General features: G+C 40.0%; 2 protein-coding genes across 2 annotated transcripts; one reads left to right on the forward strand and one right to left on the reverse strand.

The window, feature by feature from the left end:
• Positions 1-5047: 5047 nt before the first annotated feature.
• RPGR (retinitis pigmentosa GTPase regulator) lies at positions 5048-65709 on the reverse strand. The gene is made up of 18 exons (XM_055802098.1): positions 65270-65709; positions 63029-63154; positions 56389-56481; positions 52696-52758; positions 50973-51131; positions 49406-49555; positions 40434-40592; positions 32689-32844; positions 31538-31662; positions 30212-30394; positions 29096-29261; positions 27659-27765; positions 25799-25864; positions 22924-24771; positions 10014-10220; positions 9761-9800; positions 8358-8443; positions 5048-7319 (listed from the first exon to the last, which is right to left on the reverse strand). Exons 1-18 carry the CDS (start codon positions 65703-65705, stop codon positions 7098-7100), a joined length of 4392 nt encoding a protein of 1463 aa, XP_055658073.1. The 5' UTR covers positions 65706-65709; the 3' UTR covers positions 5048-7097.
• Positions 65710-68489: 2780 nt separating this feature from the next.
• OTC (ornithine transcarbamylase) lies at positions 68490-99774 on the forward strand. Its single transcript, XM_027782560.2, has 11 exons — positions 68490-69198; positions 70095-70167; positions 73276-73418; positions 74008-74089; positions 81797-81884; positions 88083-88236; positions 95164-95286; positions 95988-96041; positions 96163-96312; positions 97351-97488; positions 99564-99774. The coding sequence occupies exons 1-11, from the start codon at positions 69121-69123 to the stop codon at positions 99621-99623; spliced, it is 1143 nt and encodes a 380-aa protein (XP_027638361.1). The 5' UTR covers positions 68490-69120; the 3' UTR covers positions 99624-99774.
• Positions 99775-141832: the final 42058 nt, after the last annotated feature.

Below are 141832 nucleotides of genomic sequence, written 5' to 3' on the forward strand. Positions count from 1 at the left end.
CATGAACTGTTTGAAACCAGCCTTGCAAACATGCCAGTACTGAGGTGTGCATTCATTCAGATGAAAGCTGGCTGTGGAGTTTCTCTGCGCAATGTAACCCATATTCAATGTCTTTGTTACAATGACACCTATGTGAAATTACCCAGAAGACTGGGGCTTGAAAAACAAGTTCAAGGGATCTTGAAAAAACTTTTTTAAATTTGTAATACATATTAGATTTTTATAAAGTAGTTTCCTTAAGGGACCTTTTAATAGGAGAAAGCATTTGGAACTAGGAATATATTGAACAAATGTCACATTTATTGCATTTGAAAGCATAGTCCTGGCCACTTTTTCTTCACAGTTCAGCTTTCTATTTTCATAGAAAAAATTCCAAATTTTTAAGCTTGTGGTTATTTGGAGTTCCAGGCACTACTGGCATTACACAAGAAATAACCAGCATGCTTTTCACAGAAGGTTCAGTTTTTGACTGTTCAAAGGTAAATAAAAAATTTCAAAACTGAAATTAAGCAATAGTACAGGATGAAAGTGTATGAGAATTTCTCAGTTGAATAAATAGTAAGACACAAAGCAAAGTTAAGTGCTTTTGGAGACTTAAAGATATGTTCTTATTATGCCAAGGGGTTTATTTAAGCACATAATTTCTCTTTCATGCTTTTTTTAATAGTGGTTCAGAAATTTAATTTTATTACTTTACCAGAATATCTGTAAGTTAACTACAGTTGCAGTGATAATAAAAATACAGCTTTTGATGGAGAGGAGAAATTCATTAAAGTACAATTTTTAATAATGTTTAGCAGTCTAATCATTTCTCTCCAAATAGCAAAAGAATGATGAGGGAAAAAAACCCAACCCAACAACCCAGCTGTGTGTAATTAAGTTTTGGAAGCTCCAGCTAAGATTCGATTAGCTGAGATAAGAGGATGACAAACTGGGGGCCCAATCCAAACTACACAGTGTTTTTAGCCCAGTGAGTGGCCTTACTGAATGAGAATGCTCTGGTACTTAATCATGTAATATCTGCAGAAACAGCTCTAAAATAACAACAACAATAATAATAATGCAATTCTTGTGTACAATTCTTAAAATTATTGAAGTTTATGAATTGCTTTCTGATGTTTAATGACAGCAACAGTATGAAATATGCATTTGTTGCTCGTTGTTTGGTATTACTAGACCCTCCTTACAACTGCTTGGAACTGCCATCTCCTAAGGCAGATTTTTCCCTCTGGATGTCTTCCTGTTGCATATGAAATTTGCTAGGATGCTGGTCCCTGTTAGCATCCCACTCCAGGGGCGTTTTGGGTGCTTGCAGGCTGGTTGGGTTTCACTTCAGTGTTGGAATGTTTCTGAAGCTCTGACAGTCTGGGAGAGGGAGACCGAAATGGGAGCAAAGAGTGGGATTGACCTGTGGAGGTAACGGGCAGGAAGAGAAGCTCTGCTGCAGGCACTGCTGTGGTGAGGAACAGGAGGCACTGCAGTGGTGAGGAACTGAGAGACAGAAAAATAGAAAAGAAAAAAAAAAAAAAGAGTCGGGGGAAAATGTGGTCAGAAAGAGGTAGGTAGATGTGCATCACGTAGAGCACAGTCTGGGAAAGGACAGACAAATTCCTCAGTCTTACCATGCTGCTGCTGTCAGCACATACCCATGAAACCCCACCGCCAGCATGTGTACTTTGGTTCATGCCGAGGTGCTTCCCCCAGTGACATTTTCAAAAGGCATCTCCACTGCAGACGGCATGTCTGTCAAACAGACTTTGCTCATTTTGCATTTTTAAGTGAAATATTCATGTTTTCCCTGTTTTCTATTAGAAAGCTGGTTTTCCCAAGATGATAACAGGAAAGAAACACTAGAGGCCAGCCTATAAGGCGGCATCACTGGCTAAAAATGTCAGGACATAGACCAATGGAAGTTCTTGTTTCACGAGCTTAAATAACAGAATTAATGATCAAATTGTTTCTTTTGTGAGATAATAACCTTAAGTTATATCCCAATAATTTTCTTTCTTCAGCAACACCTAAACATTAATGGCACACTCCTTGACAAAAATATAAAAGAATATACTGCCTTGGCTGTAGAAATAACATATTTTAGGGAAATAATATGTTCAGGGCAGCACTCTGTCTGTGTTCCATCCCTGAGGACTTATGTGGTCCCTACATCAGTGACCTGGAGAAGTCTTTGTGTCTTCCCACTTAATGGTGGCCTCGTGCCCTCCCTTCCAGCAATGGCATGAAGGAGATGGCTAGACTAACTTCCCCTCAATTTCTCCACTATCTTGTTATGGAAAATTTCAACCTGAAAGGCTGTGTCAGGCACATACATATCATATACATACTATACATACATAGCAAGTCTTCAGAATCACCAGTTGCCTCTTTCCCCTTCTATCTGGCAGAGGGTGCATGTGTCCTACTCACAGAAGTGTCTTAGGCAGCCAGCAAATCAGAAAACTTTGGTGAGGACACTATTGCATTCTTAGATACAGACTGATGCGTAAGTACGTGGTATATATCAGCAGATACATGGTTTAATGTTTAATAGATATATTTGAGAACAAAACCTCTGTATTTTTTTTTAAAGCTGTTAACATCTCTTAAAATTCTGTTAGTATCTCTTCAACTTTTGATGAATGTTATTGGAAACAGCTGCGTCTAAACTGTTTCGACATAAAGTAAGAATCGTCTTGAAAATGAAAGATTTCTTTGTGTACAAATAAAAGAACAACAGTTTAGCCAGATTGAGATTTTGCAAGGCTTCTGTTGAGTCATTACTATCTGGTCCTGAAAAAGAGACTGATAATTATATAGCATGATTAAAATGGAATTCCAGCACCGTCTTGAAAGGCCAATAGGTGTAAAGTTTGATACCTCATCAGTATGAGACACTGAGCAAAGCAGACCAACTACCAAAGCATCGATTTCTCCAGTTCTTACCATGACAGCAATCTCATCACACTTGACCAGGACAGTATTCATGTTCTTAAAGGAATTTAGATATAACAGGGTGTGAAAAATTTATAACCCCCTGTAAGTAGTGAGTAGGACAAATAATACAGTTCTTAAAAACACTCTGAGGGAATTTAGGGTAGTTTATTTATGTTTTAAAGAGACAAAATAGTCCAAGGATGAAGCAAATGGTTATAATTTTCCTATACAACGTTCAGGCATTTTTGAATGTGCTCAATATTGTATTTTAATATTTAACTCAAACAGATTTCCTTTCCACTGCTAATCCAGATATTTTAGGTATTTTGGAATATTTCTTTCTTCTGTGTTGTCACACATCCATGCTGCTAGGTACATGCCATAAATCTGAGTGAAGTGTTACTCCTTCACCAGGGGGGTATTATCATAGAATCACAGAACTGTTTGGGTTGGAAGGGACCTTAAAGATCACCTAGTTCCAACCCCTGCCACGGGCAGGGACACCTTCCACCAGACCAGGTTGCTGACAGCTCCATCCAGCCTGGCCTGGAGCACATCCAGGGACCGGGCATCCACAGGTTGTTCTCTAGGGAGCCTATTCCAGTGTCTCACCACCCTCACAGTGAAGCATTTCTTCCTAATATCTAATCTAAGTCTCCCCTCTTTCAGCTTAAAGCCATCTCCCCCTTGTTGTGTCGCTACATGCCCTTGTAAAAGGTCCCTCTCCAGCTTTCATTTAGATGTAGAGTAGTGATCGCAGTATCAGTAGCAGTAGTGTAACTGTTGCTTTAAGAACCACCCCTTTCTGGGTCAGCAAGGAGCCTGGCCAGCAATTTCAGCAGAAACTGAGTACAGAATGGGCTTTGTGTGCAAGAAAGCATTTCCGATACACTAAGTAAATGTCAAAAATGCTAGGTGTTAAAAGCTAGACAAGTGAATGTGTTATTCATAAGTACATTTTAAGTGAACCCATACTTAGTTTATCAATAGTCATGTAAAATTAACTTGTGTACATATGATTATCAGGACTTAAGAGTGGTTTAGCATTATGATATTAACTCAATTTACTTCAACTACCCTGGTGTCAACAGCATGAATTAAAAATCTTCCCTAAGAACAAAGACTGGATATAGTTTGCATATTATACAACTATTTCCTGGAAGAAAAAGGAAAAAGTTGCACAAAGTTCTTTTGATATACTATTATTATAATCTTCAGATATATAAAATACTGTCCAAACAGCACGCTCTCTCCTTTTATACTTCAATCGCCACAAACTTGCATAGGAACGGTAGCTGCCTAAATGAGTCCTGTGCTTCTGCAAATCAGTAAATATGCATATGTTAATATATGGATGAAATGGAAATTTCAAGAGGTCAGGTACACGTTTGATCATTCATATACATACACATGTCTACATAGACACGTATATTCATATATACATATACACATACATATTGGTGCATATACGTGTATATATATGTATGCAAGATGCACTAATAGCACTTCTTTTTAGATCAAACACATATACCTAGACTTACATTTATGTATCAGAATATGACCACTGAATATCTATGCATATATTGAGAACTAAATAATTGTATTTTTCTGTCTTTACATTTTTACAAATACACAGTTGAAAACTTTAAAAATACACTATATATACATGTCAAGGAACCATAGTACTTTAACGCCAAAGCAATATGCCAGCAACATAAAAGTTTTCAGAGATTTTTGAATGAGAAAATTTGATACAGAGTGAGTATTTTCAGGGGCCAGGGGAAGGAAAATTTCTGGCTCCAGAGGCTGGTTACACCTTCAAAGAGCACAAACTCCATCTAGGGGTAGATGGTGAAATTTTAGAAAACCAGCAGTTCTAAAGCACAACCTCTGTTGTACGACAGGGCTGTGCAATCTGTAAAGAGAGATTTAAGTTGATACAGTTATCTTTGGGAAAGTAAGAAAAAACTGAGAAAATGTACTGTAAATGTTCCTACAACTTTTTGCTAACTAGTTTCTGAAAGCCTTTCAATAATAAAACACCCTTACATTTTTAACATAAGGATTATGAATGTGTTAAAAAAAAAGCCCTTTAAATTAATACACATGTACATGTAACTTGTTTTATTTGTTTAATCTTTTTTATTACCGAGGAAGACATGTAAAAAAGACATCTGAATGGATTAATTTGTTCCTGCTTCTTAAGCAAAGTGTATGGACAAGATAAACGTACAAGTGCCTGAAACTGCTTGATGTACAGCAGTTTAGAATCCATTAAATACACTTCTATTACATTAGATTTAAGGGTAATTCCCCATTTAAAGCAATATTTTCCACTAAACTAGTTCACATTTTAAAGAAAGAAATTGTCCTTACGGTAACAGTTTCTGTGATTGCTCTCCCCTTAGAAAAATAATTTCAGCTTATTTAAATTAATGATGATACTAGTCACTTTATTTCTCCTTTTCCACTTCTTTACTGTTCACAGCAGTATCCAAGTAGGACATAAACCACATGTGCATTCAGGAAAACATGAAAATATGTAAATATAATGCACATTGGCAGAAAAAAAATAGGTTATGTAAGGTTCACTGCAGAACCAAAGAGTAGCCCAAATAAAAATAACAGAAACAGAAGGATCTTAATTAACTGTGGAAAACGATGACTCAAGCATCCAGGTTTTCAGTATGATGCTTACAGTAGCACTGAGGAGGCCCTGTGAAAAAATCTGGGCACCTGCCACACTTACAGGGACAAAGTGTTCAGCTGAATCAACTTCCAGGTTGAAAACAACTCCAGACATTTCTGACTGTATTATATAATATTTAAGCGACTCTGAAACTAGGAAAATCTGATAATCCAAAGGTGAAATACAGCCAAAGGCACGTTAAAATATATTAATATATCAGTGAATGTAAGTAACATTTTCCTAGGTTTTCTACAATGGTCATCTGTCCCATGTAAAGTATTCTGAAAAGTACTCACTTTAGAAATAATTCTTTATCTTTTATTTAAGCTAGAGCTTGTGTATATTCATAAAAACCTAAGCATATTTTAATAAAGGGCAAACACAGACCTTGGGTTAGATTCATCATGGTAAGGGTCACATTTCTTATTCACCTGGACTAAGTTTTCAGAAACCAAATTTCATTCAGAGGGAATGCTAGTAATTAGAATAGTCGGTTTGTCACTTCAGCTTCTTGGACTAATTAAAAACCCATGCATTCCACTCATCCATACCAGTAATGGGATTCATTATTCATGACTCTATGTGAAGAAAACCAGGTTGCCTGAGAAAACCATGAATATTTAGCCCATAACGATCTATTTGTCATACCAATAGATTCCATAGTAACTCTGATTACATTATTTTCCTGCAAGGAAAGCTTCACTAGAGACTCATTAAGGTACGAATGTTCGAAGAGTATAGGATTAGAATCCAACAGAAACAACAGTGAGGATGTTCAGTTTTTACGGGGCCCGATTCTGTGAGGAAAGAGTCCCATCAGCAGGAGCGAAGGTGTTCAGCATCTCTCAGAAATGAAAGGTTTCTCCAAGTCTCAGTTTGTCAGGAAACTTAACTTACACTACTCTTAGGTACTGTTTCCAATGGAACTGCTGCTGTAGATGACATCAGGCACATACTTAAGTAACTTCCTCAGTAATGGCCTATGTGTTACCTTGAAAGTTTATTGCTATTTTTCTAAGTCAAAACAGAAAGAGGCATATGTATTTCTAAGTAACTGAGTACCCTCTTTAAAATGTGAACTTCAATATTCTTACCTAGGTTGTTAAAAACAAATAATATCTTACATCAAATATAATTTTGCAAGAGTATCATAATGACAGTGGTACTCTGTAGATGAAACAGAATAAAATTATTTAGCAAAAACCATGAAATGCCTGTATCCAACTTTTCACGTAAAAAAATATATTTTGCTTTACAACACCAACATTAAAGGCCACAGAACTCCAGCAAGGTGCTGATAAGCATTGCAACTATTAAGATTACCAATAAATATCAAGAAAGTCCTCTGCATGTTTAAAATCACAGCAATCAATAATCAAAATAGCAACCATCAACAGCTCTAGTGAGTCGTAACTGTTTTCAAGTAAAAATTGCACTATTGTGCTTTAAGACTGTCACATTCTTACATACTCTAACAGTGTTAGAGTAATATGCAAGTAGAAGATTTCATCCGTCTGTCCTGGTTAGTCACAGTTTCCCTGGAATCCTCCAATGTATGATTCTGGTTTTCATCTTTACTGCCTTCACCAGATAAATCTTCCTTTTCTTTTTCTTCACTCTGTAGTGGCTTTCCAGATCTATCTTCCATTCTGCTACATACATTCTTCTGGCATGTCAGTGGCTTTCGCTTAAACAGGGAAAACTGAAGTAAAAAACAGGTAAATAATATGCCCCAAACAGCTGTGAAACTCAAAGTCAAAAAAACATGAAAAGCTTTCTGTATATACCAAGGTCAATTTAGGTCACAAATTTCTCCTTGGTAAAATAGATCATTTTTTCAAACCAAAAAGACTACTTGAAAAATGTTAATGAAAAACATTCTGCTCCAATATTTTAAATGTGACAAAACAGGATATATGAATCTGAGGAGTGAATGACTGTGTTTTGTCAAATTACACACTGTACAGTTTATACGAAATACTGCAAGTGGTGCAATTACTTGTGTTTCTTTCAGACAAGAGTCTGAGGCAAAATCCAAAAATAGCAGCTCAGATCTGCAAAGCCCCAGAGCAGTAAATGCTTAATCTGCTTCACTATAAACGTGTGTAGTCCCATTAAAGTTAATGGCAATGTGTTTTTATGTCAGTGAGACTACACACGTGCTTGAAGTTAATCGGTGCTTAAGGTCTTTGTTCAACAGGAAACACAGTAGCCAGTCTCTGCAGAAGCCTTTGGGTCCTAAACCTGTAAGAAATTCCATATAAGGTACTCCTCAACATGCATATATATATATATATATATATATATATAAAAAGCCCCACAGTCTTTAAATCAGTGCATGTTGGAAATTAATACAAGGTCAACCAGCTCAGCTGCTGCTTTCAGAGGGAAATATGGTTGGAAATATTTTTAGACAATGTCCCATAGGAATCAAGTCCTAAGTTTTCACCCCTGCCAAAATCCGATGTGATTAACAACCTGTCTTTTATGGGCATGCTGTATATGAACAGGTGGTAATAGGCTTTATCTCATTTCTACTGCCCGAAGTACTATGATTTACTTTAATAGAGCAATTATTTGTTTTAAGTTACCACAAAATCAAATCTTAAAAGGAACAGACTGCTCAGCAGTTGAATTGTTTATGCAGATCAGGTAAACTGGGGTATTTGCTTCAGCTTGGTAAATGCCCACTGCCTTTTTGGTCACTGATAAAACTAGAAGGAAAAATCAGACCACATACCTTTTTTCTCCCGATGCCTTCAGTTTTTTGGTCATAAGTGTTCTCCGAAGAGCTGTTCACAGTGTGATTGTCAGTGCTTTCTTTCTCTACAATAACATAAATGTTTACATAACTTCCTTCTGATTTTTGCAAATTAAGAGCAGAAAAAACTGTTCTTCAATTATTTTTGAAGTAAAAGTCACTAAAAATGTGGATCTTAAAGAAAAACAAAAGTAGTGGGGATATTCAGTTCAACTTGATGTCCAGCCTGACAAAGCTATTTTTATTTTTTAATCTCTCTCTATAATGCCCTTACATTATCCAGATGCTCAATTTTCAAGAACAGAATGCTTATGGCAGTGACATTATATAAAATGTTTTGACTTGACACTCATAGTTTCCTCTTGCTGACAGAAGACAATGCCTTGCACAATGATTTTGAATATATATTCTAATTTGGAAAAGCTGACTTTTAGGGCAGGAGTTATGGTTCACCATGAATTTTATTCCATAGAAACAATTCTGGGAAAGGAAAAACTTTCCATCTGAGTTGATGCTTCTGTGTTTAAATTTTCCTATACTCCTTGTATGAATGATATAAATTTAGAACTTAGTATCAAAACTTCCAGATCACTGGATGATGGAAAAATATTTAAGCATCTATTCTGGACAAACTATTTCCATTATAATATTGAAAATAAATGTCATAGCTTCTTCATTATTGAGGCAGTGGTCTTTTTTTATATTACGTTTGTTATTTACTTTCAAAAGAACAATTATAGATTATTCCAGAATTTCTAAAATAAGTATTTTTGACTTGTCTTGCATATAGGGCACCCAACTTCACGCTCCCCAGCTTTTCTAAAGGAATATGCATCTAAAAGATGACAGTTCACTCAAACTGCCATGAAAACTACAAGGGACTAGATCTAGAGTTACATCTTCAGCATCCCTGAACAGTATTCAGTAATTACCGTATTTCACCTAAAATAATCTTTTTGTGAACCTAATGAGGAAATGTCAATTGACAGAGATGAGACAGACTTTTGACAAGCATCTCTGTTGAAGTGAAGAAATATGGCATCTAAAGAAGTTCCTTGAGAGATAATACAATTACCATTACTTTGCCACCACACAATGAGAACTGCTTTTACCAAGTAAGATATAGTCCTGCTAAAAGAAAGTCCTTTGTGTGGACTTCCTCCAATACCCAACTAGGAAAAGAATTTTTTTGCTTTCAAGTAAAGATTTTTGCCTCTCAAATTTCATCCCCTCTCAAGAACTGCTTTATCAACTACTGGCAATAATTGTATTGTTCAGTATTTTTATAATAGAGATTGTTTAGAAGTTTCATCTTTTGGAATGTTTTATTTGTTTTTAGAATATCCGCAATGGTCCAGAGTTCTTAGGTATTGTATTCTTACCCTGTTGAACGATGGTCTCTTTCTGAGTAGTCTCTTCTGTCTATAGAGACAAAACAATGAAATCTCCGTCAAACTTGTTAAAAATCTAAATGTTTAACTATTAACACATAAATACATGTTCCTTCCTCTACCAAAACCACCCCAAACAACAACTTTGCATTTACAAGATAGCTACATATATATTCAAACTAATGTTAGTTATAGAACCAAATTATTTCAGAGACCAGTAACTTAATAGCGTAAAAGCTTTTACCTCTACACTTTCCACTGCACTATTACTGCTTTTCTCTCCATCAGGTGTTTCACTATGTTTCTCTTCTTTGCATTTTTCCTCTATTTCCTCCTCTTTCTCTGTGCCTCCTCCTCCTGCTTCTTCTCCTTCTGCTTCTTCTTTTTCTTCTGCTTCTTCTTCCTCCTCCTCCTCCTCATCTGTCTCTTCATCTCCAGAAAAGTTTTGTTCCTTTGACAAAATGGCCAAAACATCATTTTGAAACTCATGCTGCACAATTATATCATGGTCCTCATCCCACATCATAATCTAACTAAGAAAAGAAAATTCAATATAAAATGTTGCAAGGAGTAGACAGACTAAGGACAAAAACAGGAGACCTCACTCAAGGTTTGCTAACAGATTTTTTGTTTAACAGATTTTAAAAAAAACAAACAGACTTCCAGTGAACATTAGGAGTGCAGCTAACTTGTTTCCTTTCCTCCCTTCCCTTTGGATTTCATTCCTCTCCCCCTCTCCCTCCTTTTCATTATAACTGCTATTGTTATTATTATTATTGTTCTTGCATTTTAATTTTATTTCAATTATTAAATCGTCTTTATCTCAACCCTTGAGTTTTAATTCCTTTCCGATTCTCCTCCCCATCCCTCTGGCAGAGGGGGGCAGTGAGCGAGCGGCTGCGTGGGGCTTGGTTGCCGGCCGGGGTTAAACCATGGCAAAGGCATTCAACCCCACCATTTCACACTGGAGGAAATTTAAGATTAGTAAGGCACGTATGTATGTAACAGGCATCTACAAAACACAGCAAGAGTGTGAAGACAGCTAAATGTAAAAGAGTTTAGTCCAGTTTTGAACTACTGTTTATCCCACTCTACAAGCACATGTAAGTATCTCTGGCTCTGCTGATACAGAGGTACGGGTCAAGCAGTTAACCACAAAAATACCTATGTTCCATATAGTGTGGGCAAAAAAGGTAGTCACGATTTGAGTTCTGAGAGTGGAACTTCTAATTACATAGTAAAGATTGATGACACATTCACATGAAAGTCAGTCCCAAAGTCAAACTGACAGGAAAAAAAGCCTCTCCTTTCAATCCTCACCTTTTCAGTTACATAATGCAATCTCAGAATTGACCTTATTTCTAGCTTCACCTCTAAGTACAAATGATCTCCAGCTTTCTATCCACTGACAACTGTTTTCGTCTAAATATTCAAAACATCATTTAAGAGATGCAAAGCTTATTTTCTTTCAAAACCATTCCTCCTGCACAGATAATAAGGTCTCTAATGAGGAACAGCACTCTAATTCTCATTCAGCTGGCAACTAAATCTACTGAAAGGAAACAGAAAACCAGAACTTGCTGTTTATAAATACTTCCTAGAAGCACAGTCTAGTGCTAAATTAGAAAAGATAGGAAGAACACCGTTTTTTTCATAAATTTGGTGAAAATCTCATTAGAACTAAATGCTGCAAATGTCTAGGAAAGTTGTCATAGAATAACATTTAAGAAAGACCTTTTTTATGCTTCTTCATGAACCCAGCATTGATCAGTGGGACTTAGAATAGCTTTATTCTAAGAATAAAACAACATCTTAACAAAGTACAAAATAACTGCCAGCATTCTAGAATTTGCTGATCATGTGGTGAGAAGAATCAGGTGGATACGTATTTAGCATACTTGAATAAAACAGCAGAGCACAATCAGTATGGTATCATCCACATCAACTTAGTTACAGCATTTCAGAAACTGTACAACAAGATCCTACAATAGCCTTATAGAACTTACAAGACTTATGTATAACTCCTATGCCGACAAAAATCACTGCTCTTTTGCAGCCGCATAATGGCTGAACTTCCACTGTATGGCTGCTCAGGTTCTGCTCACAGTGAACTTGCGTATCAGGTTTGGATTCTATCATAAAGACTATGTTTCCTATTAGCCACCTCAATGAAGACATCTAAATGCAGGAGTCTACAAAGGAGATCAAATATAAGCTGCCATTGTAGTTACTGGAGATCTTTCGTGGAATTTATTTGACAAGCATCACTCAGACACCCTAGGAATCTGAGACATCCTTACACGGGGCTTACGGAGACCTGCATTATTCTGTACCCCAACTCACAGCCATGCAGGATACCCCCCAACACCTAAAATCACATCAGGTATGTTTGTTTAGGCAACTGAGCTATGGTCCTCATCAACAAAATTGATGGAACTGTGACACTTATTTCACTCCAAAGACACCTATTGTTGTTAAACTGAACAACTTTCCAGACTGACCACATTTCTATTTACTGTATTTGCGGTTTGCCACAGGTTTCTCTGGCTGCCACCTTATCTGTTCAACTTTTAAAACAACTTGTTCTAACTCTGACAGCCCAGTTTTATTACTGCCACTTCTGCTTGTCCATTTATAGGCATGTTTGGGAGAGTTTTTACCGATAGTATTGAAGGAGAGATGAGAATATCATATAACAGATACTCTTTACTTTAAAAGATGAGTCATCTGGCCACTAAAGAATAAGTCTCTGAATAATTTTAGGCTACTAATAAAAGCAAATATATATATGTATATGTATATAAGTATACATGTATTATACATATATGTACATATTATGTTATAGGTATATATTATATGTATGTATTGTCTCTGCATTACTCTCTTTCATAATACTTCAGGAGGTTTATGCTGTAAGACCTCTATAGTTTCACCTCTAAAGCTCAGATACAGAGAAGCTGGCTTGGCCAAGGTCTCACACACAGAAAGTCAAAAGTTGTAAAGAATATACAAGTAAAGTACTTGAAACTGTTTTCATTTAAGCCTCAGGTTCCAGTTTCTTCAAGGACAAAAAAAGTGGTTGGTACTATGAAACAATCTTAAACATTTTGTACCTCTAGTATGTTAAATCAGTACAGCCGAACATGAATCTTCAAAGTCTGGTAGACTTAACAGATTTTGTACAACTGCTTTACTTGCTTAATTTTTTGCATGCATTTACACTGGTTTCCCTGCAAACCTAGACCTTCAAATGAAGACATTCTTAAGGATAAAATTGCTTTATCCATGCGTTAGAGGATGAATGACCTCACTCCCTTACTGTTTTGGCAAATGTATTGCCTCAGTGGGTATAACTGTCTTCTGCTACAATGGCTGCAGCTAGCTTTCTTTGGGCAGGTTAATACATAATACAGACATTTCATTTATGAATGCTCTATGAAAATGGTCTTATGTCTACAGGACAGAGGGGGGGAAATTTCACTCTGTTCCATGCCGTATCCCACCTGGTATCATCCTCTAGCTGAAAGACAGTCTCACTGAAGACTGGAGACACATGTCTCATGGTAGACCTTGCTCAAAGGACAGCTGCAAACTAGGTTTCTCGATATTGTAGTAACTATTTCACTGGGGATCCCTCTTGCATACTTTGTGGAAACTGAGCTCTGGCAGACAGGCTGTTCATAGTTAGCATTTCAGAAGGGGAGTTTTATGGTATCTTTCCAGGCCTCCTCAAGAAGTCAAAATATTTTATGTCTGCCACCACCATTTTATGTTTCTAGGGAAGAAAGTCTCAAAACCACTGACGAGAAATTTAGTTGCAGATTTTAAAAAAATCTGGTGAAAACTCAGTGATGAAGAGGAATCTGTAATTACTAGGTGTACTACTCAGAAACAGAGAGTTCTGGGAAGCTGTGGTTTACAGAAAAGATATTTCTGTTTCTAGTTGCCCTGGAAACTGTTGAATATCCACAGAGAAGATTATTAAAGAGACCTGAGAATGAGGTAGTTAGCTACATGCTTCTTCCTTGGCGTTGTTCTGCCAAGCAGCTATAAACCAGCAATTGCTTAGCAGAGTTTTTAATCATTTAAGGAACAGATTTCTCCCATTACCTGTCCAACCCATTACCTTTAAATGCCCCAAAGCATGCCATGACTCTCTTACATGCCTATACGACAACTGAATGGAATACATACCTAGTAGGAGTTGCACTACAAAGTAGAAGACTCTTAGTAGATGGGTATCAGGCCTAAGGAGGTTGGTCAATGGGCATAATGCTGTCATATGGGACTGAACAATGCTCCCCTTGTACAGCATCAGTAAAAACAACTACAAAATACATTTCTACAGACCATCCGTCTTTTTTGATGCAGGACTGAAAAGAAATAGGTAGAGGAATCACATCCTCCACTAGCTATCACTTTGCTCTCCAAAATACTAGTGCACATCAGCATCACCCCTGAATTGTCCACGCTGGGAAAATACACTGTGTTAACATTGGACTAAAACAGCATTTAAAGTAACAATATTAACCATGACTTTACATGCAGATGAGAGAAAAATAAAAATCGCTCTGTCTACCCTTCGTGGGCTGGAGATGTATGGGGATGGGCAGGCACGTCACATTTTGCCGATACCAGTCTTGTCATGATGTCAAGTTATCAGATATGAAATGACTGGAAATACTGCCTGACGAAACTCTTAGTAAGGCTAAGAAACATACCTTGTAGTTTCCTACTTAGCAGTTACAGTGAAAGCTTAACACCTTACAGTCCACATAGTGCTAGCCATTTGTGGTCAGGAATTTGAACTGGGCTTTCATTTTGTAGCTATTAATATAGAGAAGCTATTAGCTCAGCTACTCTAAACCTTAGAGAATTATCTTTCATTTTAATGATTACTAAAGAAAGAGCTGTCCAGTTTGATGACTGACAAAATTCAAAGACATAAGTACTCAAATGAGAGATTTAACAGCTTATTCTTTTAATTACAAGCAGTAAGGCAGTCCACAAGCCAAACTAGGCTTTCCTTATATATTGTCATGTAGTCAAACAGAAGAGCTCAGCTGAATAAACTTAAAAGAATTTTCAGTAAAAAGCTGAGCCTGTTGCCATAACTTGTCTAAAAGTTAACACCTAGACTTCCACTAGGTTACACTAGCTTCCTAATTGTACAATTCTACGTCAAGAGCACTTGACATGGATTACCTGATACAACAGTCCCTTAATGCTTCTGTCATGCGTGTATCTTGGAATACTAATGCAATGCTGAACTTAGAATTTCAGGCACGCTGTGCAGACAGTGAAACAATTGGAAATAATTTTTATGTCAGGCGTGAGTTTCCATTGCTACATGTCAAGCAGACACTGAACTTTAAATTAGAGTTACGTCACCTTCTAAATATGACAGAAGAAAATGTTTCAAAGTAGCAGATGCCCACATAGTGATACACTGATTACCCTGATAATGTGATGACTAATTACCACACTAATACTTGTGATACTTCAATTGCATCCTCCAACAGGATGGTGTCACCCTGAGAAAAATGGAATAAAATAGTGAATATATAGCTGTAAATAACGTTGTTAGAAACTGACTGAGCAGACTCATTTTTCATGTTGTTCTCCTGTCTTTTTCTGCCAATACTTTGCTACACAATATATTTTATTTACTAAAAGTCCAATACAAGGACCTACAAGTTTCCACAGATCTGTGCACTTTTGCCACAGACTGACAGTACACATACCTTGCATTAGGAGAGTTAATCTGATTACATTTATTATTCAGGACTTCAGGTGTCATTCTGCAATTGTACACTGACAATTATTACAAAGTAGTAGACATGCCTTTTTTTGATGGCATTATGTTAAAGGTTATTTCAGTTGGCTTTCGTGTCATTATTCTGTGGCTTGCCAGCTTGCTGCTGTCAGTGTACATGGAGAAAGATTACTCTGCATTCTTGTTTGAGTAAAAATAACTAATTAACAATGTATACAATTTTAATGTAAATCTACATTCTAAAAAAGATAGTATTTGTACTTTCAGGTTTGTTTTAGGGTTTGACTATTCACTACAAAACCAATATAAATAGTTATTGAAAGGATTCTCCTTTCCCAGCAATTCAGAACAAATTTTTATTACTTATTCCCCAAGATAAATCAGCATGTGAAATAGCTCAGACGTACTACAGCTTTCATATACAAAACTGCTATCTTCTCAAAAATGTTGGCTTTCTTTGGAGAACAAATAAATTTAATACCAATTTCCAGGGTGAAAAGGAAAGAAAACATCTCTATAGAACTATAAAGGATTTTTAAGGTGTTTTGTGAAGAATCATAAAACAAGCTGGAGACTGTTTACATCACGTATAATCTCTTATGAGCTATTTTACATAGTAATATAAATACCTTTTAATATTCAGTCACTTGGAAATAGCATACCAAAATAACTCCTGGGTACTTAAGCAAAACATATGAAATATAATAAGCAAATCCAAATGAGAATTTGTTGATGTTACCTCAAAAACTTAGCAAGTCTCTGGAAGATACTATGCTGCATAAAATGACTTCTTCATGCTAACAGACACAGAGAAAAACTAGCTTGGGAATATTAGTGCACACTTGGATGCAGTTTGTGCACTTTTTCCGAATTCTTAGAAAAAAAGTTTTAGTGTCTGGAGTTTGTCATGCAGCTCCCACATATTTGCAAGTGAATGAGGACAGTCACTACTTCCCGCTTTTACTGTGCCACAAAGCTTTGAGTACTACATACCTCTCCAAAACCCTGTGCTTTTCATTGAAATCCTGCCTTAATCATGCTGATTATTATTCAGTGCTCAGATAAAAATACCGGCAAAGGCAAATTTTCATCAATAACATCACAGCATGCAGGAAGGTTCTTCAAGATTCTTTGGTCTCTGTACGTTCCTGAACAGGATGCCACACAAGGCACTGCTAAAATCTCCACACCCTGCAAGAGTGGGTCTCTCAGGGAAGATCCCCCATTTCAAAATGCTTTGACGGTACAACTGTCAATAATCTTTGAATGCATTCTCATCTTTTACAGGTTGATTTTTCAAGGCACACCCAACTTACTGACACAACTCTCCAGCTATTTGAAGGCTGGCTTTAAAGCACAGCTCAACTTCTTTCTGTACTCTTGATACAGGACACATTCAGGTTTCCTTTGTTCTCTTCCTCAATGAAGTGCCTAGTAAAAGAGATTAAATTTTGCAGCAGTTGTGCTGCTGTGTTTCTAATTACGAGAGTTGTTTTGTGCCTTGGCTAGAATGAAAGTAAGTATTTTAAACTTCCTGTAAGAATACCAGCCTCTGCCAGGGTGGCCCACAATCCCAAACTCTTATTAGACTGGTCATTATTGTTGACTTTCCAGTTGAAAAGCACAGCCCGGGCTCTTGTATTATCACTGGTATACAGGGAGTGGGAAATATTACTCTTCAATACTGCTGTAATCTATATCCTTACAGGTATAGGTGCATATAAAGGCTTTGCTTAATATAAAATTCTGCTTAGAGCTACCTTTTGTTTAGCACTCTCTCAGGCTCTCAGTATGAAACCACAAATACTTTACATTTCACAGAAACCACGAATGCAACTCTGTGTGAAAGGTGGGGTACGCATGACAAATTATAAATCTCTAAACCCGTAACACTGAACCTGGGACATTCCAGCAGACTGCCCTGCAAACTACCTCAAACAGAAAAAAAGTCATGTCTGATTTTCAGTGCTGGGACTTATATGAAAGCCAGAATGGTAAATATCTTTACATTTGACATTTCAGGGCCCTGATAATAAATATTTTCATAACTAAGTATAGGGTTTTGAGATAATTATATTAATATTTGTTTAAATTATTATAGCATGAGATTGTCAAGCAAATAAGCAATGGGCATTATCACAAATCCTTAGAAAGGACAGCAATTAAGTGTACTTGCTTTTTCTTTTGGCAATAGATAAAGCCTCTGTAGCTCTCAGCAGTGCAATTTTCAAATGCCAAATCTATCTCTCCAAAATCTTTTCAATATGCAAAAGTTAACCTCTCCTCTCTACATTAAAGCATGAAAAAGTGTATAAAAATACTACAACTTAGTGAGTGACTTCAGATCACGAACATGCTCAGAACTTCACAGAGGACACAACTATAGCTTTGCCATTTGTACAAGCAAAATATTTGCTCAGTTGCTCACAGAATGCCACAGTACTAAACACTGTTGTTTATTTGAATTGCACATTTAGAAATGAGTTGAGGATTTTCCCTTTTACATTTACTTTGCCCTTTTTTGCCTTTTTACAGATCTGACAACGTTCTTCTGTTCAAAGATCCTGTTATTTCTGAGCTTGCTTCTGCTCCCCAAATACTCATTATAAAATTAAAGACAATACACAGAAGTTCAGGTGAGTTCACAGTTCATAAATTCAGCCTATATGCACCAAGAAAAAACTCAGATTGCATTAAAAAAGATGCTCTGTCTTTAATCACTCTCATTTGTTTTAGAGTATTTAACAATACTTTTGTTAAAGGACTAGATTCACACCAAAAATTCAATCAGTAAAAATCAAAGTCTGTTTGCTATTCTGAGAGGTAAGATCTAGAATGTAGTGTCATCTTTGGAGAAAGTAAGCTAAAATTTATCTGAAGAGATGGGTACAGCTAATAAAAGCTAGAGAAAAAAAACAAAAGCAATGGAAACTAAATTCCTTTTCTGCACGATTCCTAAAGGCCCATTTTAAAGAATAACCATGTACATACCCAGATAAGACACTTTCTCATTATTCAGCATCAATTATGCAAAGGGAACTATTATTTGAATACATACATTCGTATATTTCATATAAAATGGGAAAATTTACCTTCTGCAATTTTGCAGGCGTAAGAGAAGACTTATGCTAGAACACATACCAGAGTAATCTAGAGCACCCTCATCTCTAGCAGGAGCTGTGTGGCAAGAGCAGACTTGCACCCTGCCCCCTGAAAATGGAATACGTGCATGTAATACGTGCCTGCTATAAAAGGCAGTATATGCATATGTAATTCCGTGAGCATGTATGTGAAAGCGTGCAGGGGGATTAAAACTTCTGAGATTAGAGGCAGAAGGGTGCTTAAAAATTTGAGGGTACTTATTAACATTTATAGTTGTCTGGTGTTGTTACCTGCTGTATTACCACCCTTGATCTTGAATGTGTAGCTGGTTGATTGCTGGTTAACTGTTATTAATAAATCAATACATCACTTCAAGCTTAACTTGATTTAAACCACACAGCTGAACAGTTTTTCCATGTGACAATCATGAGGGAATTAATCATGAAGAGGAAATACATGCTCTTTTTTCTAATACAAGAATAAGAGACATCAAGTAAAGGTACCAGGAGACAGATTCAAGACAAATAAAGGAGCTATTTCTTAAAAAAAATGTGTACAGATCTAATAATTGTTTGCCAAAACATTTACTGGATGCTAAACGGGTTAAAAATTGATTGAAAGAAATCAATGGAAGAAAAATGGCTATTAGGTGTAATAGGTGTATCTTCTGAACCACCAATTATTGAATACACTGAATATATTTGGTATACCGACTGATTACACAGTCAGTATACACATAACACACAGTTACATAACACTCTGTATGTGCTCTACTCTTGTATTTTTTTGCCAGGCATTCACTAGTAGCCACTGGTAGAAAAAAGACCGGACTAGACCTTTGGTCTGAGCAATTGCCTGTTGTATTCTCTCTCTATTGCAGGGTTTTTCTGTGCTAAAAACTAGTTCAGGACTACTTCTGCCATGTTGCTTTAAGTACCGCGCATAAATCTTTTTGTATCCCATAATAAATACCAAGGACATACTGAATTTCCACAAAACCACAGGTACCAAACTTATAAACCAGTATGAGTCAAACTAAATAAAATTCCACTCGTTACGCTAATGGAGTTCCAAAGTCCCACCAAAGCCCAGAAATGTTGGCACAGTGTGCAATTTATGTAACGATTCTGTGGAAAACCCTTTTAAGTGCTGGAGTAATGCTCTGCTTTTCCCCCACCACAGGAATGATCCACAAAACAATACAAAATCAGTTCTCAATTCAATGAATTTTCATCCAGACAAAACAAAGAGGTGGAAATGCCTACAACTTGGCTTCCTTTACTCTTCTGGGAAGCTTTATGCTATCAGCACATGTTAAGAGAGGAACAACAAATGGTCCCCATTTGCCTAAGAAATTAGATTAAAAGCTAGAGCCAAACAGTAAATGAAGAGCCATGTGGAATTAGAAATCACTTGCTTCAAAGCGCTCTCACTCACTCCCCTTCTCTCTAGCAAACACATTTCAAAAGAAAAAATGAGTTGTTGTTGTGTTTTTTTTCCACAGCACATAGTCTTCCAAAGCTCTATTTTAGAATCACAAACAAGACGTCATATCCAAGAACCAGTTTTAGGCCTATAAAAATACTTTTCAGTATTACTCTAATTTTAATCACAGTAGTATCCCAATCTTTCTTAAGAAATATAAAATAACACAGCTTAGCTCCAATTAGTTTCAAAAGTAAATATTTTCACAGCAGTTCAGTGATAACGCAGCACTTCTGAGAAATAACAGAGGACTCCGTTGTTAGAGAGAGCTGTTTTCTTCGGAAGTGCATGGAACTGCTAAAGTATTCCACTCTACCAGAATATGAGGATACTTACCCTTTTCCAAAGACCTACACATGATGTTCAAGAAAATGTATTACAGAAAATTCCAAAACTTGAAACAAATTTCACAGGAACAAAATACAGTCATTGGACTAACTTTTTGTTGTAGTTAGGCACTGCATGTGACTGAAAGTGATCTTACTTTCAAATGCAGTATACGGAAAGGGTGACTGAGGTAGGAAGGATAGAACTGGACTAGAATCTACTGACAAACTATTAATCTACTACAGCTTTTTTAGAAAATAAAATCTGGAGACATTGTGTGAAAAATAGTTTAATGCCAGTATCTTACAAAACAACATTAAAAATGTTTCATAGTCTCAACATAGGTATTGATTTCATTAACGTTTTTATTGAATGACATTTACTCATTTTGATTCCTTTTTTTTTCCTGTCCTCATTTTCAAACAGAAATTAAATAGCTATTTTTCTAGAGAATCTCAACAGAGATCTGTTTACAAAAATTTCTCAGACCACCCATTAGCATAGTATCTAAATAATAATGCTGTATGACAAGTCCCTGTCCCTTCTTTTCCCAGTTTGACCACTAATAGTTGAAACAGTAATACAATGTCTTACAAGAATAATTTGCAAGATTTGTTTGTGTATTTTAAGGAAACTCCAAAAGTATTAACATACTTTGTCTTTTCCAAAAAGAATTCAGACATTCATGCTACTTTCTCTACTATTCCATCTAGCTTCTTTGTTTATTACATTGTCCTCTTTTTGGAGATCATATATGTGATTTTTAGGAGGGGAAAACACAAATCTCCTCCAATGAGGAGAAGCTTAGACTCTGATCCTGAAAACATATATACACTTCACACTGCAACAAATTACATCCCCCTCCCTGAGAACCTTAGAGTTAGATGAGTAATGTAATGCAGTCTTTTGTAGGCAGACATTTAATCTTTTGTGTATTGCACAGTATAAACAAGTAAACGAAGTTTTACAGGTGTGTATTTTCAAATTCTTCATTATATCTAATCACCAAATGTGATAGCCCCAAATTATCCATAAACAGATGCATTGTGACTCTAATGTAACCTAGGCCAGATTCTGAGAATTGTGTTTGTCTTTTTTCACATAATTGTGTGCTGATACCAAAATAGAAGCCAGCCTTAAGGCCTCTGAAAAAGCCCAGGCCACCATTTACCCAGGAGGCCTGCATTTCCACTTACTTCCCATCTACCAACCCAAGTAAATTTGGCAACTTGTCCTTTCTTTAATTTACACTGAGTACTCAAACATTTTACCAACATATGAACAGAAGCAAAGTAGGGAGAATTAATATGGAGTGATACCAAAATTTAAAAATATGTATCTTTGTTAATTTACTGACACTTCTTTCATATAAGGCACACTAACAAGTAAGCTCTCATGCACCAAAAATTGATGTATTACCTTAAGAAATCTGATTCAAAGGCAAAGAAGATTACACTGTTACAATGTGTAATTCATGTTGTCAGCATGACATTATAAGTTAATTAAGAGACAAACCCATTTTGCCTCCTCAGCAATTATTTTTTTAAATCTGTCATACGTAATAAACATCATTGTGCAAATGACCATTTCAACAATTTATATGATTTCTCTCACAAAAGCTTCCCCAATCTAAACATCTTCTTCATTTTTTCCCAATAAATTGGCACTTAAAGTATATGTATAATGTATTTTTACTACATTAATTTTTTATGCAATAAAAATCAATCTGCCATAGTTCCAAAGTTTTCTGAATAGGCTTAAAATGCATCTTCAGTAGCGTATGCTACTTTAGTGTTAAATAATGAGGTAGCACATTGTTCCAAAATTGTTCTGAGTTATGTGAACCATTTGCTACATGCTGTTTGGACTTCATTTTTTGTTTAGAGCTGTTCAGTAAAGCAGTACTTTCCGTCTTCTCTGGCTTCCTGGTTTTGCTTTTTTGTGGAAGCGTATTACTATATTTTTTTCTTTTACCTTTTGCTTTTTCCTCTTCCTCTCCTTCTTCCTCCTCTCCTTCATTTTCTTCCCCGTCCTCTCCCTCATCCCCTTCCTCCTCTTCTCCTTCTTCCCCTTCTCCCTCTTCCCCTTCTTGTTCCTCCTCTCCCTCTTCGCCTTCTTGTTCCTCCTCTCCCTCTTCCCCTTCTTGTTCCTCCTCTCCCTCTTCCCCTTCTTGTTCCTCCTCTCCCTCTTCCCCTTCTTGTTCCTCCTCTCCCTCTTCCCCTTCTTGTTCCTCCTCTCCCTCTTCCCCTTCTTGTTCCCCCTCTCCCTCTTCCCCTTCTTGTTCCCCCTCTCCCTCTTCCCCTTCTTGTTCCCCCTCTCCCTCTTCCCCTTCTTGTTCCCCCTCTCCCTCTTCCTCTTGTTCCCCCTCTCCCTCTTCCCCTTTCTCTTCTTCTCCCTCTTCTCCTTCTCCGTCTTCTAATCCCCCATTTTCAGCTCTCTCTTCTCCCTCTTCTTCCTCCTCCACTCCCTCATCTTCTTCCACTCCTTCCTCTACTTCTCCATCTTCTCCCAATCCTTCTTCCTCTTCTTCATCCTCTTCCTCTTCATTTTCCAGCTCCTCTTCCTTGTTTTCATCCTCTTCCTTTTTTTCATCTTCTTCCCCCTCCTCCCCTTCTGCTTCTGCCGCTGCTCCTACCTCTTCCTCCTCCTCATTTTCTCTTTCCTCTTTGACTTCATCCTCCCCCTCTTCTTCTTCCACTCCATCATCCCCCACCAACTTAATCCTATTTGCACATTCCTCTTCCTGTTCTTCCAATACCTCTTTTTCCCTCCCTGCCAATGATTCTAATTCCTCTTCACCCTCTTTGTCTTTTTCATTCTCCCTTTCTTTGTTTTCTTCTTCATTTTCCTTTTCATCTCCTACTTCCTCTTCTGCCTCTACCTCTTTTTCTTCCTCCCCCTCTCTATCTTCACCTCCTTCCTCACTCTCATCTCTTCCCTCACTTTTAACCTGTTCTTCCTTTTCTTTTTCAGTGTCTTCCTCTTTTGCATCCTCCTCCATATCCTCCTTTTCTCCCTCAGTCAGCATTTCTTCTTCCATCAGCCTGCCTTCCTCGTCAACTTGCTCTTTGCCATCTTCCTGCCTAATCTCTTCAATCTGTTCTTCGCCATCTTCAATCTCTTCTGCACTCTCATTCTCACTGCTTCTTTCAGCCTGTGATTCCTCTCTTTCATTTTCTTCCTTATTATCTTTTTCCTCTTCACCTTCATCTCTTCCTACTGAAACTTCATCTCTATCTTTTTTAACCTGACTCTCTTCTTCTTCCTCCCCTAGTTCACCTTCACTGTCAACTGTTTCTAGTTTCTCTTTTTCACTTTCACCCTTTTCACTGCCTTCACTCTCCTGCTCTTGATTAGATTCCTCCTCATTCTTAATTTCTAACTGCCTGTCTTCATCAGCTTTTGCTTCAGAGTTTTCTTCCTCATTCAGGCCTTCTACATCAGCCTCTTCTACATATTCTTTCTCATTGTTTGTAGCGTGCATCTCCTCAGTCTCAGTGTCTTCTAAGTGCAAACCTTTCACTTTTTCTATTTTCATTGCCTTCTGGACCTCTCTGCCTTCATAGTAGTGCTCTTCTTTTTCCCTACTCTTAAATACGTATTTTGCAAGATCATTACTACTTTCCTCAGTTGAAGATGATGACACACTTACAGCTATGTGTTTCAAAAAATTCTTTTTTTTAAACCCTCTCTCCTCTTCCCTACTTTCTTCTCCTCTGACACATATTTTTTCACATTTATCAGATTTTTCAACAACATCCTTTACTTTGTTTTGGCTTTCTATTGCTTCTTGATTTTCTTGGTTTTGAACAGGATTGTATTTTTGCACAATTAATGAATCAGACTGGGGCCGATCCCTGGATGCAGAAGGAAGTACATCTATTTTAAGGGGTTGCTTGGATTTAATAGATTTTATCTTTTTATTGGAAGAACTTGTTTTTTCAGTCAGAATTTGTTTTTCAGTGGGAAGACTGTAAATTACATCCTCTCTGACAAATTCAGTATTTTCTGCATACTCTTTTTCCCTTTTCACTAACCTGCACTTGTCCATAGTAATTTGTTGAACACCACTTCTCAAAGTACTAACACTTTGTGCATGCTCAGATGTACCTTTCTTTGTATTTTTGGGGGGCACAGGCTTCCCTACAAAGGCACTACTTTTTTCTAAATCTTGTCCCAGTGGCTCTGAAAATGAAGACTGCTTTTGCAAAGAGCCAGAGTCTAATTTTGAGCCCTCCTTCATGGAATCAGAATCCTTGTTTTTCAGCTCACCCTTACCATTTCTTTTCAGTTTCACATTTTTATTGTTCTTCTATTCCATATGACAAGCAGAAAATTAAAAAGAAAGAAGGAAAGCATTAAGGACAAATGAAAGCAAAAGAAAAAAGGTTACAAAAACATCTAAACAAGCAAAGAATTTCTGTGAGGGGACTAGAAGATAGCATAAAAGGTAGAGTATTTCACATGAAATGAACTTACAAGTGCACATATTAGAAGAATGTAACGTTCTGTTTATGGTAAATGTACTACTACACCTTTTTCACTATCCAAGCACTCAGAAGTAAATGCAGTAAGAACTGTGCAGCCAGTATCATGTCCCATAAACTAGAGCACATGCAATGTGTGAGGCTGTGTGAACAGAAGGAAAAAACTACAGTTCTCTTACACCTTCTTCCACATATCCTCTTGGGAAATCTCCTGATGCACTCACTGTTATGCTCTATTAAGTTTGAAAATCTGTTGTCTTTCTGTTTTAAATTTTAAATTTATTTAACAAATGCTACAGCACAGTAAATATAAAATAAAAGTATAATGCATTATACCAAAATGCTGAAATTCTAGGATCAGTTTAGGAGTGAAATAGAAAGGTAATACAGAAGTATTTTAATTTCATATTTGAAACCAGTATTATTGCTCCTTTAAATAAACTCCATGGTGAATATCTTTAAATAAAATATTTACCTATATTGTGTTTCCAAACCCAATTAAAATATTTTAGTATCAACAAACCAGTAGGAATATGTAATCAGCTTAAGTCACAAAGCGTGTATGATAGTCTCTTGCTCCTTAAACTGGTGAAGCACTATATACTCTCATCTCAAATGCTGGATATGAGGAGTTCTGTGTGCCTGCACAAATGCTCTCTTGACTTCAGTCAGCTTCTTAGAATGTAACTCTGTGGATATTTAGATAATTAGCAAAAGGCGGCCTACAAAATTTGCCTAGCTTTTTTAAAACTCAAAGCAAAACAATAAATATAAGGATAATACAAGAATTCTAGATCTTCTAAACAACTGTATAAGTATACTTTTATATATATATATAATTAATTACAGTACCTTTTGTTTTTGGAGTGGTGATAATTTTAAGGACTGGTCACTAGGATTCAATTTCATTGCATGTGTCTGCAAAAAATAAGTTCTCTATTAAAAAAAATAACTAAAAGGGAAAGCAGCATCAAAGCCCAGTTACTAAACAGAGGTATTATACAAACATCTTAATATTATTGCACAGGTTGAGACAAAACTGTATGATTGCTCAACTCGCCTATTTCACTTCCCCTCCCTCATTTATTGCTTATGAAGAGAAAGTAGAAACCAGCTCAGATGTCAACATCTAAACTGTCTGTAGACACTGAATGCTACATGCTCTCTCTGACAGCCCACAAGCACATTTTAGATCTACCATCCTCTTACTGGGACATTGTGGCTACAAATACAACATCTTACTCCCTTATTACCACAACCTTCAACTTAACATTCAATTTGATAGCACAGCCTTGAAAGTTAGAAGAAACATTAGACAGCAAAAATTTTCATTGGCATCTAATGCCCTTATCTCTTTCTTCTACATAAAGCAAAAAAACTAAAAGGCAAGGCAATGCAGAATACTACTAGGCAGGCAAGTATAGTGAGATTTTGGTCCCATATAGTCCAAATGACAAGATAATGCTCTCTGCTGCTGTTTGTTAACTGTGTATGATTTAACTACCATATGATTTTTCAAGACAGTGAGCGTGGAAAGTTCTGGTTTCTCAATCCCAAGAACTTGTATCATCAATATGATATTAATGGTTTTTCCTCCTCTTGTCACATTTGTCAATAAGATGTATGTTGCCACACTTTAGAAAAATTGAAACAACTATGCAGTAACCAGAATACTTTCATCCAGATTCAAGAAAAGCAATCATTTTATTTTGTATTTTGACAAGTTTGTCTGACAGACTTCCTTCAAATTTACTGTTTCATTCTGATAAACATTTTACAATTGATTCATGATGGGTACAAAGACAAAAAGGAGAAGGAAGCTTAGCACATAAAGTGTGCAATATGTTATAAATTATGCCTCAATACATTAATGAAGGCCATGTTGTGCATCGTATCTGAATTTTTTTTTTTGTAAATTAAGTTTTGTAACTGTTAAATAAATGTTACGCACAAACAGATTGTTAAATTACTAAGTACTGCTAAGCACAAACAAGTAGTAATTCCTGTAAAATGTGCAATCCCTCCAGCATAACTGACAACATATTCTGAGCTCAGTTCGCAGTGAGGTGCTCATTTGTTTCCATTCCACTGAAGTTAAAAAAAAGACAAAAAAAGAACACTCTTTGCAGTGTACTGCATTAAGGCCAGGACATGCACAATCTACTGAGAGAACAAAATGTTTTGGAAAGGTGTACAATTTTTTTACATAAAAGAAATATGTAGGAACATGCTTGGGGATCACCAAATAATCAAAATGTCTGCATTTTGGCCTTTCCTTTAATATCATCCACCTGTACTAAAAAAGCTCTTCTTGAAACAGGAAAAGACAGCTTCTGTGTTTCATTTCCTGCAATTCTCCCTCCTGGAGAATGACCATCAAGAAGAGGAAGGTCAGAGATAGAGATCACCATGTGGTATCCAGTGTCCTCTTCTTTCTGACATCCAGAGTTAAAGCGTGGGGAGGCACCGCACTATTTGCACTACATCAATCTCATACTACAACATTACTTGCAAAATGAAAACAAACTTCAGCATTGGATAATGATGATACGAAATGCATGCTCATTTAACAGTATGTCAGTACTTCTTGGTGCCACATATGACATTCTGGGCTAGCCAGGAGTTCTGTACTAGAACCTGAAACATGATGTAGCTGCTTTGTTCTTCCCCTGCAGAAGAATAAATCACAGATTCATTAGTAAAATATATTACCATATTTAGGATGTCAGTTGTATCTCCAAGGTTTCTGTCATTATTTTCATTATCTGAGTCTTCTTCTGCAGAGCCTTCACCAGGTTTATCTTTTTGATGATTCTTTTCTTCAAGGTAAAATAGGAGGAAGTAAACAAATACCATAGGAACAAGCAATCTATAGCAAACAGAGCACTCCACTCTTGTAAAATACAGAATATCTCTATCTCACTGACATAGGACTGAAGTCTTGAGATTACTCATTCCCCCAGTTGAACACAAAGCAGAAACATTTCCACCTCCTTTCCGTCAGTATTAATATTAGAGGCAGCTCAACAATCTGGCCTCAGTGCACTGTTGATCTCTGACATTTTCTGCAGGCTTTCAAAGCATAAATATTACATGGGACAAAGCTGCTTTTGGATAATCTCTTTAATAATAGTGTACCGATTAGACTAAATTACCTGCAGTCGTATTATCTACACCACATATTATCTGTGTAACGGATGGAGAGACAGTGAATTTAACTGCAATGTAGCATCATAAAAATGTACCTACATAATTTTCAGGTTCACCTGGTTCATCAGGTATATGACCAGTTTCAGATGGCATGAAACCTGAGGTATTACGCCTCAGAAGATTCTAAAGGCAATTCAAATTTCACTGCATTGCTTTCCTAGAACCAGAAATGCTAATGGACGTGCTGGCAGCTTTACAAATAATCATCTTGATTCTAACTGAATTACTTTCAAATTCCATTTGACTGCCCAATAATTCTGAGCTAACTTTTACGCAGAAGCACTGCACTCTGCACTCTTCAGCATTACTCTTCCCAGGAAATCACACATGCCCAGCAACCCAGGTGACATCCAAAACTGCTTCTAGAGAATCTGTGCAAAACTCCAGCACTGTATCATAAGCATTGTTGTCCAGGCTTTTGCATTAGCTAGAATATTGAAAATCCTTATTATCTTAGATAACAAGGCAGTGAAGAGTAATTCTACATTTCCAAGAAGAAAGATCCCGTAAGAATTAGCAGGCTTCTTTTCTTATCCAAGGTCTATTGTAGGCCTTCCTATGTCTTCAAGATTGTTTCTAGTAAACTTTTTTTCTGTAATTCTTTTTCTTTTTTGTGAAAATGGAGAAAGCAGTTACTATTCTTATATTTTTCTGAAGTCCTACTTCTACAGGCTTGAGAAACCACAGGTACCATTTAGAAGTTGTTTTTTATTTCACTCAACCCTCCCCTAAGTCTTTAAGCACATTTTCCAAACATGAGCAGTGTGAGGCCATTTCTTGTACGCATTTAACTTTCACGTCTGTGTGCTGCCAGACCCTCTTGAGGTAAGACTGAACTTAAACCTTCTTTCATGTTCAGACTGAGCATTTATTTATGAATGATGAGAGCCAAACGACATAATTCTAAGAAAACAGCAACAAGATATAGGGACGCTTCACCTTTTTCATGGCCTCTATCCTTCACAGGTTCTGCTTTAGGAAGACTTGTGGCAGAAAAACAGAGTGGGCTAGTGTTGCTAGTCACAGGCAGTGAAGATTTTAAGAAGCTTCCTCCCAGTGGAGGCAGAGTTCGTGCCATTCGAATAAACTGTTCGGGAGACTTTTCCTTTAGAAGAAAAAAAAAATGTACTGAGAGTAAGAGTAGGAGAATAAAATATAAGCAACCTCTCATACCTAACAGTGGTATTTTCTTTTAGTAGATGACAGTGTTGTAACTTTGTATACAAAGCATAAACTGAATTTCTTTACCAGTTTAATTTTTATAGTGCTAAAAAGTGAAGAGGTATATAGGGGAATATTCTACGTCTTTTCTACACAATAATCTCTAGCAGTCTTAAAATATAGGGAAAGAAGAAACAAAGCCTTGGATTTTTATGTAAAATTACAATACTAGTCTCTTAAATAACATTGAGGTATTTAATGCATAACAACAAAATATTTTTACAAAATAAATGTGGTTTTGTGGTAGAGTTAGCTTTCAGACAGGTAAGTGACATGATCCAACTCATTCTGCTGTTCAAGGAAACCACACGAAATGTGTAGTGGAGATTTAGGAGAAGAACGTACTACTTTAAGTAGCTACAGGATCTTAGGATCATTTTAAGCCGATTGCAAAACTCACCTTTGATATTTTATAAACTACAAACTTGCTTAATATATTCAAGGACTCAGAGGGAACAACAAAAAGAGCCAGCTTCTTGTTCTTTTAAAAAAATACTTAATAAACATAAAAAAATATTTAAAATATTTCAAAGGTATTTTAAAAAAGCAAAGGAACAGGCTCCCATTTCAGAATTTAAAAAAATAGAAAATTAATTGCAGTCTTTTTCATAGAAATAAACAAGTAAATCTGACCAATACCTATCTTTTATTGGTACTGGACCAATTGCATCAATTTTGGGACCAGGGCAGATATTTTTCTTCCTTTTACACATTAAAATTAAACACATTTTAAGGAGAACTATTTATCTCCTGGATATATGCTGCGATTTTAGCTTTAAAAGTGATTTTGTTTCCTAAAAAAAGTATGGCAGCTCTAAGCAGCTCTGAATTTACCCTCTCTCGACGTCGTATTCGTGCTGATGTTACTTGTAAGGTGTTTGTTAGTAGTGAGTCTCCACTTGTTTTAGAGGTAGTAGAAGTCAAATGGCTTTCATACAAGTTTTCTAAGAGTACTTCTTCAGATCCTTTAGGTCTTGGAGCAGCAACAACTAGCATGTGACAACCACCACAAGCAACCTACGGCACCAAAAAAGGTCTGATTATTTCATTTGCAAGTGTCAATACAAGGATCTCATTTTCTTACAATCATCTCTAGGGCCTTAGGTTATAAGAAAAACATAATAAAAGTAAGGGATACTCAATTGCTTCAAATTTAGCTCCTAATGACTTTAGCAAGATAAAAGTACTTAATTGCATGTATTAATGACTAGTGATCTATATTCACTTCTTCTTACTTAAATACAATGTATTTGTATTGAACAGAACAGAAGATAGGTCTATTAACTTATTGATACAGAAGAAAAGAAAGATATTTCCACTAGACTTTCAAGGGAACTGAGCTAATTATTTTGATGCAAGTCAAATGTGGACAACGCTGATAGCTTCAGTGATACAAACCTAGAAATTTTATCACAAAATCCACAAAGCATAAATCAAGTCCCACACCCTCCAACAGACAAAGTATTAATACATAAAAATCAGATGTTCAACTTTTAAAAAAGTTTCAAACCCTTACTACTTCTGACAAAATTTCCTTAAACTCTTAAGTCTAGTAAACAAACAGAAGTGATCAACAGACTTCTGTCCCAAATTTTGCTCAGTCCTGAGTCATGTTTGAATTTTTGGTGCTGGCAATTCTGTGACATTTATTTCTTAAACACTTCAAGAAACAGATGAAAACAATGCCCTTTAAAAAAAAAAAAAGTATTTCTGCTTTCTCATGGCGTTTGGATTAAAAAAGGCAACTTCTCAAATTTTGTTAAGGTTTAAAAATACCCCACTGGAAATAATTGTTAAAATAAAAAAAGAGATTACACTGGTGTTTTCAGAACAGATATTAGTTTTCCCCTACTGTCAACAATCTAAGAGCAACAAGTATTTAATTTTATAGGCTACCACAGCTCTATAGATCAAAACATTACAGCACAGCACTACTGAATAAAACCCTAAGGAGGAGACTTTATGTGTAATCCAAGCCAAACACATTCCAAATTAAATGAACAGTGTGCTATGCAAATACAATTTCCTTTTTCGTTCGTATCGTCTACTAATTAAATGTTACAAAAATAATTCTATACTGAGATTTCAACCTTCATTAATAATGTGTTTCATGAAAAGATAAATATTTTGATGTCTGAGAAGCATAAACAAAAGTTTTACCAAAAGGACTGTGAACTTCAAGAAATTGTAACACAGAGTAGGATCAAACAGATTTGTAAAATTCTCTTGTCCAAGGCCTAACTTGCCATGTCTCCCATCTCCAAAAGTAAACAGGAGGCCATTCTCTGTACGTGGAAAAAAAAGATGTTATTAATACCAACGACTCAATACAAAACCAGTACAAAACCAGTACAAAGTAACAGGTCATGCAAGTAAGGAATATTTCTCTTCCAAAAGCAAAACTGGAACAATTATTTTTAGATTTTCAACAGATTAATATGATCAAAAACTATGTATATTTTCAGGCAAAGTACAGCCTGAGATGAGTTAACCTAGACAGTTTGTAAAAAACCAAACCAACAACACTAACTGTCCTGGTTTCAGCTGGGATGGATTTAACTTTCCTCTTAGTAGTTAGCACAGTGCTGTGTTTTGGCTCTGATGTGAGAACAGTATCAATAGCACACGAATGTTCTTGGTTGTTGCTGGTTAAGTGTTTATATTAAGTCAAGGACTTTCTGGTTTCTTGGGCCTTGCCAGTGACAGGGCTGGAGGGGTGCAGGGAACTGGGAGGGGACACAGCCAGGACAGGTGACCTGAACCAGCCAAAGAGGTATTGCATACCACAGGACATCATGCTTGGTATATAAACTTGGAGGGTTAGCTGGGGGGTGGGGATCGTTGCTCGGGGACTGGCTGGGCATCAGTCAGCAGGTGGTGAGCAGTTGTACTGTGCATCACTTGTTTTCCTTTCTCCCTTTTCCTTTGGATTTTATCCTTTTCCCCACCTTTCCATTATAACTGTTGTTGTTGATATTATTATTGCTATTATTGCTGTTGTTCTTACCTTTTTATTCTGTTTAAATTATTAAATTGTTCTTATCTCAACCCTTGAGTTTTACATTCCTTTATGATTCTCCTCCCCATCCCTCCGGGTGGAAGGGAGTGAGCAAGCGGCTGCATGGGGCTTAGCTGCCAGCTGGGGATAAACCACGACACTAACTCACTTCACCTTTAGAACTAGCACATCTTCTTCTACTGCTCATTTTATAAAGAAAGCTTTTACAGTACAATAGTGTAGTATAGTATAGTACAGTATAGTATAGTATAATAAGAGTAGAAGTGCATTTCAGAATTTTTCACTTACATACCTGCTATTACAGCAGTATGATTTTCCCCACAGGTAATATTACATATTTTATGCCTCCTCAAGTGTTTCACAGACTTTGGTACTGAAGTTTCAAATATAAAAGTACCATGTCCCAGCTGCCCATATTGTCCAAGTCCAAAAGTATATACATCTGTCTCTGAAAATGTACCGACAAAGTTAACAACAAATATGCTTATATATGTATAGTATAACCTTCTTTCTGTTAGCCAAATGGAAGTCAACCAACATCAGCATCAAAAAAGCAACATTTTATTAATTAAAAAATGTTCCAACTTCTCAATTATATTTATCAAATAATAAAAAAATACAACAAAATAAAAAAACAGGAAAGGAAGCACTAAAATATATACAGAAATTAATTTTGAATGGTTCAATACGCAATATATTTTCTAACATAACTGCAAAATAATCCACTGATCACATGTACACAAAATACGAGCCAACAAAAAATTTACGGGAGTTCACATACTGTAATTAATTCAAGACTGCAATGTTTACATATAAGTGTATTTTCAAGTACAGTAGTCTCAATTTCTGGTTACATGCACATACACTGTATGAACCTAAATTTAACAGATTAGACCTCTTTAAACCAATGCTAATTTGCGTGCAAGAAGAGACTGGAACAGTAACAGAATAGGTTACAGTATTCTGTTCAGCTACCAAAGCAGCCCTGCATTAAATACAGAGAAAACTATAATTGTGTTATCTTGTGACAGAATAATCATCTTTCCACATTTACATTTTGTCTGTTTAATGGACTGTCTGTGCCAGGAAAAAGAACAAGCACTTCTCCAAAACAATAAAGATTCTTGGTGTGTCCATCCCTGGCACTCCATCGCAACAGGGGAAGACTGTGAAGCTTGGAAATCTTGATGAGGTCATGCTTGAAAAGGGAAATACAAAGACTAAAGTTTTTTTGGAAAAGGAGAAGTTTTCCTAGAATTTTATTCCCTGCCCCTTTTCCTTCTGCAAGTAGGCAACAATGGAAAAGCTAGAGAGGTACTACTTAAAGTACTTGAAAAAAATTTATGAAAACCTGGGAAAGATCAGGAAGGGCAAAACGTATTCTATGACAAGCAAAAGGAACTGAGACTTGGGAGCAATATATCATGACATTATTGTAATGACCATGGTGCAGAGCATGCCTGCTCCTGCTGCACAGATGCCATCGAGTCAAAAATCTCACCACCTTCAAAAGCAAGAGAGGAATAGCCATCCACGGCAGAATGTGGGGAACTACAATCGACAGAGAATCTTTACTTTTTGAACACTTCTTTGTGTCAAGGAAACAAGGCCACTGGAATAGCGAACTAAGTTTCAGTGCCACAGAAGTACTTTGTACTGTGAGACCAAATTCTCAGAGCAGCCACAAACTGGAGATACATTAAAAATTATGTTACCATTCCCTCAAACTAATCCTTCACTGCTGTCAGGGAAAGAGAAAGCAGAGAACAGACCAGATTCCACATTCCATAGTACACTTACAAACTTATATTGGACTTTCCAATTTCAAAGGAACCATGATGAAATACCGTAACACTATGTATGCAGATGTTCTTTCTAGGAAGGGGCTTGCCCTTTCTGCCCCTTTTAAATTGTTTCATATTAAGAAGTCATAAATTCACACCAAAAAACCCCACCGGTTTCACCTTTTTCAGATTGTCGATGAAAAGTAGTGAGTAAAGCAGGGTTTTTACTAAATGTAATAGTAAAGCTCCCTCTGCTGGAAATTTTAGTGCAAGAAAGCAACACTTCAGGATCTTTAAAAAGTAAAACAAGTAGTAAAGCATTTTCTGGAGCATTTAGACTTTCTGTATAAAAATCAAGAAACCACACTTGAAAGACAGGAGCTTTCTCTAAGCGAAACAAAGTCTCATCTTCACTTTAGTAAATTACTTCCTCAGGATGGCTGAATTCATAAATTCTGTTTAGAAGTACTGCATTTGTCTTAACATGTCCATGGAAACTGGTGGACCTTGTAATTTTCAAATTATATTGCTTTATCTGTTTAACATAATTATCTTGAGTAAAGCTGGAGCTTTTTCACATCATCTTTAATCCTAGCTTGAAACATGCAATGCCTTTTGCATTTGTGTTTACAGGGAGATGCTCTCAAATGCTAACTTTAAAAGCACAGGAAACTTTTCTTTCCTCTGTTTCTAATGGCAATGATAAGAACAGGCCAATCCAGAACCAGGTTAAAGTGCCTTTAGAAGAAGAATTGTATCTTCTCCTATCCCTAGAGACCAGGGGCACCTAAACTTTGTTCCTCCTAAATTTGCTTATGAGTCAATTATCAAGGCACAGGAAGACAAAAACTTCACCTTTCTTAACGATTCACCACTGGCGCCAAAGTGAGGCCAAATCTCAGTAATAATCTCACTTGCCAGAAATGAGGCATTTCCTCCAATCTGTCTTTACCAATACATGGAAAAAGAAGTCTTATGGCAAACCAACCTCACAGACTTAGGGATAAAATGACAGAGGTGAATTTCATCATTCTGAAATTGAATTCCTAAATGCATTTGCCTACAGCATGAATCCAAAAGGGTATACAGCCCCACGGACACCTTCTTTTTACTGTCCTCATTCCCAGTAAGGATATGGTTGGATGAGACAAAGAAAACATACTGCCAGCAAAAGGGCTCATTCCCCCATTCTCTCTCTCCAGTCCCAACTTGTACTGTCTCTGCTGTCCTCCTGGCTATGACGTGAGCCAGCTCAGCTCATAAAGACAGTTTTGGGGTATGGTTTGCTGATGTAGTTTCCTGTGGAATGGTCAAGGCAGCACCACAGTGGTACAAAGGTTGAGGAAAGACATAAAGCCACAGCAGCACGACGGAAGCAGCGCTGCCTCCAGGGCATCACAAGGAAGGCTCAGCCATATCGCCAGCACCCAGAAGAAACAGAATACAAGTCCTGTCTTGGCCTGGAGGAAGGAACTGTTGCCTCCACAGCAGCAGCCCATGAGAAGGCATCTTGAAGGATGAAGAGAAATGGTTTCAGCATCTGCACAGAAGCCAATGGCTTCACTGTTCCAAGTGACCTCCAGCACTTAAGTGCTGGGACTGCTTCTCCTTTACTTCCTACATTTTCTTTTTTGGAAGAACAGGGGTATTTTCCTGTAACTGTGTACCTTCCACCTTTGCAGGCATTTGGAGTACATACCAATTTTTTAATCTCCATGACTGTTGCCACTTTCAATAAAATAGTCCTAGGCAAAAATCTATATAGCTTTCAGATATTTTTTTTTAACATGTGCTATTTGCTGAAAGAATTGAGTGAGTGCCAAGAGTGTTTTTAAGATTCATGCATTCCTTGCAATGTATTTAAGGCTACAGAACAAGTTTAAAATCTCAGAAGAAAAACAGACAAGTAAGCTTATATCTCTCCACACAGATTCATTTCCCTTGAACATTATTATTACTATTACTACTACTACTACTACCACCGCCACCACCATCACCACTACTACTACTATTATTATGCCAATGGGCTATTCACTCTTACAATAGCTTTATTTTTAAACAGCTTATGCTGAAAAATGTTACTGTAAAAATGAGCTGTCAACACAACACTCAGCTTTACCAGAGCTAGTAATTGGATTTAGGGATTTCAGTATAAATAGTATACAGACTTAAGAATGGTTTGAAAAACCTAGACAGTCCCATATGGTTTGAACAGTCAGTTCTATCATGAAAAGGTAGAGCTTTTTCATCCTTTTCATCGTCTTTCAAAAGGGTATCTTGACTTTCTTCTCTTTTTAAAAGACCTTGAGACGGAAGATGAAAAATCCAACATTTTACATACTAACGTGCTAACATGCCGTATTGTTATGTCAAACCACCTATTCCTGAAGGACTGCTTCTCCTTTTCCTTTGAAGAGGTATATTTGCTTTTTCTCCTTTGAGAGAATAAAAGGAGGTAATATATTCTTTTAGAGACAGGATTATTCCCAGAGGACCTGTCATCATCTGAAAAAAACTGGAAGATATTAAGACCACTCCCAGTCATCTTTTTCTTCTTCTCCAATTTCTAGATTCACAAGTTATTATTCTTCTACTTTTTAGAGAGCTTCACTGAAGAACCATGCAAATTGAGATTGCTGCTCTCTCACATTTCTTTTGAAAGTGACGATACCAACAGCTTTCATTTTCAGTAGGAAGCATTTGCAAGCATTGTGAGTAGTGGATGCAATTTTTTTAGTCTCTGAGAGAAGTCATTCAGCATGAGTGAGGATATGATCTTCTTGAACGGGCTGATAGACTGTCATGAAATGAATAGGTTTGCGCTGCTACAGTGAGAGAAAGCTTTTGCGTGCTATGATTTTTAACTTTGATTCTGTTTATTCTCTAGAACAACTGCAAATATTAAAGGCAGAAGTAACAATAAGACCTGTAAAGAGGATGGTTTCCAATACCATATTCAACATTTCTAAAACCTTCTATCTTTAAAAAGTTTTTTTCCAAATAATTGCTCTCAACAAATTAATTTTTTGTCCTCTGGGGAAAAAAAAAATTAGTTTCCCATTTTGGAGTTTCAAAGGAAAAAATTAATTATTTTAATATATACTTTCTACCATTTACACTGATACTTGCTGGAGAGATTCCAAACAGTAGCTTGGTTTAATAACCCAGATAACAGTGGTTCTTACTATACAAAATTGCCAATAGAATAGATAAGACAGTCATAAAAAAGAAATCAAATTAAGTGCTTTGGAACAGACTAATTATGTATGCAAGTCAGGAAGAAACTTGCCTCGTACTCAGTAAGATAACTGGATTATGCTTTCTTCTACTTTGACAAACCCTAAGTAGAACTGATGACAAGAAATGAGACAAGATGTGCAACAAGTTTCTCCATATGACATTTTCTCCTACACTATTCCTATGCTAAATGAGATAGATGAAACAGGGGAGTATACAATAGTCAGACGTTCAGTTCTTATTTTTTAAGACCGAAATGACACACCCCAAAAAACTGGAAAGAACCCCAAAAGATGAAAACCGCATCAGTATATATACAGTGTTACTAAAGCCAAGCAGCACCCATCTTCATGGACAATGATACATGAAATTTGGAATTTCTTCAAAATTGTACTACTTTCTTAATTTAGGAAAACTAGCTTAGAAGAAGTATAAATGTTTCTGCTCCTCTTTAAAGATATATCACCCATCAAAATGTGGCCATGCCACTTCATCTCAGGATGCAACATACCCTTCAGTACTGATTTCAGGTTAAGTTTCTGGTGCAAAGTCTATAATGCATGTACACTAAACTCACTTTTTAAATTATTACAGTGTCCAAATCTCTCTCTTTTCCCAATTTTTTCCCCAAATATTGGTTTGAGTCAAAAAATTTTCCATGTGTCAGCACTCCTGATGAAGAATCTTTCACCTGAGACAGTATTTCCATTATTAGGCAGAAGTTCACAGCTGTAGCCTATTTTACAATAGCTGAAATCACATTAAAAAACATCTATCTGACCTTTTGCTCTTATCACAACTATTAGTCTTTAGGAAAATTTATTTTGTTGAGAATATGGTTTTCCTCTTCTCCTGACTCAGCTGGATCTTCTGGCACTCAACACTTTGATCATCAGCTGCCAGCTAAGCCAGCACTGAATTTCTTAGTTGCCTTCTACTACAAAATCTGTTTCCACAGGCAAGTAAATCTTACATCCTAAGACAGTGACTTACTATGGTTTTTGTACTTGGTTTTTGACATTTATATTTTGCCTCTTTGTTCCAGCACTTTGTAGAGAATTCACTATAATGATATTGTCCAGGTGAATATCTTCCTACTAAATCTCTCTAACAGTCATTTGTTATAATGAAGTTCTATCACATGAAATACCATTAAAATAAAGTATCTATTGGTTGGCTTCAGATTTACGGTTATAAAAAATGATCAATAATGATAATCAAATTCTTTTGCAGAACTTGACTTTATAACCCATAAAATAATGCTATGATTTATACATTTGCTTGCCCAAAATTTATGGTAACTTTTTTTCCTAATAATGATAATCTGATTCATGTAAAGAAATTTATTTTATGACATAGAATACTGCCAGGGTAAGACTGGAAGAAGAGAGACAAAGGCATTGAAATGTAGACAAATATTTGCATTATTTCCTGGATTGGCTACTGTTATTTCCTCTTCATAGTTTTCCCAAAGGAGTTCTAACCTACCCAGAATCTTTGCAGCTTGACTCATCGTTACACACAACCTTTCCCAGTACGTTACTTCCACCACTCGCTTGAGTGGCTTGCAGTACAATACCACACCGTATTACTCACAATCTCCCTCAGTTAGATCCTCAGTTCGTATTTTAGAAATTTTGTTTACATAACCTTGAAGGCACACCGTTATGAAAGTGATGACTATTCAGCATTTTCAAAACACAGATTTAAGGACTGGTATGTATACATCCTACTTTTGGTAGGACATTAACTACATTTTGGTAGGAGATTAATTATAGACATATTAAACATCTGTAGAATTTATTACATGCCAAAGCTGATATTTTTTAAATCATCTGTGGGCAAAGCCAAACTTCCCTTTCCTGCTATTATACTACTATAGTTCAGGGTGGAATTTGTGGAAATAAATAGCTAGCAACGCTTTGCATATATCTCTTTGAAAAGCTAATTTACTATTGGCATGCAACTGTTTAATAGTACAATAACATACACCATCTTCCAAGTACTCTACACACAGCCCTCTGAAATAATATGTAGCAGTTGTATTTGCTGATTTTTATAACTTGTATGATACATGACATGTTGAATGTCTATATCTGTACTAGTTTTATATGTATGCTAAAGATTCTGCTCAATGTCACACGCAAATTCTGTATCACAAGAGATAGTTAATCCATTTAGGCATCCATTAGATTGTGCATCTCCATTGCTATTAAGACAGCTACTTGGAACGTGACTTCCTAAACATCATCCTAAATATTCAAGGTCATTTATATTTACTACAGAATGGAAGCTTTCCTCTAAATTCTTTCCCCCTCACACCAATACCACTTCCAAGATCTTTAGAGAAAGAAACATCAATCATTTGTGTTGCCCTAGGAAGTGCTGGATTGTTAAAATTCCAGTAAGAAAGGCACTCAGACTCTGTAAAGTATCTCTTAAAATACTATTTATTGGAGCTGAGACTATAAAAAAAAAAAAAGAAGATAGTATCAATAGTCTTATGTCCCTTCAGATGCTGGGAATCCTGAGTTGTGTGGAACCGAACAGGCCTCCAGCCAAGCACAGCACGCTACACAGATCCCATATGTGGAAGGTTACTCCATTTTGGTCATTTTAGCTCTTGCACTATTTTCTTCCAAGCAAAACAATTCTATTCATCATTTATACTGTCAAATATAAAGGACATTTGCATGGGAACTTCCTGCTGAAGTTTTAGATAAAGGCAAGGACACGCAAGTTATGTAACCAGTGGTACCAAGCAGGAGCTGCCTGTAAGCTCCTCTGTTACCATCAGCTGGCTAAGTTTATCCTTCGGCCAAGGGATATGCATAGTGCAGCACAGGCCTACACTCAGGTTAACTGTTACGCGGATTTCTACCTCCTTGATGTACAATGGTCTTCCAGTTAGATTACTACAGCATGTTACACTTCAGTTGGATGCAAATTCTTTAAAATAAATTGAGTTTACTGATTAAGTCACAGGGCTGTAAAAAAAGCCAGTTAAGTTGCATACCTGTCAGCACCACGGTGTGCTCTCCACCACAAGCAACCTTATTAACCTTTTCCATAATTCCCAGTACAGGCTGTGGGACTCTATTGTTCTTCAGCTGTTCGGGCAATAATCCCAGTTTCCCATTCTCAGGTTCTCCAAAAGTATAGAGCTCACCATCTCCTTTGAAAACACAGAACAGAGCAGAATTTCCAGCATGCACTCAGAAGCAAGGATGGGCTGTCAAGAGTGCTGCAGACAAATCAGTAAGATAAAAAAGTGTACAAACAATACAGGATAATTTAACATATCTGTATAATGTCCAAACAGCTCTGCGAAGTAGTCTGCTTTGACGGCACAAGAAGGGGCTAAATTTTTAGCTCCCTCCAAGATGAGAACCACAATATTTAGCCTGCAACAAATCCAGCCAAGGGAAAAACAAAACTAAGTATATCCTGCTTCGGAGAGGTTATAATTCCCTCTGTAGCAGTACTTATGTCAACTGAAGTTGCTTTTATGAATCTCAACTAAAACAGAAAATTGTTTTGCATGGAATTTTGATGCAAAAGCCACGCTTTCTTCTTGTAAGACATAGAGAAAAAAGAAAAGAAAAAAGAAGAGGAATGACATGAAACTGTCTGTGTGGTCTGGACAGCAAGAAAAGAGCAATATATCCAACAACAGGGATAAGAGCAGTAGTTCCACAGCAGTAACTCCACCAGAATTAAGTTAAAAAAAAATACTGACTTGTCTTTACAGATCTCTTCCTGTAAGTTCTTTCTGATCTGCTACATAATCATGTAAGAAGACCCTTCTCATTCACCCAGATCTTTTAAGAAACCAGTTCAAATACTGTCCAATCCCAAATCTGGGTAATTTATTTTACTTTCAAGTTTCCTTTGTTTTATCTTTTCCAATCACTCCCTTTTCTTTCTCACTGCTATGTATGTCTGAATTACTATTCAAGACAGCATTCTATATATCCTTCTACCATAGTTAAAAATGGAACATGGAAAATGTACTTCCCATTGCTATATTTACAATTTATCTACATCTTTTACATTTACCTACATTTTTTTATTTATTTTTTTTTACAATTTATCTACATTTACATTTCTGATTTTCCGTCCTAAGGGGTCCAAATTATTCTAATGGGGAGTGAGGTTTGGGTAGAAAATGTTTCCTTACTGGTAGGAAAGCAACAGTTGAGTATTCTGCACTCATGAAAAAAACTATCTGTGGAGTAGTGTCCTCTTAGCAAATTGTGGCCCACAATCTGAATTTGAAATTACTTACCAAAAAACTCATCATGTGCCATTACATATGGAAAAGTTTAGGGTTTAATCCCAGTTGGATATAACAAAGCACAAGGATAAACAAAACTCTCACATGGAGCTAGTTCAAGACAAAGAAATGTTTAAATTACTGTAGGAGCTAAAGGAAATTCAAAGAGATAGCTACAGTTACATAACAAATATAATACCAAACCCCAGATGTATACTCCATTATTAAAGCTCAGTCATCAGAAGCACCCATCTACAATATTTTTGGAAACATGCAGATTTGTACTTCAGTACAAAATGTGCTTTTACTTTCAGAAGGATACATCTAGTGTTCACAAATTTATTTTTACACCATTTAGAAGCATTGCTATTGCATGATGCAAGTATCTGAGAGATTTTTATTCAAAAGCTGTAACTTCCTTGCCAACATGGAAGTTGGGTTAACCTTGGAAATGCTGGTCTTTCCCCACACACAGTGAAAACAGATGAGCTCAAACAAAGTTTCAAAGCTGAAGCCTCATTTAGGTGTTCAGAACTGACCATTAGAGAAGTTCATCCCTCTCTCCACTGAAGGCAGGCAGAGCATAAGAAAACACACTCACTACTAGTTTTCTGTTAGCCTTTGTGCATATTCCCCCATTTGCATAGCTGTTACGTTTGTTGCTTTTTCCTTGCACTTTTTTAGCCACAACTTAAAATTTGGGAATTTAAGGACAATGGAAATGACCAAAAAAACAAGGCTACAGAGAAATAGGAAATAAGGAAGAGCTAGAAGTAAAGCTGTAAATAAAAATGTAAAGTACAAAAAACGAAGCTACGTATGCATTCTAAAAAGCAAATGCCATTAGTGAAATTGTAAAAAACAAGTTAATAAAAATTGAAGGATATGATTCAAAATGAACTGAAGTTTATTAAAACTTGGGCATACCAAGCAAAGAGAGGAAAAGAATTTTACTGCTTTGAATTTTTAATTCTGATGATGAGAAAGTCAAAACTGGTGTCAGTAAGAAATGTGTCATTTTTACTGAATCTTCCAGAGCTTTGCTCTAGCAGTACACTCATTTAAAATTGCCTTTTGTGTGAATAAGAACTGAGCAAGAACTTCAGGTTGCAAAACCGCATCTTCATTTTGTGTAATTATGGGACAACTAGTTTGCATTTAAGTCATCTGGTAAATCCAATAGATAACCTTGATTCAAAATGGTTTTCCTGGAAAACTCTTCTGCCAGCAATATATATATATATTATTGTTTTTTTAATTTGTGGCACTTGGCTCTCAATTACTTTGTGCTAAAGAGTAACTACAGCAGTGGGTGCATAGAACAGAGCAGCACAGCCTGCTTTTGCCAGGACCCTCCAGCAGAAGGGCTTTGATTCATTCTGAAAACCCTTAAACTACTATGTCTTTTAATAAAGCAGTGCTTCTCCTCCCATCTTATCAGAGGAAGTAATTCTTGACTAGTCATGCTGCTCTGTGATGTATGTTACCTTTGGTATTGACAGTCCTCAATAAGCAAACAAAAATGGTCTAAATGATGAACTGTTCTCTTCAGAGAAAGCCCAAGGATAGGTTTTCAATTAATTATAACTATAGGGAGAATCTGAAGCATGTCTCTCATTTTACGGTAAAGTCCATTCAGGACAAAAAATAAAGAGGTTATGCAACTTCGAAGATACCTCAGCTTCCACTTAATTTAAATGCATAAATTTATCAATTTACTTGAAAATTCTGGGGAAAAAAAACCACGTGACATACTCAAAGAGCAAAAACTGTAAAGGAAAAAAAAAAACTTTTCATAAAAACCAAAGTCCTGTTTTAAATGGAAAATGGGTCCTAAGCCTCAACATAAAGTTGCAGCCCAGCACTCCCATCAAAGACTTAGATCCTAACTTTGATGACAAAATATTTATTTGTAACACTTACAAAACCTAAAAAATTTAGCCTCTGCCTTAGTCAAAGAAACCCCAGACTATTTTATATTGTTTCTCTATTTTCCAAGATCACTTCTGCCTCTCACAATGGCAGATTCTTCAAGTGCCATGCTCCTGGGCCACTAAGGCTAGCAACTGGACTTACCATCTTTACATAATGCTCTAACCGCACAGAGGGGCAATCAGGGAATGACAATAATACAATCTTACTCTATATCAAGCTGCCAGAAAGGTTTCACAGGGCTCAGGCCATTAAGAGTAGCCACTCACAATCTATTCACAAGAGCGACACCCTCTTCAGCAAGATGATGAAACAGGATAGCTGTATTGCCCAACTATCATCATCAGAGGTGTAATCCCATCCTGCCATCTCTCCTTAGATTTTCTATTATTCTGACACTTTCTTTCCTGCACACACAAACTACCCTAATAATATTATACCACTTAATTTACCTGCAGGTATCTGTGCACAGATAATCTTTTCTGCATTCTTCTATACTTCTTTTCTAAGAGGCATTCTGCAATCATTTCAATCTGTGTTTTTTAAGAAAGAGCACATGATCTCAGCTGCAGAAAAATATATTTCATTTCATTTCTAAACTAAGGACTGTGTTTAGGCTTCTCTGTTAGTTTTATATTCTGGTTTGATTCTGATCTTTATTCTTATACCTACATAAAGAAACACTCTGAACAGGCTGGTACTTTGCAGTTATTTGCGGCAGCATCAATTTTCTATTCTAAAACAGTAGCCCAATTAACAACAAAAAAATCAACTGCAATGTGAGGTTGTCTGTAACCAAAACATTCCATCGACAGAGAGATTTTATTAGGGATTCTAAGTGAAGAGAAAGGAAAAAACCCAACAACAGAAAGAACCTTGCATTTTTTGGAAGGTAAGCGCTGTTTTTATACACTTGGATTTGCCATATACTTCTAGAAACAAGCCGATAAACCCTCAAAAGCACTTGAGAGTTAACTAATTAGGCAGTTCTCTTTGAAGAGACCAGCACTTCTTTTCAAACAGTACTGCACCACAAATATTAATCCAATCACAATCTAATTAATAGGATTAGAGATTCAAATGGCCAAGCTTCCTTTGACTTCCCAAACTAATCAAGTTTATTACATTTTTTTCAACTTAATAATCCAGCTAACAAAGATAAACCCATTTATTAAAGCAATTTTTGAATACATTACACATCCCTTTAAGGCAAATAGGAGTCTAAAAACTATGAAGAATAGCTATCAAACATAAAGGGAATCCAGCTAAACCCAGATAAATTTTGAGTACAGTACGTGTGCAATACAACTGCATTTTAGGGACATTCTGTTCACAACGGAATCTGGTTATTTAATTTTCTCCTCTCATATGAGTCACATTCTCACATGTTGAACTTTCCCTAGTGTGGCACATTTTCTGTATCACTAAACCTTAGGTCACAGGAGCATGTCAAGAAAATGGGAAAGCAAATGGAAAACTATTCTTGGCCCCTCAAAGGTAAATATGTGAACTGCAGATGAGAGAAGGTATAAGACCTGTCTGATGGCAAATGAGGGCAGTAGAATTGGATCCCTCTATGAATCCTTGAATAAAATAAGAAAATAATAAAAAAATAAAATAAAAAATAAAATAAATTAAAAATAAATAAAAAATAAATTAAAAAAAGGAAGAAGTATTTATTCAAGACCAAAGTGATTGAAACCACCTCAAATGCTGAAATTCTGAGCAAGGAAGTAAGTGTTTGTGGAATGGTCCTTAAAAACAATTACAAAGTAAATTTGAAAAAGGAATTCAAAGAACCTGCAAAGCTCTCTATGAAAAGGTATCTTTGTAGCAGGACTCTATCTTGACATTGCTTACAGTAGCAGTTCAAGCAGGGGAAACAGCAGAAGAGGTCCAATATATTCGACTCCTTTCTGGCTCCACGAACCTAATTCTGCTGGAGATACCAGAGTGGTTAGATACATTTGCTTTTCCTGGTCTCCATCTGCTCCAGTGGACAAATGAACCATGTACACTTGCCAAGCTTAAGGCTTTCTGAAAAACTTGAGTGAGCATGGTCAAAGACTAGTCAAGTAAAGGTCTGTGTATGGACTCAAAATTGGGCTTTACACTCTTTCAGCTCTTTCTTCTTCTGTGCTTTATTTGAGACATACCTCTACCATGAAGACCTAATGTCCCAAGCCTGAACAAAGAAAGGAAAGGAAACAGATACTGTAAAAAAGTCCTAAAGAGGGCTGGAAACTATAAATTAAAAACTTATTTTCAGTGGAACTCTTGGAAGAATCCAAAGTGAGAGGAAAAAGGAGTAAACCTTCATTTAAACAGTACGTGAGTAACCAGACCAGCTTCCTAATTTGCATACGGAAATGAGCTAGCCACTGCCTGTGTTTATGCCTAGTCTAAATTTCAGAAGTGTTTTCTGTGAAAAATAATTCAGGTTATATTCTGATCTTCTATTCTACAACTACTTTTGGTGTCAGTGCAGCCACATGTACACCGTAGAATACAGGTGACTGACACATTTAGCAGTTAAATTACCATCTGCAAGGAAGGCATTCTAAAAAGGAAAAGTAAGAAAGATGATAAATCACCTTTTTGGAGCTACTAGGTAAGAGAACCGTCGGGGGTGTGGGTAGGGTTGTAGGACTGAAGTACAAATGCAGGATTGAATAACGTACAATTTCCATAAAACATGCTTTTATCTACTAAAGGTTTACATCAGGATTCCACTCTACTTCTTATTGACACTGCACTTGGCTTTACAGTCGTTAAACACCTGAAAGACAAATGCCTACTAAAAAATCTTTTTAAAACCAGCTGTTTCAAAGAAATAACAACTTTAGGTGTTTTTTTTTTAAAAAAAGAGCTGGAATACATACTTCACCACTTTTTTTTCTCAATAGTCTCTTATTAATGAACATCCTGCCCTGGAGAGGGCACTCTGTGACCACACTATGTATTCCAGTGTCCATTAACCACCTGCTAGTTTTAACCCAGTATGCCTGTGATCCTAACAATTTGCTTAGCCAGTATACAGCTTGTGTGAAACATAAATATAATAAGAAAGGGAAACATTTAGTGCCATGCTTATGAGTTCAGCCCGACAACATGTATCAAGTCCTACATCCTGCAACTACATTTTATTTTTAAAGACAGGGTATTACTTGATGTTTAAAAAGTCAAAATGTAGCAATTCTGTAGTATTCTAATAACTGAGAAGTTACAGGTGTTGAAAGCTTTGTATTAACAGTGTTTCTTCCATAATAACAGCATCCACAAACTAAGAAAGTTCCTCTGGTATACTTCATAGATGTTGAGGGAATTACTACAGGTTACACACTCACCTGAACAGTTCAGAATTCATTTGTGGAAATACAGAACCACCTTCTTTTCCAGATATTACTTCCAAAAGTATATATTAAAAATAACACTAATCACTCCAAATTCTAGTATACAAGATAAAACCATACAATAAAAATACATGGAAAACTCCCCATGCTAGGCAACTTTTAAACATACTTCAAGGCACAACTCAGTGACTAACTGGCAATTCAGGGGAAATTAAACCCAACCCTTTTAATATGAATATTCCAAATACATCATAATTATCCAGTTTGCTATATTCTGCCACCCCTCAGAGGCAGAATACTGACAATGTCAACCACTGTTCTAAGTCAGTCTAGCAAGTCCTACAAGCGTTTTCCATAAGTGAAAAAAGAATCCTAATACTACTGAAATAATCACCTTTTTTAAAGAAAAAAAAGCAAAAATTCAAAAGAAAAAAAAGTTTTAAGCAACAGCATAGTGACTTGACTTCCTTCCTAACTATGCTGTAAGAAAAATAAGGTAACTACATTTGTACTTAAACAGACTCAGTCTGCAGAATTTCCACATTGTAATTTAAGGGCTAATTTCATGGCTAAAATTATGTATGACTATGGTACACTTATATTAAATGAGTAAGCTTTGTTTTTAAACACTGTCTGGATATACACTGGCACTAGCGCAACAGAAAATGAATTCAGTAAAAGTAACTGGATATCCAACACTAAATGTCTATGGTAGTTAAAATATCAGTCAAATAAAACTGTCAGCAAGGGCCCAAAAGAAAATAATTTTAAAAAACCCACAACCTTTCACCACAGAAGTGGCCATCTGCATGTCAGCAGTTCCAGTGAGACTGAAGCCCAGTTTGTGCAGGATTTGCACATACTAAGGCTGAAAACCAAGATTTTCCACTCACAACCAGGCCTCTTTAAACAGTAACAGGTTCAACAACTCCTCATTGTCACAGGTGATAACCAGTTCATCTTCCTATTAATATTTTAGACTCCATTTTTCTTACCCAGCTGCTACCCTAATCCTTTTTCTCATCCCCCTCCACTAAAAGTTTGCACTTCCTTAGGGCACTTGGTACACACTGTTTTCTCCTTGCTCTTAGACGCTTGTCCTCAACCCTTCTTCTAACAAAGGTTTTGTCACACCTCACTGCAGTCTTGTCAGAGGTTTAGCTCTTGGCTCTAAGGCAGAAATACACATCTTCTTACTATATCCTTGAAGTAAGACTTAATTATTATTTTTTTTATTTCAAGTTCAGGAAGCTGTAGATTTCCTAACAAGCACTGAGCTCCTGATCAGTCAGAGGCACTTCATTCATTTACTGTGATAAAGCATCTGTAATAAGAGTTGCACACTACCAGCATAACACATAAATAATTTCCACCACAGGAAGCTCTCATTCTGTTAACAGCATGTTCTCAGAGAGCTATATAGATATCATATGTGGAAAAGTAACATTTATCAAGTAACCTGAGAAAAGTATCTGATGGAATAGTTCCTGGGTACCCATTAAAGGCTTTACAGTCAAAACTACTGATTCTTTGAAATCTGTAATTACTCTGAGGGGACTAAACTGTAAAGCTTAATAATGTAAATCTATATGGCTGAGAGGAATTCATGGCTGTCCATGTGTAATACCATCAATATTGACTGATAAATTCACCCATACAGGCTGTAATAATAAATGAGTGGCATCACCACTTTGGAAACCAATAGATAGCTGGGAAGAGAGAGGTGGAAAGCAACATGGAGGTGGGTTGGTTTGGAGATCAGAGACCAGCTCACTTTAGCATATGCTTCTCCTTATATTGTATACTGCCCATTTATTTGACTTTAAAACTTAAAATTTAAGACAGAACATCAAACTTTGACAACAATCTCACACCACTAACAAATGAAATCAGTTTTTCCACAAAACACAGTAAGTCTCTTCAATATTTATATTTCTAGAAGAGATGAAGATGATTATTTGAACATCACAAAAAAATGAAAGAAAAGTTGGATTATTGAAACCACAGTATTAATCCAAATCTGTCACAACCTCCATAAACATAAGTGTGATAAGACAGTCATTCTTTCTAATATGCACAACAATGTGCAAATGCCAAAAATTAACTGCAGTTTTTTCTCACAGTACTGTCAGCTCATCAATAATAAACAATAATACATTTTTACATAATACATTTTACATAATACAAGATTACATACAAGTTTCCCAAATAAATCAATTAGGAACACGTTTTAGAGACCCTGTCTCTGGTAAAATCTCCCAATGTAATACAAAACTACACAGGTGACATTCTGCCACATGGCAGCTTTTAACAGCTATGGCATATCTAGTTTCAAAAGTAATGAATGCCTCATTAACTACCTTTACAAAGGCAACAATCTGAGAACCACTGACTTGTATCCACTAACCACTATCCCCATTTTCTTACCTGTTATCAAGGCAGAGTGATAATACCCACAGGATATAGAGGAAACAGGTTTTCCAACATCCACTTGACAAGGGACACTGACACAGGCTTCATCAGCCAAGCCAATCTGACCTTCCGAATTGTCACCCCACACAAAAAGCTGCCCATCCTCTAAAATGAAGACACAGACAGTTAACAGATTTAAAACCAAAACTAATAACCAGTTATAGTACCCATTTAAGACCATTTCATAAACTCTTGTGTATGACACTACTAAATGTCATGATCTCAGGTCTGAAGTAAGAGGGTATTGCTTAAGCTTTTCAAAAGTGACACAGAGCACACAGTCATCAACTGGTGTTAGACCATGAATAGCTAGGGGAAAAGTACTATGTACTATGTAAAAAAAATCTTTCAGAAAGAGGAAGATCAAGCGTATACGACAATTCAGCTGCCGAAGGTCAGCATGCAAATACCATCGTGAATTTAAGACATCTTATTTCTAGTAGGAAGGCACCACTTTCTCATTCTTCCAAACTTATTCTCTGTTCTGACTTCAGTACACATCCTGCTTCATCCAGTCTTATCTTTCAGTCCTCTTCACAGGTAATTATATTGCCCAGCTTCATTTTGTTTTCCTTAAACTATCACAATAGCTGCTCCAGGTTTATTAAGACCAGCCTCTGTTGACACAAAGACCAATTGCAGCAGTAACAAACAACATGAAAAATCTGTTTTTCCGAAAGAGATGAAGTCTTTTCCCTGCATATTTCTTAATGGTGGGAAATAAGTTGTGAATAAAAAAATGTACCATCTGTAGTGCTACTGAGATGCTTCTGGAAACTAAATAAATCTCAGGAGAATGTTAGTAATTGTCACAAAAAAATACAAACCAAATGAGCAGGCTAGCATCTCTCATACACTCTTATGTGTTCTGTCACATTCTGAAATGACAGCCTCAGTAACTTATCCTAAACATGTACAGAAACAGCTGCTTTATAGCAAAACTAGAGAAATTACATTATAGGGTAATAAAGGACCACTCATTCAATGGCTCAAAGTATTATAACTGACTTCAACATGTTGCAATTGTGTAATTCTGCCACCAGAAAGATAGGTCATAGGTTAGGTCCATCCCAGAATTACTGATGACACAGCTGTGTAGCCTATACCAGTAGACCAGAACAGCTGCAGTAAGAAGTGGAATTAGGGAAGTCAGTTTTCGTAAGATTCATGTTTTGTAGTTGGCTTCTCTTGGAAATGAACTGAAGATTCTTCCCATTTTGAGGGCACTCACACTGTCTCTCCTTCGTAAGGATTCCTGCTAACCCTAAAACAGGTTGAGCTCCCATTGCAGGCCATTGCTCACGTAAAAGGTTTACTTCCACAAAATTTGTCAGAAATCAATGAGACTGCCACCCTTTACCAGATTGTGTTGATATAGGCAAATGTCTATGGTTACTAGGGAAGGACGACAGGGAGGCACAGAAAACGCACCAACATAAGCAGACAGAATGCTGGAATACATGTTTCCCTGGAACACCAGGCTGGACACACATAAATAGCTTATATTAGTGGTTGCTCTTACCAGTTACAGCTGCTGAGGTGTATGATCCAGCTGCTAGCTGTTTGATCTTGTGCTGGTTGGTAAAAAAACTAATTAAGTGAAATGTGGTCCTTTCCTCTGTGTCACCCAATCCCAACTGACCTTCACTGTTACCTCCAGCAGCGTACACATTTCCTTTTTCTGCATACAGAAAAGCACATGTAATACACAGAATGAAGACATTATCATCGTGGTAAAAAAAAACCAGAGAAACTAAAGCAAGTCATTTAATTTTCAACACAAAAAATATTACAGAAAAGCTGGGGTCTACTGCCCTGAAATATCCTCAAGCTGACATTAGCAGTTTCTGTTGTAGCTTGCACAGAGGCTTGATCAGAACTTTCTAAAGGCCTTCTATGTAACCTAGGCTGTCTGTGTCTCCCACCATTCTGGAGACTGATCCAAAAAGTAAATACAATTTGAAGTTCTGCAAGAGTTCCGAGAAAATGACTACTAGTAGCCCTGGCAGCTGGAAGCAGCTTCTTCCGCAAATAATGTATAATTTTAAGATAAAGCAGAAGGAAAATGGTGCATGCTGTCACAGATAAGAAAACTGGAGTCCTATTAGTCCATAAATTAGAGAGATACATAACTTGATAGTTTTGATACTGTGAATGAAATATATTTTTGCTTAGGTTTTTATTAGAAATAGTTTATTCATTTTAATATTTAAATTACTTTTGATTTAATTAACTAGGTCTTTATTTTGTTTTAGAATCTTAAAATTGAAGTTAAAGCTGTTGATTGATATCTGACTTAAGAGAACTTTAAGATTTATATTTTTAATTTTAGTATGTTTCACATCTAAAGTGCTCATCTATGATGAGAAAGATAAGGCCCATTAATAACACAAATCCAGACACAAATGTGATAAGCAACTGACATACACTCTATAAATGGTCCTTCCCATATAAATGGCCACAAATTATCTAGTCAGCGTGTACGCTGGAAGTGACTAATATTTACCCTGTGCAGTCTTGCATACTCAATTGTTATTAAAATGTTCTGCTTTATTCTGATAATCTTATTTACAGTGTTCAGGGTCTCCACATGTATAAACCTCCTAATAATCAAACAATTCTCTTTATAACATTGCTGCAAGCTAACGGATTGCAACCACAAAGATGGCTATTCCATTACATAAATTTTAGAAGTATGACAAGAATTTGCATCAATTCTCTGAATACTGTCTCTCTAAAAAAATAATTTTTTGTTTAAATTTATAGTTTATTTATTTATAGCTTAATAAAGCAACTTGTCATTGAAATAGCAGACTATCTTGGCTAACCAAAATGCAACAAAATTTGAAGTCCTGAAAATACTCAGTTCTACTATATTTACTCAAATATATAACTTTATACTACTAAAGATAAATTACTTGTCACAGTTAAATTCAAGTACAGATATGTAAAAAATACTAATATACCTTTACAGGGCTTTAATTGTTAACCACACCTCAAATGCCAGCAAGAAATTTTTTCATCTGTCTGTTGCTAGCAAACACTTATATAACATTATTCTATAAATGTATTGGCTCAGAATAAATCAAGCATTCAAAGAACTGGATATCAAACCCCCAAGTTTTAGCAGTACCATTTTTGTTTATTTTTCCTTCTTTCCTCCTGGGGTTCCTAATGTAATTTTGCATGAAAGCAAAGGAAGAAATCCGTCTTTATTTAATATGTATATAATATGTGTTACATACCTGTGTAAACTAAAGTGTGGTTTCTTCCACAAACAGCAAGTTTTGTTTTTTCTGGTTTTAAAGCTATGAATTAAAGCCAAAGGGGGAGGGAGAAGTTATACACAAGCTGATAGCTGGTTCAACAACAAAATATTCTATGCTCTAGAGGGAGCTCTGATTTTTTTTTCATATTTTTACCAACAGAATGACTACAAGATTTGCTGCCCATTTGAACCCAGCACGTGACTTCATAAATCAGGATTCCCCCAAGACAAGAAAACAGATAGAGACCTTAAAAACTTACAGCTGACACTCAGGTTAACTTGATGATAGCCACTTCATCCCAGTGCCACATTCCCCAAAATTTACCACTTATGGGACATGCCTCAAAGAGTATGTTGCATTGCAAGACAAAATGCATGCTTAAAGCTGTCTTCAGTTTTCATTAACAGCATTATTCTTATCTCCCTTTTATGTGTTTCCTCACTACCTCAAATCTTCCAGTCTTACTGTTCTTTTGTCTGATCATCCCTACATTCCTTCATTAAGCACAGCTACCTTTTTTGCTAGACTTTTGCTCTGCACTGCCCTCTTATTGATCACTAAATTCAATTGCTAAGAACAATCCTATCTGGACTAGTGCCTAAAATTTTTGCATACACCATCCTGTCTCAATTCCAGCTCAATTACCACCCACCCACTGCACCTATTTCTCTGCAGTCTGGCCACTGTGAAAGGCTGGTGTCCTGGTTTCTGCTGGGGCAGTTAATTTTCTTGTTAGTAGCTGGTGCAGTGCTGTTTTGGCTTTGGTGTAAGAACAATGCAGACAGGACACGGATGTTGTTAGTTGTTGCTAGGTAAAGTTTATACTAAGTCAAGGACTTTTTAGTTTCTCAGGCCTTGCCAGCAAGGCACAAGCAACTGGGAGGAGACACAGCCAGGGCAGCTGACCTGAACTAGCCAAAGAGGTATTGCACACCATGGGACATCATGCTCGGTATATAAACTGGGGGGTTGGCCAGGGCCTGCCAACTGCTTCTCGGGGACTGTCTGGGCATCAGTCAGTGGGTGGTGAGCAACTGTATTGTGCATCACTTGTTTTCTTTCCTCCCTTCCCTTTGGATTTCATTCCTCTCCCCTTCTCCCTCCTTTTCATTACAACTGCTATTGTTATTATTGGGTTTGGTTTATTTTTTCAATTATTAAATTGTTCTTATCTCAACCCTTGAGTTTTACATTCCTATCTGATTCTCCTCCCCATCTCTGTGGGTGAGGGGGGAGTGGAAAAGTGACTGTGTGGTGCTTAGTCACCAGCTGGGGTTAAACCATGACAACTGGGAATGCAGGCAAGCGTAATAAGAGTTATTTTGGTGGGAAAGGGAATACAGAGGTGCCTTTCTCCCATGGCAGGTACACTACATTTCAGAAACAAAGGATCAACTTTTCCATCCTCTCCCCAGTGACTGAGTTTTGGGCCCCTCACTACAAAAAAATGACATTGAGGTGCTTTAGTGTGCCCAGAGAAGGGCAGTGAAGCTGGTGAAGGGTCTGGAGCACAAGTCTTATGAGAAGCAGCTGAGGGAACTGGGATTGCTTAGCCTGGAGAAAACGAGGCTCAGGGAGAACCTTATTACTCTCTACACATACCTGAAAAGAGGTTGTAGTGATGTGGGGGTTGGTCTCTTCTACCCAGTAGTAAGGAACAGGACTTGAAGAAAATACCTCAAGTTGTACCAGGAGAGATTTAGATTGGATATTAGGAAAAATTTTTTCACTGGAAGTCTTGTCAAGCATTAGAACAGGCTGCCCAAGGAAGTGGTGGAGCCACCACCCCTGGAGGTATTTAAAAGACGTGTATATGTGGTGCTGAGGGACATGGTTTAGTGGTGGACTTGGCAGTTCTGGGTTAACGGTTAGACTCAATGATCTTAAAGTTCTTTTCCAACCTAACCAGTTCTATGATTCTATGACTGTTGCCAACAATTTATCTTCCCTCTGCCATGTCCATGTGCCCTATACAATCCTCCTAAAACAACACTATTTTTACATATCTTTAATTGCTTTTCTACTGCACTAGTCCATGACAAAGCCAACAACTATCATCTCTCTCACAAACCCTTTTCAGTCCTTCCAAATCAACTTCTATCAGCTCCATAACATTCAGATTAAAGTCCCTTCTCCGATCTTCCAAGTCACCGCATAAATCTGCTTACTTAAGCATGAACTGTCTCTGGTCTGTCACACAGATACAATCATCAATTGTGCAGACTCAGGTTCCTGCCTATCCTATTCAACACCTACCACTACCACCAGGCTGGAACACTCCCAATGTTGCCTTCTTCCTACAATTTTAACTTGCTGCTTTATATCCCAAAACTCTGCCTCCTAGCTTCAGTGATGATCTTAACCAGCTCTTCAGAAGCCTGTGCTCCATCACCTTCCTCCCACTTAGGCTAATCAATTGTATTTGATGAGCCATGCTATACTTACAACGTTGCTGGCAATTTTTCATGACTAAAGACTAATGAAATTAGTTTAGTTCCCAAAGATATTTTCTCAGAAAATATGGAGCCACAACTGTTTGGCCCCAAGCAGAAACTGAAATCTGTCCTTGCAACCCCATTCCCAAAGCCAAGTGATGACAGAAAACTAGTGAGAAAAGCTCCAGGATTTTCTCCTGCTGCCTGCTTCCAAGGGAAGAAAGATAACCCTCTTGTGACTTTTGTCAATGGATGCCAGGTCTAGTTGCAATTGCTGTCATCTTCTCTACATCTTTTATTCTCCACTGCAAATTGACAGTAAAAACAAAACTTGACACCCAGCCCATTTAAGCCAAAGTAAGAATCAATCTCCTACATGGCTGACAGAAGCTGTGAACCTGAGAGTAGCCGCATTCTCCCTCTGAAGTGAAATAGAGAGGAACAGATAAAGGACAGTAGAATAAGCTAAATCAGGAAGAAAAAAGTTTGAACAAGCAGGATAATTTGTTTTTAACAATAAGCTAACAAATCAATCTGCTGGCAGAAAGCATGAGGATAAACATTCAATGGTGAAAAGAAATGTGTTATTTGGATAGCTCTGACTGGACATAAGGAAGGAGACAGGGAAAATGTATCACTCTGGTTTTGCTTGACAAGATACAACTGGCTAGGAAAGATCAAGATGTGCAATGAAAACACATTTTACAACACAGGAAAGAATATGGGCATTTACTTTACTGCTTCATACAAATATATTAACATTTATGCCCCTCGGGCACTTCTTTAAGCTTCTAAAAATTTAGTAGTACTTGCAGAAAGCTCCTGATAGATTTTTTCATTTATAAAGGTGCTAAGACAAACGTGATAAAAAGGTTACACAATGCTGTTGGAACACACAGACAACACTGCAGAGACGAAGAATCTGATTAACGTCTTTGCAGTCACAATGAAGACGTGGTTTGTCAGAAAAGGCAAATATTACATAGAATGAGAGCCCTCAAAAAAGAGAGGACTCTATGTATTCAGACGCAAAAAGGACCCAGAATCTGGAGCTGATGGAAAATCAAGTCAGGGATCCTTTTAAGCCGCTTCTATGAGCTTATGCAGTAATATGCTGCACATGATGAGTATACAAGGCTGAATCAGTTATTTTGGAACTGCATCCTATAAAATACCTTTTCATAAGGGTTGCCTTTCAGAAAGACAAAAAAAAGAAAAGAAAAATTAAACAAACCTTTAACACATGTTGGTTTGTTGACAGTGTTCTTTGATCCTAATCCTAACTGGCCCCAGTTGTTACTGCCAAACATGTACAGTTTACCATTCCCTGAAAAAAAAAATGCACAGTCAGTATCCATACAAGTGTTTGAATATCTCATTCAAGGCAAGATGGTCGTTCATACACTGTGCTACATATTACTTCCTTTTAACATAAGGTTTAAGATTAGGCAATTCAATGCTTAAGTGTAAACAATAATGAATGTCCTTGTGATTTTTCAGTACAAAAGTCGTAACTGCATTAAGTAAGAAATCCCTAGCCAGAAGAAGGGACAAAAAGCAGAACATCCCCTCCTTTAATTACAGCACAGATAAAATGCTCTTCAGAAAATAAAATGCTGTACTCTTGGACAGACCCTGCAGTTCAGAAACCACAGTATCTATAGGCCCACTTATAAAACAATAGCACATTTAACTGAGCACCCACATCTTTTACCCCAAAACCAGGAATGAATAATGCAGCTGTATTATGAATACAAACACAAATTTGTCATATTCAGTTTATTTTACTGTTGGGGGGGGGGGGGCTATTTCTTTTACTGCTAAATGTCTTAAAATGATTTACAAATCTGCACTTCTACAGAACACAGTTACTGATAAATTTTCAAATGTGTTCTCAAACTGTATTAATGTGTTACTCTGCATATAAAGGAGGAATGCATAAAACCAACATGCAGCCAGGGAGTTTTACAAACCTAAATGCAAACATCAGATTACAAATAGTCAACAAGAGCAATGCTAGAACCGTATTTCAGAAACTGGTATGACGTGTCATCGAACTTGCAGGTTTGACCAATACAAACAATGAATTGTAATTCCAAATAACCAGTGTTCTTTTAAGAGGATGGTGTATGAACAGATGAAAACTTTTGTTATCAGGCATGCAAATTAGATAGCCACACTGACTACTGACAATACCTTAAGATGAATTAATTTAATTTCACTTTTTAAACTATTACCTTTTGCAAAGCTGTGAAGTTCATAACCAAAGATAAAATCCTTGTTCCAACAGAAATCTTTGTGAAACAACAGAAACTGATTTTTTAGAAAAACCAAACCTTTTACAACTGTTAAAAAGGAGTTTGTTTACTTTAGAAGAAGGCCTGCAGCGCTTTGTGAATCAAAGTCCACCACAGGGCTGTTATGTAATAAACTCTGTCACCCTAGCCATCAACAATTATCACATGATCCCAACACATAACAGCAATTCCACATAATAACGCCAAAATATTACGGCTGTTTGCACTTCAGTAGCATAAGTTCCCAGTGAAGGTTCTGAATGTGATTTACAAAGAATACAAAACATGATATTGAAATGTTTAAAATATAACAAAAATACTCTGTTAAAAAATCCGTTGATTTTCTTAAATATAATGACCTCATGATTGCAATATTTTTTTTGTTTTAAAAAAACCCAGCAAACCATCAACATCTAGCAATAACTGGTTCTAAAGTCCCAATCTAATTGTTAGATTTGACAATTTTTTGCACAAGCCTATGCATCAATATTATGTCTTTCCAAGAAAGTTAGAAGGGAAGAAAGTCTGAGGTCAAGTCTACTCTCGTGGTGTTTTACTAATAGCATTTATGTCACCATCCCAATTTTGCTAATGCAATCATGTCAAAACACACGCAGAGCTGTCTGTCACTGAGAGCAACACACACCTTAACAGAAATAATTTTTATTAGCAAATGGCATCCTAGATTGGTATATGCTTCCTTATATCCTTGGTTTATACTTTTTAACTGCCTTTGTAAGACAGTAGTACTCCTGTGGCAACATGATGCCAAACTGCCATAATTCCACTTAAGCACATTCTCTTTTATCCATTCAAAACCCCAACAGGTCATGCTTTTCATCCTATAATCTCCTGTTTCTTATACCAGTCTTTAAATCCTCAGGCATTGCTTTGTAAGTCAACGAACTTAACAGACAAGAGGAACTTCTTTTACATTCTTTTACAACTGAGTGACAGCCTTTTATAATTTCAGGCTTCCAACACTTAGCAGTGTAACAGAATGTAAGAAAACTGGGAACCAGGAAATTCAGACAGTGAATGAAAACTAACAGGCACTACAGAGGAACCTAAATAAATGCCTGTAATGAAGCAATATTTCTGGGTCTGTACAGGAAATCAGGTTTTGGGACAGACATGATGCAATCTAACTGGCCAGGAAACACAACAGAATTTTGCATGCCCTTTTTTTATAATTGTATACCGAGATACCTCCAGTCATCACCACAGATGCATTGAAGTGAGAACTAATTCAACAGCACACAAATAGGCAAGGATTGTATTTGAAAACTTTGCAAGCACAAATTGCTGGGGTTTTTTTGCTTCTACTTTGGTGCTTACAGAGATTGTGGCCATCTGCTATATGGAATGGAATGGAATGGCAGAAAATAGATCCATAAGAGAAAGATTATGACTCTGGGCAGCAGAAGAGAAGCAACAGGATATAAAGAAAGGGACTACTTGGACTGTTTTGGTGATGAGAACATACTTTCAACACCTGTCTCCACCTTCATCCTGATGCAAGACTGGAACATTTCTCCAAAGTATGCAGGTGTTGGCTTAGCACCAAATATTTCACCGACATCAGTTTGGGGCTATTAGGGAAGTCACAAGATGCTTACCTCTTTAGCAACAGGTTTTGAGAGACTTCAGGAAGAGTGTCTCCTAACTAGGACATTTCTTATATGAGCAGCTGCCATCACAACTGTAATTCCTGGGAACCCCATCTATCACATGCTCCCCTGACTCATAAAGCACTATTAAAGGCATTCATTCAGCAGCTGGGAAGTAAGATTTGAAATCCTCAACATGCTTCATGATAATAGCAGGAAGCCAAGTATTCCTATCACCTATGTTTAAAGGTATGTTTTACACACACACACACACCCACACACACCCCCACACACCTTGCTTTCTAAATGATATTAGTGTGGGAGGAAAATAAAATGGGGAGACAATGTAAAGACTTTGAGCATTTATTACAATATTCTATTGAGAAGCTATATCTGAAGAAAATGTAAAAGGTAGTATTTTGGACAGAGTATCATACACCCGGCACCATGTTTTGTTTTGTTTTAATTTGTGAATAAACTATGTCAACAGTTCATTTAAAATTCATATACAATTAAAATGCATTTCTCATAAATGGGAATGACATCAGTTTTGTTAGGCAAGTCACGATATTCTCAAAAGCTTTATTGAGCAGTAAGAACAGTCACGCTTAGGACATTTAGCATCACAAAAACAAAAACAGCGCAGTATGTTGCTTACTCCTACAGAACAAAAGATCAACATAAACACGTACAAATTTTCCTCATTTTCCTCTTTCAGTTGATGGAAAAGATACTTTGCCATGTTCTGATGGCCTGCTGGTAAGCAGAAAGAGTAGAAGGAATCTGGTGTCCAAAGACCTGGAGAGATTCCAGGGTCTCTTTGGTACACATTGTTGAATGCTTATGCCTTACAAAACCTGAAATTATGAGCATACTAATCTTGTGGTTCCATATGCACCTCTTTTCACTCCTACTTTTACATTTGATATTTCTTTCTTTCCTTCTACCCTTTTGCACTGGGGGCTTCAATTCTCTCCAGAGCTCCGAGTTCAGGAAATGTCTTTTCATCATCACCATTTCCCCTCCTTGTGAACAGGATCAGTCTCTTTGATCAAATATGGGCAAGCTGCCTAAGATACTCTAGTCAAGGCAAATAAACAATAAGACAACTGTTAACTTCAAGAGGTTTGTAGAAAAGAAAATTAATAGAAATGTATTGGGAGGGGACTCTTAAAAACATGCGCAACATCACTTCACACCAGCTCCCAACAGGATGAATAAATTGCTTTCCAAAGCCTGCAGTTATATCAGATACATGGAGTGGACTTTCAACATTCTTGGGAAAAAACAAAACAAACAAAAAAACCCCACAGAAATGGGGCAAGAAGCATTATTAAACATATTACAAGTGATGCTGGAAGAGATACTGCTCATGACCACATTAAAGAACTAAAGAAGACAACTGCTTAAAAAAAACAACCTACTTGAACATTTTAATAGAGATCGTGCTAATAGTACAGAGTAAATGAATAAAGAAACACAATTTTAATTCCCAAACTCCAAAACTGGAGAAGGAAAATGCTTCTCCAATTAGTTCAGCAAAACCAACCCAAAGCCAGCAAGTAACTATCACTGGTCCTCTCTATTCCAACATACAGACACAGTATGTAAATAAGGCTTTGGACTCCAATTCCTGACCTAGAAAGCCAAAGAACAGTGTTTTGTATTTACTTTACACTTTTCTTCCTAGAAGTCATATGGGAATATTGATGCTGTTAAGATGAAATATCTGAAAATTCCTGAATATTTTGTTTGAATGCTTAGTATTAGTTTCTGTACATCATCTTCATTTGCATTCAGTCAAGATGCAGTGCTAGATGTAGCTGTCTCCTGCCCAAAACCAGCTTTAAGGCATGTTTTGTATCAGTTTGGGTGACTGTTTTACTTATGATTGTTGAGACATGTCAGTGTGAAACTGATACATTTCTATTAGATTTGAATTTACCTCATATTCCCACTGTCCCCTACATACATAGGTCCAACTATCTCTTCCAGGGGGTGGAAAAAAAAGGGAGGGAGGAATTTTGTAACCTGTAAATAAAGACTGAAAATAAAATGAAGCATGCATTAACACACACCTGCTTGAGATCCATTTCATTCCTCAGTGATGTTTGTCTTTTATATCTTCCAGGTCAGGTTCATGTGGATTTCAAGAAGCTCCTGGTTTCCCACAAGGTCTGTACCCTTCTCAGTAAACTCATTATCGGCACGCACTTCTGCAGTGTTTATCCAAGGTGTTACTGCAGTTCAATGCCGTTCACCAAGGGCTGTAATTCCAGTGTATCATCCAACTCCATCTAACAGCAGAAATGTGAGGTGCACACGGGCATGCACAGGTGTGAAGCACAAATGAGGCACAAAGGTTTTCTGTTTCCCTTCTTCACTTTTTTGTATGACTCTTGCAGTTTCTCTACATTTGCTTGTTGTTGATCAGTACTGTACCCTTGCTTTTGCCACTACTTTACCACGTCTCAAAAAACCTTTTGGTACCAAAGAAATTTTGTAGTCATGCTTCTACAGTTCCTTCTCCTCAAAAGCTTTGAGAAAATAAAGATCTGATTATCTAGAAGTTTCCCTGGTATCCTATCTGCACACTACAACACAAAGGCCAACTACAAAGACATTTTTGAAACGTGCTACACATATTAAAGTAACATGGAGAAGGGGAGATGCTATAGAAATGATGCTGCATGCAAACCTACGCAAGTCAGTTTCTTCAAAAGCTTTATCTACATGGCCACTGTTGCAGTGACATGGGAAAACAGTGCTGGCACAGGCACATGCTGGGGGATCTCAAGGAGGCAATTGAAATTGACTTGTCTAAACTGAGAACTATACCACCGTTATTCTGAACTGGGTGTGGGCATGTGAAAGGATATACCAAGAAAATTTCAAAAGGGAAATTTCACAGTGCCCCAGGTTACATTCTGATTAATTTTATGCAACAGGCAATTTAATAGAACTGGTTCAATCCAAGAAAAAGTGTCAAGTTTTGTTCAAAATAAACTATTCATGGATAATTCATCTTCTGTGAAGTTAGGCTTGAAAAATTAATTGTATAATTTCCCTCAAGATGTTCCACAGCCCATGAAATCTATACTTTTTTTTTTTTATCATGCCTGGAATAGTTTGTTCTAAAAATCCAGCATCTCAAACTTTGCCTGCGGACATAGTAAGAAACCCTCGAGACATTACTTAATGAGTAATGACCAGTTGGGAATTCATGAGAAATTAATATATTAAAAAATAATAATATTTTCCTGAAAATATACATATAAATGTCATACCAAAGTCTTGTTATCCATCAGCAGTTGTTTGTCAACACATGCTTATCAACAAAACAGTAGTCCCTTCCATGTAAAAGAAATAGAACAAATTCTTCAATGAGTATTGTTTCCATCATTTCCAAGAAATGAAAATAAACATTAATACTGCTCACTGTATTGCATCTGAGCTTCTTTGAACGCTTCTGCAGTTTATTTCTGATTTAAGTAAGATTTTCTTAAGTTTTTTGAGTTGCTTTTTCAAGGCTTATTTTCAATTGGCAGTTAACAGTAATACAAATCTTCATTTCAGAGATACAGTGTTATCTATCGTTTCAGGCAGATTCCTAGTGAACTTGTTGACTGTGTTCAACAGGTACTGTTTACTTCCACAATACAAACCTCTATATTTAAGATTGCTTACTAAACACTGTCAGATTCACACAAGAAACATTCAGACTGAACAAAGTCATTTAAGTCCTGTGAGATACATTCAGTTGTTACAAATTCATTAAAAACGGTTCTTGTGAAAACTTTAATTGACCTCACACTAACTTCAAAGGCATCTAACAGTTCCCACAGAACAGTCCTCATCTGATATATTAGCTCAGTAAGATTCACGTAAGAATCACAATTTTCCAAGCTGTTCAAAAATATAACCTTTTATCTCTATTTCCAATTTTAAGTCTATTTCCAATACTGACCTGTAACAATAGCAGTATGTTCATCTCCACATGATATAAGCACAGGCTTGTCATTTTTGAACCAGAACTTGCTGGGAACATCTTCTGCAAATTTGCTTTTTCCAAATGTGAAAACAGCACCTGATTCTAAAACACAAAAAGATAACGTCAATTTTAGTAAAAACAAATTTTGCCTCATATATTTTGAAATAGTCCTTTCCTATTAATTCAGTGCACATTTTAGTTTCCTTTCTCTTTTTTTTAAAAATGGCTGAAGCATTTTCTTCCATTCTGTTTCACCAAGACTATGTCATTTTCAGGCTCCCATTTTAGTCCTCCTGATTCTTCTTAGCCTCCACGAATGTCCTAATAGAATAGGTATTGTTGCTGACGTACTGTGTTCTGAGGATACAATAATTTATTTTAAAGTACATTAATGTCCTTTATCACTATCCTCGAACATGAATGACTAGGTGTGTAAAAGAAAGAATAAAGAACTCTGAATAACTGCCCCCAGAAAGTAAAACGAGAAGCTCATCCTGAAAACAGGTTGAGACAGAGTTCTCACTTATGTTTGCACTTGAATTCAAACAGGTTTTCCAAATTGGATTAGAGACAGACAACACACTGTAAAGAGATGGCAGGCTCCAAACTGACCACTCTTCCTCAGCCATCTGAGAAGATATGTGCTCTAAAAATGGCCACCTAAAATCAAAACTCTGAGCCTTCAAAACTATCTTTGATCATATGACACTATCTAAAAAACCCAAATGAAAACACGCCAAAATAAAGTCAAGACATTTATTCTGCACTTCCAATCTGTCTACTTTTCTCCATTCTTCCCACTTTCGAAAGTCAGCAGGGTTGTTTTAAAACAACGCAGAATGCTAACTATTCATTCCACTTTTCGGTAAGCATGTGGCTTGACACAGAAAACATTAATTCTACAGGAAAATAAATGAACTTACAAGTTAAATAATTTGCCAAAAGCCACGCAGACAATGTGACAAAGCACACTTAGACTTTCTATTTTAAAATGTTAAAGCCTGTGCTTTAAGCATAGAACTATTTTTTGGAAAACAAAGGGAAAAAACCCTTGCCTCTTCCCTGCAGACTTTTTGTAACATGTAAACTATGGTAACACAAACACGCACAGTAACACTAGACTGCTTCTATAAACTTACATATGACAGTAGCATTGAAAGTAAATCCACAAAGATGTTTCAACGAAAACAATCAGTAATTTGCATCTCAGCTCCAAAACTCAAAGCTCTCTCAGACTGTAAATTTGCTATTCATTTTGAAATGGTTCTTTAATGCAAAAGTTTCTCATATTTGCAAATGAAGTTACTTTATGCATCAGGTTCAGCAGACACGTGTAAAATTGTATTTACTACCCCCCCAGACGTGTGTCACTTTCAGTATTTTATTAAAAACAACCCTTGTGCAGACCAATTCAAGCCTTTTAAAGAAAAGGTGATTTTTCCTCATTTCATGTAGACACATCTACATCCACAGCCACGCTAAAAGGCATCTGAAAACGCTTTATTTTTTCTCCAGCCGGCCAGCCACGCTGCCCATTTGAACAGGGCTGCGGTGCCCTCTGCACTCGCGCCCACACAGAGCACACGGGTTCTTCTCTTTTTCTTTCAGAAGCATCACCATGAAAAGGATTCCTAATTCAATGTATACGAAAAGCAGACAATTTAATTCACACACGTCCTTCCCACCTCAGCCATTTCACAACTAAAACCTAAACCCTCAAAACTTAAAATTTGTAAATTAAACCCTACCAACCCAGAAAATTAAATCCCACCGAACGTACAGGAGGTTTTGCTGTCTCGGCCCTGAGAAAACCTTTAAACATTGCCGTAGGTGAAACCATGGACCGAAACTCGTTTGTGCACTGAAAAAACCCTGCCTGTCTAACACGGCTCCGCGACGCCATGCCGGTGACGGCAGCAAGGCTGCCCCCGTCTAATCTCTGACGTCAGCGGACGTCACTCTCCCCGGCACCGGAAGGCACCGGCGGGGGGGCGCAGCCCGGGGCCGCGCCGCACTGGCGGGCCGGGGGCAGCCGGGGGCGGCCGCCAAGCGCAGCGGGAGGCGGCCGCGGCCGCGCCGGGGCAGGGAGGCGGCCGGCGGTGATGGCGCTCAGCGCCGCCGCGGTGGGGAAAGCGGGCAGGGACGCCCACGGGCGGACAAGGGCCGCCCCCACCTGGCTCGCAGCTCCGTCCCTTGTGAGGGGCCGGCATCACTCACCGGGCACCGGCAGCTCGTCCTCCTCGGCGGGCTCGACCATGGCAGCTGGCGGCGGGCAGCCGCCCCCGCGCCCCATGCACAGCGGCGCCGGGCTGCCGGAAGTAAACAGAGGCCGTGCCACGGGCAACGGCCATAGAGAGCGGCGCAGCGGCTGGGGCCGGGCGCCGGGAGCAGGCCCGGCCTGGGGGCTGGCGGGGCCGGGGGAGCGCCCCCTGGCGGCTGGCGGCGGGGCGGGCACCGCCATCTTAAAGTTCCCCCGAGCTGGCGCGGCATCCGTTGTGCCTCCTCGGGCGCGGGGAGCGCAAACCGGCTGCAGCGCTCCAGGTGGGGGCTCACGGTGCTGAAAGGAGGGAAGAATCCCCTCCCTTGATGGCCCTTTGTGAGTCTCGTCTCCAGCAGGGCTTTGCTTTCCTGGCACCGTCCCTGCCGTGGGCATCGTTTCTGGCTCCCTCCTCTGCAGGCTGGCCCTGCCTCCGGCCCCCGAAGCAGCCATCTCGCACGGGGGCTCTGCCCTCAGCTCCCCGCTTCGCCCAGCCGGGCTCCGGTACCTCTGCTCGGTTTGCCGAGGGATTGGAGGGGCTGCCCTGCCTCAGCCGGGTAAAACAGAACGTAACTCGGGAACTTCTATTTTGTCACCACGGGGATTTTGCTATCCTGAAAGACCAGTGTCCTCTGATGGTCTCGGTTTCACCAGGATGTCCGTGTAAAGTCTTCTGATCCGATGCACGAGAAGACATCCACGCAGCCGGGGACATTTAGGTGATGTTGACTGTGCAGACCCCAGTGGAATATGCCAAGGGGCTTGTAGCTTTTTAACCATATGCAATGTGCAGTCCCAAACTCCCAGTGGAGCGTTTCCCCCCTGCCAAAAATCTATGGTCATTTATGGATTTCATTTTTCTTGCTGTTCCTGTGTGTTTCAGGTATGCCAGGTCACCCTTTGCCAAAAGAAAAAAGGTCTTGCTTTCAGGATGATGTACTGCAATAGAGGCTGCAACTGGCAGCCTGGAGAACCTATTTAAGCCTTGTTTTATGCAGAATTTAATCAATACAGTTGTCGGTGCATAAGATGAGGTATCCATGTAAGTACACACAAAGAAGACTGGCCATGTTTTCAAAAAGGAACAGAAAGTGTTTGTGATTTTTGACCCCACATTAGACAGGGATTTAATCTCTTTGAACCCAAAGATCCCTCTGATGCTTTCTGCCCTAACTGCTTCTCATAAGCCTGGAGCAAGGGGATATCCAGCAAAAGCTGTTCAAAATAAAACTGAACAAACATTGTTCCATGAAGTGATGCCTGAAATTGTAGTTGCCAGATACTGTGGTTGCCAAGAATACAAATGGGTTACAAAATGGTTAGGAAGATTCATGGGAAGAAGGTGTCTGCAGCAGGGTTTTGGTTTCTATGGCTGTGGGATTCAGTTTGAGGATCAACATGCGGTTGGAGGAGATGCTAGCCACCTCTCAAAGTGGGACAAATGTATCTCTGCTGGTAGGATGGCTGACCTGGTAAGGAGGTCTTTGAATATCATTCCTTAATGACATGGAAAGGACAGTTACCAGCAGTGGCTACGAGTGGCTGGACACTGAACTCTGTGAAGTCTTCATTGGCCACCACTGAGTACAGGATGGATGGGAAAGGCTGTTTATAGAGTGAGCATTTCATTCTGGTTTTGGTTGACCACTGCATGCAGGTGAAGCAGAAGTCATGCTGGCAGGTATCCTATTATGCCACGTTGTCCCAGGTGTCCAAGCAGGTGTATCACTGGAAGATAGAGCTGTAGGCATGGCAGGGTGCAGCAGGTTGGAAGCTGCTCCTCCTCAGAGGTACCCCAGCTTCTGAAGCCCGACTCTACAAAAGAAAGGAACCCTTTTTCAGTGCAGGAGGCCAGGGAGCAAATGAGCTGTAAAAGTACATTCACCTCGCAAGGTGTTTCTTTCAGGTTGAAAGGAAGCAGCATAGGCACTCTTGGTGTACCACCCCACAGCCACTGCTCTATAAATGCTTTTCTTGCCTTTCCCTACTCTGACTCCTGCTTCCCCTCAAGAAAGGAGGTATCAAGGGTCAGTTTCCTGCCAGCTCAGAGGGGTAAGAGGCCTTATGTTCATATTAGATTACTATATCAATATCATTCCTTTATCCTAGTCTACTTTTCTCTTGCACTACATTATTCTTTCTTCACCAGAATGTCTCAAACCATGTACTACCATTATTTCATTTTCAATATCAAGCCCTGGAATACGCCAAACCAATTAAATCCTGATTTCAACATTGAAGCATTTTATGGTGTTGAGACGAAGTCAGTTTTTCACATGGTAGCACATTGAGACCTGGCTCTGGTGGCAGCTAGCAGGAACAGGGGGTGGCTCCAGGGGCTCATGTTGAGAGATGCTGCTGTCATCCCACATGTAAGAGAAGTGCAATGCACCAACAGCAATGTTGACACCAGTCTGACTCTCCTCCCACACTTGTCATTACTGCTCACTCACAGGAGCTTACAAGGGAACTGATCCACACGGGAACTGTGGTCAGGCAGTCCCTGTACAGGGTCGACCTGCACTGGTGCTGTCCCCTCCCTGGGGGGCTGCAGGATGAGACTGGGGACCTTGGCACCTCGACCAACTTTCCCTTCTGTCTTTTCTCCTGGGCACACACGCTTAGTCCCCAGGGGCTGGCTTGAAGGCCATGGCAGTAATTCACCAGAGAAAGGTAACCAAGAGAAACCATGGCCTGGCTTTTTCTACGTGCAGCTCTTCTGGGTCTTTCATTCCCTTCCATTCATTTCTGTTGGGTTTTGCTTCTGCCTGACATTTCCCCTGGCAGCTACTGTGTTTTCTTGAGCATCTCGGGGTTGGTTTGATGTGAGGGGTCCTGAACAAATTGCTCCAAGAACTATCACCCTGCATGACAGCAGTCTCTTTCTGGGAAAGTCAAACTTTTCTTCTTTGTGTTTTAATTGTATGATCCTCACATTACAATTTCAACACATCACCGTCTGACAGATATGCCATCACCTCGATTTATGCGAGTACATTTCTCTTTACACAGAGGAGGAAATGGGAAAGTAATGGTCATATTTCAAAACCACCTACAGTGCAGGTGGCATAAAATCTAACCTGACAATTATATTTGAAGGTAGAAATTAAAATGAAATCACTTTAGTATTTAGCAATTGACCAATATCAGATTATACAGCAAGCAATTTAATGCAAGGAAGTATGCAGGCCACAATATTTAAGTTTCTGGGCCTCACTTTGGGCTGTTGAACACTACCATAGCACCACTGAAAACTTAGTCACACACACTCCCCCCCGGAAAATATATATATTTTAATGTAGTCCTTTTCCATTCTTGTCAGGGCCTTGAGGGCATGACCAAGCCTTAATGGCCCTGCCCAGCCCCACGCCTGTGGGCCCAGGACCTTCATTTTGGCTGTGCACGGGGCCATCAGTCCTTGCCCAGACTGTGCTCGGCCCAGGGACCCCCCACTGTCACAGTCCTGTCCCCACAGCCCCACTTGTGTACTAGCACATGCTCCTGTACAAATATTTAACAAACACGAAATTGCTACAAAACGGTATTGACACAGGTAGGATATGATGGGCCCACAGAGAGGAGCACAAACTGCGAGTGGTGCAATGGGCCCTGCGAGAAACCTGTAGAGTCTGACCAAGGCCAGGCTTCAGTGTCAGTCCCCGCCAGGCCCAGCCCTCGCTGTGACAGCCAGAGCGAAGACTTTGGTTCTTGGTTTTCCCATGTTTGTACAGCAGCACAGCTTGCTCTCTGCTTCATACACCTTTTTTTCTCTTTATTTGTGGGACTAAGAGAAGTCTAACACAAACAGAAGATGCTGTTTAGCACAAGGAACTTCTTCAGTATTGCAAAGCTAACAGGGACCAGCAAGTGGTTGGTGCGACAGTTTTGGTAAGTTTATGCTTTAGTTTTGTCTGGCGTTCAGTGACATTTAGTCAGAAAGCTGGAGGCAAAAGCAGCTGAATCCTGTCAAATTAGCGTTTCAGAGAAAGGTGCTTTTTTTTCCACATTTTTAGTGTTCTTTTGCCTCCCAAGGCAGCAAGCTCTGCATCTCCAAGGGACTGAAAGATTGTCCCTTTTAATGTTTGTGAAATGCTGTTAATTCTTTCTGTGGGATTTAGCAGCAAAGTCAAGAAGGAAAGTTTCTTCTTAAGGTCAGTGTATGCTACAGGTACTGTAATCAATAAATACCTATCTGAATAAAGCACAGTAAATTCTTAGGCGTTTAGACAATTACCATGGCCAGTACCGGGGTGGGGGGGAATTTTCTCCTTGAAGCTGCAAGGTGAATCTCCGCTCTCCATATACATTGGAGGTGTGCAGGAAAAGCATCGTGTGATACAAGGTTCAAAGTTAACCAGGTAGATCTATCTCCGTAACCTGGCTTTGGGTTCTTTCTTCAGCCGCATGGATGTGCCTGTCCCCCATGCTTGCAGAAAAGCACCTGCATGGCAGTGTTTCAGTAAGCTGCTTCTCATGCCTGTCACTTTTCTAGGATCAGGTTAAAATTACAGACTTGAAACTTAATTCCACATCTTTCTATGCTTTCATGTCAGTGTCAGTAAGAATAGCATTAACAGCATTACATAACAAATGATTAGTGCTAGAAAACAATATATGAGAATTTCATATTCACAGGAATCCTAATATGCAGTAAGTTAATTTTATTTATCATTTCTACATTACATCAGATGAAAACCAAATGTTTTCCAAGTTCTGTGATTTATTTGCTACATTTTTAAGGTGGTCCTGAAGCCTGAGTGATAATTTTTTTATGGATTTTGGATTTTCACTGCTGGCAATCAGTGGGAACTTTCTCTGGTTAGCAGAAATGATAGAAAAGCAATTTGGAAAACAGCTGCAGTAAAGTTGTTTTCCAATAAAGTCATCCAATTTGTTAAGCTCTCCACATAATGTTTATTATTTTTAGGGGTTTCTTTAACAGTATATCATAAAATTGGCATACACTATCACCGCTGTCTATGAGCATTACAAATTAAGCACACTGTGGCTGATAACCACAGGATAACCTAACATCTTATCAGTCTGTGCTGAGAGTCCAAAGTAATTACTGTGTCTGCTCAGGAAGGAGCAAGCCAACTGCTTGACCTTGCAATTTTGCCTGTTACATTTTAACTTCGGTATGGTGTCTCATGCTCCTTCTGTGGAATTTATTGGCCCGCTTCTGCCTGTCTTTCAGAGGATGTGGACAACAGGGAAGGGAACACATTTCTTGAAGGTCATCATAGCAATAAAACAGAGTCATCATGGGAACATAGAGATCAGGAGCAGATCTCTGGTCCAACTTTATGCTTGTAGCCTGACAACAGTATGAGGTCAGCTGTGTCTTTGCTTAACCACATCTTAAAGATCAAGGGTGGTAATTCCAAATCCTCTCTGGGTAACCAGTTCAGTGCTTCACTATCTACCAGTGCAGAAATTAGTGGTGGGTATTTCTCAGTCCAATTCTCAATTGTGTCAAGTGGTAAAACAAGATGAATTAACAGAAGTTTGTGCCTGGCAGGTTGAGATTAAACAATCGCTAACTCCCTGGAAGGAATTGTAGGCTGCAATTAGAAACTCAAGGAGCAGCACCAAAGCTGCTCTAGGAATAATGCAGCAGTGGAGAGTAGAGTGACCAAGCAGTAAGCAATTGCATAGATTTTAAAACAGGACAAGTGTTCTTTCGTTTCCCCAAACTGGATAGAGTAGGAAATTCCTTTTCTGGAAAACAGTAATAAGAAAGTCACAGTTATGAAACCAATTTCCTTCAGAATATACACATTTAAGTTTGAGCCAATCCCCTGAATATCAACTAAGAGCCTTGGTACGCAAGGCTGGATTTCAGTAGCTTACCTTGGTAGGCTGTTTCTTGTGCTATGGTGGAAGCTACCTGCCCAGCCTTTCTTATAATGTCAGATATGTTCTATTCTGCAGCTGTTGAATATAGAATTACAGGAAATAATTTTACTGACTTTGTAACACCAACTTTGAATTCAAAAAGGGGGCATTTGGATGCTTGCAGACTGTTTCTAGGTGGTTTACATCAGGTTGGAAGCAAGCATGGTGGCAGAAGGATAACACTTACAGCAAAATATGTAACTCTATTTTACTAATTATTGTAATGTTATGAAGACTAGTCTTTCTGGCTTGGAAATGTGCATTATTATTTTAAATGGTATTGCCACAAATATTTATTACATGTCACACATACAGTTTAGATCGTATTTAACTTAAGAATGAATTTTCAGAGACACTCAAAGAAAATATATGGGCAACATTACTTTAAACTTAGAAGACAAGAAATCTGCTTTTTGTCTGCACGGTGCTACAGAAGGGTGCAGCCCTCCTCCAGTCTGGGGGCCTATGCAGAAACTGGACTCTGATGGTGCACATTGATAGGGATCTTTGTGGTGTTCTGTGCTTAGTTTAGTGGTGGATCTCCTGGCAGTCTGCATAATCTCTGGAGCACATTGCGCTGATATATGACAGCATATACAGAGTTCCAGCAATATTCATCTGCAGGGCACCTGCACGGGCTACTTCTTATATCGTCTCTGTTTCTGCCATTACACATAATCCTTTTCACTGTGGAAAAAAGTAATCTTAATAATGGCAGTGGTTTAACATGTATCTAAAACACTTTTAAGGTGCCCAGAAGGAAAACACAGAGCATTTAGATATCTTCAGTTAAAGTTCTGCTACTTGATTTGAAAAGTCATGCAGTTTGTGCTGGGATGTCAAACGGACAGTAATAATGTGTGGTACCATTGCCTTAAGAGCTGCTGTCTTCCTCCAGTTTCCACTGAAGCTAATTATGCATGTCTTTCCCTCCAGATTTAACTAATAGAACACCATAATCTTTAGAAGCCATAATAGACCTATCCAGTACCAGGGCTTTTATTCACTGGAGTTAACAGAAGAACGAACAGAAATTCTTGGGTTTTTCCCCTGAATTTTCCCAGCTGTGAGCTCTGGGGCTTGGCAATTGGCAGGTGCTGTAACTGAGCCTGGCCTCAAAGGTGAGCCAAAGGGAAGCCTACTTGGAAATACAAAAGTGGTAATTGCAGTCAGTCCATTTGTTTGCATTACTTTGGTCTCCATTCCATCAGATCAGTCTAAAAATGCTGCCTTTAATTAAAAAAACATGTTTGGCTTGTACCCATTCAAACCTTAGCAAGAGTAGAGTGCAGGCTGTGTTATGCTAAGGAGGGCTGTAGACAGAGTGTCAGGGAAGGGGCTAAGGTGCCACTCTCCCTTATTAATCTTAAGCGTGTAGAAACACAGGCTTGGATGTGACTTTCATTAAGACACCTAGTCTAAGCTAGAGGAAATGTGATGATGTAACTTCTGTGGGTGATTACCAACATGCAATTTCATGTGATCCTGAAGTTATAAATCTGTCTGGAGGTCAGAATGCACTGAATAAATACACTGCACATGCCCAGAATATCTCTTGTGTGGTAGGAGAAGGACCAGAGCACATGGCTATTTTGTTGGGTTTTTTTACCCTCTTCCCCAGTGTGATCAAGAGATCACATACACAAAAGAGATTTCATACACATCTAAATGCCACCATTTGTATTGTTGGTGGCGGAACATGGCAAGTGTCTACTCATCCACAAAGCACAAAGGAGGGAGAAAGAGCACCAAGATCCATTCCTCATATTCTGTGCCCCCAAAATACAGTTTTGCGTATGCATATCAGAAGGCAAAAGAAACCACATCTAATTACAGTTTATAATACAATTTGAGACACTGTTAAGGTGGTGATCAATATAGTGCATAGTGGCATGTTGTGTTGTCTGACAGTAAAAATTATTTAAACTCATTAACACAGTCCATCAAGCTGATCCATCTGGGTCAAATGAGAGGAGTGGGAATGATTTCAGCTGCTTGCTCATTGGCTTGAACATGAAAACAATTTTGTGTCAAATGACAAAAAGCATGTATTTTTTGCTCTTTTGACACAGGTATGGGCCACCAGCTCAAATGAATGTTCAGCTCAGAGGTCGTGACCTCCTTACTCTACAAAACTACACAGCAGATGAGCTGAAGTATTTGCTGTGGATGGCCTCAGATTTGAAACAAAGGATAAAGAACAAAGGAGAGGTAAAATGCTTTAACCGTAATTAGGTCATTCAGATGTTGAAATAAATATTGTTCTGAAGAGTATTGGGAATGAGCCATTCAGCTGTCTCATCCTAAACAACATCACCTGAATTCTTAAATACTGTAAATTGTGTGCTACAAATCAAAGGGCCTTCCTTTGTGTTCAGAGATATTCTTTAAATACTCCAGAGGACTTTGCAAGTGAAAAGTTTAAATAGTTTTGCATAGCCAACTCCCTGTTGTTAGCTAACCCCATCCATCACACATGGTGTACATGGAGCACGAAACGTAGGAAATGGAAGACACTTCCCTGCATGGTATTAAATCAGAATCAGACTTCTCCTTAATGCTAGCTCAAATTGGGTGCCAAAATGCAGTTGTTTTTTGTTCCTAGAACAATATTGTTTGCTTCTTTCCCTTTAACCTTTCCACTGCTCATAGATTCCTTGAAGGGCAGGAAGACAAAGCTACAGCTAAAACCACACCTGTATAACTTCTCTAATGCTGAATTAAAATGTGAAAGAAATATTTCACACTTTAAAGTGTATAATGACTATAAAATTGAAAAGCTTTCCATTTTCATGTCTAGTATTTGCCTTTGATGCAAGGAAAATCTTTGGCCATGATTTTTGAGAAAAGAAGCACAAGAACAAGATTATCTACAGAAACAGGTAGGTCTGAGCAATGTCACAGTCAGATTTTATAAGAAATTGTATAGTGTGAGTACATACTGAAAAACACTGCATAGTTTTGTGTTTAGTAACTTCTGCTCAGGAGAAACCTAAAGATTGAAAGCAAAAATAGGAAAAGGTAGCTAATTGTGTTTCACCTTTTGTATTAATGTCACAAGGACATCAGTTTAGTCACTGAAATTTCACCAAACCATTCCAAAACATGATAGATCAGAAATAAAGTAACTGTCAGAAAGAAGCATTTCTGGTGTAAGCTCCTAGTTGTACTGGCAAGATGCATATTTCCTAACATTATTTCAGTAAGCATCGCAAAATTTATTCTGTGCAATCTCTGAAAAGTATTTTTCTAATGTATTATGCATTACTGTTGTCACATTTCAGAGTATGTGTTTTGGCTGGGAATCATACTAATGCCTTGATATAAATTAAGGGGGGGAGGTGGGGGGGAATTAACATGATTACCTCCAGGAAAGATAACTTGATGGAGACTCCAGAGTATTAGCCTAATACGATCAGGCACTGGAACGTTATTCTTTTAGGATACAGTCCTGCAAACACAGAAATGCATACATGTCTTTATTTACATGGTAGTTGTTCTGAAGTCAATGGGACCACTGAAATAAATAATTCATATTCTTGCATCTTAGCAAGGAATAACTATGAATTGATGACACATCAAGTAAGGAGAAGCTTGCCCTTCTCACATTTAAGTTGACCCAGCATCCCTTAAGCTGACTTCTCCTTAGTGAAGGGACAGGAAATTTGTTGAATGTTCACATCGTTTTCTACAAAGTGTGAGGGAAAAGGTAAAAATAATGGAAGGAAGAAGCAGATGCAGTAACCACAAGCATTTCTGAATTTGCCTATATATCATCTGACACACCTATTTACCTGCTGATCCTGGTCCTTATGGAGACTACTTGTTGCTTTCTGTTTTCTCCAGATAAGCAGGACTTATGAATGGGTTTCTCTTGTGCATTCCCTCTCTGTGAAGACCACCTAACTTTTAATTCCAGAGTTTTTAGTGCAGTTTCTTGTTGTCTGCAATACTGGTGCATGGGCAGGTAATGGGGAATTCTCTGAATCCGTTTATCCTTCATGCTTCTGTATTCAGAGAGAAGCACTATTTTGTCCTTTTCTTTTGAAGGCTTATGGAAGGGGGAAGCTCGGGAAAGTTCAAATGAATTAGCTTAAGGATGGAAGTTAATGCACATAAGTTCTTCCAAGAGGAATTAAGCACCAGTGAAATAAAACCAATTTATTTCTGAGTGAGAGCTTCCACAAGGGAGTTTAATGCAGTTTAACTTCTGTGCATTAACTTCACACCTTCAGTTAATTGGTCTTAAGTCTCCTAAGCCTAAGACTTTGTTTCAAAGGCAGACTCAAGTTTTTTCTGTCCATGGAAACTATGCATTTCAGCTGCTTTTTAACATACGTGACTTCTCCCTTGGAATTGCTAACTCAAAACAAATGTGGGGTCATATGTGTTCCTTTTAGCTAAATAAGCTAATTTAATACAATTTTCTAATGTCCAATGAAAGTGGACATTGAAGTGGATTGGAGTATTTATAAAATACCTGAGTCATCTCAAATAGCATTTCCTATGTGTTGCATCTTCAGTATCTTGAAAGAGGTCACTTGTGGGACAAGGTTCTGGTGATAAGATTAATCTAAATAAACTTTGCAGCTCTCAGGAACAACTAGATGAAAATCAGTGTGTTTCTTTACAAAGGAGTAGAGACTTGGAAAGCACTGATTACAAAGTCTACCCTGTGCAGTGTCTAGGAGATTGTTGCCATATATTAACACCATGGAAGTCTTTTCAGAAGTCCTGCTGTCCCAATGCCTATGAAGAATAACATTACTGAAAAATAAACAAACAGAACCACAGAATGGTTGTGGTTGAAAGAGACCTCTGGAGGTCATCTGGTCCAAATCCCCTGCTCAAGCAGGGCCACCTAGAGAGCCAGTTGCCCAGGACCATGTCCAGGAGGCTTTTGAATAGCAACAAGGATGGAGACACCACAATGTTCTGGGGCAACCTATTCCAGTGCTCAGTCACCCTTTCAGTAAAAAACTGTTTCCTGATGTGCAGAGGGAGCCTCCCATGTTTCAGTTTTTGCCCATTGCGCCACTGAAAAGCACCTGGCTCCATCCTCTTTGTACCCTCTCTTCAGGTATTTATATACATTAGTAAGATTCCCCTTGAGTCCTCTCCCATCCTCATATGAAAGATGCTCCAGTCCCTTAGTCATCTTGACAGCCCTTTGTTAACATAGTCATACTGACTCTCTCCAGTATGTCCATGTCTCTCTTGTATGGAGGAGCCCAGAACTGGACACTCTAGCTGTGGTCTTACCAGTGCTGAATAAAGCAGAAGGATGGCCTCCCTCCAACTCTTTGTCTAGTGCAGCCCCGAACTCCATTTGCTGAAACAGCACATTGCTGGCTCATGTTGAACTTGGTGTCCACCAAGCTGCCAAGCTGCTTCCTAGCTGGGTGGCCTCCAGCATGTACTGGTGCATAGGGTTGTTCTTCCTTAGGTGCAAGACTTCGCACTTCTTGCTGAACTTATGGGGTTCCTGTCAGCACATTTCTCCAGCCTATTGAGGTCCCTCTGGATGGCAACACAACCCCTGGTGGTATCATCCACTCCTCCCAGTTTTGTGTCATCAGCAAAATTGCTGAGAGCACACTCTGCCCCATCATCCAGATCATTAATGAAGATGATAAACAGGACTGGAGCCAGTACTGAGCCCTGGGGTATGCTGCTAGTCACTGGCGTCCAACTAGACTTTGTGCCACTGATCACCTGGTCATTCAGCCAGTTCTTAACCAGCCTCACTGTCTACTAATTCAGCGTATATGTCAACAGCTTGTCTATGAGGATCTTATTGGAGACAGCATCAAGGGCCGTATGAAGTCCAAGTCGACAATACCCACTGCTCTCCCCTCCTCTACCAGGCCAGTCTTTTCATCAAAGAAGTTTATCAAGTTGGCCAAGAATGACTTCCCCTCAGTGAAGCCATCCTGACTACGCCTGATGATTTTCTTGTCCTTAATTCACCTGGAAATGCTGTACAGGGTTAGCTGCTCCATCACCTTTCCAGAAATCAAGGTGAGGCTAACCAGTCTGTAATTCTTGGGTCCACCTTCTTGCTCTTCTTGAAGATAGGGATGACATTTCCTTTCCTCCAGTCCTTAAGCACTTCTCCCAGTCTCCAAGATCAATCAAAGATAATCAGAACATTAATTTATAATGTGTTGTAAGAGAACAGTTGATGTTTGTGGCTTTTCAAATGTCTCTAAACTGTTTTATTCTGATGACAGTGCAACTGTGATGAATAGTGTACAGCTCCTTGTGGTATAATTCATTGCCCCTTTATTCTCTTGAATATAATCTTGTCCTAATGCATACTTCTGAAACCCATATTATTTTACTGTTTTGAAGAGTTTTAGTGGTGGTGTAAGTTTTAGTGAAGTTTGGTGAAGAACTACAAGTAACTTCCATAAGGTATTGGCAAAGTAAACCCAGTTTTGTGGAGCCTTCTAGATATATTGCTATCACTGGCTATTATATTGGAAAATGTGACATCTCTACTATTGTACTGGAAAATGTCATCAGTTTGCAGTCAGAATCCCATACCTATTCCGCATAAAATCTTGCGTGCTTTTTGAAAACAAAGGTATTCCACATGGTCATATATTACTTGTAAAATAAACATCCTCAGGCATGGCATAAAGGTGAATGCCCTGTTTTTGTTATAGCTTTGGTCTAAAATATTCTGATTGTCACTATTGCTCTGAAAATATACAGCTGCAGTTATGTTTTACTGAACAAGTCATAAATAAATCCAACCATTTCACAGATGCTGAATGCAGACAATATGTCACAGGGTAGAAATGGAGAGGAAACAATAGAGGCAGAAAAGCTCTGTATACCTTCTTTTGTTCTGCATTGGAATATCCAAGGTCTTAACAGCTTTAGAGAGGTTCACTGCCACTGGCTTTGGTGGAATTGCTCCCAACTCACTCATCTTACATAGCGGGGTGAGAGGAACATGATGTCCATGCCTGAAGACTACTACATACAGTCACAGAAAAAATAGCATCACTTCATGTGTTCTAATGTAGTCGTGATGGTATTATATGGCAGGAATGCAGGGTCTGTTTTTTGTTGGAATGGCTGGTATTATTTAGCTTGGCCATATTAAAGAGGGGCCAAGAGTACTCTTTTAGCTTACTTACCACTGAGAGGGGTAGTTTAAAAAACCGCTTATCAGTTTTTAGGCTTCTACTTTAGGAATATTCCTGTAATCGCTGCCTAAAAGAGTTCTTTGTTATCAGTCTAAACTGAGAAATACTTTCTAGATTGTAAGTCCTGGCAGGCAGTGAGGAAACTAACAAATCCAAATCCAGATATCTTGAGATATAAAAAAAGGATTCTTCCTATGAGTTTGAGAAGATGGCTGTGTATGTCTCCTGGTGACAGCGAGGTAGCCACACAACCCTGTACCCAATGTGTGAACTAGAGGATTCACTTTGACCCACTTAATTACCCAGTGTAGCAAGGACAGGCTGAAACGGAGATCTGCCAGCACTCATGTCCTATGTGAAAGAGTTTGCTCAATAAAACTTAAAATGGGCTCAATAATGTGCCACAGCCTGAGGCATAAAACTGTCAATTTCTCTGAAAACTAACAGTAGTAAGAAGTGTGGACATGAAATAACAATCTATTCCGGCTCTGCAATACAAACATTTAATACAGTTTTTTGAAGATACCAAGATTCATATAAAAGTTAGCATGTGGCTTTGGATATGACCAGCTTGTGACAACAAAAAGGATTAGATCTTCTAGTCTAACAAAGCACTCTAGCATGTGCTTGTTTGCTGAACTGGTGCCTGCATATCTTCAAAAGTCATCATTTTTTTCTTTCTACTAGTAGTCTGGATGAAAGAATTTGAAGCAAAGGTTCTGTTTCTGCAACTATATACAAAGCTAGAGAGAAGAGCTCCTGTATTTCCAGATGGAAAGTTTTGGATGGAATATGTTCCCAGGCCTTGCACAGATGGCCAGTTCATGAGCAGAAAGCCCAACACATTAGGACTCTGCTATGTACACAGACTCCAGGTGGTAGATCCAACTGGGCTGCCTGACGTCTGGCAGTTCTGAATAAATGGCCAGATTCCTCTTTTTCTACCTGGGCATTATTTATAGAAAACAGAACATGTCCATGGGAGGCTGCCTGGACTGTGAAACATCTACCAAAGATTATGCAATTAAAAAGGCTAAAATGCAGAGCTGTTGTATTGTGTGGAACTTGCAGGGATAAATCACTGACATAATTGTATATGACTTTGGAAAAAAACACAAGAAGTTGGACAGGAAAAGTTACTACAAATGACACCATCCTTGAGGTCTTGACTTAAAAACTTGCATTGAATAGATAGGCTGTAGTGTCTAGGGAACAGTTTGCATGCACATTCCCATTAATACAGTGTTTGTGTCTGAGCTGCAGAGAGGAGGTGAAAGTATTTGAGGAAAACTAATCATTTTTCCTGCCTTAATATAAAAATGCTTCTGTATAACCAAGAAAGGAGGGCAAAGCAACCAACAAACATATAGTGCTTTTCTAACAGCAAAAAGTAATAGTAGAATAAATGATGCTTAAGTCTTAAAAGTTTACTGTGTCTGACTCTAATCTTAATGAGATTTGGAGCAATCTCTAATCAGAACAAAAGGAAAGTAAAATTGGGCTCATTCAATAAAATGAGTATACACTGGCTGGACAGAGCAGAGATTTGCCCTTCAGGTGGGGTCTGGAGCATCATTAATTTTAGTCTGACTTTTAAGGAAATTGAGGCAATGATTTGCCAGTATTATTTTGATCTATTGCATTTTAAAGGCTAGAGAGTGGCTGAACTGATGCAAAGTGGAAGACCTCACCTCAATCCTGCTGCCTGTATGGGATGGAAGTTAATAAGGTCTGCTCTGTGTTAGGGGCACAGCTGTGGGGCTCAGGCCTGCCACCTGAACCTAGGTGTTTGGTTTCCTCTGTGAAAGGTTTCACTGTTCACTTCTGGTTTAATCCTTTTTTGAAGAGTAGCTGTAGGATCAACTTTTTAATCTTTGGCAAGCCTGTGCAAAAATAATGTTGAAACTCAGTCCTGGAGCTGTCTGCAGTGCCATCTACTGACTACAACCAGCCCAAGCAGCTTTTAACCTTTTTTCCTTTTCCTCCCCTTTTTTCCTTTCTCTTTTTTTCCTTTTTTTTTTTTTTTTTTCCTTTCCACAGCATTAAATGTGTTACCACCCCCAAGAGATCACAGTTTAGTAGAGAACGGGGGTCTCTGCTCTGCTGCTCTGTATGCAGTTTTTCTCTTCCTGGCAATAAAAATAAGATGGGCTTCTAAATTTTTGTCACAATAAAAAGTTTCCCCGCAGTGTTGTCTCAACAAGGTTGGTTTGTCCACACTGAGATTCTCTGGAAATTTTCTCCATCATGGATATTAGTGACAGGGCAAGATCTCCCTGAAAAGTTCTCTATTAGAAGGGAGTTTTTCTTATGCAGAATGTCTTCCCCAGTGCGCAGAAAATGCCTTACAGGGCTACTACTTACAGCCCAGTTCAAGTCCTACACTTTGTACATCCCCAGCTGTAGGACTCTGTGTCCTGTGCTAGGCTTATGCTAAATAATTTGTGACAGTTCATCAAACAGCTCCCCTCAGGCCCCATCCTCCCAGTATGTAGCCACGATGGATTTTGCACTGTAATTCAGTGGAGGGAGGCTTTAGGCTTAAACCAGGCAAAGGCAGGGAGATTCAAGTGCTGGTGGAAAAAAGCTGGTTTTCTCCCTGTCTGTCAACTGGTTGCTTGTGATAGCTTTCTAATGGTGGTGCAACGGAAATAAGGCAGGACAGAACCTGAGAGTTTCCCTTAGCATGTAATTTGCCTTTATCCAAGATACTGTCCAGACACCTTTTAAGTTCCCCAGAGTGTTTTATATTCTTAAATGATGCTCAGCTCTTTCCATGGTTTCTTGTTCAGGAATGGATTTCACTCTTTGGACCTAATCTACTCAGTTCCTTGAGTCACCTTGTAAATTCTTAACTAATGCAAGGTGGAGAGAAGCTGGCAGTGCCTGAGATTTTTCCTTCTCTCTCTGTCACATGATAATTTTTAAGGCACTTGGTCACTTGTGGGCAAGCTCAAGTTTGTTATAGTGCATGAGGAGACTTAGGGTTTTCTATCTGAGTGACTATACTGGAAGCATCTTTACAAGCACGTGGAATTACACCTAGTGACTCAGATGGCCCCTCTAGGGTGCTAAGTCCCTTGAAGTAGAAATTCAGCATGATGAAAGGATTACCTAACTCTTAGCAGGGAGCCACAGTGATGCTTTTGGCAATATGTAGCCTTGCAGCTTGAATGACTGTTCCTGTGAACACAGATCAGAACTCATGCCTAAGGATTTCAGCAAAGCATGACATTTGAATGGTTTTATTCCAAAATACATTAATTTGTGTCTTGTATGTCAGACTTCAAGTGTTTGAAACATTTGAATGCCCTGCTGAGTTTTAGTTTTATTGCTGTGAATACTTTTTACATGAAGAAGATTTTTAATCTTGGCTGTAAATATGAGGTGCTGGTGTTTAATTTCTTTTTTTATTTGCCCTCACTGTAGGATTTGCTCTTCTTGGAGGACATCCTTCCTTCCTTACAACACAAGACATACACCTGGGCACTAATGAGAGCCTCACAGATACAGCAAGGTTGGTAAAACATCCCTTGAATGATCACTGTGTATTTGGTAGTTGACCAGGCTGAAACCTGTCTTATAGAATTTGGGGAGCTAGTATTTTCTTTCTGGAAAATGTCAGAAGGCAGTCCAAATTTCTTAAATATTTACAGTTCAGCTCACAGAATCTGTAGTTCAGTACATCATCATTCCATCCACTCTAGCTCTCCAAAACGTCTCATGAGAAATATTTTTATTAAATTTGGCATATAGAGTGTTAATGAGAGTGACAATCACAAACAGAAACACTTTATGAACCTCAGTAGTATAGCTCCACTGATGACAGCACATATATTCAAATAAGACTAGAACCTTCTGATTTTGTTGTTCTTCATGGAGCTAGACATACGACTGACTGGCAAATCAAAAAATAAAATCAAAAAGCAAAGACCTTATTTATCCTAGTTAGGACAGCTGCTCATGGGCCTTAGCCTACCTGCAGTGGCAGGGGGGCACTGAAGGCCACTCTGATCCCCCTATTTCAGCAGAACCAAACTAGACTGACAATTTGCAGTCAGTTCCTGATTTCATGTGCCTTCCGCTGCAGCTGTACCCACTGTCAGGACTGCTGTGGAGGCTGGATTATAGCATTGTTCTCTTACTTGGACCCTGGAAGATTTTAATCAGTCCCACATGCACGCAGGTAGCTAGCAGCCTATCCCCATTGCCATAGCATGGAAGAACTGAGCTCAAGGTTTTTCTCCAGTAAATTCCCTCCAATGTTGCAGAAAGTAGGCAGAACATGAGGTTATCTTTTCCAGGTGCGTTTGCTCTTTTTCATAGCTCTCCATATATTAAACACTCATCCAGCCTCAGTATTGTACTTCTTTCTAGGCAGCCCTTTTCACAGCCTGCGGTCAATTCTGTCAGGCTCAGCTGTTGTCTCTTAAAGGTCCTTTTTGTTCTGCTGAAAGATATGCAGTACCAAGCTTGTCAGCCTCAACTCAAAACATGCAGCCAGCCAGCTGAGGTTCCATTGCCTTTGCTGTATACTACAGCTTTCACAGTCAGCGGGAGAGACTGCTTGAGAACTATGTCGATGTTCTCTCTGTGATGAAATCCAAGGAAAATGTAAGAAAAAGACCAAATATTTGAACATTTTAAATTTTCCTTTCTTGCTTTTAACTACTGAAGTGGAAGACATATGGGTGTTTATAGTAGAAAGTCAAGATTTCAGTCTCTTGAGGCTTGAAAGTACTTAGCTCTCACTCCCTGCTAGATACATAACTCTGCCAGTATCAAAGTAAGGTGCAACAACAGTGGTCAGATGTTTCAACAAAACTGCTTTAGTAACTACAAGCTTAAAAGACTCAAACATCCTGTAAGCCTGTGGGCCTACAAAGGGAGCAGATTAATCTGAGACTAGTCTGAGGTACATTAGGCCACTGTGTCCAGTGACCACTGTATCCAGTTCGGCAGAGCTCATACACTACTGTGGGATTCAAATACATGCCCTCAAAAGAGATTCTTCATGCATCATGGGACATAGCCCCAGATTAAGCAGGACAGCTATAGCTTCGTCACAGTGTGCCATTTAAATGCTTCAGAGCACTTGCATCCCTGCCACAACTCTACTGGTGTGAGAGATGGAGGATTTTCCAAGTCAAATATGCATAGCTTACTATGTCATGTTAAAGATGAAAGGGAAACATATCGAAGGTAAATTCCCCACACTGATGTAAATAAGTATTATTCTCCGAGTGTCTTGCCTTTTCTTCCATTCTCACTGGACCATTGTAAGCAGAGAGCCTCTTGCCTGAGAAGGGAGAGGAGGAGAGGATGCTGACAGAAGGCACAGAGGCAGAGAGGCTGGGGCTGAAGAGACAGAACCTGACATGGTGAACAGGGATACTGGCATGCCAGGCTGGAAAGATGAGGATCAGCTATTTACATCAACTTAAAGGAACTGAAATTTTGAAGGGATGTGACACACCTGAACAGTGGAGAACGAATAAAAAAGTACAGAGATGTCACATTTGGGAAAGAGTGAGTTCAAATCCCAAGTCATGTCCCAGATCCAAGACAATGATGTGGAAGGATTGCAGTGCCACCAAAGGTGTCAGGTGAAGCCAAAGAAAGAATTGATTTACCAGGGCCCATGTGAAATTGCACTGTGGCACTTGTGAATGAGAAGGGAAGGGTGGTGAGAATCTTCAGAGCAGTATGTCAGGGTGCCATGTGGGCCAGCGGCTCCTTGGGCACTACGGAGGCTGGGGTGCCAGGAGCTCCCCCTGGGCCAGGCAAGGCAGGGTCTTGTCAGCCAGCACTGGTCCCCATGCCTCCAGCCAGGGAGCAGGGCAGCCAGGAGGCAGCCAGTAGCAGCCACAGCCCAGAGCATCAGGCACCTCTGTGAATATGGGGGTGGACCAAGGCCAGGCTGGGACATCAGCCTGCATGTAGGGGTCCAGGTCAGGATCAGCATGGGCATTGTTACAAAGTAGCAAGAGATGTGACTCCCAAGAGAAGGGGATTGACCCTGGTGGAGGCTCCTCACAGTGCTGTCTAGGAGCCTCCTCCCCCCGCGACGTCAGAGCAATGAAGGATAGCCCTCAGCTGCGCTATTGCAAAGGTGGCTCTGAGCCCCAGAAGCCAAACCTCCAGGAAGGGAAAGATGTGGTCAGGGCCGTTACGCAGTGCTCCCCTGCAATAACCTCTCCAAGCACCATCGCACCAGATGTGTAGGACTGTCATCCTCTCTGGCTTTCTACCATTCAGATGCCAGCCCTGCAGCAAATCCAGGTGTGTTCTGATACACAGACATGCTTTGTATAGGCCAGTTTTCATTTCTTCTTCTTCCCAAGTGGGATAAATAAAGGGCCATTAAATCTTCGGTTCACAGTCTCTTGAATGTCCTTTGTTTACACAAGCAAAGGGAAAAAAAAAGACAATAAACTGCAAGGAATAAGGCAAAACAGTAGAAGCAAGCAAATCTTCCAGCCATTCTGGAGGAGTTCCAATTCCATGGACAAATCTCCCACAATACCCACTTCCCATGCAAGCCTTCAGCCCCTCTTTTCTCTGTCACTGCTTGCTCTCACAGGTCAAGTCCCTGACAGGAGGGTTTTGCTCCTCTGCTGAGTCACAGCACTCACCTTCTACAGTGGAGTGAGGGCTTCCCAAGTCTTTACAGAGCCCCACATGCTCTGCTTCGCTCCTGCTCTCTCATTAGCAGAATTATTATTGACTTTGCATAATCAAGGCTGAGCAATTTACCCAAAAGAACAACCGGAGTGTTAATTCCTTGGCATTTCTTGTGAATGAAGGATAACATCCCAACCTCATTCAGTTAATGTAAGAATAAAAAAAAGAATGCCTGTAGTAGACCCAGAGGGCATTTCAAATATTTACAGCCATGTGTCTGGGGCTCTGAAGGCCTTAGAAGTACTTGAGATTGAGACTTAAAGCAAAAAGGGGCAGAGATCTATAAAAGTCATGGTTTTTATTAGAATTGCTGCAGGTAAGGGTTGAAAGCATTTCTGCTGTGAACATAGTTTTAGTGACTTATTACCTGCTCATGATACAGTTCTTCCATGCTTCACAAGGCATTTACATTTACGCTGACACAGTAGCAAAAAGTTACCACCCATTAAGGAGCTCTAAGCCTTTCAGTGCTGTTTAGCATGTTTGATATATTACGTTAAATGAAATATAAGTACTGTATCTGTATTTTCCACTGTAGAGCAGTTCCATTGTGCACCTCTATAGTGGCCATAAGGTTCAGTGACAGCACTGAAGAACTTACAGGATGATCTTACCAGTCCACTGGCATTATTAAAGAATGAATTTTTGCATCTATGGGGAATGGATTTACTTCTCACCACTTACCAAGAACACATCCACTATATGCCCCTGTAAGACTATGAATGACAATGAAGTATCCTTGTCGGAAATTTAAACCTTTTGAATGGATGCATACTTTCAAAATAAAACCAAAACTACCCTAGATAGCAATATTCTACCCAAAATATATGCAAATACCCCATTTTCAAATTCATAAATCAGCCACACAAGAAAAGGCATACTTTTATTTGTGTTTAATTTTGGATTCCTCAGAGGATACACTAGAGTAAAAACATCCAGCTTTTCTCTGTAGAAAGGTTACTTTGAGGAGAGAGATATGCAGCATTCTAATATATTCATATATTTTCAGGCCCTGGGATTTTGAAGTTTATAGGCTTACAGTCTTGCAAAAAATGAAAAGATAAGAAGACATTGCAGTTGATGATAACAGAGGAATCTTAAATGAAAAGTCACCTGATGAACATGTGCTTACTCTCCCTCACCTCCCCAAACTTCACCTTTAGTCAAGACTCTTACCTAGCCAGGTCTTTCTTCCTATGCAATCCCAGCCTTACATCGTTTCCTTTAAATTGGCCTGATTACAGGAGATTTAATCTCCTCAGGTGAGGTCAGTTTTTTTCTTTTGCTGAATTCAATTTGGTTTTGATTTTACAAAGAATAAACCCAGTTTCCACCTGAGTTTCCTATTACAAGATATAAGATGTGACATCTAGTGATGCTGGAAGAAGGACTGTCTGATGTCTTGCTGGTTAAGTGTCTAATAAGTATAGTACCTACTTTCAACAGATTAAGGAAGAAAATCCAGCAGTTTTCACTAATTGCTAATGGATTATGACTGAATTTCCTCTTAACATCATACCCTGTAAAGGAACCATCTTCTTTAAATTGTTTATCAGTTGTGTTGAGTAGGAATCAACTGTCCTGACATCCTGGGAAAAAGAAGTTTAAGGAAACTAGGCAGTTTCCCAGCATGATTGCCTCTTTTTCCTTGACTGGTGGGACTGGCTGTGTCTTGTTTAGGGTGAACACCTGTCAGATGGCTAACAAAAGGGACCATGCATCCCATCCCTGATGACTAGTTCAGAACAGAACAGGTTTCCCACAGTCACATGCTTCAAGCTAAAATAAACACACACAGAGAGAAAAAGAAATGGGCTAAGAAGAAATAAACAATCAGAACTGTTCCAATACCTTGCAATCAGTAAATACTTTGTTAAGTTCCTCCTTTTCACCTGTATCTGCTACTGGCAGTCTTTTCTTCAGAAAGCGCTCTACAAGGAATCTTGTAACATTTTTCTAAGAGTTTTGCTTGTATGAGGAATGTCTGGTGTCAGTACAAAATACTTGTTACTGACTTCATCAGGAGATTTGTCTGTGTAAAGGCCATGGCATTGACAGCTATATTTCCACAAAAGGAGATATTGGAATTCTTCATGGCTAATCAGGAAGATAGATACTTCAAGGATATTTCATACTCTTCTATTCAGACTCTTCTTTGTTTTGTTTCAAGGTCCTATTAGAGATAACATGAAAACACACAAAATGCTACTTCAAAGTCAGGCTTCAGGGCCTGATTAAAACACAGAAGTACAGAGATCCAATCCATATTTAATTTATCTAAAGAATTCAGAGCATATTGAATATACTATGCTAATCCACTATGCTAATCTCTGAGCCTTTCACACTTTGGCAAATGAGATTAAGGCCAGAGTGGTAGTGACTCCTGCATGCTCCTATCCATATACCATGTTTCAAATTTGGGCATCACTTCAATGCTGATACCATGTGTGACAATAGACAGGTGTGTAGGTAGGAGAGAGAACTGGCTTGTTGGCTTGCTGTTTATGTGTTCATTGAGATCAGTAAATAATTGTGGTAATCTAAGACAGATCTGTATTCCTAATCCTCACAAAGGTCAGGCTACCATACAGAGACACTGTAATATTCAGTCAATGCTACATTAGTTCTTTGCTAAAAGACTGAAGAAACCCTATACCTTACCTTACCTCTTTGGAAGTCACCAAATCCTTCAAATGTTACGGTGTCATGCAATCTCTTATCCTGTTCAGATAATTTAACATTTATTGATATTACATCTGTAGCTACATTCAAATGCTAAAGAGAAAAAAACATAAAATATAGCAGCCGTTTTAATTTACTTACTATAGCTTGTTAATAAGTAAAACTGCTTTTTAGCAGCTTGTTAAATGTCTGCACTTAAGTGTGTTATGCAGGCTTGATAAATTATTCAGATAGTTGAAAAAAATTGATTCATTACTACTTCTCATTAATATTCATGCGTTGCATATTGAAAAGTGGAACAGGGATATATTTATTATGTTTGACTTGGGTATTTTCTGCCATCCTCTAGGGTGCTGTCCAGCATGACAAATGCAATCTTGGCTCGAGTTTATAAGCATAATGATTTGGAACTAATGACGAAAGAAGCCACGATCCCAATAATCAATGGATTGTCTGATTTATACCATCCTCTCCAGATTTTAGCTGATTACCTAACTCTTCAGGTAACAACATAATCCCTGAAATTTTTTTTGCTGAGTCTTGGCCTTGGGAAGTAATTACATGGCACTTGTTATTTAAAGAGATCTTCATCCAGTAATATAATTAAGGACCAGTTTAATTTAAACAATTACCTAGTCCTATCAGCTGTAGTGGGACTGAAGTTAAACATAAAATTAAGTACTTCATTGGAATTGGGCTGCAATTCAAAAAATGTGATGGGTGTTTTACATATTAAGATAAAGGTGAGATGTTGGCTCAACCAAAGCCAGTGAAAGTTTTCCCACTGACTTAAGAAAATTTAGTAGTTCACTCTTGATTCCATCCTAATCTATGAACCGTTTAAAAGGAATCATTGTCCATATATTAGGAAATTGGTTGAAGAAATTTGTTTTAAAAAGCCAGTTAATGCTACCTGTGCAAACGCCTAGTGTTCTGGCATTTAAACCTATTTAAACTTTGCTCACATCAAAGGATAGTTAGAAAAGATCATATTTAGAAGTTTAATCTAATGAAATAGTCGATTTGACAGCAGGATGTTTTACACAGAATTCCAGATGTTTATCTGTGAACAGAAGGACTATGCTCTTTTACAATCAATTGAGGAACTGGCTTATAAAAAAGAATATTACACTGCAGGGCTGGTTGACAACTATGATGAACTCTTCTGACCTTGTTTACTTTCTGAATAAATAAAAATTGCACTGCTTGAAAAGGGAGGACAGAATAATTTCCTGATTCATTCAGCTGCGTTTCTCAGCTGTCAGAGACTTTGCTATGGGACATTCAGTGTGTGGAAAAGAGCTAGTGAGAGTAATACTAAATTATTCATGCCTTAAACTTGAAATACCGAAAGACATATAGTGAAAATTACTTTTTCCTTACTTTGATTAGTATTTTTCATAGAATTTTCTTTACTTAGAGTGAAAAGACCAGCAAAAATTGGCAAACTTGAGACTTTAATGCTTCACATACCTCAGGATAAAGTACATTTGCAAGATGACATTGAGCCAGCCTCAATGAACTGTTCAAATTACGTCAGTCAGAAAGCTATAATGGGAACATCACCAATCATTAAATGTCATAATTTCATTTTAACACTGTGTGCAACTGTAAAACAGGTGAATCTTATGGTTGTGTTTTGCAGGCAGTTCTGTCTTGCAAACACCTTAATTATTAGCATTTTATCACTTGTGAATAACAGGCTTCAGGAATAATCTGTGACTCATAGTCTACACATTTATTGATATCTCTGCCCCTAAACCTGGTTTTATCCAGGCCACTGACTACAGCACCAGAGTTCAGAGTGATGTTGCCCTGTACTCCATCTCCAGTCAATGAAGAGAGACTGCTGAGCTTCTCAATCACCTTCTAGAGATGCATCTTTCTCCACTGATCTTGGGAGGAAACCTATGGAGATCAGCAGAATGAGTGCATGCCCTGTTGATCATCATCTGCTCTTCCTCCTTTGTGTCCTTGTATAGGGCAACCGTGGTAGAAGCTCCAGGTGAACATGAGCCCACAGGCTGGACTTTTCCTTGGTTTGAATACCTAGGGCAGCAGCAAGAGCAGGTGTGTGTCCTTGTTGCATCAAGCATTGGGGACGATGTGTTTGGAAGGAGCTGTCTCTGCCCATGTTACATGATGAGGAAACAGGACCATAACAGTTGGTGCTCAAACAAAACAAACATTTGGCATGGAGAGGTATCATGACAAAGCAAGCACTTACAGAGGTCTCAAAGAATGGCTCAGCTTTTGAACAGCCATGGAACCTTTTTAAAATTTGCAGCACCCAGTCAGCCTGATAAGCAGTGCACTGTTTCCTCCAATTGTGTTCATCCCTCCCCCGTCTTTCTAGCATGTTCCTTAGCCCAGAGTTTGTCAGAAGGTTTTCAGAGGGCAGCTGGGTGGCTGTCCCACCTTGCCAAGGGCATGCTACGTCACTGGTTTCTGACCCGCTTTCCATTCTTGCTTTCTTACCCAGGAGAAAGGGGCAGGCAGGGGGGAGCTCTCTGTGGGTGTTGGCACTACCTGCTCTTTCCCTTTCTGACCTGCCCGTCTGCTGCCTTTTTTCTGCTCTGCACTGTGCACTGAGGTGGAGAAGACTAGTCTTACAGCCAGTAGCATGTAATAAAATGGCATTTTAAGCACATAATGAACTTTACCATGTCACAGAAGTAGGATTAACACTTGAAGAAGTGTGAGCCACAGGGTCTATTGTTACTTACCGCAATCAAACTTCTTGTGGGATTTTTGGCAGTGTAAAAAGAAGTTATCCAAGTACTGCCTGAAAGAAGATTAATATAGGGATGTTGAATAATACCACCGATTCTTTAAATGAGTTAAAAGGTCACATATAACATTTGGACTGCTTTCCTGCAATGCAATGGCAATTTATTTTATACATACATACAAACTACAATAGAGGCACAGACTGCTAGCCTTATATTTAAATGTAAAAACAGATTTTGTGCAGCCTATTTCTCTTGAAAAATTACTCTTCCTTATCTCTCTGATGATTTTCTTCCCTGGATCTGCTCCTCCCTGCTGTCAGTACATACCCAAAATGTACTTCTTTTTTTCTCTCTTCTTTTTTCTCCTTCTGCATTTGCCAGTGGAACACTACATGCACTCTGGGCCTCTTCATGCTTAGCACATTTTTATTCTTCCATTTTCTAAATCCTATGAATTTTGTCATGTGCTGCCTTGAATCCTCTTTGAGCACTTTTTCTTTGGTCTGAAGCTGCCTCATTTCCTGGTTTGTTTTATCAGAGTGTCTTCTTGCTTATGGCTTCTTATTCGCTTTTCACAGGTGCATTTTAGTGTGGTTATTTTAGTATAGTCTGTTGCATTCCCCAAACAGTGCAGATGGTTTATTTTGAGGACTGTCAGTTCTTATTCTGTATTCAAGGTGTTCTTGTCAGATCACAAAGTGTGCTCCTGTCATGGATATAGTCTTCAAATTTAACATCCTGTTGCCCAGTGCCTTCTTCCTGAGCAACCTGGATCCCCTCACATTTGATATCTAAGCTGGCTCTGTCCTTTAATACTGTGGTCAGCACTAATGCCCCCTACTATGCCAAGAGGGATATTTTCCTTAGCATACATGCTTCCCTCTCCCTTGAAAGTTGGGTTAAACGGAGTTTGCTCTAGAGTAATAACCCCCTAGAAATAGTTGTAAACATTATGCAACCTGATTTTGAGGGTTTGGGGTTTGGCCTTTAAAGACTATGAGTTTGCATGCTGGTACTGTGCATGCACAGAGCCACTTTACTTCTCTGTCTATGCTATGCTGAAGGGATGTTACAGCCACTTGCTGAGTCCACCCAGTGCCTCTCTGTCTCCTGGGCAGAAGCTGTGCCTCACAACTTCTGCTCTGTGAAGCTTGGCTGGAGGGCAGCACATCATACAATCTGTATTCCAGGGACAAACTGTGTATTGACATTGATTCAATTGATATTAATGTCACCAGCCAAATCAGCTAACTTGTAGCTGACTGCAGGATGGCCAGACTGGTAATTAGAGTGGATCCATATGCCACTAGCTTTTTATGTCACTGGCTTGAAGGGAAATTTCTTTTTCAGAAAGAAATGGTTGACATAAGAAATACATCAGTGATTCCTTTTTAAATTGTGCCAAAAATTGCGTTGCCCAGCTTGAAGAGGACTGCTGTATATTCTCAACTTTTCCTCAATATGTGACCCAAAGAGCTTAAATTATTAGTCTTCAAATTCATCATCATCTTCATCATCATTGTTATTCTAAGAATTAGAAATCCCAGCTAAGATCCGGACTGGTCCTCGAGAATATGCTGGTTTGATAACCACGACAAAACCCAGTGTGAAAGTAAGAAGGATAACTGGCCCAGCATCTGTGTTCAGATCAGTTTGCAAGCTAGTACATCCAAGTTTGCCCAGTTTCTCATTTACTGGATTGCACTGTCTCCAAAAGGGCTAATGCTTTGACTGATCCCTTGCTTTCGGTTTTGAATTTTGACAGATTATTGATTCATTATTCCAAAGCTTTTTTTAATTGAGGGCTGTTATGACTGTTGTGGTCAAACCTTTCAGAAGTAATCTATAATGGTGTCAGAATCTCAGCCTAGTTGGAAACAAGTCCAGGCGGAGGCAGACACGAAGGTCCCTAGTTAGTTAAAGCAGTCTTCTGCAAACATACAACAGTGCTAAATCACTGAGCCTGCGTATTTTTTCCCAGCAATTGATACACTGATATACTGCAATCATGAATAAGAACAGAATGACACATTGTAAAAGCAGCATGGGGATGAGAAAGTTGACTGTCAAATTGACTATTTAGCAGGGACTTTTCATGAGAATAGCAAAGACAAGTTTTGTGGCACTGAAGCAGCAATCACTGTTTGCCGAGGCATTCATAAGGGAGAAAGGCTCTAGACTTTCTAAATATGTTAATTTTTTTATGGCTTTACTGGGAGTACAAGTATTTTGAAGTCAGGTTCCCAAGGCAAAGAGAAACTGCAGAACACCCAAGCAGGTAAAAAGCCTATATCAATATAACAGAGTTTGGAAAAACTGGGGAGGCATGTGAGGGGAAAAATATCTTCAGAGGCTCAGGTGATCATCATGTATTGTAAAGGTCCTGGTTTAACCTATATTGTTACCATTGTGGCTAAACACTTCTAGCAAGATTTTCTCTCTGCAGTTGTATAAGCATATACTATAAAACAGGGGAAAAAACTGTATATCTCATAAATAGTAACTTTTGTATTTCCTCACAACACAATCATCTCGTCTTTCTTGGAAGCTCAGGATGTATGCATATAAGCAGTACAGTCACAGTCATAGTGAGCTGGCTTTAGATGAAGAGGTTTGAGTTAGAACAGCAGTGTACCAGTGGCAGCATAAAGCTTAGCACAGGATATAAAACAGGCTCCAGTAGCACACACAACTTGATTCTACCTTGACTATGCCTTCTTCCATTAGCTAAATGTCTTCATTAAGATTAGCTCAGCTATGTCCACTCTGTACAGTAGTCACTGCAGATGTGGCTTTGCAATTTGCCGTGCATATTGAGAGTCATTCTACAGATATCTCCAGCACTTTGTATTTTATCTGTAACAGCTAGTAGCTTGGGAAAACAGAAAAGTATTTAGTATGCACTGTGCTGCTTTTAATGCAGAGTAGCAGCTGATAATAAGGTGGAAGTTATTTAACACAGCAGTATATTTGTGACTCACTAGTTAGTGCTTTGAGCATTACAGGCTGAGATGTCTATTTTTAAACAGTAAGATCAAAAGAATGCAGGGCAGTCTCATTTGCTTCTGACTGTGGGTTCATGTCTCAGCTATCACTAAGTCCTAGGTGGAAACACCACCTTAAATGAATGCTTTAGTTTGGCCTTATCCTAGGAGCGCCATTGCTAGGAGATGTGGAAGGATTTTGAAAGACCCTTAGAGACCTGAAGAGCTGTTATAGTGAAATAACTTCCACACCACAAAGTCCTCATTTGCTCTCCTTGCATCAAACCTCTTCCAATGAGCCTGCTGCTAACAAACTTCAACTGGAAAAACAATAGTTTAACAATACTGTAGTTTTAGCCTTTAAACTGTAGGCAGCCTAGGACTCTATCAGGTTTAGATTTCAACGGCTTTTTAATATTATTCAATATTTCAAGTGCTACTATTTTTGACTTATTTTTGACTCAAAATTGTGGTCACTGGCAGAAATGCCAATAACTTTGGTGTGGAACAACTTCACAACTGTTTGTTTAGGAGAAGCTGCTGACAGGAGAGGAGGGGGTAGTCCCAGCCCTTTTCCTGTTCAGTCTTTTGGCATCTTTGCTGTGACTGCCTGCAAGGTTGCCAGTTAGTACAGCTCTACAGTATGGATGCTTATCCTCTCTGACAAGCATTGAATCATGTTACACAAAGTGTTGAGACACTGTCTGGCTTCCAGCTACTATGATGCAATTGTAGCATGGCCCAGTTTTGAATGAAGAATAAAAGGCTCTCCATTGTGTCTTTAGTCTTGAGGTGGAGCTGTACAGAGCTGGCACATACAAGTGTTCGATTATGTCTTTACAAACTTCCTGGTATCAACTCGAGTATATAAATATGCATATTTCAAATAAGGCTTGCTAAAGGGCCTCAAGTTGTCCTGCTCTGGAAATATGAAATTCCTGTTACTCTTGTTCCTCCTTAGGCCTTATCTGTTGGGTGGCTGAGGGCCAAAGCAGCTGCATATATACAGTCTGTAACTGCCATCAAGCAAAGCTACAGTTAACACTGTAATGCTGTTTCAAGTTTGGGTAATCCACATTTTAAAAAAATCACTGCACTCTTTGGCTGTACAACAGAGCGCAAACCCTGCAAGCCATGAGTGGCACAGCTGCTTTCAAAGTGTTGCTCTTTGCTGTTCTGTACAGCTGTGATGGTTAAAATGCACTCCAAGGGCATGGCCGCTGCCGTGGCCACAGGGAACATCATGTAGAGACAACCAGGCCAGAGGAAACCTGAACAGGGGTATTTTCACAATTTGGGGGAAAGCTGGAAGGAGTGCATCTTAGGCATTAGGGCTGCCTCTAAATTAAGAATTTCTACTATTCACTCATAATTACGAGCACCAAACCATGACTGCATGTCTTTGGTGCTAAAGTTACTGTGTGTCTGGTGCTGAGTCTCTCAGCCTGGGCCTTACCATATGGCATATGTGTCAATTTGCCCTTCACTGGAGAAAGCCGCAGCACTTTGGCCTTCATGTAAGACATGGAGGACTTTCCTTCCCTGACCATCTTATAGTTGCAGTGAGTTAAAGGTATGGTTCTGCAGAGCTAGCATTTGAGAGGCACCAGCCTTCTTTGCTCTAGACCCATCTGATCAATCCCTCCTACCTACAGCATCAGCTTGCTCAGTTTGCTTGAAACATAACCCCAGGGCTGTCTGATTCGTTTGGCAGGAGCACTATGGTGGGCTGAAGGGGCTCACTATCACCTGGATTGGGGACGGAAACAACGTCCTCCACTCCATCATGATAAGTGCTGCAAAGCTGGGAATGCACCTGCGTATTGCAACTCCCAAGGTAAGAAAGCCATGGGCAAGGAATAAGGAATGCAAACTTCACCCATTCTTGTCTCAGCCACTTGCATATATATACTTCCAAGGGCCTCAGCTAGTGGTGCTTCCATGTATCTTGAGTGCCAGCTTTCAGAACGAAGGTTCAGAATCCTGATTCAGTTATTTTGAAGCAAAGCAAGAGTTATTCTACTGAGTCCAACTTCAGAAGGGCTGAGGGGAGTTCATGACTGCAGTATAAGTCATGGAGGACAATAATTCCATTTGAGAAAGTGTTACTAAGTCACCTAATGCCCTCTCCCCCACAAAAAAAATTTGAAAGTTGTTTCAGATTGGTGAAAATGTTGCATCTTAGTTGGTTCAGACTGGTGATATAGCTTTCTTAGAATGCTGCATTGTAGAACAATATAAAATATAAAACAAATAATCTGTTTAGAACAAAAAAAACCCGATGTATAGGCATTTCATTCTGTAACTGTTGAAATATATTTTTCTTACTTTATCGGAACACTTTCCAGCAGCTTATGTCAAAATAAAATTTCAACAAAATCAACATGATTTGTCTAAATTTTATGTTTCTGAAAGACGTTCTTCTTCCCATGGTAAATGGTTCAATCAGTATTTTTCTAAGCAGTGTTAATAATGAGTGAAGATATTATACATGTTCCATGATACATTACCATCATCTCTTATCACCTCTTTTCACAGGGCTTTGAGCCAGACCTCAGAATAACTAAAATAACTGAACAGTACGCCAAAGAGGTAGGAACCTAAGAAACAGCCTGGTAGAGTAGTTTAAATAGAGTGCTTGATTTATAATTTTCATTATAAATTAAGTTGAAGTTCCTTGTCTTCCTGATCTTCCCTATTTTATTCACATCAGCATGGTACCAAGTTACTTCTCACAACAGATCCTTTGGAAGCTGCAGACGGCGCCAATGTCTTAATTACAGACACTTGGATAAGTATGGGGCAAGAAGAGGAAAAGAAAGAAAGACTAAAGGCATTTCAAGGTTATCAGATTACAATGCAGGTAAAAATTGAGATTTAGGGTTTTGCTGATGCTTTTACAGTTTGCATTTATAAGAATCAACATCAGCAAAGCATGGGTTTGGTATTTTTTTGAGTGAGGCCATGGAAAAACAACATGCAAATCTTCCCCCAGCTTGAAAAACTCACAAAGATAAGAAAGTTTGAGTTATCTTATACACTTCACAAGCCTTGGCCTCTCTCAGAGCTTCCTAATGAGCTCCATCTCCAGAACATGCGCAGGAAAGCTAACCCTTACTTCTTTATGACCTAAAATCTATTTCTAACTTTGCATTTCCTCTTTGCTGCCAGAAATGATCCCTTATATTTTATTTAGAATGAGCAACTCGCAGATTAACTCTTAAATGCCTGGGCAGTATTTGGGGCAATTTTGTGTATATCTGTCAATGAACAAAGCATTAAATACATGTCTTTGAAGTAATCTAATTGAGATGCTTATCAGCGCAAAATCAGTTAGAGAAAACATAAGCCATCAATTGTCCAAGATAATAAGGACATTTTCGTTGCTGATAGAATTATTAGTTTAATTGACTGTATTTTAACATAAGTTCACATAATACTATTGATGGATGTGCCTCTGAAATGGCCTAAAGTGCTTTAATTCATTGTTCATTGGTATTAGATCAATATATTATGAGTGACAATATGGAAAAGAAAAAAATTACAGCCTTTTAAGTCATGGTTAGGTATATTCTGGTTGCAATTATCAATAGTATTATATTACTGTAAGGCATTCAAATAAAGATTGCCCCTTATTGATCCACTAGGTCACTGAGCATTTTACTCCCCTACTAAAGCCTGAGAAATAGGGGTAAATATTTGACTTATGTGAAGTCAGCATTGAACTCTGACTGACTTAAATGGCAATATTCCCATCATATTCACAGATGATGAAGTCAGTGGAATTCTGAGTTCATCATCCAAGTAACAAGAGTGGTAGCTAATATAAAATTTGTAAACCTTTTTACTAGTTAAAGATTTTATTAATGTCCTTTATTTTTATATGCTTTTTGATCTACAGACTGCAAAATCTGCTGCTTCCAACTGGACTTTTTTACATTGTTTACCCAGAAAACCTGAAGAAGTTGATGATGAAGTATTCTATTCTCCACAGTCATTGGTTTTCCAGGAGGCTGAAAACAGAAAATGGACAATTATGGTAAAAAAAGAAGATAACAGTAGTTAGGTTAGGGTCAGCTTCTATTCTGCCTCACACTACAGGCTTGGATTCAGATTGGTTCCTCAACCAATCGTACAAACTAATACATATGTTTCAAGTGCACCCCACAGTACATCACAATTTTGACTATAGGCAACATATATATGTAGCACAAATACTTCTGGACACAAATGTGACCTATTTTGATGATAACATGCTGTTGCTTGACCCAGTTTTATCACTAAGTGAAATCCATAGTATAAACTGTAATTTTTTGGTATTTCAATCACTGGATTTATTCTAATGATTAACTCAGCTGCTCAATTTTAAGATGTGTTAAATGCTGAGATCCCAGAGACTGGTCTTAGAAACTACAATTTCCCTACCACTTAAAGCTACAGATTCTGCAGTTTTCTCTCAGGAAAAATTGCTACTTACACCAATGAGAACTTCCCCTGAGAAAGTGCTGCAAGAGCAAATCTTTGCAGGATCCTGAAAAGTTATGGTGTGGGTAATACTGTGTGATTCATGGGAACCATGAGAAGACGCTTGGCATTTAAGATAAACCATAACTCCCCTCGCAGCATTCCTAGAATTTCAGAAAATTACTGCCAGTTCTCAGTAGCTTGTTATTTATTGTCAGCTTTAGAACCATCTTGTTTACAAAAGCTAGTGAAAACTTTCAGAAGTGAAAAAAATCCCAACCAGAAATGGCATTGTCAGAGCTCTCAGACAAACTCTAGATGTGCTTCAAGTGAGTAAGTGGTTGAGTATTGTATCTACCACAACCTCAGATTTTGGACATGGTCAAAATTATTAACAAATTTGTGTTAAATTCATAGTTTTGGCCTTAAAATTCTGGAAAGTGTTTGTATTTTTTGTTTTAATTTTGCAATGTTTTCAATTGTCCTAACTGTTATTTTTTAAAAGGAAAATAAACCCTTTACTTTGGGTTCCAGCTGCACTTCTTTTGGGAGGGATAAGAAACATGTCATATTTGTATTAAGCTATAAAAATAATGACTATATGGGTCTTATTTATATATTCATTTCTATCACTTTCAGCTCAGACAGAAAACAGAAAAATAAATTATTTGCTGAGCTGTAGTTCCAAACAGGGCTGAGTGCAGCTATGACATGGGTAGCAGCGAGGGGCTGCACAGCTGCATGTTCAGTCCCCACTGTGTGCCTGGGACTGCCTGCTACGCTGAGCAGTGCTGAAGGGAAAGGAAGGACAGGCAACCAGACCACAACCCTGGGGAACCCTTGTAAATCCAGTTCTGGGCCCAAATAACAATTTGCAGTCAGGCATTACTGTGAAATCACAACAGCGTGAACCAGGTAACACCTTGTCAAAACCAAGCAAGCATGGGGCTTGTTATGTACACAGGTGCGGGGAGGATGGCAGAGCTGCTGCAACGCTATGTTTTATTTAGCTGACATTCCTTTAATTCTCATTTCACAGCCATACCTAAGGTTTGTTGGAGTACTAGGGGAGGGCAATAGGGGTAGGTGACTTACTATTAACCTCAGTGAGGATTTTCCATATTTTATCACAGAAAGTATAGCTAAACTGGGATAAATTTCAGAGTCCTTATTCTAATATGGCTCTCACTGATGCTAATGGAAGTTCTGTGGAAATCCACGAGCAAGCCTATGTGCTGTTTGGGTAGCCACAGTGTCTCCTAGCAGTGGCCGAGCGTACAATATAGCATGCCAAAAGGGCCTCAGCATTTGATCTAAATGCTTTGTCTGAATTTCTCCTAGGCTGTTCATTAATATAGAATCGTTTAGGTTGGAAAAAACCTTTAAAATCACTGAGTCCAACCATTATATATATATTTTGTTCACACTGAGAAAACCTATCAGCTACAATACAGAACATCGTAACTGATTTTCACCTCTTTCCTGATTCATCACAAGAAATTTTAGCAAATAAATCTGAGTGTGCGGTTTTTGTCAGGACAATAATTTTCAGCACAAGACTTTAGAGCTGGAAAATATTTCCCCCTTATTTATTTTTATGGAGTATCTGTTTCCAATGTGATTGGATTTTTTCTTTTCTTCCTCCCCTAGGCTGTCATGGTTTCCCTGCTGACAGATTACTCACCACAGCTACAAAAGCCTACATTTTGATGCTTGGATTCCTGCCAAGAGAAAAATATTCCTCATTGGCAGAATATTCTGGTCTGCAGATACATAGATCTTCTTCAGAAAGGATCAAGGCAATAAATGATTCTTTAATAAAACCATATAGTTAGCTGTAGAATATTGCATTACATTTGTGAAAACGTTCAAGACAATAAATGCAAAAGCTGCTTTTCATCTCTATGTTCCAAGTTGGCTATCCTTTCTGGTGATCAGCATCATGGAAAATGTTTCAAGGTTGTACTTTAATGATTGGCTCTGCCAGCATCACAGGTGTAGAAAAGTCTACACATAGCTGCATTGGAACTCGTGTAGTGTAATAGGACAAACATAAACTTCTCCCTAAACCTGTCCATTTAATTGCTGATCTCAGGAAGTGTGCACAGAGAAGCAGTGCTTTAGTTTGCCTTGGTTGCTTCCAGCCAACCTCCAAATCCCACTCCTGTTTGACACCGAAAATGTAAAGGTCTTGTGAGCATTATCTTCCTCTGTGACATTCCTGTGGGCTGGCATGGGAGGATATTGCTGCAGAACCAGAACAGAGCAGCTTCCCCAGAGCTGGATCCGACAGAGAGAGACAGCTGGAAAGAACCTGTTCATTCTTTGTCTACTTCCCCTAGACTTTCACTCCCAAAATAGAATTTGGGCTAAAGAAGCAAGTTTTCTTTTTTTTTTTTTTTTTTTATGCAAACATGAGGGGCACCATATGATGGAACTATATACAGCTCCTGTGTGGAAAGAATTTGTTGCATTTTGTCTGGCACTGTAACGTGGTATATGTTTCAGTTTATCCTTCTCAGTAGTAAACAGATTCATGACATTTGTAGTTTTTATGATGGCTAGATGTATGCGTTTAATATTTCAGGTAAAGCTTGGAGTACTATCAAAAAATACCTTCTTTTTTGTTTCTAATTAGTTTCAAGAATCTGTTGATTTTTTTTTACCCCACTGTAATACTGGAACAATGTCTGTGATTTTTTTAAAAATTCTGCAAATGGGTTTCCTTTTTCTCACCAGCTGCAAAACATTATCTAATTCCTTTCAAAATTGGAGTACACTGTGGGGCCACACAGATCACTGAAATTAAAATAAAAATGCATTTGTTTATCTACCCACTTATGACTGATTCATTGTTTTTGCAGGTATTTGCATGTCTCTTGTTAAAATGAACATTTTCCATTGCAACCTTACAAGGATTTCAATAATTCAGTGATCATTTACACTTCAGCAGAAATCTAGCTGCATCGATGATGGAGGATTAGGGTATGTGCTCAAAATCAATGTTTTACTTCCCAATGTAGTATCTGGAGGAACATGCACTCAGTACAGTATATTTCTGGTTGCATTAGGTCCTGCTTTGAGCGTTAGGTTCCAGTTCAGCAAGATACTTAAAATTATGGTTAGTCCTCTTGGAGCTAGTGAGCTGTTCAAGTGCTAAGAATTTTAGATATTCTTACTAACCTGATTTTAGTGCTATCTGAGAGTAAGACAACCATTCTGCTAGTCCTTTCATAAAAACTGCATTAATATCAGTTTTATTGTGTTGATTCATGTGAATTCAGGCAGATTTATAATAATGAAGCTATATTATTAAATGCTTCATGGTGAACAGGATAGTAATATTAATCTGCTACTCTTTTGCTTCTCTGTGCTCTGATTAGAGCTAACATGCATCTAGGTTATTGCAGACTCTTTTTATACTTAGGAATCTGAGCAGGACACCAAACATCTGAATCCCCTTGACATTTTTAAAACACATGCATAGATCTGCTGCATAGCACGTGAGCAATGGAGTCCAACATTTCCAGAAGGGGGTGATTTCATATGGGTCTATTCCTCTGTGAACATATGCAGCAAGGGATGATAGTCCCTTCTCTGTCTTTGCACAAACCGCTCACACCGTCAGCTATACTCATGCTTTTTGGAAGTGCTGGGTAGACTTGATGCACGTGTTCTGAGTGACTGACCATTGCGTGGAAGCACTGAACGAACATACTATCCAGTTTGTGTGCTGTGTGCTGGGAGCCAGACACATCCCGGCAGGGCAGATTTACGGAACATGTGCCGGCTGTCTGTGCAGTGCATGTAGAGCAGATCTGACACTGACTAGAGGCGTTGGGTTGGTACCAAATAGACATGTCTATTTCTGCCCCGGGGACCAGAAATATGCTGCCCTGAAGGGTTCCTCTTCTGCCTGAAGGGACTTGCACCGCTTCCCCGCACAGCAGAGCAGCACTGTGAGGCTTAATCCACTCGCACAGGTTAAGCATCCTGGGATTGCCAGGTAGTAGCTGTGGTAGCGTGCAAGGTGACGGTATTATTATGCCATTCAGACTCCTCATGAATTCGTTACTTGAATTTACAAGCGATGACTGCAAATGTGGTGAGTAAAGGAAACAGCAATAATGCAGAAAGATTTTCTAGGGAGAAAAAACAGTTACCAGTGTTCAAAGGGCTTAAAACAAATGCATAACAGGTGGCAGTCACTAATAGCTTACAGTGTTTTTCATTACATTTATTACACTTTAATCAGTAGAAGTGCTGTTTTCATTGCTGAGTGCACTTGAAGGATAGGGTGTTGTTTTCTCTGTCTTTTTACAGAGAGGCTCCTGCCTGGCTCCTGATAGCCTAGACATTCCTTCCACAAAAGCCCCGCTCTTCTGTTTGACCTACAGAACAGTCCTCGGCCTGTTCGGGTCTATCAAGTCTTACCCACATGTGACTCATTTAATAACCCCCTGCTCTGATATCTCACCTTCACGCATTTGCAGCACTGCGTTCTGGTCCCTCTCCAGGAGCATGCACCAGCAGGGGCAGCTGCCAGCCTAATCCATCACCTGCTCCGCAGCACAGAGGGAGGTCTGACCTCCCTGCCCTGTTCCTCCTCACTGGGGGCTGGTTGTGTGCTACCGCATGTACAGCCACATCCAGACCTCACGCACACAGGTACCGTGGTTGTGCTGTGTCCCCAGGGGGTAATATGCATGGTAACTTCGGAGGCCAAAGCCCAGCTGCAGCTCCAAAGCTAGTGCTAAATCTGGCCTTGATATGACCAGGGTAGGTCTGATCCCAGCTGAGGCCCTGGGGGGGGATCAGGGGCCCAGAAGTACTCTGATGTCATTTTAGAGAGACATCTGCACAGACATGGCAGATGGGACACAGAACTGATGGGGTACTTAGAGCAGAAACTGGTGGCCGGCAAGGACAACCCATGGCACCTCAAATGGCCCTAGGTCTTGTGCTTTGGCACCCTACGCACTCCCTCAGCATCTTCATGGCCCTTTAGAGGGTTACTCCTCTTCTACACCTAGAGTTAGAAATGCAGTAATGTTTAGTAGCAATTTACTCACTCTGTAAGCACTTGCTCTGCCACTTATTACCAGCAATGGTGGGATTCTTTGGTTACCCTTATGTGATCTCCTGAAAGACCTAACAGTAGTTAGAGATTTAGTAGAGGAAGAGGGAAAAAATGCTTCTCTATAATTTTCTCAAGGAGTAAAACCAACATTTTTTTCCTGAGTACTACAAAGCTACGAGACAGCACACTAACTACCGCAGGTGAGAGACCTGCAGAAAGAATTTACAAAGAATTAAAATCTCTAAGAATAAGAGCAGCTTAGGAAGGACTGAGTGGGGAGCCTGCACAATCAGGAGGGAACAAAGAAAAGTAAGAATTTTCAAAAAGAATTAATTATTTTATTTGCACCAGCTTACATCAGGAATGACACCGGAAAAAAATCTACAGCAGTTTTACTCATTGTCTGGTAGCAGCAGCAGCCTCCTATGAGAAGCTGAGTTGCTAAAAGGGAAATACAGAAATAATCACATCAACTAAACAGCAAGCAGGCACTCATGTCTGGTTGCATGAAGTCCTCCAGAACTCCTGAATTAATGTTTACCTCTCATAAGACAGGCCAGTAAGTTAGCCATAATTATTTTGCTGCCTTTCAAATTTTGCAAGAGAGGGAGAAGGAGCTGCATGAAGGTGTGAGTGATGCGCTGAGCTGATCGTTCAGTCTGGGGAGAGTTTTCATGACTGAGTTGAGGTATATTGAGCTTAGTTTTGTTTTCCAGGAACGTGTAGTGTTGGTGGAAAGTCTGAAAAACAGACCACACAAAGGGAAAGGATTCTTCTTTCTTCTGGGTCTCCCATTACTCAGTTAATCACTTGGTTAATGTATTGTGCAAATAAACAGTGCTTTTTTGATTATTTTGCCACAGCTATTGAACCAGATGACTTCCAAATGCAGAGCCCAGAATTTCTGGGGCTTGCCCAAGGTTATGTGTACAGAGACACTTCATAAGCCACAATAAACATTTTATCCAGCCCAGCCTTTGCTGTCATGACTAATGGGATATAGCTATTTGCAAGGCTATTTGATTCTTACACCATCTTGTTACCAACTCTTTGAAGATATCCCAAACCTTTGTGGCCTCTCTAAAGGCTGATGATCCCTTCCATGCCTGCACGTAGGGGATTTTTCTCTCGAGGCAAGCAATCTGAGATGACTTCATTCAGAGAGCAAATCTATCTTTCGCAACCACAGTCAAAGCATTGCCTGACCCTGCCAAATCCCTTGCGGTCTGCATTGTATGTTAGAGGGCTATTGAATTCTGCTGTTCTCTAATGGGCCTGTTTTAAGGGGATTGGCACTAGTGCAAAGCAGGCTCCAACACAAGCATAATATATCTAGAAAGAGGGACGAGCATCAAAATTGCAAACTTTGCTGATCAAAGTTACTTGGTTTAGCCAAGACTTAAGTTCAACTGTGAGGAACAGCAGTAACAGCTGGAGGAGAGTACTGAAGTGCGGGCAGGGCAGATGCAGGTCACGCTCAGTGATATAAGCACAAAATAATGTTCATTGGAGGGAGAAAGCGAAACTACTCACGCAGGTTATGGGGCTTCACAGGTCCCTCTATAGATGATGGCCTCTGCTGGTTCAGTGGTGTCGCACCGGACTGACTTCTGTCCTCCCCAGCATCCTCATCTGAATTTCTCACCTGCTGTCTGAATGGGAGGTGGATGTTCCCCATGGGACACACCATGGTCCCACTCCTGGGCAATTTGGACTAGTGGACACAGGGAAAATGCCGTGGCTCCCTTGCTGATTACGTGTCCTGGCTCCCCGCTGGTGGGAAGCAGGGTGTATGGGGTAGGGTGTGCACTTGGTTTGCTGTCCCAGCCCTGGGGGGTGGGAACCGCCCCACGCCCCCAGGTACAGCACATGGGATCCACAACCGCTCTGCCTGTCCCAGCGTGGAGCAACCATTTCTGAAGGTAAAGACATGGATGATCATGGCAATGCACATTTAGTGATGCTAAAACACCTGTTTTGGGGTGGCCCACAGAGCACGGAAAGCCATCTGGCAGAACCCAGATTCTGTTTGCAGCATGAAACAAAGGCCGTAGCCTTTCCCATCCTGCTTTCTGTGCTGTGCCCCAGCTGAATGTGGCCTGGGTGTTTACTGTGCTAAAGAGTTATGTCTGACGTCTGCCAGCCACTACTCCCTGGGTTCTCTGCCAGAGACAATGCTCACAACTAGCTGTTGCTCATACTTGGGTAACGAAGACAGAAAACCTGTGAGAAACTGAAACAGGAGACTTCAGTGTGCACACAGAAAAATTATACTACTGAGTCTGAGTACAGGCAGCTGCACAAAAGCCTTCGCTTAGGTGTCCTCACAGGGCTGTAGAAGACCCAGGTTAGAAATGCAGGTGCAAGAGTGCTCACCTCATATGTCACCCCCTGCCAGAGCAGCCTGCTGTGCTCTTCTGTGGTGAAAGGATGGGATCTGCATCCCTCTCATCCCCTGGGAGGCTCTCCTGCACGCCTGGGGCACGCTCTCCCCACAGACAGGCTCCAGCGACAGCGACATCCTTGCTGCTTTCTGCCAACCGCTCTGCTCAAAAGCAGCTCAGGCTGTCCCACTGATGGGCCCATCTGCACCCTGCATCCTGCTGCACTGCTGGAGGGCCACGACACCCTGGGACCCCCTGCCTGGAGCTGTGGGGCTGAGCCCCCACCCCACTGCAGCCTCAGCAGGGGGAGGTTTGCACCCACCCTGCAAACCTGCCAGTGCAGGGCACCCCAGGGATGCTGCCCCGCAGGCAGTGCATTGCACCTTTGCCGGGCAGACTGGAATATTTTGTAACTGATATCACTTGACGGATATTTGCTTACTTTGGGAATTTAACTAATTGGAAAGAAATGTCTCCCAGCACCAGGGAATCCCTGCATGAGTCACCAGCAGGCTTTCAAGACCCACTCCACAGCTCAGACTTGTGACTTAAATCCCAGAGCGGTTTGGGGGGATTTCTGAGGGCCAGACATGAGAGGGTGAATGACGTGCACTTCTCGGGGAGGGGCGGGGGGGCTGTGTGTGTTCCCCTGTCGTGGGCAGCCCTGCAGGCTCCTCGGCGCACAGCCACCTCTGAAGAGAGCAGGGGCAGGAACAATGGAGGGTTTCAAGGCACTTCAAACTCAGGCTGACTTCAAGCAATAAAATGTCTTCATCCCAATCCAGCAATTACAGAACATACCTCAGTGGTGATCTATACATACGCCTTATAGGCATATAATCCTGTAATGCAGAGCTACTGGTAGTATGATGTACAGAGGAAGAAGAGAGAGCTTTCCGATCCCCCTCTCTTACTCCTCTGTGCTGTGATACAACTGGGTCTTTCTTAACTACACCTGTAACCCTGAATTTCTTGTGTCTTGCGTAATTACGATGCCCTATGTTTTACTTTGAATTGCTTACGCATTCTTGCAATAGGAGGAATTTTAGAAATGTGGCCAAGCAATTTGATTTTGAGAAGTGCTGTGGAAGAGAGAAGGGTAGACGCATATAATTTGTCTCCTACTAGCTTTATGAGTGTCTCTCTCTCAGGAAAGGTAACAATTCCATCCAGAAATAATTCCATTAGACATGAAATATCAGAGCTGTGAATCACTGGGCATTTCAGAGCATCACTTCACAGCAGGAGAGCATCTGAAAACTCCACCAGAGACAGGAGTTTAATTCTTATTGTAGCACTAGGGAGGAAAATGCAATCAAAAACAGCTATAGGAAGTTGCAGTACAGCAGGACTATCTATTTTACTAGTTGCCTTCCTGGGAAAAGGAAACCAGGAGATTATAGTTATTCGCCCAGCAATACTGTTGATTTGGTCAGGGCAGTAACTAGGATTCTAAAGGCTGCAATTAAGGGCTTAGGAAAACATGTTAAATAAATTCCTCTGAAAGACTGTATTGTAGTGACCACGCACACATTGCTTTTAGGTACCCGTATGGCAGGATAATAACTGGTCTGCCAAGGAAAAGCTTTTCTGGTGCCTGAGAGGGCAGTGAGGCCAATCTGGATTGCAGGTTTATAAAGGCAGAATGGATTCTGGGGTGTGGGGGCCGTCAGTTATCACCACTTTGAAGGTTTTAGCTCTGACTACATCAGAAAGTCACCCATTCCTTGTTCTCATCTCTGCAGCTGAACATAACACCACTATTTCAATGTGGATGACTGTAGGAGCTTCCCTCCCAGAAAGGCAGTCCTGTGAGATTGTCACGGGTTAGCCAGGGCAGTTGTTTACCCCATAAATTTTAGAACTTGCCCCATTCTGCAATGGGATAAAGTTGTTTCCCAGTGCCTGCTGATGATGATCAGGATCACGATGAGTTTTCTTACCCTTTCCCCATTGCTGAGGTGGACATAAAAAGGAGAACAAGCACATGTTTATTCTAATCACCATACATTGCCAGGCTAATTTATAGGCATAGGGCCTGACCTCAGGAGAAATAAATTCACAGAAACTGCATGGACCTTAAGCACTCAGTATCCCTGAAAGCTAGCACATACTACCTATCTCCAGATTAATGCTGCCTGTGTAAAACAGGTGTCAAAGGCTATTAAGAAAAATAAAGGAGGCCCTTGTACTGGCAGCATGTCAGAGTTGTTATGCCAAAGTCTAGGCATCTAAAAAAGGTAATCTGCAGGGTACTGGCCTTACATGGCTTAACTGGATTAGCCTTTACATCCTAAATGTCTGGACTGTCTCCAAAAGAGGTCGTGAGTGCCTTTCCTTGAAGTTGTCCTCTTTTTCAACCAGTTGATGGAGAGCCATTCTTCATAGAGGTGTCTGGTTGCCTAACACCACAATGAAGACAGAGAACTTGTATTACAGCAGCTGCTTGCAGAAGTGAACACAGGACATGCTTAAGCACATGCTTAAGCGGGAGGACACGCTTAACCACAAAACCTCTGCAAAAAATGGTGGCAGTTTTTTTCAGTTGTAGTTGTGACACTGGGTATCAAAACGCTTCCCCAAGTCAGTTTTTCATGGTAGAGCTCAGCCTTTCTTTAGGAAATGTTTTACTTCTGAGTTTTTTCAGCAGGCTGCTGAAGAGAATGTGTCCTTTAACCCAGGTGTTTACTTGGTGAGGGGACAGGGAGATGATACCCTACAAACTTTGGGCATCTTCCTTCTCAGGAATCCAAGTCTGCGGCTGCCTGACACCCTGGGCTCCTGGTCTGACTGTCCTGAAGCCACCTCCAGTGTTTGCACTGAGGTGCTTGTCAGGGGATTGTCCTGCAGCCAGGATCTTCCTTCTGCTTTTCAGAGACTCTCAACATGGCCAGAATTATGTGAAAAATAATCTGTGAAATGGATGGACTATTCCTTCCCTGCCCATTCCCATCTCTCAGTCCCAGAATGTCAATGCATCTCCCAGCTTCCCAGCGCCCAGGATTTAATACAGTGTGGAGCAAAGGCCTGGAATGAGAGCTATTTTATAGACTCACACACACCCTTAAATAATGAATACAATGTGTTGCTCAGTTTATGTCATATATTGTCTGTAACCACAAAAATAAGAGAAGTGGTGCTATGTTTATCTCAGATGGAAAACTTTGGAACAGAGTGAGATGTCTGAGTCTAGAGAAATGTCTGTGCAGCAAAGAGGTAGATGTCCAGTGTGGCAGAATACCTTACTAAAATCATTCATGATGTATTTCCTGGATCTGCTTCAAACTGTCAGGAGGCCTCCAGCAAATCCTTTGCAATTTCCCATCCTTTTTCTTTTTAAACTTCAGTAAATGCCTTGTCATTCTGATCTCAGCTGAAATTCAGGAGGGATGCTCTTCTGGTCTCTGAATGCTGTTTTGCATTCAAAGTGGTTGGTGGTCATCAGCAAGTGATATGAGCCATTCCAACCTTTTATTTAAACATTCCTGTGCACTAATCCACACAAAGTTATAAACAGTGTGATCAATCATGTATGTGCATAACTGTAAGAAACTCTGCTGTGATGATGTATGTCCTTGCCAGAAATGTGTTGAGTTTGTAAAGGCTGGGCAAAAATAAATAAGAGGGGGAAAATTCACTGGTTCCCACCTGCCTCCTAACAAATAAATCACGAAGTGTCTCCATGCCTCCCTTGAGATACATATTTGCTCTGCTCTCCCCCCAGCTGCAATGAAAGGAGCTTTTCTCCCACTTGAACTGACCTTTGGCAAACATTTCCCTTTCAATTAAGATCTGAAATGGCCTTGTGGACTGCTGTTGCTGGAGACAGCAGGGAGAAGGCTCTCTGAAGCCACTCACACAAGAGTGTCGTAGTTTAACCCCAGCCACCAACTAAATACCACACAGCTGCTCGCTCACTCCCCCTGCCCCAGCAGGATGGAGAGGAAATTCAGGAAAAGGTAAAACTTGTGGCTTGAGATAAGAACAATTTAATAATTGAAATAAAATGAAATATAATAGTAGAAACAACATCAACAAAACTGTAATTAGAATGAGAGAGAGTAGAGATGAATAAAACCCAAAAGGAAAAAAACCCAAATTATGCACAACGCAGTTGCTCACCACCGACTGCCTGATGCCCAGCCAGTCCCCGAGCGGTGATCGGTGGCTTCTATCCAACACCCCCCCCCCCCCAGTTTATGTACTGAGCATGCCGTTCAGTGGTATGAAATATCCTTTTTGGTAGTTTGGGTCAGCTGTCCTGGTTCTGCTCCCTCCTGACTTGTGCAGCTGCTCATTGGCAGAACATGGGAAACTTCAAAAGTCCTTGACTTGGGGTAACACACTGCTTAGCAACAACTAAAACATCAGTTTGCCATCAACATTATTCTCATCCTAAATCCAAAATACAGCACTATATCAGCTACTAGGAATAAAAATTAATTCTATCCCAGCCAAAACCAAAAGTCGGGACAGAGAATAATTACCTGAATTCATAAAGTTAATTCAGTCTAGACAAAGGCACAGAGAAGTCATCTAGAGGTCTCCATCGGAGAACAATATGTTTCTCTTTGTGGACTCTCTGGTCTCCTTGTGCTGGCTGCTTACTATATACTACGCATATTTCTCTCATGGACTGTCGAGCAATTACTATGTCTGAGCACTAGGCTTGCTGTCCTCATGTCATTATCAGTTTTATAGCCCCGTGTGACCTTGCCAGGAATGCAGCTTCGACTGTGGCTTGACCTGGCTCACTGGAATAAATGAAAAGCCTCCTGTGAACAGCAAGCTGGGTGTGGGTGTTTGGCACTGGGGAAGTTGCTGCCTGAGTGAACTAAAGAAAATTTATTAAAAACGCCCATCAAAAACTTGCTGCATGCAAACTTATAGGTGAAGTCCAGAGTGACTTAATATATAGTCTCAATAAAAAGGGACAGGATGACTAGAAGAGGTAAAAGAAAAACATCAGATTAATGACTGCAGGAACTTCAGAGGGTTGCACTGAGCATGTTCCTGTCCAGCCTAAGTTCTCCGTATTTGGCAGTTTCTTGCTAAGGGGTCAAAACTGCAGGCAGATTACTGACTGGAGACCAGCTATGTGATGTGCTGTGAAACGCTCCGGTTTTCGCAGTACAATTATCTGGGTTTCATAGCAGTGCCATGTCAAGTCAGCTGTATTAACAATGGTGTCACTATTAGGATGGTTGAAGGATACAATATAAGCTTGGCTCGTGAAAAGTAATAATATCCTTCAAGGCAAGGCCTTTGTCACACAACTAAAATTCTTTCATATACTTCTGTGCAAAGGTAAGTGAAATGGGAAGAACAGTGGCCTGGTGCTCATGCATTTCTTGCTGTGTGGCCCATACATGATGTGCTATCTCTTCTTTCCCAACTACCAGTCCATATATTCCTCAAGTCCTAAGCCTCCTAACTGGCTTTGGTGCCATCAATTTTACACTCTTGCTGAAATCTTTTCTTTCTTTGGCTTCGGCAGTTCTGCCCTTCTCAAGACCTCTTTCTTTTTCTCTGGTTATTCCTTTAATGCCTTTTGTCAGCTGCTTACTCTGTTCTTCTCCTTTTTTCCTTTGAAAAGAGAATCTCATAGTACATTGGTCATCTTCTCTGAATCCTGACTGTGTACTGTTATGTGCTTATAAGAGCGACTCATTAACCTGGAAGTCACATTATTAGACTAAAACTTCAATATCCTTTGCATCTTACTCCCCTTTCCTTAGTCGCTACCATTCTCCTTGACCTCAGCAGTCTCTCACTGACCGCTTCCCTTGTCTTTCAGGTCCACTGTAAGGTGAATTCCCACAGGCCGAGTTACTTGCTGTGCCCAGCATGGTGTTCATAATAGTCCACTGTGATGGAATTTTATGGATCCTTCCTCCTCTTGGCCTTCCTAGTATCAAACTCACTTAAAACTAATGTATGTGCAGTAATAAAACAATTTCCCTCCCTGTTTCATCTCTTTCTGCTGTTGTCTTCCTTATAATTACATCAAGCACAAATATTCTCTGTTCCCTTTCCAGGCTTCTATCTGTTTATTTACTTCAATGCCTTGTTGATTTGCATCCTCTGCTATGCCAGAAATGCTAGCCTCGTTTGCCTGGGTATCTAGCTTCCCGCTGAGTATAGGCACACTTTCTTCTTCGTGGAAGGATGGCCCTTCTGATACTAGTCTTTAAAACCTGGATCTGATCATTTTGCTAGGCATTTTTATGGTGCTGCCTACACAACAGTGCCAATTAAGCATGACTGTGCAGGCGAGCCAAGGGAATAAAAAGACCTATTCTGTGTGGGTTTTTGCCCACACATTTACATGTATGTGACTGAAGTGTTCATAGGTACCATGGGATCTATTTAAACAGAACCAAAGTACGAGAGGAGGAGGCAGCGTGAGTAAGAGCTGGTCTGTGCCTCAGGTTTTGGTGCCAGCTCTGCCACTGCTTTGGCACGCTCTGAAAAGTCACCTGCTTGTGCCTGTTTCCCCATTTTTGAAACAGAAATAGTTTTGCTTTCCCTGTTTACCAAGTGCTTTGACACCAAGGGATAAAATATGCTACGTAACAACCATACAGTGTTGTTTGTCCTGTCCTATTCTTATGCTTCGCACCAACTGGTTTCATCTGCTGCTAAATTAGACCATAGGCATCTGAAGGAATCCTACCTTTTTCACAGTATGATGGCAGAGGCGTTGCAGTGCTCCCTAACTTTCAGGTACTAATGCAGCACAAACAACAGTTATATTAAAAGCACCTCTCCTGGAGCTATAGCAAGTGCTACAAAGGGGAATGCTAAGTGTCTGCACTACATAATGGGGATCTAAAGCAATTTCTTGTGACATTTAATAGTCTGACAGTTGCCTGAAAGAGACCCCATATGGGATGTAAATTGCATGTGTAGCTGCCATATGCTTGGGGAAGCAAGATCCATTTGTTCTTTTAGAATAGAGAAGCCTGCTGAATTCAAACCAGAAGTCAAATACACATCGCGTTCATCCCAGCTTGTATTAGGGCTGTAACGGTTCTTTATTCTTTTGCTTTTGAGTGCTGCATAAAGCTCCATTTTGTGTAACTGAGCTTCTATCACAGGGAATTTGAGTACTATTTTTGAAGGGATGCATGACATCCTGGTTGAAAACTGTTTTCACGCCAAGGAAAAAAATATGAGCTCCTCCATATAACGTATGAAGCCAAATTTAGGCATAAGCCTGACTCTATGAATTTCCTGACTTCATGAGTGTTCCAGTCACTCACACGAGGGCTGGGTTTGACCTGGGATGCACATTAGTACATTGGATTGCTATTTGAAAGCTAAGAAGTTTCTATGTAATCTTTTCAAGATTTTTACCCTTCTCTAGTAATTCATAGGAAAGACAGATAAAATGGGTAGGGAGTGTTGTCTGAGTTTCTCTATTTTCTGTTTCTCTGTTCCGATGCCTTATAGTTTTTTGAGATTCTTGTTCCTTATTTGAGACCTGTAACAGTTTTACGGCTATGCAGAAATACAAGAAATAGCAGCTGGGGAGGCACTGAAACTGCTAGGCTGAACATCTCCATTAGAAAGATGCACAAGATGCTGATCTTACCTGACCTCTGCTGTAATTCTAAAAACAAGCCAAGTTTTCCTTAAGCAATTGTATTCTGAAAGGAACAACACAACAGTTCAGGCCCTTAACAGTATGTGTGACTTCCTAATAGCACATTTCTGAATTTGTTTTGTTTTTTCTTTGGCCTTGAGCCTTAAGAATCATGAAACAGAAACAGTATGATCCTGAGAGGATATTTTCCCTCAGGAAAAATAATGCCAGGCTGTCAGATTTAAAATTTTCGCAAGATCCATGCATTGGATCAGAAGAAAATGGGTTTCCTTCCAAAATACCCGTTATACAGGTGTCATCAAAGGTTAGAGGATTTGCAGCCACTCAGCAGCTGCATCAAACAAGATACCGCAAGGCAGTTGCCACTCACCTAACTTCAGGCACCTTCACTGCTGATACCTGGGCACATGTTGGCAGTTCAGCTCCCCTTGTAGGCTTGGGATAGAAACTGGCATTTCTGAGAGAGACACATTTCATCCTGATGTGGATATCGAAAGCAGTCCAGAGGTAACATCCCTTAGACCCAGATGTTGCTTTCTCCTAGCTGTAAACAGGCTCTACGTGAGCACCCCACACACGGATATTTCCAGTGGAATACTTCTCACAGTGTTTTAGTTTGGACTCCTAAAGTTAATGGCTGCTTTGAAAATGTGTGTGAATGACTTTCCTCAGGTCAAAAAGTAAGTCTGCAACACAGCCCTGAGTAAAAGTGAAGATGACTCCGTTCATACACCTGTCACACCCCTATCTCTGACTTTTTCTACCATGTTCCCATCTCCTTCATTGCTTATTTTTCGATAATGTGGCCAAATTAACACTTCTACCGTGAATGTTCGAAAGAGCCACTTGCTGTCTTTCATTTACATACTGATAAAAGTCATAAACCATGAAATAGGCTAGCTTTATACCATCCATGTTTCCACCTTCCTGCAGGGATTCGAATATGCCTCCCATGAAGAAATTTCAGGCAGTTTGCCCACCTCGAGTCAAAGGCAAAGCAGTCCTCCTTGTTCTGTAACCTACATATGGACCGCCAACAGAGAGCATTGCACTCACCAGAGCATTTAAGAAAAAAAGAATAAGCAAGCCAAAACTGTGAAAAAAGTCCCTGGAAGAGAAAAAAACCCAAACCACAGTAAACCTGAGAAGTAAAAGCAAATAGAGTGGGTTAAAAGGGAGTTTTCCAGGGACATGGCTGAATGGAGCTTTTATGGCACTTGGATGCTGTGATACTGAGCAGAGACCTCAGGCTGTATCGAGTGCTGCATCCCTTTGGTCCCATTTCAATGTCATGATCAGCATTACAGTCTGTCTCATGAATACACCAAAAGTAGGGGCATCCCATCCTTAGGAAAGCTGCAGGGCTTTGAAATTTGGTTTCGTTCTGAATCATAAATAAAAAAATACTGTCATGGACTTTTTTCATGGAGGGAAATGTTCAAACACTAAGGACAAATTGTTTCCTTTGGAGTTACTCAAGTAGACTTCATTTTGCATTTATGTAAAATAGCAGTGTACATAAAAGCTGTAGCGAAAAAGGTAAGAACAGAATACTTCACCATCTTCTGCAAATGTTTTAATGAAAGCCATATGTACCAGTAAAAAAAATTCAGTTCTGTCAAACCAGCATTTTCCACAGGGAAAAAAAAAAAAAAAAATCCCTCTGAAAAACCTCTGCCTTGTCTTTCCAATACATTCTCCTACTAGTTAAAACTAGGTATTAACCAATCAAAATTATGTATCTGCTGTGCTCCTCTTTCAATTTCCTTTCTGGAAGACATAAGGTCATCTAGTAATTTGTGGAGACCTGTGAAGACCAATAGACTTTTTTTTTTTTTTTTTTTGATGGAGATAACCCTGAAGATTTTCACCTCTGCGTCGTATTAGGATTTAGATTCAGGGACAAAAAGGATAGGTGGTAGGAGAGCGAGCAGAGAGGGACCATAAAACACCCATACTGGATGGTTGCAGATGAGTAGAGGTTGACCTCACTATTTAAAACTAAGTCAAGCTGTGTCACAGCACTCTCCAAACTATCAAGCTGCATCAAGGTCTCTTATCATCTCATACCAACACACTCTTCATGCCAGCCCCTCTGCTGCCACCTTCTCACCTCATCCAGGGCCCACTCTCTCTTCTCTTGCTTTTTCCTCCCTCCTTCTCTTCCTTGGCCATTCTCTCTTAATTGGCTCTCAACCACTTAACAGAACCAGCCACAGCTGCACCTTATCTACATCAGCCAACCCACCGCCCCTGAAGCCAGCCCACAGCTGTATATTATCAATGTTAACTAACCCAGCTTCGTCCCTCTACAAAGATGAATGTCAAATATCTGTATAATCACACCATCACTTGTCATTAGTCCCTTATCAATATGTTGTGGGACATGGGGGCCAAGCGTCCATCACATTTGCACTTAAAAGAAGCAACACCATAGGCAGCAAGCAAGTAAAATCCCAGATCATTCAGGAAAGTAAATATTCCTCTGTCCTTCTGGGTCATTTGTCCTCTCCTCAGTGGCCTCATTAGTGATAGGTTAATAAAGTAGAATAATGTATGTAGCTGAGCATTTCTGAGCTTAGTCCAGAAGATGAGCTCGTGTACTGACAGATAATCCAGCAATTACCAACCCTCATGTTAGTTTTCTTTGGGAGGAAACAATGATTCTAGGAAAGTCACACCACAATGCATTAACAAAGCATTAAAAATGCTTTTACAAAGTAGATAATATTTTACAAATAGTTCTGTAAATATATCCTAGGGCAAGGAGATTCAAACTGAGGCTTAATTTAGGGAACACCTCCTTTGATTAAAAAAAATATGTTCCTGAGAACAGCTGGAGCCATTTGCCAAGATAAATCAGATGCTATTCTCAACTTTTACGGGTTGCTAAACCCATGAAATATATGGTATGTCTAGGATCTGTTGGCTGCATTCTTGTACTACGAACACAGATACTGTAGTTTGCTAACAAAGAAAAACGATGGACCCAGCAGGCTATGGCAAAGTCATAGCTTCTTTCCTCATTCTTACAGATTAGAGCTGAGAGAAAACTGCTCTGCTGAAACCTCTGGAGCCTTCTGACTTTTCCCATATTAGGCATGAGCTGAAAACAGCCTGGGTCTCCTATTGCCTCTTTTACTTCTAGAAAGGAAAGTGAAGGAAATGTCACAGAGCTTATTTTTTTACGGTGGAGCAGAAGGTTCACTAGCTGTTACAAAGACCTGGAAAGAATAATGGATTTTTAAGAATGCTGCCTTAAGAGGTAGTTTTAGGGACCACTAAGTCCCTCATATCTCTAGCATCTCCAAGTTTATGATAAATGCATCTTCTTTTCTGGGCACTGACAATTTATCTAAAGGAAAAGATAATACCACTTGTCTTAAAGGTGACCAACGGGTTGCAAAAGCAACAGAAGAGGAAATGCATTGCATTATCTTTCCTCCCTCCTCCTCTCCCATGCTGGATAGAGCATCTCCACAGAAAAAATTCTCACAAACAGTTGAATCTAAAGACTCTTGGTCAGGGAGCCATGGGGACATGATCCATATCATCCTATGGGTATTCTGGGTGCTGGAGACAGAGATGGTCAAGCGTGAGGATGATGTAAGCAAAAAAGGCAGGTATAAATTAATAAATACAGAAGGCAGGTCTCAAAATACATAAGGTATCACGTATAACTACGCAATGAGCAGGCATCACAAAAAGATAACAGAATGCTTTGCTGCTTTGCAGCGTAAGTTCAGAGCCCACAGAAAGCTCCACTTCCAAGCATCGCTAGAAAAGAGGGGATGTAAATGATCTGCCCAGTCCACATTCTGTTTCATTTTCCTGAAGCTGTGTTTTTTGGGTGTGGTGGCTGCCTAGGTAAGGGGCAGACTGTTGTGCTTAAGGGACTTAACTGATTGCCAGTGAGTTTCACAGTGGTTTATTATGGAGATCTTGCATTTTCCCCTTCTATTGTTTTGCTTAGTCTCTGGTAATATTCATGTTGCAGTTGTTCTTCTGCTGATCTGTAAACTGCTTTGAAATTCTCCCAGTTGAATCATCAATCAAAATTCAAAGTGCTGATTTTGTTGGCAGCTAGGAGAGAAATCACAACACTGCATTATACAAAAGTGTTTAGCCTTCTACTGTCACTCCTTCTTTTTCCTCTCCCTTTCTTTGGCCTGGATAGAAAGCAATGGCAAATATGTTATTAACACTGACGGGGACAATATTTCCATCGTGAAATCTCCCGGAGATATTCTATTCAATTTGGAATTTCAATTCTGAACTTTGAGACTAATTTTCTTAGCAGTCCCTCTAACTTAGCCTCAGGAGGAAGGAAATTGTTCCAAAATTTTTCAAAAGCCATTTTAGCAGGTTGAACTATTACGCATGCTTAAAAAGAAGCTATTTCTTCCTTTTACCCCCACCCTGTTTTGTTTCAGCAGTGACAACTGTGTAGCCTCTTGCTATGTGGAAATGTGCAGTTTCCTAGTGACTGGTGTAATGGAAAGTACCACAGGTTAGCTCCAAAACCCCTGCAGGGAGAACGTCTTTCTCCACTTTCATGCTGAACAGAAAATTGCCATATTAAAATAATGACATTTTGAAAACAAACAGTATTGCTTAGACCAGTCAAGATTTGCATTAGGGATGATTTTAAAAGTAGCATGGATTAATTTAGAGAAAAGTCACCCAGTTACAGAAATGTGCTATCAGTTTGGTAGCTTGAGTTGAAGTCATTAGCACCAAGTTTCCTGAGAACCTTGCAGTGCTAATGGCACCGTGTAGGGTAAGCGTGGACCCGCCTGCTCTTGCGGAGGTCAAGAAACAGGGTGGACTACATACAGGAAACAGCCTAAAGAAGATAAATCTATACATCTATATTCATACCATTTCTTTCTCTCACCCACTTGCCCCTGCTTTCACAAACCAACAGACATGTACATTCTCCCACCTTTCTAAAATATTGCACATTGACTTCTGCTGATAGCTAAGAAAAGCAAGCGGTTCAAAAGGTCAGAGGAGTGATGTATTTTTTCCATCTACTCTAACAAGGAAACTTAGGAAACACTATGACAATCCATACTAACAATAGACCATTCTCCAAAGAAAGATCAGGGCAAGGGGTGTGTTTGAAGTGTGTGTAGGAGGGAAGAAGAGCATTTTGTAAGCCAGATCATTTCCGTGGTGTTGATCATTACAGAAGAGATATTTTTTCAAAACTCTCAGAAACCAGGCAAGGGGAGCTCTCCACACCTTTCCCACAGTTCCTCCTTCTGGACTGGAAAGTAAGCAACATTTGACATGTTTCCGAGGATGATCTGTGCACAGTTGTTCTCACTCGGCTACAGTGGCACCAAAAAGCCTGAAGCAGATGGCAGGCGCATGGGTGGGGAGTGGATTGCTGAGATTCCGGGAGGAACCAAGGGGCAATCGCTGGTTATTGGGAGAACTGCAAATGCACATGGTCACGGCTCTGTGCATGTTTAGCCACCTTTTGCTGCACAAGTATATGGGACATGAACACTCTGGAGTGCTATCAGCTAGTGGGAGGAATGTGGTGGGACAATAATACTCAGAGATGATTAATAGGTGCATGGTGAGAGTTGCTGTTTATATCTAGTTATTCTTCTCCCCTGTGTTATGAATCATCCAATGCACCAGAAACTGAGAACAGATTGTAGTGGAGTATGTAGTGCTCATGACTGGGTGCTGCTAAGGCAGCATAAGCCACGCTGGCACCGTGGCGAGCCCTGCAGACCTTCTTTTCTTTCAGTTAGAAGAGCAGGCAAAGCATGTCACTGCTCCTCTCTAGCCAGCTCACGCAGGCTTTTGGAATTTGGGGTGTGGGGGCAGGAGGCTGGTGCATATCCAAGTCTTGACTCAGCCCCAGGTCTGGAGTGGGAAGAAGGCACACACAGATCCGGAAGCTGGGAAATACCCCTAGGTCCCACAGTAAAGAAATGGATCTGGAACTGAAATTAGTAGACAGATAGATGAACCATTAATTCAGGCAGTTTTTTGAAAGGCTTCCCCACCATTCCCAGTAGTCTACTTATCCACCAGTACCCTCAGCAGAAACTTGTAGCACAAAGCAGCTTGGGATGCTCTACAGAGCCTGCTGGAGGAAGGTGCCTTTGGGGCAAAAGAGTGGCCTTCATCCAGTCTAGCAAGAGGGAGAGGAAATCATGTGACTGACTGTTTTTACATTCCTGTTAACAAGATGTGTGAACATGAGCATAAAAACGTAGACACCACAAAGAGATCAGGAGTTGTCTTAGAGGTAATGTTCTGGCACAACAACTGGTAAGGAGAAAGAATTGAGAACCTAATCCTATTTTATATCCTCTTTTCTCTCTCCTCAATGTCTAAAATATCCCATGGGGAGTCCTAGGCAGTGTCAATGTCATCTTCTGGCACCGGAGACAGCAGGAGGTACTTACACACAAAGACGCAAAGACTGGGATCACAACTCTGCATACAATATTCGTTGTCGTGTGCACACACCCATGCTCAGAAATCTGTCCCTGAAAATGACACTCAGAATGAAGTCACTATGAAGAACATTAATGCGAGCACATGCCACTTCACAGCGATGTGAGGCCACTCATGGCAGGATCTGTGCTGCAAGGCACTGGCTTTTCAAGGTGGTGGGCTCAGGGTGGGCTACCCTTTACACTGGGGGGTCATGTAACATGAAATGTCCCTTCTTTACTTGCAGCACTTCTGCTAGAGGAATTCCCACTTAATACTGTAAATTCCTAACACCAGGGATGAGTCTGTCAACAGGTATTTGTGGAAAGCATGTCTGACTCCCAACAGGCACACTGTTTCTGATGATGCTATTTCAGAAGATCCAGGGGTATAGACAATATACGGAATATTATTCCAGGAATGTCAACAGCAGCAAGGCTAAGAGGTCTCCTGAAACCACTTAGAAGAAAATAAAGGCAATCACTCATTTTCTCTCAGTGCTTATATCTAGTTTATGTACCTTGTCTTGGTCACTATTATTTTTGTCTTCCCATCCTATCCCCGTAGCAGATGCTTCATCTTGTATTAATTTGATTCATAAGATTTCTGGGATAGAGAATGTATCTCACTGTGCTTGCAGTGTGTGCATCTGGCATTTCCTAACTTCCAAGCATTTGACTACACAACCTAAATAAATATAGGGTTTGTTCAGTGATATTTGTATTGCTATATTTGTATTAATAATGTATCATTAAACATTGGAAGAAAGTGATTTGAAATGAAATCATTTCAAATTTGAATTTTCATTTGAAAAATGAAAAAATTATAATACTGTAAAATCTAGAAAATTACAAAATATTCACAAGATAACTGAATTAGATGTTGTGGGGGTAACTACATACAGCACTTCTAATTTTCAAGTACCTGACTTCACAACTTGAAAAGTTATTTCTTAACACAAAGGTTTTGGGTGTTTGGGGTTTTTGTAATGTAATTCCACAGTTTTTTTTCCCACATAGTGGAAAATGATAAAGAACCGATTATATGTATATATACACATATACATACAGACAGACACACACACTTATATATACATATATATGTGTGTATATATATATAACAACCTGCTGCCATTGTGAGAGGAACTTGAACTCCAGGCACAGAGGTAGAGGATGCAACTTGGCTCCAGACCCAGACACCTAAGTTTAGGTGTTGCTTGACTAGCTGTCTACACATGAGCCACTTACCTACCCTGCCACTGTAGTCAATGGGGTCTACAGGGCTTCCCTGAAACGGGCACGTCTGGTGCACTCACAGCTCCCCAGGTTCTACTGAATGAGCCCCAAGTGTGCCCTCCAGGCTGGTGGATGGACGGATTCAGGACTGCCACCCTCAGCCTGCTCCTGACTCACTTTCTATAGACAGGGGGTCTCCATGGCATGTGTGGGGAGCGAGGAGCTGAAAGGAGGAATGGGAACACTGCTGTTTAACATGGTGCCCCAGAAGAGAAGGGACTCTGCTGCTGTGTACTGGGCTCAGATAAATGTGTGATTGTACAGGGAGTGGGAAGACCCCTGGCCTGTTCCTCTTCTCAACACTGTTTGCTTCAGTAGAGCTACTGGGGCATCCCGAGAGGAGTGAGATGAGCAGTTTTTCTACAGCCACAGCCCATCCTCTGAAAGCTGATGCTGGCAAGAAACCAAGTTTTCCCAAAGATGAAAAGTAAGGGTAATTTTTGTGGGGACAATATACTTTCTCACAATTAATCAGTCAAAATCTAACAAGAATTGCACTTTTCCAGCCAAAAGGCTTTGCTGCTGCTGAAAATCTAGCCAGCCACACACACAACTTTCCCCCCCACCCCCCCACCCCCCAAAAAGAATGAACATATGAACTTTTTCATTAAATGTCACGATGGTCGTTTGTAATGGAAAGCATTAAGAAATGTAAAATTACAGGGCCCTTATCCACTCATGAAGTAATCAGTAAGTGGTATAGGCTTTTAAGAGAGGATAATGAGGATAGAGTTGCTTATCACAGACATGATGCCATTTAAACGGGTGCCTGACAGGCAAATCATCTTGGAACTTATGAGTACTGCTGTGCCAAGCCCCTGTGTTGGCTTGTGCGATGCTCACCGAGTCTGGAATGCAAAATCAGCTGCTCTGACAAAACCCGCAACTCTGTGACCTATTTTCAAAAGACATTAATGAGGTTTTGCTTTGAGATTATCAGTACAAAATTGGAAAGCCCAAGGAGGATAGAAGGGGCCGTTGCTCTCTAGCAAAAATATAACCGCATCTACATAAAACAGAAGTTCAGGTTTTCCAAGAATTAAAAAATTGGTAAAAAATTAATTTAAATGGGTCAGCACCTGACTTGATACAAATCTGGTGCCATGCTGAATTAGAAGTGTACCAGTTCGTACATGGACAGCCCTTCTCAATCATGTTACAGGCAGGCTGTCTATAACACCGCATAGTCTGATGTCTTGTCACGTGTCTTCCTGTCTGATGAAGACCCTGTGCCACGTTCCTAAATTGTGCACAGCTGACAGGTGGTCATTTCCATGACTGTGTCATCCAGAAACATATCCTGATACACAGTCATGCTTGTATCCTGTTTTACTGTAGATGACACGCTCACCTAGTTATGTTCAGTCTGGAGATGTGACTTCAGTGAGATGTCATGCCCTCTCTATTAATGGCATACTCAGCCACATGCCACCACAGCAGCTGAAAGACTTTGCAACTTGTTCAGGATGGGGATGTTAGTACACGGGTTTCAATTTCTCCTGGGGTGCTAGGACTCTATCCTAGCTTCCTGCAATCAGGGGTTTTGTGTTTTCCTACGCTGCTTCCAAACCGCTGTGTTGAAGAGCTACTAATGATAGTTTTTTGTACCCTTGCTGCTGGACATTTGTGTCGGCAGGCTGTCCGGGAGCTGGAACAGACTCACGGTTCCGCTGCAGGGGTGGCAGAGCAGCCTGAGTCAGAGGGCACATCCCACAAGCTCCCTCAAGCACTCCAGGTGCAAATAGCTTTATTTTTCTTCACATGTAGCCTCTATACACTCAAGGCTGGAAAACAATTCAGCGGTGTCTGGGAGGTGGGCTGAACAGTGTGCCCCAGCTGGAACGACCCATGAAACTATCTCTGCATGGTGCTGAACTCCGTCTGGAGCTGAGCTGAAACAGTGAATGAACCCACTCGGGCACTGGGATGAGGGTCAATATCTGTGCTTGCATTAACCGCTCCTGTGAGTTCTTTCTCCAGGCTTAGCCAATGTGCAAATGTCCTAGTTCAGATTTTTATATAGTCTCATCTGAGATCATATCAGCTTTCCTGATGGACATTTTTCTGGTTTACATTCTGAAGCAATAGACACCACAAATTTCTGCCCATACTGTAATTAATTCATATCTGACTGCTCAGAAAGTCTCTGGGAAAGTCCCTGATGTTGTCTCCATTTCTACTTCTCAGCTGCCAAGTTTTATACTTTGGAAGATGAGGCTATGTTATAATGGAGCAACTTGTTATACTGCCTATTAGCAAAAGGCCACTGTGACCTCTGAAGAAAATTATTGGAGTGCTATAAGAAATACAATAACCTTAGTAGTAAAATATGAGTGAGTTAAAAATCCACAGTTCTTTTTTTAAATATTGTGTTTTGGGCAGAGCATAGAGCTGCTCACAGTGTGCTATTAAAATACTGTTAGTCAGAATATTATATAGTAATGGAAAACCATAACAGCGATAGCAGAAGAGCTGTGGTGTGGAACCAAATCAAACCATGTATTTTGTAACAGCTCAAATGCACCCTGACTCTAACTGATTACTAAATTACTGCTGTAGCTGCTGCATGGACATGCTGGGAATATACAAAGAGTCGTTCTGACTGTTACTCAACCCCTTTCTTCTGTGGAATGACAATTTCCCACCTTTCACTCTCTGGTACTCCTTTCTCTCAGTCTATTCTATTCAGACACATTTAATTATTTGTGTTACTGTAGCACAATTCATACCCCAAGACTCAACACAGTAACTGTCATACCAAGAAAAAACTATGATGTCACTGAAGACACTCTCTTCTGAACAGGTTACCTCTTCCTTTTCCAGTGGAAAACCCTTTTGCGTGGTTTTATCCTCCCAGTAAGCCACAAGATTTGCTTTCTCAGAGTAATATTTCTTTTCTGTAGCTACTGGGTACAGTATACAGCTATTTTTGTATCCTTTTGTTCCTGTCCTTTACATGCATTTCTCCTTACAAGCACAGAGCCACGCTGTCTGCCATCAGTTCTCCACATTTTTACTCTTAAACTGTCACTGTTCACCCAACATGAGAGTCTTGTGCTTCCCATCCTATAGTAATATATGTAGATACACAGTATTATACAGCAGGGTTTCCTAGTTTTGGGGTTCCATTCACAGCTGCCTCAATGAGTTTCTTCACACCATTTTTCCTCGTATGTCAGGCTGCCCCTTTCTGCAGCTGATTCCTCTTTCCCTTGCTGCTCCCTTAGTAGGAGCCTTGCTTGCTGACCTCCGTACCTCACGCTTAGCACGCAATGTTCCTTCTTCAGACACATTCATCCCCAGCACAACCACTTCAGTTTTACGGAACACATGACTGCACCTATACACACACACAAACCCGTGTCCGACTCCACCACCAGCGCAGCCAGTGCTGTCCTCGCTGCTGAGTCCAGTCTGCTCCAGCATGTTTGCACGCGCATGTACGCTGTTGTTGCTACACGAGAAATTACCTCCCACTCAGCCAAGCCCCTGTTGAGTCTTAATCTTCTTTAGCACAGGGGAGAGCTCACGTCTCTCCCCAGAGGCTCCATTTCAATGTCCCTTTGTATCCAGGAGGGCACACCCAGAGAATCCACTAACCTTGCCCAGAAAAAGCTGCATATGAAATATTTCAAACCGGTATCACCTGTCTGTTACAGGCTTTTCCTCTCCCCAGCCTCACCATTCTCAGTCTGCTCAGAGCCACCCCTCAGCAGAGGGAAGAAACCCCTTTCCAGGTACTTTGGCTTTTCTGGGACAAAAAACATTGCACAGCTCCCCATGACCCCCACCGCCCCGAAAAAGAACTGACGTTTGGCTTTGTGCATGAATCAAGACAAAGATGGAGCAATGCCCATTTATCTCGGTCTGCCTCTGTGGCCTCCTCTTAGGGACTAGGCCAGCAAAACCGATTGATAGCTCTGTATTGCTTCATAACTTACTACATTTGTGTTTTCTTCCTACTGCTCCTCTGGAAAAAGATGCTGCCTGAGGCAATGAAGGCTTTATAGCATCCTGAATCATGCCTCACATGAGGCAGGGTGATCTCAAAAGCAACAGTTAGGTTAGGTGACAGTCTGAAAAGTCTCCTGGTCCTCTCTCCACTCCAGTATAAGCATACTGGTCTCCTTTTCCCTCAGTTCATTTGCAGCAACTGTGCCAATTTTGTAGCAGAGGATGGTCACTGACTCTTTTAGGTTTTATCTGGTTCTCCCTGAACAGAATCACTGCCAAAGCACAGATTTAAGAATTTAAGAAATATGGGCATTTCTTGAATTAGTCTCTGTAGACTCACCAAAACTGTCTATAGAAGAGAAATATCGAGTAGAGAAACTTATTGTAAACTTTTGTTGCCTGAACATTGATCCTATCTGGTTGTAAACATGAGTGGCTGACCATGCAACTCTCATCCATTTCCTTAAATCCTCACTATGGCTTTTGCAGTATGATTTTTTTTTAGCGGACTACAAATATTAGGACCCTGCTCTCCCTGACTGCTATAGACATGGAGAAGGAGGTCCTTCTGAATTCTCTACAGAGCAGGAGTTGCTCTTCTCTAGAGCGTGAAAACAATCCAGCATCATCAGAGAGAAGAGGTATAATAATGACAATGAGCAGATACAGCTTCCTTAGTGGTGGTCCCCTTGGTCCCCACAGCACAGGCACTGCTTTTCATCAATGTCCCTGGGAGGGCAGGTCAGCACAAAACAGGTGAAGCGCAGCTTTCTGACTGTTTCCACAAGTGCACACAAACACACACACACAAACAGACAACACACACACACGATCCATGTCATGTGTCAGTGAAGACAGCCAGAGGCCAAGCAACATCCTCAGCTGAGCCATGACTGACTCATATCTGATGACATAGAAACTCTTTATCTGAGCCATGCACATAGAGTTCAGCCAAACCCTCAATGATTTTCAGTCATAAATTGTTAAAAAAACAGAATTTATTTCCCTTAGTCTAAAACTTGAAAAATATATGAATTCATTAGCATAAGATCTGAAAACGGAAATTAAATGAGTTTTGAAAGTAAGATCTGGGACCAACAAAACTGTTTCCAGATGGGCAGAACCTACACGTAGGTTTAATGTAGCAACAGGTGGGAAAATCACACTATGTGATGCTAAGAAAGGAAGGGAGGTGACAGGGAAGAAAGAAGGTGCACTAGTGGGTATAGAAGACGGTGCAAATCCTTCTTTGGTTTCTAGGCATCTAGAGTCTCATTTCTACAGCAGCCAGATTCCAGGCATATATTCCTTTTGCCATTAACAGAGTCTTCTGCAGACTGAAAGATATAGGTACGTTTTCTGTACAGGCTAAGAAACAAGAGATAAAAATAGCCCTTAGAGTCAAATAATTCTGAATATTCGATAATTAAATTACACTTAGTACTTGCACAATACATTAATCTCCAGAGCAGTGCACAAACAGGAATTAATGGTCATCATAACAACCAAGAGAGTTTATAAATATTATCCCCGATTCATAAATACGAGAAAAAGGGGAGTGACAGTAAGTGAAATGCCCAAGGCTACTGAGGAGTTATTAGGAGAGGCAAGATCAGAAAGTCTTGGTCTGTGGACCTCATCTACCACTGGTCAGTAAAACGGGTTGTACTTCACACCACTGAAAGGCGAGCACAGACTAACACCAGCTGAGAGGGCAGGAGCATTACATATACTGCTGGCTGCTTTAAACAGCTGCAGGAGAGGTAGGCAATGGCACATTGGGTTCTTTGTCTCCTGGTCCCGGGTTCAGATAATAACATCCCCATACATCATCCTTCTGCAAAGGAAGTATGGTTCAGTTACCAGAAACTCAGGGCAGAAATGGAATCAATTAACTCTACATTAGAAGTGTGGGGGGGGGGGGAAATCTACGTTAAACATTAATACTGGCAAATAATTGAACTATTACACAACAGCAGAACACAGTATGAAAGGACATTATACACATGGGCAAGTTTGCGCACATAAAGTAAAATCCATGCCCCACTGAAGTCGGTAGGATCAAGATTTTACTTGCTTGGCTTTAATTAGTTTAGTAATTTGTCCAGAGGTTCTTGGCCGGAAGACTGCAGAGGACACCATATGGTTCACCACTCTCACTATTAAACAGCAGTGAGAAGGAAAAGGATTGAGGACTTCCATTCCCTAGGATAGGTTAGTAGTAATCAAATATTTCCATCACCCTGCAGAGAGGTGACACAAGTGCTCACCAGCCATCCCTGCTAATCCACATGTTTCTCCCCCAACACCATTCTCAGGAGTGTTACGGCAATATTTATACTCTGCCAGAATCGCTTCTCTACAAGTAAAAAATGGTTATACCAGCAGAGAGTACAGCAGCTGGATGTACCTGCGAGCTCCTCTTCTTCATGTACCCTCCCAGTATTTCGTTTTCAGAGGCTGTGGCTGCGGGGCATCTCTGGCCCATTTCTGCTCTCACGTGAACATGCTGGTTGCTCTGTCCACCAAAGCTAGGAGCTGTGCAGCCAGAGCCCAGCCACAACTGGGCTCTCTGATTTTGCAGCTGCACTACATTGCCACTAGTCAGATTCTGCAGGCCACTGATATTGGCCTCAGCAGTACAGCTGCACCCATGGACGCTGCCTATATGACCCTGTTTAAATTGGAGCACTGCAGAAAAGACAAACTATTGTGATTGCTTTTATTCCAGTCTCTACAACAGATATTTTCCAGCCTGGTGTTTTGATAGGAGGGAGAGGAAGAATAAACCTTGACTGTCTTAGCTGTGTCAGCAGAAGCCTCTGGTGCAGATCCAGCTGTACTGGCAAGAGTTCACGTTCTCTGGGATAGTTCGGCTTGTTCATAAAATACAGCTTTGCTTTCCTTAGGAGCACAAAGAGCAGAAATGGTGATACAGCTACACACCCGCACACAAACAGTTCTGTTCAAATCAGTGTACCTATATTACTATATAAGTCCTTCTAGGACCAGCGCAGCTTACAACTGCCACACATGAGCTTTGAGAAACTTGAGCTACTGCTTTAATATGTGACCAGCTTCTGCTGTCACTCACTCCCGGTTGCAAAGGTTATCGCCCCCTTAGCAATGTGTGGAGAAGGAAATGTCACCTGTTCCTTGGTTGCTTCAAATTATGGTCCACAGCATTAGCTGAAGGCCTTAACAGGCAAGATTGTGAATGGGAGCAGATGCAGTTGGGTGTACATCCTCTTCTGCTGACTCTTACAAGGTCATAACTTTGAACAGAGGGACAGAGCAGGCAGCTGGAGGCAATAACATCTTAAACTGCTACAGCAAGGGTTACCATCTGGCAAAGCCCTTTGTAATGAAATGGTATTAACGGAATTGACAAATATAAATGCTAATAAGATATCAGCTGTCAAAGCCCCAAGAAGTAGGGGGAATATCTGGGAAATTTCCTTTGTGTGCCAGCATTGCCCCAGGACTTCTGTGTCTGAAACCAGGATCTAGCCCTGGTCTTTTGACTCAGACTTTTGACTCAGCCTCTAGCAAGAAGGGTGGTGTTTTTCAAGCTTTCATGTGCTTGCTGGTAAGGAAATCTGCAGACTGGGACCCTTCTGGTGCCTGCGTGTGTGAGCAGGGTGCAGAACACCCCTGCGACCTGTTCTGGTAGACACCTAAACATGCAGACAACCTCCCTGCTCACCCTGACCCTCGCTGGCTGGAAGGTGAGGGTGATGGAGCCAGAAGCAGAAGAGGCATGAGGAAAATTGCTTCAGTTAGCCACTTTAAGAAAGGGCAATTGGTGTCTTGTCCCAGAACACCCTGGATCCTACTCCATGACCACTTGTGTTATTACTGACATTGCAAGGAGCAGAGCCTCCTGCCACTTCCCAGATGAGACTCCGACTCCCTCTTGCTAGCTTTCCTGCTGAGCCCTATCAGGTTTGGGAGCTAAACCCCATTAATGATTGCAGAGCGATCCCCTGTCAGCAGGAGGAACAGAGGGTTCCTCACACTCCCTCCCTGGCTCCCCTCCATACTGAGGTTGACACACTCCCATATCAGACAAAACCAGATCTTCTTAGACTGAGGAAAGCACAGAGCCAAGGCTGCTCACACTCAAGGCAAATTTCCCACCCCCTAGTCTTATTACATGGTGAGATGATAAAGAGAGGCAGATGAAGAAAAAGACACGCTACTGCCACTGCCTTTTCTTTAAAAAGCTGCTGCTCCTCCTCAGAAAAGCAATACCTCTGGTGGAATGAGTCATCCAGCATTTCCTACTCATTTCTTAAATTATCAATGGAGAGAGAGAGATGCTCAATCAAAGATGCTGAATTCATACCTGGAAGTTTCTAGGGACACCTCTTTTCCTCTCTGAATGGTACAAAGAATTTGGTTTAGGAAGGCTGGAATAAATTTTCCCAGGCCATGGGCTAGAGGCCTAAAAGGTAGGCTTTTGCTGACCTAAATTAGGTATCTTTGGGTACTTGTGCTTGGACACCACTAACTCAGGAGACACACTGAAGGAGTACATCTGTGGTGCTCCAGCCACTGACTGGACCTCAGCTCATGGGACAAGTCCAGAGCCAGACTCGAGTAAAACCCCCGAAATTCATGTAGTAAGGGTAACGGATCCTTGGTGTCAGAAGGCCATTCCCTGGTCTCCAAGGTCTTTGCTGCTTCTCCTCACTGGCTGACGTGAGCACAGGCTAAGTCAGCAGTGCTGCAGCTGCGGTGGCATTTATCAGGCTGTACGCTCCCTTCCCTTGTGGCTCATCCTGCTGCTTTTCTTCTGCCTCTTCTACCACTGTTTTCCTGCTTGCTCTTCTCTCATTCCCGCTTGGCAAGCTGCTTGTCTTCCAAGCATAGCTTTGCCCTCCAGGTCACAGCTGCTGCTAGTAACTACTTTCCTTCTTATTAGTGTTTGGGGAGTTTCCCTCCCTGCCTCCTAAGTCTGCCTGCAATGCCTGTAATGACATATCTATAAAATATCTGCACCTCCAGCCTAATGACACAAACTAGATTTCAAGGCTATTGAACTAACAGGGTATCTTAGCAACAAATATTTATTTTAATAACAGCATTCACAGCCATGGTAAACAAGCACCTACTGCAACAGTCAGAATGCCCTACAGCATTTTATTTTGTTCCACAACCCATTTTCTGTTGGCTCACTCCCACTTAAAAGAGTTAACTAAAGTCAGTGCCATTGTCTTAGAGACATTGTCTTCAGTGTCCTCCCAGCTTTTTAGAACAGTATCAGAAAAGCAGGCCACTGCGGTCCTACTAGCCACCCACACAGACTTGCTGCGGGGGCTTTCCTCTCACCACCTGCTAGAAATTTCTAGTTGTTGCTTATGGAGATCTGCTCAGAGGAGTGATGTTGAACTGCTTTCCTGCATTGTCTGTTTACTGCATATACAAAGATTGCAGCACTCCAGCTACTTCCCCAGCAATGACAACCAGGCTAATGCCTGCTCTTTTCAGAGTCAGTTCTTGACTGACATCCTCACCCTAAAGCTGTCAGGCAGCAACAAGTGACATCTCAGCTAACTTTCCCACTACCTCTCATTCATGCTGCTCACCCAACTCACCACAAGGTTCACCATCCATTTCCTTTGGCCCTCATTAGAATTCTAGGAAGGATTTTTCTTTAAAAGGAATCTTCCTCTTGAAAATTAGATATAGTGGAAACATGCACACATCAGGAATAATTGCTAACATAACCACCCAGCTTTGCTATTTTATTGTCATTGTACATGCTGCAATTACCTTTCTCTTTCCCTAATAGCTAAACCGTGAGACTGCCTGTGACATCAAACCATAATTTGTATTGTCACTGTTATAAATTTGTGAAAACAAATAATAGTTTTTCTATAGGAATAAAATAACACAGCATGAAATTATAGTAACTTATCTTCATATTCCTTGGGAGCACATTGTTGTTCTCTGATGGGCTGCAAGCTCTTTCTTTTGATAAATCCCACTAGTATCTGCCTTTGAACTCTCTTAGTGAGGTATTTAAGTAAGAGAAATATCCAGAGACTTTTTTCTCAGCATATCTCTACACGGGATAAATCCAGCACTTCTTATCCCTGGCACTCATCAGGGTTCAGCTTTGTTTCAAGAAGGGAATACTACAGTCACCAAAAAGCACAGCTTCTCCTAGCGCGTATCCTCTGTGGGACTGTAGAGCAGTATGCTCCCCATCCCTCCCCGTTTTTCCCCATACTGCCTCCCATTAATTTGTGTGTCACTGGCAGTGAATCAAGTGGTGCCTGAGCAGCTCTGCTCCAGGGACTCAGCATGGGCCAGCCTGGGCCAGCAGGCACTCACTCAGCTCCCAGGCACTGCCATGGGCTCCTCACTGAGTTACTCTTCTGTGAGGTTGACTTCAGTCCAATTATTTTCTCTCTTCCTCCTGCCACCCTCGTCCCGTGGTTACAAATGAGTGGTTTTGTACAGCTTAGGGAGAAACACCTTTCACAGTTTCATAAAAATAAATGTCAGCCTGCCACTGAGTTAGTCAGGAAGTTCTGATGAGGTCAAAGCTGTTCAAAAGCTGCCATCATGCAGTATTTAGCAATCCCGCCTGCCTGAAGAGGGTAGATCTGCTAACCTACAAACTGTGTGCACAGCCAGGGGAATTACTAATGAAACCCATCACCCTGAAACAGCCACAAGAGTTTAAGAAATGTTATGGCAAGACTTAGTCTTTACACCTGGATAGCTGCACACAACTTATGCTGGAAGAGGAATATCGCTCATCTCTGTCATTCTTGCTTGGTAAGGGTCTAAGTCCAAACCAAACACATGGTGCAACCTGTGTGGCTGCCCAGCCAAATGGAAGGAGTGTTTTGGGTAGGATGCCAGATACTTTTGGTCTGAAAGCAAACAACCCTTCCTCTGATTCACTCAGTACAACTTCATTAATGACAATGACTGGAAGTGACAGCCCCATCATTTGATTTGATTGCTTATTGTGTTAATTTGGTACGGAAGCACTTTGAAGCTATTAATCTATTGATTCATTCTTAGATGAGAACATAATTTTATTACTGTATTTTTCCATTTCTATTAGTTTTGTAAATAAACTAAATAGCATGCTTGCTTCGGTTTATGTTTGCTCTATTATTCATTTTGATAAATTCTATAAAAAAGGCCGCTGAGCTGGTTAGGTTAGACCACACCAAGGGCTGTCTGTATAATACAGCAAAGACAAGCCTAGCCATGTGGGTCTTCTTCAACACCAACGATATACAGCATATACATCTGTACTCTGTGTCCAGCAGCATGACTCACTCCCCCAGCGTACCCTACTCATAAAGCACAACTGACTACTCCAGATGCATTGCAGTCCTTTTTTTCTGATTTATGAGCCACATTTTTCACAGCTGCACTAACCAGCCTTTGCCAGTGTCCCTCTAAGCCTGTAACAGCCCCAAAATACATTAGTTTTTCCAGGTGGAGCTCTTCTTTCCATTCACCCAGGGTAAATGTGCATACATATGCACACGCACATACAGCCGTATAAACCAGGGCAACCTGAATTCATAAGAGCAGGCAAGCTGTTGCTGTTTATGTCTGGTTTTAGCACTGCTGCACAGCTGAAGAAGGAAAAATTGACACAGGCTAGTCATTTAACTTCCTGCTCTTCAAACACAAGGCAGGTTTAACCATTGCCGAGATGTTCATTTCCAATCTCTGATTCTAAAAGAATCTGACACCTGTTGCAAGGCAACACCTCTTTGTATAAATTTGCTTTTTACGACTCTCAAAAGACGAGATGCCATGTAAACTGTAGTGTTGAGTGCTACTTCATAAACTGGCCTAATTTTAGGTTTCTTTACAGGAGAACAGCAATGCATTTCAAAGCACTGGTTGGATTGTACCTAGGAAATGAAAGATCTGACCTTTACAAATGTGATCTCTTTGTCTAATAAAAATATAGCCACCTCTTCTTCCTCCCTCATCCTGTGAAGTCTGACCTTCACCCTTCAGGCTTTGCAACATCATCACCTTCAGTTTCTCCTAGGAGAATGAAACATACGATATTTTTTGATCATAGACACTGACAGTGAGTGATCAATTAAGTAGTTAAGTATATAGCTGGAAATGAACTGATAAAATGGTGAAGAAAAGTTCTCAAATATTTGTGCCTAAGCAGACAGAGATCCTGTTCAGTCAGGCTTGCATCCCCTTCCTTTTTTCCTTTTTGAATTGCCACTGTTTGTTTGCAGGCCTATTTGGAGAGGGACCATAGTGCATCAGTAATTGTACACAGACACGGATGCTGCAGGAATTGGTACCAGTCTGGTTTAACCCTCACTGTGCATGCAGGGGGTATTTGAGAGAATGTGAGGAAGCACGGGGAGACCAGGCAACAAAGCAGCCAAGCCTTTTAGACCAGACTCACATGACTGATGGCTGGCAGCAGTAAGGAAGAAGAGGAACCCTTGAGACATGGTGAAGTCCTCGATCAGAGATAAAGTGTTCGTGGTCCATCCCAGGAGCACAGAATGAGGCCTCTGAGCAGGAACTGGGCATAAGGTTGCAGCTAAAGACCAATTCCTCATGTGCTCAGCCCTGCTCTAGCTTTGACGTTAAAGATAACTTGTTTGGGTGGAAAAGAGAGACACTGATAACTATTTAGTACATGGTTCAAAATCTGACTGTTCACTGAACGAAATGGGCAGCTACCAGCTTTGCTGTACAGAGATAAGTGTGGAAAGAGAATTGGGCATCTTGGCAAGTTTTCTGCTGGAGCTGAATTCAAACTGCAAACTAATACATCATTCACAAAGTCTTCAATCCTCATCACCCTCTTTGCTATGTTGAATCTAACTCTTCTGTCTTCCTGGAGTTCAGTTCTTTTAACTGAGACATTTTATCTGAAGAGCAACTCTCCAGTTTAGGGGCAGTCAATAAATTAATAAAAAGTTTGGTATAAACCATCATTTGTGATTTGGAATAGCCCTGCAGTCATTTGGGTCTGTAAAGCTTAGCTAATGTTTCTAATGTAATGTTCTGCCATAAGATTTAATTTACCTCATACAAGCCATTTAGTAGTCTAAGCACAGATGTAGAAACAAGTAATATTTATTAAACCGGTATGTCCAGATCCAACGGGGTGGATTTGTCCATTGCTAGGTATAAGGGTGACACTATACAGATGATTTTGGATAGACAGCCTCAGATCTAAACTCCATTTAATTACATGTTTGCTGTTCTCTTATTGCATTTGTTTTCCATAGAGCCATGTGCATCATGAGCTCTCACATGAGTTTTCGGGTTACAAACAACCAATTTACATTATGTGGTTTTCTTTGTCATCTGTCTTATTATTTTATCTGGACATAGAGACACACCAAGGACTGGCCCTATTTCCACACATTTGGACTCCAATCACTCCAAGAGCTTATGACTGATGTATAAGAAAGGAAACCACTGAGGTCACAAAAATCATAGTAGGATGTAGCCACAATTACCATCTATTCAGTTATTTTAATTACATTGTCCATGACATTCCCAACATATCTCCATGCACTGTTCTTTGTGTGTGTTAGAAATGATATTACACTTTTCTTAAGTTAACAGCAATTAGCAGTATCACGGTTGGCAGCTACTTCAAGCAGTATTATCTCTTAGGTAAGCTCTTCATTTTCTTCTCAGCAGTTGTCATGGTGTACCTGTATTTCTGTGGTACGTCTCTTGGTCATGTGGTCCTTGACTATAAAACTGCTTAAAACTGGCTTCAGCCCAAAGTAACTTGCCATAAAAAAGCTCTTTCAGTCAAAAGCATTGGGAAAGCAGCGACTGATTAAAGAGAAGAATGTAAATGGAATTGAAAAGCAAAAGCTAAGCGAGGAGGGTATTCAGCCAAGACCTGACATTTCTGTATCTAATCTGTGCTTTTCTTTGCCATCTTTCTCCAGATAGGAAAAAAGTGATACTTCTTGCTGCATCACCTGCCTGTTACCCAGGGACATATATTTCTTCAACAAAAAAATGAAATGCAAGGCTGTATGCTTTCAGAACTAAGCTCCATTATTTAAATTCAAACTCCTCTCATTTTCAGGAAAAATAGCATGCAATATTTCATCTATAGACTTCTTATTCCTGTGTTTTGAATTAATATTAACCATGAACAACTTTACTTCTAGAAGAGTGAACACGAGTGTTGCAGAAGCAACTCCTAGATGTATACAGGTTCCAGAACAGACCATCACCATTTCCCTTCCCTGTTTTACTGTGCCTAACTAGACAAAATTCCCAAACGCTCAGATAAGCCTGGTACTGTGTGGCCCTAAACTTGCCTTGTCATCTACCTTCCAGATTTAATTTCTTTCTGCCCCACCCCTACTGCTCTTTAGAATAAAACAGGGCTAAACAACTTCTTTTTAACAAGTGTTGATTACAAAATGCCCTGGTCTTATCCTGCTTAGATTGTGTCAATATCCTACTGCTAGACTGTTCTGAACTTGACCCTCATTCTGCATCCAAATTCAATGATACAGCCATTCATCAGCTTGATTTTGGCAGTGTTATACAGGCCCTCTGAAACATTATTTTTGGCAGGCTCTCAAAGCACAAGTGACTTTCAGCATACAAATCTCACTGACTTGCTGCATAGTCTCCTTCATGATCCTTGATCAGCATGAGCTCAAGACCTCGGCTGACTAGCATAAAACCAAAAATAGTGCATTTGACAATGCAAGTCTGAACAACAATTAATATGCAACCTCAGTGATAGCAGCTGGTATGTGCATCAGCTGCTCTGAAACTGCTTTTCTCAACCTCTGTTCAGGTGAGTTGGTCAGCAGGAAGAAGATGCCCAAGAGGGACCTGCAGCTGGTCCCTAAATGAAGCAAATGTTGCTGTAAGTTGACTTGTCCCACCAAGAACATCTGAAGATGGTAACTGCAAAGAGCAGGCCCCTGAATCAGGGTATTTTTGGTTAGAAAAGAAGTAGTAATAACCCTGCATATTTTTCTAAGTTTTGGGAAATTTTAGAAGCATTTATATTCTTTTTGACCACCTACAGCTGAACGTTAGTTAGCCCTGGGCTACCAATGGGGAAATGGCAGCACAGAACAGGCCAGGGGCTGTCCCTGCCACTCAAATTTAATACCTGAGGACCAGTTCTCAGGCTAAGACCACTAGATCTCACCTCTTTACGTTCTCAAAGCCTCTAGAGAAAAGTACAACATGCCCTGGGATGCTTGAATGCAAACTGTGAGTATCCCTGCAGTAGTTCTCTGGAAAAGCAGCAGGAAGTATTTGATTGCAGCAGTGCTTTATGTAATCCAGCAACTAAATATCCATATGCAAAGGCATCTAGCCCACCCATAACTGAAGTGTTGTGGGGATCTGCTCAAGTCTACTAAGGCAGAATTGATGCCACTGCACCCCAACCACCTTTCTTCAGAAACCCCTGCAGAAAAAAAATTGTAGGAGCTACCTGGACCCTGGCACCATCCTCCACTCCCTCACAGGGAAACCTCGGGATCAGAAGTGATTCAGCAGAAGACGATGCAGCACAGAAATGAATTTGCTTGGCAACGAACCCCATTGCAGGTCCACTAATGCTGTTGTACAACATCTCTTTCACTGATAATGAGTGAAGCCAAAACCCTTGCCTCTCACGGAAGGGAGATACTAAACACGATGCAGTTTAGCATTGTTTTCTGAAGAAAACATCCTAACCTAGCAAGCAGGAGTCATCCTTCATAACAGCAACCCACCCCTCCATTCTTTCAGCCACGCTAACCAGAGCCTTTGTATTTCTCATGGTCTGGGAGCTGAAGCCAGTCCTCGCCAGAGCAGGTCTTGGTGCCCCTTTAATGAAAGAAGAAACAAGCGCTCAGACTACAAGCCTGATTCTTCAGTCAGTTGTGCATATTTCATGCCACTAAATAACTGCAGTGAAATCTGTGTTTTAAGCCAGTAAAAGCTATTTTGTGATGAGGGACCAGGCTCTGTAAAACGTATCCAGAAATCAAAGAAGTAAAACAGAGCAAACAGCTCTGCCCTATCAAAGTAATTTATAACCTGTTAACCAGAAAAAAACAGGCACAAGAGACATCTGGAAGTGAAAATTAACTAAAACCAGACTAATGACATAAACAAGAGAGAAATAGAGCCTCCAGATCTGTGTAGCTGAGCCTAATAGATATCACAAGCTAGATCGCTAGGGGGGTTTATTTTTAAAAGGACACAACAAATCAGGGAGGAAATTTTCCATTTAAAGCCGTAACTACTCAATTCAGAGATTTCTGAGGGCATAAAAGACAAAAGCACAGAGGAAAATATCAGCTGCCAACAGCTCTAGTTGCATGTTGGTCCCAGAACTAATTGAATAACAATAACCATTATCTGAGAATAATTTTTGTTGCCAAAATTCACAACTAATATTATTTACAGTCTGCTGTAGGACCACCTGCAGATCTAACTGAATTAAAAAAATACATACTCACAAATACACATATAAATAGTCATGAACAAATATTTGAAAAAAAAATGCATAGAATATGCATTTTAAAAATGCCAGTTAAGCAAGCAAACTTTCCCCCTGTTGCAATATCAACTTGCACTGAGGGTATTGGCTCCTGGTAGTGAAGGAATTTCTGTTTGATGCATTTCTTTTAAATGTGTGAGAAAGACTGCACATGTTCATAGCTGAAGAAAATCTGGTCACAGTTTTCACCTCATCACTGACCTTGAAACCACTTTAGTATATTCTTGCATATCTCGCTATGAAATCTTCATCCAAACTGCAGTGGGCCCTGCCATCTGTTTGATTCCCCTGCAGATCTGGGCAGAGCAGTTTTATGATCTGCTTTCATGTCTATAACAGGGAGTATTTTCATAAAGGTGACAAATGCTACTGCTTAAAATAGTGGGAGATGTTGGGTTTTTATTTAATTTCAGTGTTGGCAAAAATATCTTTATGGAGCTTTTATTTGCTCGTATTACCCCCAAACCCCATCAAAACAACTATTTGCTAAAATAACGGTAAACTAAGCAAACAGAAAGGATCAAGTTTTGGATTATATACCATTATATCTTATGCACCCACAATTCTGCTTGGCAAATTCAGTGTCCACAACATATCTAAGCACAAAAGTAATTTTCAAATCCCAGGCTACATTTGCAGTGCTGACAGTTTAAAACATTCTCTTTCTTTACTTAGAAGTTGACCCAATTTGACAGAAAAATCTTCAGGAGAAATTAAATATAGAACTCTTTATTTTATTTGATACTACTTTACCAACTACAGCAATGCTCTGAATGTCAGTGGTGTTATCCAGGCACTAAAAAACAAATCCTGCATCAATACATGTCCCTGCAAGGTGTACCTGGTTCTCTTATTCATGCATGGAAACGGTGAAGTCGTCTTCCTGTGGTACCACCTCCGTGGCGCACCCACCATGCATCTTTTTTGTCCTGTTCCTGCACAGGAATAATATCCTGTCAGTAATTCAGAAGCATTATAGAGGCCCTTGATGTGCTTCTGAGGTCACCAAAACCTAGTAAAAAGACAGTGCATTATTTAGCCTGGCTTCTTCGTGTGTCTTGTGCAGTCCATGTGGCTCCTTCACTTACATACATGGTGCAACTGCCATGGCACAACCTCTCCAAAGGTGGCCTGTGGGATAAAAGATCCTGCACATGTCTGCAGGCTGGGCTGGGACTTGGAGAGGGCTGTAAAATGCAAGGTGGAAGGAAAACAAGCAAATTGCCTCCCTGAAATGGAAAAAGAGAAGTGACAGAGACTTCATTTTCTAAAGCCTGTAGGTTCTCAGGCACCAAAGTGATGAATAAGAGACTTGCTGAGTTGCTCTTCCTCACAGGGGACATTCACACCAGTGTCATTGGGATGCCTGCAGTGACTCCCAGGGACTGATGACACACTTTGCATCCCTCATCCATGAAGTCACCATGATGGCAGGAATATATGGAATATTCTGATGCTAATCTGCAACTCTTGTGTACCAGGTCAGAAGCCCCAGGAGGAGCTGGAGAGCATAGGGAGATCTTCAGAGATTATTTCTGCAGTGCATTGTAGTGTTGATGTTTATGCAGCCCCTTTTTTATGTTTCCTTTTGCCATATGAGATCAAGTATTGAATATAAGTGAATTTTACATCATTAAAAATGTTTTCAAATGAGTCAATAAACCATTTATCTCAGTTCCTAATACAGCTGTATTTCTGTTGGTTGCCATGAAAAGAGGAAATATTAACAAATACACACAATTCAGGACAAACATGGAAATCATACATGTCAAAGGCAATTAACTGTTAGAACACATTATCAGCATCAACTATACGAGTTTTAAAAGCAAAGCCCTAGTTGATCCTGTGTTAATTAAACATCTGCATATCTACAGTCTAAGTCTGGTTCCGGCAGACCCAGTGTGACAAGCCAGTGACGCAGGTAACCTTTGTGCCTTATGCATCAGTGCCAGTGGGACCGGCGCTTGCCTGCCATGCTCTGTGCTGGGGACAATGACACATGTACAGGGCCTGATCTCTTTGCCCTGAGGCTTGTTGCCAATACTGCTATTGGTTTCACCTGCATAGTGGGCTGAGCAGGCAGTCAACACAGCAAGGGCCTAGGAGAGACTGTAAGGCAGACGAGTGGGGTGATTATGTCCAGAAGCAGCAGGAGACAGAGGAAGATGCCCATAAGCAGTTACCACTTTGGGGGCAGGGTATCAGAAAGTGAAGTGGAAGAGGCACCCCCTCAAAATGGCAGAGAGAGGACGTAGCTCTGTGCTACCCACTAGTGCCCATGAGAAGGATGGGGGGAGCATGAAGCAAGATGTCCTGGTGCTCTCTCCCTGTGTGCACCTCCTTGCCCTTCTGCTCTTGAGTCCTTTTGCTTTGAGCTCGTCTTTTGTTTCTGCTGCTTGAGCATATGGCACTTTGTTTCCAGTGCCAGGGAGACTTTGTGAACAGGCTGCATATGCTTCTTGCATTCCTTGACCCGAGTCCATCTAGGGTGGGTGGCCAGCCAGGAGGGAGCATAGGCATGGGCATGGGCACGGCTGCAATGTAGCTGCAGTGTAGCTCAGGCAGAGTGCCCAGCTTAAAAGCACCTCCTGAGAGAAAGGCAGCCATTCCCACCAAAGTTTCTCACAGTGTCTTCTCAAACACCTTCTTGATTCAAGATCTGATGCCTGCACCCGTTACCTAAGCTGGCCCTGAGCCCAAGCAGTCAAGACCCTAGGAAGGGCAGGAAGGTGTGCTAGGGGCCTGGCAGGTAGTGCCTGTTATGGCTGGTAGGACTGACACAGACTGAGTGTCAAACACCGACTGCTGTTCTTCCGTTTTAGAGGAACAGAGCTCCCCACAAAATGGGCTTAGGAAATTGTCATATGGTTGTGGAGGAAATGAGGCTGCTCACTGAAGGGACCTGAGAGGACTAAGCGAAGGATGTCTTCAGGAGATGGTGCCCAGATTGCCCTTCCAGAAGGAAGGGATGTGGGTGCAAAGCAAAAAATCCTCCACAAGGGAAGAAGAGATGCTCTCATCCACCTGTCAGCTCATCCAAGAAACAAGTGGTGTCAGAGAAAACAGTTCACATCTGCTTCACTCCCTAGCATCACAGGGAAGGAGTCTGCTTCACCAGAAACAACAACTGGGCCCCTAAGCTGGAGCTAGACCTTTTGCATGCTCATGTAGCAGATATCTGTATGGAACATGCAACAGGCTGTCCTTAAAAATCAAGACCTCTGCCTAGACTGGTACTGATATGGGCACAAGATATGCTCTAAGTATTAGTCTTGTTTCTTTGGTTGTTTTAATATTTGTTGTCATTACACATACCTGTAATGCATTGTTTTTCAAATGTTATTGCCTTACACATCTTAATTCTATTTGCCAAAATATGCTGACTATTAAACTGTTGGAATTTTTTCTTTCTATCACTAGCATGCTGTTGTAAAATACATGGCTACTTGTTTTCTGAAGGCATGAAGAAGAGTCATTGTTTAGAGGAGGGAAAGGAAGCCTAGGTACCACACCAAGAGAAAACACATTGGCTCAAAATTCATGCAGCGTACTTCAAAGTTCCCTTCACTGTGTGCATGGCCTCATTTTGCCAACCTGAGTGTGGCTACTTATCAAAGAGCTCTTGGGCTGACTGTGACCTCTGTGGTGGTCTTCACACAGTCCCTTATAAAGTCAGGATTGCTCTGGGTCTCCCAGGGTATCTTTCTTTCATTCTCCCACTGGGAATCAAGTCCTTCCAGTTGTGTCCTGAAGTCAGCGGCAGAATTAGCAGGTCCCTGACATGGCCCTCTTCTTACAGTGCTTTGCCTCGTCCTACGTTGTTGTGTCACACTAACGTAGTATCACTTTTCATTGCAGTGAAAGTTCCGTATCATGACCTCCCTTGGCAGCATCTGTGTAGGCCATAGTCCATCAGCTGTCTCACACCTGAGCTTTCTCCATCCCCCTGTCCATAAGCTGAGGACGGTCAGGATTCCCTTTCTGTTTAAATAGTTACGTAAGGCTTAAGTCACGGTTTCCCTTCCTCTGGAGCTAGGCCTGAAATGTATGTAAGGAAAAGCAAGCCTCAGGGAAAACGAGGCTTTTCCAAAACTGGGGGACAAACATTGCCAATGCAAGCAGTTGTAACTCTTTGGAGTGGTTGCTTCAGGGCTTGTATGGCTCACACAAATAATCCAGTGTCTGCAGCTGGGGCAACAGACTTAGGAGAACCCCTGGCTAGAGGTTTGTTAGGATCCTCCCCATGTACCTAGCAGTGGCTGCTGTCAGAGACTAAGTAGAGGGCCAGGCAGATTCTTGCAGGTAGCCAGGCTGACTGGTCTCTTACCCTGGTGTTTTGCTGGGCAGAAAATACCGCAATATGCAGACACTTACATGTCAGTCAGGGGTCTGCATCTGCATCTGTCACATAAGGGGATAGCTGCACCTCTACAACAGAAAAGCTGGGATTTCCTTGCTTGCCCCTCCTTCTTATGTGAACACTTACAAACCTTTGATGACAATAGGTGATTTCTGCTAGTGCTGGAGAACAGGCCGGGATCCCCAGTTCTGCCTGCATTTGCTTCAGGGCAGACTTAGGAGGAATCTAGTGGAAACAAATCACAGTACA

The sequence above is a fragment of the Falco peregrinus genome, chromosome 4, assembly GCF_023634155.1.
Source record: "Falco peregrinus isolate bFalPer1 chromosome 4, bFalPer1.pri, whole genome shotgun sequence".
NCBI classification, from domain to species: Eukaryota; Metazoa; Chordata; class Aves; order Falconiformes; family Falconidae; genus Falco; species Falco peregrinus.

What these genes read in the sequence shown, in the direction of transcription:
- OTC (XM_027782560.2), top strand. Translation starts at nt 69,121, where the DNA reads ATGCTGTTTAGCACAAGGAACTTCTTCAGTATTGCAAAGCTAACAGGG. An exon ending in AGCCTCACAGATACAGCAAG is followed by an intron (nt 81,885 to 88,082) that starts GTTGGTAAAACA and finishes GCCATCCTCTAG; the next exon opens with GGTGCTGTCCAGCATGACAA. An exon ending in GTTATCAGATTACAATGCAG is followed by an intron (nt 96,313 to 97,350) that starts GTAAAAATTGAG and finishes TTTGATCTACAG; the next exon opens with ACTGCAAAATCTGCTGCTTC.
- RPGR (XM_055802098.1), bottom strand. Translation starts at nt 65,705, where the DNA reads ATGCCCACGGCAGGGACGGTGCCAGGAAAGCAAAGCCCTGCTGGAGAC. An exon ending in GAATACGACGTCGAGAGAGG is followed by an intron (nt 29,262 to 30,211) that starts GTAAATTCAGAG and finishes TTTCTTCTAAAG; the next exon opens with GAAAAGTCTCCCGAACAGTT. An exon ending in CACCACTCCAAAAACAAAAG is followed by an intron (nt 24,772 to 25,798) that starts GTACTGTAATTA and finishes CATATGGAATAG; the next exon opens with AAGAACAATAAAAATGTGAA.